Source organism: Amblyraja radiata, chromosome 6, assembly GCF_010909765.2.
Source record: "Amblyraja radiata isolate CabotCenter1 chromosome 6, sAmbRad1.1.pri, whole genome shotgun sequence".
NCBI classification, from domain to species: Eukaryota; Metazoa; Chordata; class Chondrichthyes; order Rajiformes; family Rajidae; genus Amblyraja; species Amblyraja radiata.
The window spans coordinates 90845270-90967165 of NC_045961.1; the positions used below are offsets into that span (position 1 = coordinate 90845270).

The 121896-nt window shown below is 43.0% G+C and overlaps 3 protein-coding genes across 6 annotated transcripts; 2 read left to right on the forward strand and 1 right to left on the reverse strand.

Annotated features, from left to right (window-relative positions):
* Positions 1-3679: 3679 nt before the first annotated feature.
* paaf1 (proteasomal ATPase associated factor 1) lies at positions 3680-48564 on the forward strand. Of its 2 annotated transcripts, XM_033023191.1 has the most exons (12): positions 3680-3766; positions 3860-3900; positions 11436-11539; positions 16267-16356; positions 17789-17887; positions 19711-19861; positions 20674-20868; positions 24896-24987; positions 30060-30175; positions 37611-37693; positions 47900-47982; positions 48292-48564. In XM_033023191.1, exons 1-12 carry the CDS (start codon positions 3711-3713, stop codon positions 48367-48369), a joined length of 1188 nt encoding a protein of 395 aa, XP_032879082.1. In that variant the 5' UTR covers positions 3680-3710; the 3' UTR covers positions 48370-48564. The 2 variants fall into 2 exon arrangements, with proteins under 2 accessions (XP_032879082.1, XP_032879083.1); XM_033023192.1 differs by lacking the exons at positions 37611-37693; positions 48292-48564.
* Positions 48565-56157: 7593 nt separating this feature from the next.
* Positions 56158-91601, forward strand: dnajb13 (DnaJ heat shock protein family (Hsp40) member B13). 2 transcript variants are annotated; one of them, XM_033023193.1, is made up of 8 exons: positions 56158-56316; positions 60131-60234; positions 63486-63647; positions 69929-70083; positions 75503-75616; positions 81308-81421; positions 87441-87517; positions 91335-91601. In XM_033023193.1, exons 1-8 carry the CDS (start codon positions 56249-56251, stop codon positions 91486-91488), a joined length of 948 nt encoding a protein of 315 aa, XP_032879084.1. In that variant the 5' UTR covers positions 56158-56248; the 3' UTR covers positions 91489-91601. The 2 variants fall into 2 exon arrangements, with proteins under 2 accessions (XP_032879084.1, XP_032879085.1); XM_033023194.1 differs by lacking the exon at positions 75503-75616 and having other exon boundaries at positions 56176-56316.
* Positions 91602-99398: 7797 nt separating this feature from the next.
* Positions 99399-120388, reverse strand: ucp2 (uncoupling protein 2). 2 transcript variants are annotated; one of them, XM_033023195.1, is made up of 8 exons: positions 120187-120388; positions 119626-119784; positions 109782-110007; positions 106239-106446; positions 103801-103998; positions 101912-102013; positions 100673-100853; positions 99399-99936 (listed from the first exon to the last, which is right to left on the reverse strand). In XM_033023195.1, the coding sequence occupies exons 3-8, from the start codon at positions 109905-109907 to the stop codon at positions 99822-99824; spliced, it is 930 nt and encodes a 309-aa protein (XP_032879086.1). In that variant the 5' UTR covers positions 109908-110007; positions 119626-119784; positions 120187-120388; the 3' UTR covers positions 99399-99821. The 2 variants fall into 2 exon arrangements, with proteins under 2 accessions (XP_032879086.1, XP_032879087.1); XM_033023196.1 differs by lacking the exons at positions 119626-119784; positions 120187-120388 and having other exon boundaries at positions 106239-106579; positions 109782-109928.
* Positions 120389-121896: the final 1508 nt, after the last annotated feature.

The window sequence follows — 121896 nt, forward strand, 5'->3', positions numbered from 1 at the left end:
CTAGTATATACTATTAAAAGTCTCATCTTGTATTATGTATACGTGTGTGTGCGTGTATGTATGCATGTGTGTGTTTGTGTTTTTCTACCTTCGCCAAAACGCTACGTGCTAAGAATTGAAATTTTTACAGATTATTACTCACATTGTTTAAGAAGGAACTGCAGATGCTGGAAAATCGAACGTAGACATAAATGCTGGAGAAACTCAGCGGGTGAGGCAGCATCTATGGAGCGAAGGAAATAGGCAACGTTTCGGGTCGAGACCCTTCTTCAGACAGATGTGAGGGTGGGGGGGGCGGGAAGAAGAAAGGACGAGGCGGAGATAGTGGGCTGAGGGAGAGCTGAGAAGGGGAGGAGAAAGCAGAGACTACCTGAAATTAGAGGTCAATGTTCATACTGCAGGGGTGCAGACTGACCAAGCAAAATATGAGGTGCTGCTCCTCCAATTTACGGTGGTCCTCCCTCTGGCCATGGAGGAGGCCCAGGACAGAAAGGTCGGATTCAGAATGGGAGGGGGAATTGAAGTGCTGAGCCACCGGGAGATCAGGTATGCGATCTGAGCGGAGGTGTTGGGCGAAGAGATCGCCAAGTCTACGCTTGGTCTCACCGATGTAGAGCAGCTGACATCTAGAGCAGCGGATGCAATAGATGAGGTTGGAGGAGGTGCAGGTGAACCTCTGCCGCACCTGGAAAGACTGCTTGGGTCCTTGGATGGGGTCAAGGGGGGAGGTAAAGTGACAAGTGTAGCATTTCCTGCGGATGCAAGGGAAAGTGCCCGGAGAGGGGGTGGCTTGGGTGTGAAGGGATGAATTGACCAGGGAGTTACGGAGGGAGCGGGCTCTGCGGAAAGCAGACAGGGGAGATGGGAAGATGTGGCCAGTGGTGGGCTCCCGTTGGAGGTGGTGAAAATGTCGGAGGATTATTTGTTGTATGTGATGGCTGGTAGGGTGGAAGGTGACGACAAGGGGGACTCTGCCCTTGTTACGAGTGGGGGGATGGGGAGTGAGAGCAGAGTTACGGGGTATTGAAGAGACCCTGGTGAGAGCCTCATCTATAGTAGAAGAGGGGAACCCCCATTCCCTGAAGAATGAGGACATCTCCGATACCCTGGTGTGGAACACCTCATCCTGGGTGGCGGTGCAGATGCGCCGTAGACGGAGGAATTGGGAGTAGGGGATGGAGTCCTTACAGGAAGCAGGGTGGGAAGAAGTATAGTCCAGATAGCCATGGGAGTCAGTGGGTTTATAGTGGATGTCGGTCAGTAATCTATCACCTGCGATAGAGATTGTGAGGTCAAGAAATGGTCGGGAAATGTCGGAAATGGTCCAGGTGTATTATCAAAGTCAAAGTATCCTTTATTGTCATTCAGACCTTTCAGTCTGAACGAAATTTCATTGCCTTGCAGTCGAAAGTATTATAGTGCCGTATTGCAGTATTATAGTGCCGGGTAGAAGTTAGTGGTGAAATGGATGAAGTCAGTCAGTTGTGTGTGGATGCAGGAGGTAGCACCAATGCAGTCGTCGAAGTAGCTGAGGTAGAGTTTGGGGATAGGGCCCTGGTACGCCTCGAACAAAAATTGTTCGACGTACCCTACAAAGAGGCAGGCATAGCTATGGCCCATGCGCATGCCCATAGCTATGCCTTGTATTTGGTGGAAATGGGAGGAGTCAAACGAAAAGTTATTAAGGGTAAGGACCAGCGGAGGAGAGTATCAGTAGACGGGGATTGGTTGGTTCTGCGGTCGAGGAAGAAACGGAGGGCTTTAAGACCCTCCTGGTGGGGGATGAAAGTGTAGAGTGACTGGATATTCATGGTGAAGATGAGGGAGTGGGGGCCTAGAAAATGGAAGTCCTGGAGTAGACGAAGAACGTGTGAGGTGTCTTGAACATAGGTAGGGGGGGATTTAACCAGGGGGGAATAGGATGGAGTCAAGGTATGTGGAAATAAGTTCAGTAGGACTCGAACAGGCAGAAACAATGGGTCTTCCAGGGCAGTCAGGTTTGTGGATTCTGGGAAGAAGGTAAAATCATGCATGCGGGGCTGGGGAACAATGAGGTTGGAAGTTTGGGAGGACAGGGAGCCGGGCGTGATGAAGTCAGTGATGGTGCTAGAGATAATGGCCTGGTGCTCGTCTGTGGGGTCATGGTCCAATGAAAAGTAGGAGGAGGTGTCTGAGAATTGGAGTGAGGCCTCAGCCTTGTAGAGGTCAGCGCGCCAGACTACCACGGCACCTCCCTTGTCGGCAGGTTTGATCACCCAGTCTGGGTTGTTGTAGAGTGAGTGGAGGGCTGTACGTTCAGGGGGGGAGAGATTAGAGTGAGACAGAGGAGTGGAGAAGTTGAGGCGGTTGATGTCCCGCCGGCAGTTTAAAATAAAATGGTCTAAAGCCGGTAGATGGCCATGAGGGGGAGTCCAAGAGGAGGGGGTCCGTTGGAGAAGGGAGAAGGAGTCATCACTAGGGGACGAGGACTCCTTCCCATGAAAGAACACTTTGAGGCAGAGGCGACAGAAGAAGATAATAGACAATAGACAATAGGTGCAGGAGTAGGCCATTCGGCCCTTCGAGCCAGCACCGCCATTCAATGTGATCATGGCTGATCATCCCCAATCAGTACCCCGTTCCTGCCTTCTCCCCATATCCCCTGACTCCGCTATTTTTAAGCCCTATCTAGCTCTCTCTTGAAAGCATCCAGATAACCTGCCTCCACCACCCTCTGAGGCAGGACGTGGAACTCATTGAGGTGGAGACGAAGGGAAAAAAGGTGAGGCCCCTGCTGAGGACAGACGGTTCGGTATCAGAGAGGAGGAGGAGGTCAGGGGGGATGGTGAACACATGGCAAGGATGGGGGTTGGGGCCGGAGATATTTAATACCACTTACAGACCAGCTTCTAAATTATTCAAGGTCATTCTCCAACTTCACATTCCTGACAACAGCTCAGAAACCATAGAGACTTCAATGCACATAGTTCTGAAATTTGCTCTGACGAAGGACCAACATTGCAAAGCCATAAAGTTATCCCCCTCCCCCCACACACACCCCTGCCCTCCACAACCCCCCCCCCCCGCATTGCGTTGGGGGGAACGGGTGAGTGCTGGAATATTACGTTGGGGGAGCAGACCCAACCTGCACTTGGCCTAGTATATATATACACAAAACATTTTTAAGAGCAATATATATTGAATATATGCATACACATTAGTACACACATTATATGCACACACAAACACACTATATAATATATATAGTGTATTGGAACAATATATATATTGTATAGGAACATTATAATATATAATGTGTGCATGTGTATATTATGTAATGTTTGTGTGTATATTTGAGTATGTTTGAGTATTTGTACGTATGTGTATATTATATATATATATATATATATTGAATGTAGCCTTAAATAATAAGTATATTAGGTTTGGAAAGTATATTTCATGTATAAAATCACATGGCTAAATGTAAAATACTGCTCAATCATTTTATATATTTAACTAGTTCAGTTGTTGAGCTTCATTGCAACTGGGAGGAGCACCAGAGTCCAGGTTACAGCAGCCTCTTTGCTCCAAAAACGCTCTCCCACTGACTGAGCCGTTCAGCAGCCGGGGGGGAGGGAGGGAGAGAGGTGGAGGGAATAGCAGGCAGCGTTTGCTCTATGTTTGCGACAGTCTGGTCTGGTCGCTGCGGTGTGCGGCAGTGTGGCACCGCCATGGCAGGGGCAGGAGGTCGCATCTTCATCCAGAGCGACTGGGCGAGGGCCTTGTGGTAAATGGAGCTGATGCCAGATTGTTCCTTTGTACAACCCTCTCTCTCTCTGCCGACGGGGCTCTAATTACTCTTCTCTTTTTGTCCCGACAGGGAGAATGAGAGGGAAGCCTGGGTTTCCTGTAAAATTCCGGGTAAGCGCTAAGACAGGACTTAATGTTTAAAATAAACACCAGAGAGTGTACCAGCCCAACAAGGCTTACAGTGCTGACCCCTGGCTTGTTCTCGCCCCAACCCCTCTTTAAACAATATGACCTGTGGGAATAGTGAATATACATCTGCATTCCATGCCACAGCAACAAACAACCTCTTATCATCTGCAATCCTTTTGACAACTGTGCCTTTTCCCTCTTGTCCCCTGAAGACGGTGTTGCTGAATGCACACAGATTCTGCCTCTTGGCTAGACAGAATCACAACACATCACTGAGGAAGGGTTTCGGCCCGAAACGTTACCTATTTCCTTCGCTCCATAGATGCTGCTGCACCCGCTGAGTTTCTCCAGCATTTTTGTGTACCTTCGATTTTCCAGCATCTGCAGTTCCTTCTTGAACACTGAGCCTTGTTCCCCTTAAGGTCCTGTCCCACTTTGCGATTTTATGAGCGGCGACGGGTGTCAGTGACTGACGCCCGATGTCGCCTAAAAACCGTCAAGTAGTACGACAGGATAAGACACAGCCGCGCTAAGGTATGACACTCCGCCTCACCAATTTCCACGCATCACCATAGGACAGGACACGTCACCATGCATCGCCATAGGACGGCATGCAACAGCATAGAACAGCGCCTGTGACGTCACAGCCATCAAGTGGTGTCAATGTAAGTCCACCCGCGACACGATACGGCAAGATACGACAGGTCGCGTCATCTGGGGCACGTGACGTCATTTGATTACCCAGCTTCCCTATATTGTTGAAGTGAGAGGTTGAAGATGTCAGTGCAGACTGTGGCCAGTTGATTGGCGCACAATTTCAGAACCCGTCCAGGGACTCCCATCCATGCTGGCCTCTTTCCAGGAGCCCACCCTGGGAAAGCAGATCTGACTTCTGCCACTAAGATATATAGGACTGAGCTAGTGGGAGATATCGGACTCGCTAACGTGGAGCTTAGTTTTCCTGTTCAAAACAGGCGTAATAGACTCTGAACTCATCTGCTAGAGATAGAAACATAGAAAATAGGTGCAGGAGTAGGCCATTCGGCCCTTCGAGCCTGCACCGCCGTTCAATATGATCATGGCTGATCATCCAACTCAGTATCTTGTACCTGCCTTCTCTCCATACTCCCTGATCCCTTTAGCCACAAGGGCCACATCTAACTCCCTCTTAAATATAGCCAATGAACTGGCCTCAACTACTTTCTGTGGCAAAGAATTCCACAGATTCACCACTCTGTGTGAAAAATGTTTTTCTCATCTCGGTCCTAAAAGACTTACCCCTTATCCTTAAACTGTGACCCCTTGTTCTGGACTTCCCCAACATCGGGAACAATCTTCCTGCCTCTAGCCTGTCCAACCTCTTAAGAATTTTGTACATTTCTATAAGATCCCCACTCAATCTTCTAAATTCTAGCGAATACAAGCCGAGTCTATCCAGTCTTTCTTCATGTGAAAGTCCTGACAGCCCAGGAATCAGATGTGTTGTTGCCAGAGGCGGCCTCCAATTTTGACAAGTGGTCCATTTTACTAATAACTAATTTAATTACTGGTGTAATCATTTTACTAATTAGGCAAAGTAGACCATTTTTCGAATCTCTGAATCAAATACATAAAACAGAACCATTGGTTCCAACATTGTATATCACTTATTATAATGTTTGAAAAGCAAAGTGATATGAAGTGTCTTCCTATCACGCTAGTAGCATTAAGCATGCAATAACATATTATTTAGGGACTTATTATGGCTCAGAAGGTCTGTTGACTGGTGAATCACTTAAGCTTGCAGGCTACCTGGTTTCTGGGCTTGTTCTTATTTGTAGTGAGACTGAAAATTTAACCTGCAGAAGCTGGTTGCCAGCTGTGTGACACAAGTAATTTCTGACTGTGTCAAACTCTCCCAGAATTGCTCTGAGAGTCCAATATACCACACCCGCAAACTTACTGAATGTCAAAACCATCAAGGAGTTTTAATTGTCTCAGACATTCACATTCAAAGTTACTCAAATGATTAAATGTTGGAATCATTTCTTCCAAAATGATCGGTAAAACTAAGAATAAATAAGTCATTTAAACACCAGGGAACAATTAACTATCATTAAATCAATTCCATTAAATAATAACGGATCTGTTTGCTTTGTACTGGTGCATCTGTTTCTTCCATTTAAGATCAATGGGTGCTCTCGACTAGGTGCTGGGAAATTTGAAAGAGCAGCAATCAGCTGTGGGGAAGTTCAGAACTTCTGTATCGTGTGCTTCAAACATCTGTCCATTTTAGAGAACTGCATTTAAGCAAAATAACTGGTCCAATATGTTTCAGTTTTAGTTTATTATCAGGTGTACTGAGGTACAATGAAAAACAGAATTACACACTGCCACCCAGCTTTGTGTCATCTGCAAATTTTCTAGTGTTACATTTAATTCCATCATCTAAATCATTCATATATATTGTAAATAGTTGCAGCCCCAGCACAGAGCCTTGCGGCACTCCACTCGCCACTGCCTGCCATTCTTGGTACAGTGCCCTCCATAATTTATTTATTTGCCTCCGTGCTCCACAATTTGAGATTTGTAATAGAAAAAAATCACATGTGATTAAAGTGCACATTGTCAGATCTTAATAAAGGCCATTTCAATGCATTTTGGTTTCATTGTGTAGAAATTACAGCAATGTTTATACATCGTTCCCCCATTTCAGGGCACAATGTTTGGGACACAGCAATGTCATGTAAATGAAAGTAGTCATGTTTAGTAATTTGTTGCATATCCTTTGCATGCAATGACTGCTTGAAGTCTGTGATTCATGGACATCACCAGTTGCTGGGTGTGTTCTCTGGTGATGCTCTGCCAGGCCTGTATTGTAGCCATCTTAAGCTTATGCTTGTTTTGGGGACTAGTCCCCTTCAGTTTTCTCTTCAGCATATAAAAGGCATGCTCAATTGGGTTCAAATCGGGTGATTGACTTGGCCATTCAAGAATTGACCATTATTTAGCTTTGAAAAACTCCTTTGTTGCTTTAGCAGTATGTTTGGGATCATTGTCTTGCTGTAGAATGAACCGCCGGCCAATGAGTTTTGAGGCATTTGTTTGAACCTGAGCAGATAGGATGTGTCGATACACTTCAGAATTCATTATGCTACTACCATCAGCAGTTGTATCATCAAGTGAGCCAGTACCTTCAGCAGCCATACATGCCCAGGCCATAACACCCCCACCACTGTGTTTCACAGATGAGGTGGCAGGCTTTGGATCTTGGGCAGTTCCTTCTCTCCTCCATACTTTACTCTTGCCATCACTCTGATATAAGTTAATCTTCGTTTCACCTGTTCACAAGACCTTTTTCCAGACCTGTGGTTGCTCTTTTGAGTACTTCTTGGCAAACTGTAACCTGGCCATCCTATTTTTGCGGCTAACCAGTGGTTTGCATCTTGTAGTGTAGCCTCTGTATTTCTGTTCATTAAATCTTCTGCGGACAGTGGTCATTGACAAATCCACACCTGAAGAGAGTTTCTGATCTGTCGGACAAGTGTTTGGGGATTTTTCTTTATTATAGAGAGAATTATTCTCAGATTCAGATTCAACTTTAATTGTCATTGTCAGTGTACAATACAGAGACAACGAAATGCAGTCAGAATCTGAATCTGAATCTGAAGTGTTTGGGGATTTTTCTTTATTATAGAGAGAATTATTCTGTCATCAGCTGTGGAGGTCTTCCTTGGTCTGCCAGTCCCTTTGCGATTAGTAAGCTCACCGGTGCTCTCTTTCTTCTTAATGATGTTCCAAACACTTGATTTTGGTAAGCCTAAGGTTTGGCAGAAGTCTCCAACAGTTTTATTCTTGTTTCTAAATCTCATAATGGCTTCTTTGACTTTCATTGGCACAACTTTGGTCCTCGTGTTGAAAAACAGCAATAAAAGTTTCCAAATGTACTGGAAAGACTGGAGGAAAGACTAGGTGCTGAGAGCTCTCTGATACCTGAATTAAGGAGGCAATTAAACACACTTGAGCAATTACAAACGCCTGTGAAGCCATGTGTCCCAAACATTATTGTGATGCCCTGAAATGGGGGGACTGTATAAACACAGCTGTAATTTCTACATGGTGAAACCAAAATGTATAAAAATGGCCTTTATTAAAATCTGACAATGTGCACTTTAACCACATGGTGGTTTTTTTCTATTACAAATCTTAAATTGTGGAGTACAGAGGCAAATAAATAAATGATAGGTCTTTGTCCCAAACATTATAGAGGGCACTGTATGTTGTTTTGTGAACTTGGAAATGCAATATGCAAATGGAATCCCTTTATTCCAAGGGATTGAAGTACAGACATTAGGAAGTTTTGCTGCAGTTATGCATGGCTTTAGTGAAATCAGTTTGATCTCAGAGCTAAGGGAGGATATACTGCACTGCAGATGTCCTAGATTGATTCCAAGGATATTGGGTATTTCTGAAGAGAGATTGAATAAGATTTATTCACTGGTGTTTAGAAGAATGAAAAGTGATCTTATCAATGCACATAAGATTGTCCAAGGACCTGCAACGGTCACTACCCAAGAGGTTGTGTGTTCAGTGTAGTTTATAATCACAGGATAAAGGGTTAGCCATTTAGTTTGGAAATAAGGGGACATTTGTGAGCTCGATGAGTTGTAAAGGTTTGGATGTCTATCCAGGAGGCAAATAGATGGTGAGTCACCACAAGGAAGAAAATCGATAGATGTTTGGAAACTCGGAATATGGGGATTAGTTGGGAAAGTGGAGGATCAATCATGATCAACCCAAAATACAAGGTTCAAGACTTGTATTACTTGCCCGTGCTTCTATTACCTATGTTTCAATGTAATATCATATTTTTAAATTCATTGATCCAGCCTATCATAGCCCATCCAGTTACCAGATGTCAGCATTGCGTATCAGCCACCTGAACTGCATGCTGGATTTAAGCACTCATTTGACCATAGTGTTCATGATTTTCAGACTTTATATTCCAATTTGTCGATATAAGAAGCAAAGGCACGAAACAAAATAATATTCTTAATAATTGATTTACGCTGTGATAAGCTGGTATTGGTTTATGTGTAGGAAGGAACTGCAGATGCTGGTTTAAACCGAAGATAGACACAAAAAGCTGGAGTAACTCAGCAGATCAAACAGTATCTCTGAAAGTAGACAAAATTGCTGGAGAAACTCTGCGGGTGCAGCAACATCTATGGAGCGAAGGAAATAGGCAACGTTTCGGCCCGAAACGTTGCCTATTTCCTTTGTTCCATAGATGCTGCCGCACCCGCTGAGTTTCTCCAGCAATTTTGTCTACCTTCGATTTTCCAGCATCTGCAGTTCCTTCTTGAACACAGTATCTCTGAAGAAAAGGAATAGGTGACATTTCAGGTCGTGACCCTTCTTCAGACTGAGAGTGAGGGGCTCCTCACTCTCAGTCTGAAGAAGGATCTTGACCTGAAACGTCACCTATTCCTTTTCTCTGGATATACTGTCTGACCCACTGAGTTAATCTAGCTTTTTGTGTCTATCTTTGTTATTGGTTTATTTTTTTATTAGATACAATGAATAACCATTCAATCTCCGTATTCCTAGTTTCGGCACCATTGAGTGCAATCATACCATTCACAAATACAAAAAAGGTAGAAAAGAGAGTGTAGAATATTGTGTTACAGCTGCAGAGAAAGTGCATGTTAAAAGAGAGTCAAAGGGCCGCAACAAAATAGATTGGGAAGACATCCTTAGCTTATGAGAGGTCGGTTCAAGGGTCTGATAACAATGCAGAAGCAACTTTTCAAATCTGGTAGTACATGCTTTCAAGCTTTTGTATCTTCTGCCCAGTGGAAAAGGGAGAAAAGAGAATGACAAATGTGTGAGTGGTCCTTGATTATGTTGGCTGCTTTCCCAAGGCAGTGTGAAGTGTGGATGGAGTAGACTTTGCAAGACAGACTGGACTGCGTCGACTACTCTCTGAAATCTCTTGCGGTCTTGGGAAGAGCAGTTGCTATACCATGTTGTGATGCGTACTGATAGAACGCTTACTATGGCATCTGTAGAAGTTGGCAAGATTAGTTGGTGACATGCCAAATTTCCTTTACCATTTGAGGAATTTGGGGCACTGCTGTGCTTTCTTGGCCTTATCTGATGTGGTTGGCCAGGACAAATGTTTGGTGATGATTATGCTTAGGAACTTGACGCTTTCGACGATCTACACTTCAACACCATTGTTGCAGGCTGGAATGTGTACGCCGCTTTGCTTCCTAAAGTCAATAACTAGCTCTTTTGCTTTGCTGACATTGAGGAAGAGGTTGTTGACTTGACACCATGCTACTAAGCTCTCTATCTCCTTCCTGTACTCCCATCTCGTCATTTTCCGAGCTCTGCTGTGAGCGCCCAGGGAGTATAGTCGGGGCTGAGGACACAGCCTTAAAGGCACCAGGGCTGAGAGTTATCGTGGGGGATGTTTTGTCGCCCATCTATACTGATTGCAATCTATGGGTCAGGAACTCAAGGATCCATTGCAGAAAGGGTTGCTAAGGCTAGGAGTTTGGAGATAGGTTTTGTGCCAATTATGGTGCTGAAGGCAGAGCTAGAATCAATACGGAGCCTGACATAGGTGTTGTTATCCTGATGTTCCAGGGATGAGTGTAAGCCCAGGGAGATGGCATCTGCTCTGGACCCGTTGCAGTGGTAGGCTAATCGATCTAGTCTGTCTGGGAGACCAGACAGTCGTCTCTCGAAGGCATGCTACCTTGTTTTTCATCCGCACCCGGATGATAGTGGTCTGCTTTAAGCAGGTACCTCAGCAGTATTCTGAGTACAGGTTGCATAATCTTATATTCTCCTGAGTTCAAGATCTTGAATTCTGATCTAATCAAGGTGTTTAAAATGATAAAATTGTTTATAGACGAGGCACAGATAAATTATTTTCTCTAATGTAGAAATCCAAGACAAATGAGAATAATCTTAAAATTAGAGCTGGGTCATTTAAAAAAGATCAATATTCTCGCTGAATTTTACGTAAAAACAATTCACAGTGTTGGCTTTGAATCCACAATAATTTCAAGAGATATCAGAAGTTATTTGGAAATTTGTGCCATAATTTTAGATCCTTGCCACTCAAAAACCCATGCAAAATAGAAGCTTGGTTTCATGGAATATCTTTTTATAATCCAGGGTTATCTCAAGGCACTACGAGCAAATTACATTTTTTTTTCATCTACTGTTAGGCAATATGGTTTAAAACCTGTTTACAGTGAGGAGATACTGTCCAGATAATTTGTTTAAGTTATATCATTTCAGGGATAAACATTATCAAGTACACTGGGGAGAACTTCCTTTTCAAAACCAAGTCATACTTTTCAGGTGTTACCTGGTAGCATTTAGGCTTAATGTCTCATCAAAAAGATTGAAAGGTTTAAAAGTAGTTTAAACATGGATTTGCAGTTGACATTCTGCAAAAATTCTAATTACAAGTAAGAGTTATTTAATTTTTAAACAATATTCATTTTTGCTCATTTTAGGAGCAACCACTTTATATGGCTCCATTAAGTGCCAAGGGCTTGGCAAGGATGGCATTCCTGTCGTCACCGCTTCAGAGGGATTTGACGTAACTGAAGTTACAAAGGTGAGATTCTACTATGTCCAAGACACCGCACACGCTCTTCGTCTCCGCCATGACTTCCGTTTTCCAGGCCCCCGCTCCTTCATCTTCATCTTCATCATGGATGTCCAGTCACTCTACCTCATCAGGATGGTCTTAAAGTTTCTTCCTCGACCACAGAACCAACCAATCCCCGTCTACAAATACTCTCCTCCGCCTAGCGGAGCTGGTCCTTAACCTCAACAACTTTTCCTTTGACCCCTCCCATTTCCTCCAAATCCAAGGCGTAGCAATGGGCCCCAGCTATGCTTGCCTCTTTGTAGGATACGTCGAACAGTCCTTGTTTGCGGCGTACCTTGGCCCTATCCCCGAACTGTACCACGGCTACATTGACGACTGCATTGGTGCTACCTCCTGCACCCATGCAGAACTCACTGACTTCATCCATTTCATCAACTTCCATCCGCCACTCAAATTCTCCTGGACCATTTCCGATATCTCCCTACCGTTTCTAGACCTCACTATCTCCATTGCAGGTAACAGACTACTGACCAACATCTACTATAAACCCATGGCTATCTGGACTACACTTCTTCCCACCCTGCTTCCTGTAAGGACTCTATCCCCTACTAACAATTCCTCCGTCTACACCGCATCTGCACCCAGGATGAGGTGTTCCGCACCAGGGCATCGGAGATGTCCTCATTCTTTAGGGAACGGGGGTTCCCCTCTTCTACTATAGATGAGGCTCTCATCAGGATCTCCTCTATATTCCGTAGCTCCGCTCTCACTTCCCATCCCCCTACTTGTAACAAGGACAGAGTCCCTCTTGTCCTCACCTTCCACCCCACCAGCCGTCACATACAACAGATAATCCTCCGACATTTTCGCCACTGGCCACATCTTCCCATCTCCTCCCCTTTCGGCTTTCCGCAGAGACTGCCCCCTCCGTAACTCCCTGGTCAATTCGTCTCTTCCCACCCAAACCACCCCATCCTCTGGTACTTTTCCTTGCAACCACAGGAAATGCTACACTTGTTGCGTTACCTCCCCCCTTGACTCCATCCAAGGACCCAAGCAGTCTTTCCAGGTGCGGCAGAGGTTCACCTGCTCCTCCTCCAACCTCATCTATTGCATCCGCTGCTCTAGGTGTCAGCAGATCTATATCGGTGAGACCAAGCGTGGGCTTGTTATCAGCTGCTCTACTCCGCTTGGTTCGCACTAACCAACCTGATCTCCCGGTGGCCCAGCACTTCAACTCCCCCTCCCATTCCAAATCTAACCTTTCTGTCCTGGGCCTCTTCCTGGGCCAGAGTGTGTCCCACCGCAAATTGGAGGAGCAGCATCTCATATTTCGCTTGGGTAGCAGGGCTCTCACTTAACTTTTTTTCTCTGTTTCCAGCCGGGCAACCTAGGCAGCTTTTTAGGTTGCCAAATGACAGTGATCAGTTAAGACGGCTTGCATGACGCGTGCGATAATGTGCTCGGACGAAGTGCGTAGTTACCAGTCGGAATTATGCTCAATGAAACTTACACATATTATTTCTGCTTCAAATATAGTCACAAACTAAACATATTCACCAATCAAGACATGATATATACCACAATGACATGCAGCAAAATTATAATACAATATCTCAACTCTTTTTACACGTTGCAATGAATGCAATTTCTATTATTTCTTTCCACTTCCAAACAAAAATGTGGTTGGATTATTCAGCGTATGATCAACCTCGGTGAGACCAAGCTCAGGCTTGGCGATCGCTTCGCGTAACACCTCCATTCAGTTCGCAATAACCAACCTGATCTCCCGGTGGCTCAGCACTTCAAATCCCCTTCCCATTCCGAATCCGACCTTTCTGTCCTAGGCCTCCTCCATGGCCAGAGTGAGGCCCACCGCAAATTGGAGGAGCAGCACCTCATATTTCGCTTGGGTAGTTTACATCCAGCGGTATGAACATTGGCTTCTCCAATTTCAAGTGGTCCTTGCTTTCTCCCTCCTTCCCTTCCCATTCCCAACTCTCCCACAGCCTACTGTCTCCGCCTCGGAAAGGAATTTTTCCCGCCCCCCCCGACATCAGTCTGTAGAAGGGTCTCGAGCCCAAACGTCGCCTATTCCTTCGCTCCATAAATGCTGCCTCACCCGCTTATTTTCTCCAGCTTTTTTGTCTTCCACCCATTCACACAAGTTCTGTTATCCCTCTTTCCTCACCCACTCCCTACACATTAGGGGCAATTTTACAGAGACGAGATTTTACAAAGCCAATGCGTCTTTGGGATGTGGGAGGAAACCCACATGCTTGCAGGGAGAATGCAAATTCAACACAGACAGTGCCCGAGGACAGGATCGAACACAGATCTCAGGTGTGTGAGGCAGCAAGTCCACCAGCTGTGTCACTATATTTTGTTTTCCAACACACAAAAAAATATACGTTGATAAAAAAAGGAACTATCCATTTTCAGTCTTAAATCTCTAAGTGATGCTATGTCCCCCTTTACAGCTACTGTATGTTTTAATTCAGTTCAAGACTATGGGGCAGTACATTGGCCATAAAGTTGCTGCCTAAAAGTGCCAGAGACCCAGAATTGATCCTGAATATGGGTGCTGTCTGTATGGAGTTTGCTCCTTTTCCCTTATGATCGCATGGGTTTTCTCCGGGTGCTCTTGTTTCCTTCCACATTCCAAAGATGTGCAGGAACTGACCTGTTGAGTTAGTCCAGCTTTTTGTGTCCATCTTCAGTTTAAACCAGCATCTGCAGTTCCTTCCTACACACACAATACTATACGATAGAACTTTATTAATCCCAGGAGGGAAATTGTGTGTGTGTGTGGGTATATATATTATACACACACACACACACATATATATATATATTTATACAGTTATATATTCATATATAAATATACTTTCTCGTTCATAACATTGTTTACAGAGTACTATGTTTACATATTCTGTTGTGCTGCTGCAAGTAAGGATTTCATTGTTCTAACTGGGACGTGAGAGAATAAAACACTCTTGACTTACGTCGTTAATGTGTGGGATAGAACTAGTGTACGGGTGATCGGTGGTCGGCGTGGACTTGGTGGGCTGAAGGGCCTGTTTCCATGCTGTATCTTTAAATTAAACTAAAAACACTAAAACCAGAGGGAGTCTAAAGAAGGGTCTCTACACGAAACGTCACCCAATTTCTTCTATCCAGAGATGCTGGCTGCTCCATGGAGTTCCCCCACACAATTAAAGCATGGAATAGCCATCACCCTACCATTGTTACCCAACCAGACGCAACTCAGTTTAAGGTAGCTCTTTTTTCCCAAAAACCCTTTTTTGCTGAAGTCCAAGTCAAGAGTCAAGAGAGTTTTATTGTCATGTGTCCCAGATAGGACAATGAAATTCTTGCTTGCTGCAGCACAACAGAATATGTAAACATAATATAGAACAGGAGATAAAAGTTCAGTGTGTCGGTATACCATAGACCATATATATACACAATAAATAAACAGCTAATGTGCAATAGGCTGTTATTGTTCAGAGTTTGGACCCTCCACCACCTCCAGTTTAAATTCCATTTGGAATATTTTTGTAGGCCCAGGAAACCAAGAAGCAAGAGTTACTCCAGCTCCACGGAGTGATTCTGCGTTGGTTTTCAGCGGTCGCGGCCGGGCGGCGACCGGACATCAATGGCAGCCAGATCTCCCACAATGCAAAGGGAGGGAGAAAGTACCCGGTGCCGACCAGTTGCCGTGGCAGTGTGCTTGTGCAGGGCTGGCCGATGATGTGCTGGCCGTGGTTGTGCGCATGTGCAAGGCGGCCGGCCGTTCCGGCGGATGAGGAGCGGCTGGAGACCCGGCGGCCCCGACACGGATGGCGGGCGGAGACGGAGAGTGACAAAGAGAGAGATAGAGAAGGGGACCCGGCATCTGAAGGGATCTGAGTTGAACGGCAGGTGTCCCGGCTGCTTGCCAAGCCGGGCAAAATGACACCGCTTTTAGGTTGCCCAGTGGGACTTTAGCTGGCCATTGGCAAGCGGGCAACCGTTAATTTCGAGCCCTGGGTAGTTTACACCCCAGCGGTATGAACATTGACTTCTCCAATTTCAGGTAGTCCTTGCTTTCTCCCTCCTCCCCCTCCCCTTCCCAGCTCTCCCACCGCCTACTGTCTCCGCCTCTTCCTTTCTTCTTCCCGCACCCCCACCTCCACATCAGTATGAAGAAGGGTCTCGACCCGAAACGTCACCTATTCCTTATTCCTGTCACCTAAGATTGTTAAGGGTTTGGACACGCTAGAGGCAGGAAACATGTTCCCGATGTTGGGGGAATCCAGAACCAGGGGCCACAGTTTAAGAATAAGGAGTAAGCCATTTAGAACGGAGACGAGGAAACACTTTTTCTCACAGAGAGTGGCGAGTCTGTGGAATTCTCAGCCTCAGAGGGCGGTGGAGGCAGGTTCTCTGGATGCTGTCCAGAGAGAGCTAGATAGGGCTCTTAAAAATAGTGGAGTCGGGATATGGGGAGAAGGCAGGAACAGGATACTGATTGGGGATGATGCTGGCTCGAAGGGCCGAATGACCTACTCCTGCACCTATTGTCCATTGTCTGTTGTCCCATAGATGTTGCCTCACCCGCTGAGTTTCTCCAGCATTGTCTACCTTCTACTCCTCAATATAATTTCCTTTCATATTATCATTAGTGAAGATGCAGTGTATGATCTGTGATGCATTCAATTTTTAAAAGTCTATTTTTTCTCTTGCAGAAAAGCATTTTAATTTCCTGCCCAGATGGAAATGCAGCCTCGAAATTTCTTGTGCCTTATGCAATATTCTCTAGAATACACACCAAAAGTGTAAGTTCATATTTTTCTGAGATGCTCCTTACCTATATAAACAGAGAGATGTTAGTACTTTTATTGGGACAACAGCAGGCTTTGCTTTGAGCCTAATTTGACTGCAATGTTCATTTGAAAATTGTGTATGTTAATAATCTCATTGTGACTTTATTAATATTTTGGTGAGCATCTCAGGTTCCTACAGTGTTAGTGCTGGCTGTAGATTTTGTTAAGTAGATGAGGAAAAGGATTCATTGGATTAATAAAATTTAATTGACTAGTTTAACATTTTTTATTTGGAGAATGAAGTACTGTAAAGGTTTGTTTTAGGCGATTTAGGCGGTGCCGAACCAGCAGATTATTCAGACTTTTGGATGTCATTCCAATTAATATCTCTACACACTTAATTATTATTTTTTTTGGATATAGTACAGTAGAATAATACATTTTCCAGTGAACCCCAATAAGCTTCAAGGGAGCATGGGGAACAGAACTAGGTGAATTTCAAACAACCTCTGGAAGTGACAGGGTGAGTTTGAAGGGTGTGCAGGAACTGGGGCCCCAGTTGGTGAAAGGGAGCATGGGAACCTCCTGGATCTGGTGAAGGAAAGGATGTGTGATAACAGAAGCTGCTGTACATTAGGGAGCACAGGAATCAGCAATCGGTGAACCAGATGGGAAATCCAAATAGTGCGGTGGTGGGTTATCGGAATTTTACTTATCCATCAAAAATAATTATTTTGTATATTTTGTCTCAACTATTACAACAACAGGTCTTTTGCATGAAGATGCCATATATGCTTATTTTTTTAAGTAATCTCACTCTTGTGTAGAAGAGAATAAGATGGTAACACATTGCTTGCAGCCTTTTGTCTGTCACAAGTCTTGGGCAAGGAAGACTTCCCACAAACAAAGCTGTGAAAGCTAATCTAGTGGGAGTACCCTGGACTAATGGCATTATTGAACAAGATTGTACGTTTTATTTATTAACCCCCTGAGTAGTCATACCCCCTGATTACTTGGTATTAAGGTAGTTAATCTTTCAGTGCCGAGATATTAATTGCACTTTTGAGAGATGGGCTCCAGAATGTAATCAGACTATTTCATTGCCTGAATGCAAATTCACCCTTTATTGAATGAAGTGAGTAGCATTAAAAAAAATTGCATGCAAGATTTTCTTTCATAAATTATTACAATCTTTATCACGCAGCAGCTACTAAAATTTGACAATAAAACATTTAGATCTTTCGTAATTATGATGTAATGTGTAATTGTATAAACATCTCCACATAAAACTACAGCCAAACAATTTTAACAGTAATGCAAGATCTTAATTCACTCAGTCTGCCATCCTTCCTGGAATTTAGCCATATGCCTCTGCATGTTTCAGAAATAAAGTGTATTATGTTAGATTTAAGTACAGCATTGCTTCCTTAAATCTTGCATCTAGATAACCAGCATGGATATATCTAGTGGTGGTGGACTGGGGGTATCTTGCAGCACAGATGGAACAATGAGAGTCTGGCAGGCCAACACTGGAGAATTGAGGGTGAGTGTCTATTTAATTACTTTTCAAATTTTAGTAACACAATACACAAAATAATTTTGTCATGACAATTTTATTTTTCTGGACTAAGGGGAAAACATTTCAGACTGTCTTGATCAGATTCCTTGGAGAGATTGAGTGACCTTTTTGTTCTGAGTTTATTTTTGAATCATATTAAATATCACACAAAATTGAACGTGCATTTTTAATAACTAAGAGGGCTTTGAGAGATTACGTAATTAAAATTTCACTTTGTTTGGGCAACCTGGGGAGATTATGAAGCTGTAATGACATCAGCATTTTCCAGTCACCTCATAAGTGAGGAAACTGATGCAGAATCAATTTATTACAGTTGTAATAAAACCTTGGTATGAGATTGAGACATAAGATACTGCAGATGCTGGAATCTTGAGCAAAAAAACAAAGTACTAGATGAACTCAGCAGGTCAGGAATGGACAGGCTGGGACCTTTGAAGGACAGATGATGTTTCAGGCTGGGACCTTTCCTTGGACTGATTGGGGTTGGGTATCCTAAAACAAACTGGAAGAACATATTCCACCTCATATTCCACTTGGGTAGCTTACAACCCATTATGAACATTGAATTCACCAATTTCAAGAAGTAACCCCCCCAACACCAGCGTACACATATTTCCCTGCCATCTTCCACCACCCCTGTCATGTTGCTCTTTTCCCCTCTTCCATACGCTCATCTTCCATACTCAAGTCTCACATTTTCCTTTTCTCCCTCCTCTTTCCTGTCTCCCCCCTGCCCCTTTAACCCATATCACTCCCTCCGGCTTTACATTTCTCTTCTCCTTCCTTATCCGGTACCCTCTTGTCTCCTTTTCACCTCTAGTGCTTGTCGCTTACTCCACCCTTCTGCCAATCACCCACCTCCCCTCACCTGTATCCACCTATCACTTAAGATAGACATAAAATACTGGAGTAACTCAGCGGGACAGGCAGCATCTCAGGAGAGAAGGAATGGGTGACATTTTGGATCGAGACCCTTCTTCAGACTGAGAGTCAGGGGAAAGGGAGACTAGAGATATGGAAGGGTAAGATGTGAAAAGGACAGATCAAAGCAGATGATGATCAAGGAAATGTAGAATGGTTCATCTGTCCTCCTCTCTCCATCTATCACTTGCTGGGCTTTGTCCCTTCTCCATCTCTCTTTGTTAGGTTTCTCTCCCCTACTCCAGTCAGTCTGAAGAAGGGTCCCGACCCGAAACATCATTTATCTATTTCACTACATATGCTGCCATACCCGCTAAGTTCCTCTTGCATTTTAGAAACATAGAAACATAGAAAATAGGTGCAGGAGTAGGCCATTCGGCCCTTCGAGCCTGCACCGCCATTCAATATGATAAAGGCTGATCATCCAACTCAGTATCCTGTACCTGCCTTCTTTCCATACCCCCTGATCCCTTTAGCCACAAGGGCCACATCTAACTCCCTCTTAAATATAGCTAATGAACTGGCCTCAACTACCTTCTGTGGCAGAGAATTCCAGAGATTCACCACTCTTGCTTCGTGCTTCTTCTAAGATTATTCTCCTATAATCATTCTGATACAGCGTGTTAGAACTGATCCATATTGTGCAGGTAATTTCATCACCTTTTGTTGTATTTGTGCTGGGCTCCAATGCAAATGCATAGGCAAGATGAGTGACATAACAAACATTAAAGACTTGGATTATTGTAATGAGTTGATCTCTTGGAAATAATACTTCCAGTGTTTCAAAGCATGTGCATTTTTTGTGTTTATAAATAAATTTAAATGATTATTCGTATCTCTAAACCTTGATAAATGTTCACTTTTAGAGAGAACTGGTTGGCCATGTGTACGACGTGAATACTTGTAGATTTTTTCCATCTGGCATTGTCGTTCTAAGTGGAGGAATGGATGCTCAGTTAAAGATCTGGTCCGTTGAAGATGGAAATTGTTCTGTAACTTTAAATGGACACAAAGGAGGTAAACAGCTGATAATGGATTTTTCTAAAGACGTGTCTCGACCCAAAACGTCACACATTCCTTCTATTCAGAGATGCTGCCTGTCCCGCTGAGTTACTCCAGCATTTTGTGTCTATCTTTGAGTTAATGGCTAGCTGTTTAAGAGTCTTCTTTTGAGTTCTCTGTATCTTCACTTCCGGGATATTAATGCTCTAAATTTAAAACAAAAATCAAAGCAAACAGCTTACCTATACAGAAGTAATTATTCAATTTTTAAAAATTTAACAATTCAAAATGTGTTTCATGAAAGAAAAACTAAAACTGCTGACCGTGAAGCTATGAAGGAGGACATTACCCAGGGGTGGGAAGATAATTGACAAAAGGAGGTTTAAACCCAAGAATACTGTAAGAGTCAGTCTCGAAGTCTGCAGTTCTGCTGGCTTTCTTACAGTCATCCTTTCATATTTGTCTGGTTAAGCAAGTCTCGCATTTCCTTTTACCAACATGTGTCTTTGTTGTACATCTCCTGTCATTTTTTTGCATTTGGCTAAATGATGCCCAATAATTCATTGCAGTTAAATGTTTTAAGAAGATATAAGCATCGCTTTAACAAAATATCTCAACTGTGCAGTCATCTTTCTATAAAGAGACTTGGCATCGGGGCTGTTACAAGTGCTTGAGGACATGGCAAAGCAGAGTAGCTAAGTACTAAATCTTATTTGTCTTGCTCTTGCAAAATTGAATCAGTTATTCAATTTTGAAAATACTTTTGTTTATAGATTGTATTAAAGTAGAGGAAAATACTTGTTCATGGTATGTTTCCTTTTACAAAGGTATTCTCGATACAGCAATTGTAGAGCGTGGAAGAAATATCATCTCAAGCTCAAGAGATGGAACAGCAAGATTGTGGGACTGCGGCATGTCCACTTGTCTTGCAGTTTTAGCAGATTGTGGGACTCCAATTAATGGAATTTCAATTGGTGAAGCTCAAAACACATTGAATTTGGGTTCTCCTCAGCATCAACCAAGTAAGTAAATTGTTACGAAGAAGGGTTTCGGCCCGAAACGTTACCTATTTCCTTCACTCCATAGATGCTGCTGCACCCGCTGAGTTTCTCCAGCATTTTTGTGTACCTTCGATTTTCCAGCATCTGCAGTTCCTTCTTGAACAAGTAAATTGTTACGGTAGGCTGTTGCAACCTCCTCTACAGCTTGAGTTTACTCTACATACTTGTAATATTTATAATGCAGAAAGATCCTTGATTTATTCTCTAGTTGTGCATGAAACCAGATAATGCGGCAATGGTGAATAAGTTATAATTAGTCCTGGAATATGGAAGGATTGGTCTAGGAGGAGGAGAATTAACTAGTCCTGCGCACTAACTAATGTCATACTCTCCTGAGGTGAGCCAGATTTAACAAAGACCACAGTGTAGAACGAAGTTTTAATATTATAACGGCTAGGATTACATTACATGCCTTCAACTGCCTTAACATTAACTCTGAAACTTTTTGCCTGTCAACCTAGCCCCACCCCTACTACATCCCGTCAACTTGCTTCCTGTACCCCACCCCTTCCCCCCATCTCTCTTCTCTTCACCTATCCTTCCAGACTCCATGTACCCATGTCTTTTTATCTCTGTTTGCTTTGATATCACCTTCACCTAGCTAACAATTATCTATTCTACATTGTCCTTGAATTTCATCTTTTTTGGTGTATCGTTTTTCACACCTTACCCTTCCTTATCTCCGTGTCTCCCTCTCCCCTGACTCTCAGTCTGCAGAAGGGTCTCGACCCAAAATATCACCCATTCCTTCTGTACCCTGAGTTACCCCAGCATTTTGTGTCCCTCTTCTTTCCTCTTTCCAACTTGCTTCTGAACCTCGACCTTCTTTGTCCAATAAATGCAGATATTTGACCAGACCTTTGGTACTTATTGTCTGTTGCCTTGGCTCACAATCATTTTTTAAATGACTGTTGCTTTGAAGAACCTTGTGATACTTATTCTACTCCAAAGCAAATGCAGGTTGTTCTACTTCTTCACCTAAATAATATTGCCACTCTTCTGGTGTTTTATTTTTTTTAATCGCTGATAAATGGGGATTTCCTGTAAAAATTCAGTCACAACTTGTATTACATCTGCTGGTGAAGATTTAAGTTACAATAAAGATTGAGTGAAATTATCAAATGACTTGCTTATACTTAAGCACTAGCTTGCTTTTGCATTATGATGGAAGCAGGTAAGTCTATGAAACACACTCCAGGATTTCGGGTTGCAAGTCAGTCGCACATTACCTGAAGCAAAAGTCATGCCTCAGGTGGCTGGAGCCTTGCAGAAATGAGCAGGGATCCAAGTTTAGAGACCAAAGAGACAGGGATGAAAAATTGTCACCTTGCTGTTAGTTCATGAGGTAGGAGATCATTTTCTCTCCATGTCTATGTTTTCTACAAAAAAAGTGAACCTACATTTAGGGTGAGATGGTGTTTAAGAAGGAACTGCAGATGCTGGAAAATCGAAGGTACACAAAAATGCTGGAGAAACTCAGCGAGTGCAGCAGCATCTATGGAGCGAAGGAAATAGGCGACGTTTCGTGAATAGGCAACGTCCGAAGAAGGGTTTCGGCCCAAAACGTTTCCTATTTCCTTCGCTCCATAGATGCTGCTGCACCCGCTGAGTTTCTCCAGCATTTTTGTCTACCTAGGGTGAGATGGTGATCTTTTATATATTTTTTTCTGCTTTTCTTTCAAAGTTAATCATCTCTCTAGGCAAATTCTCCAAGTTTGAACCTAATTGCAAAATAATTATTCAATATAACTGCATTATTTGAATATTAATGCCAGCTGTTTTATAACCTTGCAATTTCCTCAAACAGTCTAATACATATCTCTCTGTAAGATCCTTCTGAATTAGGTGGTTGATGCATTTGGCTGCCCTGCTTTGGCATGTCCTCTAGCACCTGTTGAGCTAATAGTCTTGATGCTATCTCTCTACATGGAGATATGAGCCGTTTTAGAAAGAGAGGTTTCTGCCTCTGTTATGAAGAAATCAGGACCGTTGTCCTTGGAAAACAAGACTTATTCAATGCAAAGATAAAACAGCGTTGCAAACTGCGATTCCAAGGTACTAATAAACATCCAGGAATCCAATGCAATAAAAATTAACTTAATTTATTCCATTACCATCAAGCAGCGGCCTTGATCTGAAGTATTTATTCTTGGCTATTTTTCAGCTTTAAATGTTTTGGATTCGTCAGCGTTTTCGAGGCTATGTCAGCATTCGAAAACAATGTTCATGTGCTTTTCCTAAGATTTGTAGCTTGCCCTCTGTGCAGTTCAACAGTGGCAGTATTAAAATTCCGGTGATACATCTTTCACGTGCATACATACAATCTGTCAACAGCAGTTATAAATTCTAAGTCTTGACCCAAGTATTTTTTTCAGGTGAAAATGCAAGACATCCTTCAGGAGAAAACTTTATCAGCTATTTCTTAAAAGAAACACATAATTCTGGAGCATGTGTGGGCTATTTAGCTCTTCGAGCTTACCGCCAGTTCATTCAATATGAATTATGGCTGATCATTCAAATTAGATACCCTGCTCCTGCTTTCTCCCCTTATTCCTTGGTCCCTTTAGCCGAAGAACTATAACTCCGTCTTGAATATATTGAATGATTTAGTTTCAACTACTTTCCGTGGTGGTAATCGACAATATCACCAGCCTCTGGGTGCAGAAATGTCTCCTCAATGCAGTCCTACCTGACTTACCATTATCCTTAGAAATTGGCCTTTGGTCCTGGACTCACTCGCATCAAGTCTGTCCAGTCCTGTTAGTGTTGTTTCATTTCCAGCAAATATAAGTGTAATCAACCCAATTTCTTCTAATATGTAATAAAAACACAATGTGCTGGATGGAGTAACTCAGTGAGTCAGGCAGCATCTCTGGAGGACATGTTTAGGCGATATCTGGGCCAGGACCTTTCTTCAGACCGTCTGAAGAAGGGTCCCAACCTGAAACGTTGCCTATGTTTTATTTGCATCTCCAGCAGCTCCAGTTCCATGTGTCTCTTCTCAATGTCACTCCTACCAATGTCACTCCTACCAAACTAGGAATCAGGCTGGTGAACATTTACTGCTTTCCCTCCACAATAAGAACATCCTTTCTCAAATGAAACCAAGACTGCACACAACATTCAAGGCTGGTCTCACTCACCATGATATTGAATGATTGCCTTACTGCAGTAATGCTCTTATACTCAACTCCGCTCAGTGAAGACTAACATCCCATTTTCCACCTCATCCATCTGCTGCGCTTGCATGATTACTTTCAGGGGCTGGTTCACAGGGATTCCAAAGTCCCTTTGCACCTTTCCCTTTCCCAATCAATTGTCATTCAGATAATCAGGTTTCCTGTTTTTTTTCTACGCAAATCAATAACTTGCATCTAATAAGTGGGATCAATGGTGAGGGGGCGATGGGCTGATGAAACCAGGATGGGGGAGTGCAGTAGACAAAGGTGCAGGTACACCTCTGCCTCACTTGAAACCCTCACGTGGAGAGAAGCTTGCAGACGACAATTCCAAACTCTGCCCCCTTTGCCCTTCCAGGTGGTAGAAGTCGTGGGTTCGCGAGATACTGCCAAGGGAGCCTGGGTTTAATGCATTTTGTGGTGCAAATGGTGCACACTGCAACCATGAAGTGCCATTGATGGCAGGAATTAATCTTTATAATGGTGGATGGTTGCCAATCACATGTGTAGCTCTATCCTAGAAGGTATTGTCATTTTTAAGTGGTCTTGAAGTTGCACTATTCCAGGTAAATTGAGGGTAATCTAGGATTTTTCTAAATGTTAATATACTGTATGGTTTCATGTAAAGTAGAGAAATAGTATGTAAAACAATGTGGAAAATGCATTATAGTTTATGGTTATTTTTACAGATTAGTTCATGATTTTCAAATAATATTGTGGACCTTTTAACATAAAATCTCTAGCATCTATAATATATAGATGTACTTGTATTCAGTACTGTATATTTTAAACATGAATTATGTACCTAGGTGAACGTGAAATAGCGACTGAGGGAAAATTATTATTGCTAGCTCGTGAAGATAAAAAACTGCAAGGAATCGGACTGCTTAGCAGGGAACCAGTAAGTGCAATTTATTGTTTGTTACCAATGAAGTTCTTTATTTAAAATGTAGTAATTGTAGGAATCTAACAGCTAATGCAGACAGTAAATAACAATGAAGACCTTTATTTACAAGTAAATATTTGATTATTGAGAATGTCATTAACTTTTCAGCTATGTTTGAGACATTTTCTCAAAATATTTCAGAAGAAAGTTCCAAATAATGCGCTCAGTTAGGTTAAACTTCATTAACTGACAAAGATTACTTATACAAACAAAATTACACTGGTAACTGCATATGTCTGAGCCTTACTAATCACCAGAACAATTGTAATAGTGAGATTCTAAAGTCAACATGAAGTGGGCTGATTAAGGGTTAAAAATAGTTGGTTAGAGACTATAAAAGCAAAATATTCGAGCAGTCATTTAGGAAATATTTAACCAATCTAGAGTATCGTGTGCTATATTGGGTTCCATGCCATCAAAAAGATCCCAGAACCTTATAATGGCTTTCGTAAATCCTACTAGAATGGTATCAGGAATGTCCTGTACAGTGGGATGAGATTAGAGAAACTTGGACTATTCATTTTACTGCAGAATAGGTGAATGGGGGTGTTCAAAATCATGAAACATTTTATCATAGCTATTAAGGTAAAGCCATTTTCAGCAGCAATATGCAGAGGATTTTGATTTAAACTGGTTGCCAAAAAAAACCAGATCTGAGATTAGAATTTCGTATTTGCACCGTTATGATCAGGATTACACTGGCATAGCATGATGGGAGATTAACATAACCAGTCATACATTGTGAATATATTAAAGATGAAGGTGAGAGGTTAGAATAGAGATCCAAATTAAAGCAAATATTTGAGTGATTGAAATGTTGATCCACTGGTTTATTCATTGTCACCTATACAGAGACACCGTGAAAAGGCTGTGGAGGCCAAGTTAATGGATATTTTTAAGGTGGAGATTGAGAGGTTCTTGATTTTCTTGAGGGTGTCAGGGGGTATGGGAAGAAGGCAGGAGAATGGGGTTGAGAGGGAGAGATAGATCAGCCATGATTGTCCAAGGTGCAGACTGGACATTCTGTGGCAGCAGGCGAGACTCGAGGATGGTCTGTTGCCTCCGTGGTGCCAGGGTTCAAGACATCACAAACCAAATTCAGAACATCCTCGAGAGGGAAGGTGAACAGCTGGAAGGAGTTGTGCACGTTGGCACAAACGACATCAGGAAGAAGAGGAAGGAGGTTCTGCAACGTGAGTTTACAGAGTTAGGAAGAAGACTGAAATGCCGGACTTCTAGGGTGGTTATCTCTGGATTGCTTCGAGTAGCTCGTGCTAGTGAGGACAGGAACAGGGAGATAGGGGATCTGAATGTGTGGTTGAAGAGCTGGTGCAGGGAGCAAGGATTTAGATTTATAGACCACTGGGATCTCTTCTGGGGCAGGGGTGACTGTATAAAAGGGACGGGTTACATCTTAACTGGAGGGGGACTGAGGTTCTGGCAGGCAGGTTTGCAAGGGCTACATGTGTGGGTTTAAACTAAATAGTGGGGGGGAGGGATTGACAAATTGGGAGTATAAAGATGGAGTTGAAGGGGAAATGAGTACAGGAAAAGTTACAAAAGACTCCCGAATTAATGGGAAGGAAAGATAAGAAAGTACGGTCAGGGCCAATTGTGAGCGGTGTGAGAGGGGAGGTGAATACCAAAGTCAAAAGTGTTGTACCTGAATGGGCGAAGTATAAGAAAGAAAGTAGACGAGCTTGAGGCTCAGTTAGAAACTGGCAAGTATGATGTTGTGGGAATTACAGAGACATGGCTGCAAGAAGGCCAGGGCTGGGAACTGAATATACAAGGGTATACCTCCTATCGAACAGACAGACAGGTGGGCAGAGGGGGTGGGGTAGCTCAGCGGTGAGGAATGAAATTATAGACCAGTTAGCCTGACATCGATGGTGGGGAAGATGCTGGAGTCAATCATAAAAGATGAAATAGCAGCACATTTGGATAGCAGTAACAGGATCGGTCTGAGTCAGCATGGATTTACGAAAGGGAAATCATGCTTGACTAATCTTCTGGAATTTTTTGAGGATGTAACTAGGAAAATGAACAAGGGAGAGCCAGTGGATGTTGTGTACATGGACTTTCAGAAAGCATTTGATAAGGTCCCACATAGGAGATTAGTGGGCAAAATTAGGGCACATGGTATTGGGGCGAGAGTGCTGACATGGATAGAAAATTGGTTGTCAGACAGGAAACAAAGAGTAGGGATTAACAGGTCCCGTTCAGAATGGCAGGCAGTGACTAGTGGGGTACCGCAAGGCTCGGTGCTGGGATCGCAGCTATTTACAATATACATCAATGATTTAGATGAAGGGATTCAAAGTAACATTAGCAAATTTGCAGATGACACAAAGCTGGATGGCAGTGTGAACTGTGAGGAGGATGCTATGAAAATGCAGGGTGACTTGGACAGGTTGGGTGAGTGGGCAGATGCAGTTTAATGTGGATAAATGTGAGGTTATCCATTTTGGTAGCAAAACAGGAAGGCAGATTATTATCTAAATGCTGTTAAGTTGGGAAAAGCAGAAGTACAAGGGATCTGGGAGTCCTTGTTCATCAGTCTATGAAAGTAAGCATGCAGGTACAGCAGGCAGTGAAGAAAGCGAATGGCCTTTATAACAAGAGAAGTTGAGTATAGGAGCAAAGAGGTCCTAGTGTACAGGGCCCTAGTGAGACCACACCTGAAGTATTGTGTGCAGTTTTGGTCCCTTAATTTGAGGAAGGACATTATTGCTATTTAGGGAGTGCAGCGTAGGTTCACAAGGTTAATTCCCAGGATGGCGGGACTGTCATATGCTAAGAAAATGGAGCGGCTGGGCTTGTATACTCTGGAATTTAGAAGGATGAGAGGGTATCTTATTGAAACATATAATATTATTAAGGGTTTGGACATGCTAGAGGCAGGAAACATGTTCCCGATGTTGGGGGAGTCCAGAACCAGGGGCCACAGTTTAAGAATAAGGGGTAAGGCATTTAGAACGGAGATGAGGAAACACTTTTTCACCCAGAAAGTTGTGAGTCTGTGGAATTCTCTGGATGCCGGTTCTCTGGATACTTTCAAGAGAGAGCTTGATAGGGCTCTTAAAGATAGAAGTCAGGGGATACTGATTGTGGATGATCAGTCATGATCACATTGAATGACGGTGCTGGCTCGAATGGCCTATGTCTGCACCTATTGCCTATTGATTGAATGGCAGAGTAGACTTGATGGACTAAATGGCCTAATGCTGCTCCTATGATTTATGAACTTATGGAAAGCTTATTTTGCATACTATCCAGTCAAATCATACTATACATGAGTTCAATAGATCCTCTTCTGGAATAGCGCGCAGTGCAGCCGCGTTCTGGCGTCATCTTGCAAGTTCCAAGTCTCTGAAAAGTGCGATCTTTGCATAAGGAGATGTGCAATTTCTTATTTTCTCACTTTAAGGCCTGGTGTCCTGGCGACACAGGATGGTTGGTAGTAGGGGAGGGCCTGGCCCAGCGACATGTCGTCGGCTCCTTGGTGGGATAATGGAAAGGTAGCACAAATAAAAACTAACCCTGCCTCTGAATGCAATGTTGCTAAAGAGAATGAATGAAATAAATCCTTCAGTGAAAATGTAATGGGGAGCAAAGAAGTCATTGCTGGAAAAGTACTCGGATGAATGTGTGTGGAAATGTGCTATGTCAATCCCGTGGAGCTGAACAATGAAGACTAGAAAGGAGGGTAGCATAATTAACAATATCAAATGTCGATTTGATGAGTGCCCAAGCTCCAAATCGTAAATATGATTGCCTGAGGTCATTAATGTCTTTTGATTCAATTTCTTCTCGGTGCTATGAGAAGGATGAATGGTATTCTTTGAATTTCACCAGGGAGCTGGGAAGAAAGGGTGGATGCAGGCAAGGCAAGTGTGGTGTGGCGGCGCCTTGTGGCAGCGGCTCGACTGCAGTCTGTCCATCTGTTTTTATTTTTATTATTTAGATGTGTATATGTGGGGGGGGGGGGGGGGGGGGGGGGGGGTGGGGGGAAACTTTTTAATCTCTTCCCTGTCTGGGGACCCGACCTTTTCCCTGTCGAGTCTCCGTTGTCGTTGGGCCTAACATTGTGGAGCGGGCGGCCTCCAACCAGAACCAACCCGAGGGCTCCAGTCGTGGAGCGTGCAGACTCACCATCGCGGAGCTGGCCGAATTCGGAGCGTGGAGAGCTGTGGTGGCGCGCGGCTGCGACCCAGCTTCGGAGGCACCGGCTCCAGGCCCGGTGGACGGTAACATCTGGAGCTCGCAGGTCCCTGGTGGGAGACCGCTTTTCGGAGCTCCCGCAACGGCAACTTCTCCCGCCCGAATCGCAGGGTTAAAACGACCCGGAGCAGGGCCTTACATCGCCTGGCGCGGTTTTAACGGCCGCGGGACTTACCATCGCCTGCCAGGGGCTTTAACATCGGGAGCCCCGGTTGCCTCGACGCAGCAGTTGGACTGTTTGACCGCGGGAGAAGAATAATGAACAGGGAAGAGACAAGACTTTTGCCTTCCCTCACAGTGAGGAGGTGTTTGCAGATTCATTGTGTTGGATGTTTATGTAAATTGTGTTAATTGTGTGTCTTGGCTTTTTTTGATGTTATGACTGCAGGAACGAAATTTCGTTCGAACCTATGTCTGTTGAATGACAATAAATGGCATTCTATTCTATTCTATTCTATTCTTTGAGGGCACAATTGTTTTCAGATGGGTGGCTATACCAATCCCTCAAGGAAATGCATACATGACTATGTTGGAAAATATATGGTGTGGGGGAATGGAATGATGTGGCCAACAATTACAATAAAAAGGAGAAGAGCCAAAAAACAAGTGATATTCGCCTTTTGCAAAGTTATTTCATTAGGTAGAAATTGGCTTTACTTTTGAACTGGTGGCAGGTGTCACTGAAATGTCTATTCTCCAGACTATTTAAAAAAAAACTGAGAATAGTGGCTCAGTATCTTAATAACTTCAGTGTACTTAAAAATTACAGATAAATTTAATATAATTCTCGGTTATATTTCCAGATTTTTATGTTTGAGGGATCCGATGCCTTCAACTGTTGTACTTTCTTTTCAAGTACGTATGTCCTTGCGGGAACACAAGATGGTAACATTTATCAGCTGGATGTTCGAAACACACAGTAAGTGCGCTGTACAACACTAAATAAAACTGATGATTGACCCGGTGCCCCCTTTCATTGGCTTCAGATACTCTTATTGATAAATAATTTGATCAGTAAACATAAACAGAGTGAAAGAAAAATGACAAGCCTTTTTATATGTCCCACTTGCCCATCTTATCTTAATATTACTAAAAGTTTGTTCTTGACCGGTTTTGGCCATCTGTGCTGCGATTTCCGAGAGAACGCCGCCACCTGTGGCCGCCATTTTTGGCCACCTTGCTCAGAGCCCCCCTCCGCCGCTTGTGTGCCGAGGATTTTTCCCGTCGATTAAAAATGACAGAGATATTAATGTTTTTACAAAATTCCCCATTCTCTCTGCTGCCCCTGCTGGCGGCAGGGGGGAGGGACTATAAAACCAGGAAGTGGTGTGCCTCAATCAGTGTCTGCAAGCTGGAGGAAGGCAGAGGGTCACGTTTCTCTGAGCTGTGAATAACACTGAACACATCGGTAGGGGGCGCTGCACTGGCAGCGCCTGTCGGCAGCGTGTCCGTCTTTTTCAACTTTTTAAAATTTTTTTAGTATGTTTAAAAGTCAGTTTTTAATGTTTCTTTGTGAGTTATGTGTGGGGGGTGGTGAGGGGGGGTAAGGGGGAAACCGTTTCGGCCGCCTCTTCCATGGCGAGGCGACTTTTTTAGGTCGCCTCCCCCGTGGCCTAACAGCATGGATCGGCGCCGACTTTCCCGGAGACGCGCCCGGAGCTTCAGCGGCGGGCACAGCGTGGACTCTCGGCGAGGAGCGGGTGAGACCTCGCTGGAGGGGAGCGCTCCGTTACGCTGGCCCGCGGCAGCCGGCAGCCGGCAGCCTGAAGCAGCGGTCTGCAGAACTCCAGCTGGTGCGGCGTCTACAGCCCGGGATCTCACGTTGGGGACCCGAGGGAAGAAGCTTCCACCGCCGGCCCGTGGCTGTCTTCTACCGCGGGCGCGGTATGGACTTAACATCTCCCCAGGAGGGGAGCTTCGACCGCCGGCCCTGCAGACTGTGGTGCTTCCGGCTGCGGCACGGCAGGTACTTTAAAACTTTGACCGCCGGCCTGCGGCCTACACCAGCCTGAAGCCGCGGTCTCTGGTTGGGAAGAGCTGATCCTGGACTCACCTGGACTTTGACTTTGTCCCTTACCATCTGGACGCCCGCAGCAACGGCTGTGGAGGGTGGAGGTCCCGACCACGGGGGAAAATGGAGGAGGACTGGCCAAGCTCTGTGCCTTCCACCACAGTGATGAATGCTGTGGTGGATGTTTGTGTAAAATTTTAATGTGGTTGTGTTCTTTATTATTGTACCGCTGCTGGCAACCCAAATACCACCGACCTTGGTTGTGTGGCAATAAAATTATTTCTATTCTATTCTATTCTATGTCTACTCAAATGTAAGTGCCCTTAGTGGTTCTAAAATGCTTGCAGAATGTGTCTATTGGTTCTAAAGCTTGCAAAAAAAGTGTCTATTGGTTCTAAAGCTTGCAAAAACATGTCTATTACTGCAAATGGTGGCTTGGTTGCTTTGGCATGAAGTTGAAAGGCACTACTTACTGCAAATGGTGGCATGAAGTTGAAAGGTATACTTCCTACAAATGATGGCTTGGGTGTGGCTTGAAGTTGAAAGGCACTACTTACTGTAAATGGGGGGCGTGGGTGCATTGGCTTGAAGTTCAAAGGCACTACTTACTGCAAATGGTGACTTGGTTGCTTTGGCTTGAAGTTGAAAGGCACTACTTACTGCAAATGGTGGCTTGGATGTGGCTTGAAGTTGAAAGACACCACTTACTGCAAATGGTGGCATGAAGTTGAAAGGTATACTTCCTGCAAATGATGGCTTGGGTGTGGCTTGAAGTTGAAAGGCACTACTTACTGCAAATGGTGGCTTGGATGTGGCTTGAAGTTGAAAGACACCACTTACTGCAAATGGTGGCATGAAGTTGAAAGGTATACTTCCTACAAATGATGGCTTGGGTGTGGCTTGAAGTTGAAAGGCACTACTTACTGTAAATGGGGGGCGTGGGTGCATTGGCTTGAAGTTCAAAGGCACTACTTACTGCAAATGGTGACTTGGTTGCTTTGGCTTGAAGTTGAAAGGCACTACTTACTGCAAATGGTGGCTTGGTTGCTTTGGCTTGAAGTTGAAAGGCACTACTTACTGCAAATGGTGGCTTGGGTGTGGCTTGAAGTTGAAATACACCACTTACTGCAAATGGTGGCTTGGGTGTGGCTTGAAGTTGAAATACACCACTTACTGCAAATGGTGGCATGAAGTTGAAAGGCACTATTTACTGCAAATGGTGGCTTGGGAGCTTTGACTTGAAGTTGAAAGGCACTACTTACTGCAAATGGAGGCTTGGGAGCTTTGGCTTGAAGTTGAAAGGCACTATTACTGCGAATGGTGGCTTGGTTGCTTTGGCTTGAAGTTGAAAGGCACTACTTACTGCAAATGGTGGCTTGGGTGTGGCTTGAAGTTGAAAGACACCACTTACTGCAAATGGTGGCATGAAGTTGAAAGGCACTACTTCCTGCAAATGATGGCTTGGGTGTGGCTTGAAGTTGAAAGGCACTACTTACTGCAAATTGAGGGTGTGGGTGCATTGGCTTGAAGTTGAAAGGCACTACTTACTGCAAATGGTGGCTTGGTTGCTTTGGCTTGAAGTTGAAAGGCACTACTTACTGCAAATGGTGGCTTGGTTGCTTTAGCTTGAAGTTGAAAGGCACTACTCACTGCAAATGGTGGCTTGGGTGTGGCGTGAAGTTGAAAGACACCACTTACTGCAAATGGTGGCTTGGGAGCTTTGAAGTTGAAAGGCACTAACTGCAAATGATGGCTTGGGTGTGGCTTGAAGTTGAAAGACACCACTTACTGCAAATGATGGCTTGGGTGTAGCTTGAAGTTGAAAGACACCACTTACTGCAAATGGTGGCATGAAGTTGAAAGGCACTACTTACTGCAAATGGTGGCTTGGGAGCTTTGACTTGAAGTTGAAAGGCACTACTTACTGCAAATGGAGGCTTGGGAGCTTTGGCTTGAAGTTAAAAGGCACTATTACTGCGAATGGTGGCTTGGGTGTGGCTTGAAGTTGAAAGACACCACTTACTGCAAATGGTGGCATGAAGTTGAAAGGCACTACTTACTGCAAATGGTGGCTTGGTTGCTTTGGCTTGAAGTTGAAAGGCACTACTTACTGCAAATGGTGGCTTGGGAGCTTTGACGAAGTTGAAAGGCACTACTGAGGAGGAGCCATCTTGGTGAACGGCTGCTAGCTAGCAGCCGTCCGTTTTAATTCGTTTTTTAATAGTTTTTAGTGAGTCCTGTTTTTCGTTTGTAGGGGATATGGACTTTTTAATGTGGGGGGTAGGTCTCAACTTTATTTCTAGGTCCCTACCTGGTCGGTGAGGCAGCTTTTTCTCCGGGCTGCCCGCTGACCCGTCCTCGTGGCCTACCAGCGGGCTTGGAGCGCCGTTTCCTGGCGGGCACCGCCCAGCAGCTTGGCCTCGGTGGCGGCACAGTGTTGGAGCGCTGGAGCGGAGCGGGCGATGCCTTGCCTGGGTCGCCGCGCTGGAGCGACGCGCTGGAGCTCTGGCGAGCTGGACCGCCGAGAGCAACATCTCCGGGCTGCGGGTCTGCGGAGCGGAGAGGCGGCGCCAACTTTACCAACGGGAGCCTGGGAGCGCCAAACCGGCGCGGCCTTGTCGGCTTCGGCAGCCGCGGGCTCCAACCAGAAAGCGGCCGTTCCAGGTGGCCCAGCCGCCGAAAGGACTCTCCCGACGCCGGGGCAAGACCACCCGGTGAGAACGGCCAGGGACATCGGGCCTCCGTAGAGGCAATTGCGGTGGCCTCAATAGGCCTGACTTTGGGGTGAACATGGGGTGGGGACTGGACATTGTGCCTTCCCCCACAGTGGTATCCATTGTGGGGGGATGATTTTTTTGTCTAATGTAATCCTGTAGGTCTGTGTCCAAGATGGCTGCCGTGAAGAGAGAGTGGACGCTGGCACGATTTGGTTGCCGCTGCTCTCTCTTCACACTGTGTTTTTGATTTTCTGTTTTTGGAATGAATTCTGTTTTTAATTTGTGTCTCTGTGATGTCTTTATTACTTATTTTATTCTGATTATATGTTTTACTATGTAAGGTGTCCTTGAGATTTTGTATGAAAGGCGCCCATTAAATATAAAATTTATTATTATTATTATTACTTACTGCAAATGATGGCTTGAAGTTGAAAGGCACTACTTACTGCAGATGGTGGCTTGGGTGCAATGGCTTGAAGTTAAAATGCATTACTTACTGCAAATGGGGGCGTGGGTGCATTGGCTTGAAGTTGAAAGGCACTACTTACTGCAAATGGTGGCTTGGGTGCTTTGGCTTTAAGTTGAAAGGCACTACTTACTGCAAATTGTGGCTTGGGAGCATTGGCTTGAAGTTGAAAGGCACTACTTACTGCAAATTGTGGCTTGGTTGCTTTGGCTTGAAGTTGAAGTTGTAGCTTGGGTGCTTTGGCATTAAGTTGAAAGGCACTGCAAATGGTGGCATGAAGTTGAAAGGCACTACTTACTGCAAGTGGTGGCTTGGGAGCTTTGGTTTGAAGTTGAAAGCCACTACTTACTGCAAATGGTGGCTTGGGAGCATTGGCTGGAAGTTGAAAGGCACTACTTACTGCAAATGGTGGCTTGGTTGCTTTGGCTTGAAGTTGAAAGGCACTAATTACTGCAAATGGTGGCATGAGGTTGAAAGGCACTACTTACTGCAAGTGGTGGCTTGGGAGCTTTGGTTTAAAGTTGAAAGCCACTACTTACTGCAAATGGTGGCTTGGGAGCATTGGCTGGAAGTTGAAAGGCACTACTTACTGCAAATGGTGGCTTGGTTGCTTTGGCTTGAAGTTGAAAGGCACTAATTACTGCAAATGGTGGCATGAGGTTGACAGGCACTACTTACTGCAAATGGTGGCTTGGGTGTGGTTTGAAGTTGAAAGCCACTACTTACTGCAAATGGTGGCGTGGATGCATTGGCTTGAAGTTAAAAGGCACTACTGTAAATGCACTTACTTCCTGTTTGCACTGTATATTGATTTTAGATAAAACGCTACCACTTACGGCTGTGATTTTTGGCCATCTTACTCAGTCCCCCTCCGCTGAGCAGATGCAGAGAATTCTTCCCATCAATGAAAAATAAAAGTGTTATTAGTTTTTTTTTAAATGTTGAGAATCTCTCTCCTGTCAATCACTCCATGAAAGCCACACCTTTTCCAGTGGGGTGGGGGAGGGGTTATAAAACCTGGAAATGTGGGTGTGGCTCAGTCTCTGCAAGATGGTGGAGGGAGAGGTCACGACTCGCTGTCTTTAGTGGCTTTGCACCCTACTTCAAATGGTATGAAACTGCACTTGAATTTGGTGGCCTTGCACCCTGCTAGAAGTGGTAAGAAACTGCACTTGAATTTGGTGGCCTTATACCCTGCTTGAAATAGAATTTAAAGGATTAGCCGTGAGTCAACTACCAGCCCACCAGCCGTGAGTGAGTGAGTTGCCAGCACAACAGGCTTGATTGACTGAGACGCCAGCCCAAGAATCCATTTGGCGCACAATTTGCATACTAGCCCTCTGGAAACCAGGAAGTGTCGTGCCTCACTCATTCTCTGCCAGACCAGAAAGCGAGAGGGTCGCGGCTCTCTGAGCTGCAAATAACACTGAACGCACGTCTACTCCACGGTGAGTCCCCTCGATGCGGCTGTAAAGTGGCTGCAGCCCTTTTTTTAAAGTTTGTGTTCACAAAATGAATTTTGGTTGTTGGGTGTCTGCAGCCTAATTGTTTGCCTCGCCTTTTTGACAGGTTTGTGTTCACAAAATGGATTTTGGTTGTCGGGTGTCTGCAGCCCAATTGTTTGCCTCGCCTTTTTTAACAAGTTTGTGTTCACAAAATGAATTTTGGTTGTCGGGTGTCTGCAGCCCAATTGTTTGCCTTGGCTTGGCTTTTAAAATCGTTGCAACAGTTGGATGCCTGCCCAAGCATCCATACGGCCCACAATATCTATACTAGCCCTCTGGAAACCAGTACCTTCAGCCCGCAACACCCATACTAGCGCAACAGACAGCACCCCCCTTCCCCCCTCCCCACTGGCGAGCAGTATTGGAATTGGTGGAGAGGTGGAATATTGCGTTTGTGACCACCCCTTCCGTGTGATGCTGGGACCCAACGGGTCCCACTTAGTCTAGTATAATCTATAAGTGTATATACATCTATAAGTATAAAAGTATCAGTCTGAAGAAGGGTCTCGACCCGAAACGTCACCCATTCCTTCTCTCCAGAGATGCCGCCTGCCCCGATGAGTTACTCCAGCATTTTGTGTCTCTCTTAGTATGAACAAAACTACTTGCAATTTAATAGTAGTTTGTAATTACAGAATGCCCTATTAATAGAAAATATTACTAACTAAAGGGAAAATAGTCACTCATCAGAAGGTTTAGTCATATAAATCCTGAGAAATTTTAAAGATAAAAATGAATCAAATGTACAGTTGCAACAGTAGCACAGAGTTCATTGAATGTTTTGATACAGATGATGGAATATGGGGAATATTGATCTGTTTTAAAAGGAAATGAATGAGTGAATAAAGAATGATAGGAACAGAGCCTTCGGTGTCATGGTGAAGCAGAGAAGAAGAGCTATTGCTGTAATTGCATTCCCATATGGTTTTCACAGTATCTCGATCCACATGACAACAATAAACCCAACCTAATCTAAAAGAATGTTTAAGAAAGAACTGCAGATGCTGGAAAAATCGAAGGTAGACAAAACTCAGAGGGTGAGGCAGCATCTATGGAGAGAAGGAATTGGTGACGTTAGAAGGGTCTCAACCCGAAACGTCGCCAATTCCTTCTCTCCATAGATGCTGCCTCACCCGCTGAGTTTCTCCAGCATTTTTTGTCTACCTAATCTAAAAGAATGCAGCCGTGCAAGGTGGACTGCAGTGAATTTAAAGGAGATTTCTGAGGTCAACCACATTACACGCTGCATAGAGAAGGAATAATGCTCCAGAATCCTGTATGATTAGAAATGTCTTTCACACTCTTTAATTGAATTGGAGGATGTGAGAAGAATGAAAAGTGAATTGTAAGTTTCACTGAAGATGGGCATGGAGTTGAAAAGTTTGCATGCGGGATAGTGAAAATGAGAGTAAGATTTTCTTTCGCCCAATATAACCAGACAAGGTGGAATAGAAGAGGAACAGTTCGCAATGAAAATAAACCATAATTTACATCGTAAAATATGAGGGCCTACAAGTAGAATTTAACAGTCAAGAATTGAAATTTATAACTTTACATAAAAGTGAGCAGTTTTTTGCTAGAATTTGCCACATTCTCCTGATGTTTGTGATTACAGTCAATGTTAAGAGCTTTCAATTTGTTTTGTCTTTTTGCAGAACTCCCATACAGATTATCCATCGATCGGGGGCTCCTGTGCTTTCGTTGTTGCCCTCTAGAGAGGGCTTTACGGCTAGTCACAGTAAGGCTTCCTATCTTTCTCTACATGCATACCTAAATCATATGGAAGCAGGGTGGTTGAATCTTTGGCCTGGTATTCAGTAGCATGAATTATTGATCTAGAGACAGCAGCTGGAGAATTTATACCGAAGTAAATAAATAAAGTCATAGAGTTTTACAGTCTGGAAACAGGCCCTTCGGCCCAACTTGGCCACACCGGCCAACATACCCCATCTACACTAGTCTCACCTGACTGTGTTTGGCCCATATCTGTCTAAACCTACCCTTTCCATGTCAACATTGTAAAGTACCTGCCTCAACTACCTCCTCCGGCAGGTCGTTCCATACACCCACCAGCCTTTGTGTGAAATTTGGAATAAAAAGCCACTATCGGTACTGGTGCCCATGAAACTGCTAGATTGTTGTTATAGAAACATAGAAACATAGAAATTAGGTGCAGGAGTAGGCCATTCGGCCCTTCGAGCCTGCACCGCCATTCAATATGATCATGGCTGATCATCCAACTCAGTATCCCGTACCTGCCTTCTCTCCATACCCTCTGATCCCCTTAGCCACAAGGGCCACATCTAACTCCCTCTTAAATATAGCCAATGAACTGGCCTCGACTACCCTCTGTGGCAGGGAGTTCCAGAGATTCACCACTCTCTGTGTGAAAAAAGTTCTTCTCATCTCGGTTTTAAAGGATTTCCCCCTTATCCTTAAGCTGTGACCCCTTGTCCTGGACTTCCCCAACATCGGGAGCAATCTTCCTGCATCTAGCCTGTCCAACCCCTTAAGAATTTTGTAAGTTTCTATAAGATCCCCTCTCAATCTCCTAAATTCTAGAGAGTATAAACCAAGTCTATCCAGTCTTTCTTCATCTCAGACTCAGAACTGCTGTAGCTTTGGGAGCAACAACAGCAGCAGCAGGAGGAGGTTAGCAAGAGCTACGACTGATTGGCTCTAGCCCAAGTGGGAGGAGAGAAGTGAGTCAGTGCTGGGAAAACAGCTGAAAACTGAGGAATTTGGATTGTAAATTGGTAAATCAGGCAATTTATCAGGCAATTTAAGCAAGACTGCTCTTAGCGAGCGGCAGTGAGTGAGCAGCCTTGCGAGGGAAGTGCCCTGTGAGTAAAGTGTGAGTCTTTGGCTCGAGAGTCTTCGGAGAGGAGGCTGAGGAGAGGAGACTACGCAAAACACTGCAGAGGGAGAGACGAAAGAAGGAGATGTCAGGCAAGCTGATTCAGTGTGATGCTTGCAGTATGTGGGAGGTCAAGGACACCGCTGGTGCCTCTGGCTGCTACAAATGCGAAAAGTGCATCCAGGTAGAGCTCCTGAAGGGCCGTGTTGGGGAACTGGAGAAGCAAGTGGATGACCTCCGGTTCGTCCGAGAAACGGAGTCGTTCCTCGACAAGTCTTACAGTACGATTGTTACACCTAAGGTACTGGAAGAGAGAAGGTGGGAGACAGTGAGAACGGGAGGGAAGCATGGAATGCCAACGTCCCCGGGTGTTGTACCTCTTGTGAACAGGTTCACCCACTTAGAAGCTGTCGGGACAGAAGAGGTGTTTACACTGGGCGGCGGACTGGCTTGTGATGCGAATAGGGCTGTTGAGCCAAAACCAAAAAGGCCTAAGGCAGGCAACGCCATTGTAGTAGGAGACTCCATTGTGAGAGGTACGGACAGGGGTTTCTGCGGCAACAGACGGGATGCGAGGATGGTGTGCTGCCTTCCTGGTGCCAGGATCCAGGATGTCACGGACAGAGTGCAGAAAATCCTCAAGGGCGAAGGTGAACATCCGGAAGTGGTAGTGCATGTCGGCACAAACGATGTCGGAAAGAAGGGGATGAATATTCTGCAGCGTGACTTTGGAGAGCTCGGAAAAATGCTGAAAAGCAGGACCTCCAGGGTTGTTATCTCCGGTTTGCTTCCAGTTCCTCGTGCTGGCGAGAGCAGGAACAGGGAGATACGGGACCTGAACGTGTGGCTGAGGAACTGGTGCACGGGGCAGGGATTTAGATTCTTAGATCACTGGGATCTGTTTTGGGGTAAGGGGGAACTGTACAAAAGAGACGGATTGCATCTTAACAGGTGTGGGACCAGCTTTCTGGCAGGCAGGTTTGCCACTGCTACACGGGTGGTTTTAAACTGAATAAGGGGGGTGGGGTGTCGAATGGGCTAGTGGAGGATGGAGTTAAAGGGAAAGAGTTTCTTAAATGTGTGAGCGTAGAGACAGAGGGGTGTAAAATGAGGGTAGAAGCAATAGGTAGCAAGGTGAAAAGTAAAAGTGGCAGGCCGGAAAATCCAGGGCAAAAATCAAAAAGGGCCACTTTTCAACAAAATTGTATAAGGGGTAAGAGTGTTGTAAAAACAAGCCTGAAGGCTTTGTGTCTCAATGCAAGGAGCATTCGTAATAAGGTGGATGAGTTGAATGTGCAGATAGCTATTAATGACTATGATATAGTTGGGATCACGGAGACATGGCTCCAGGGTGACCAAGGCTGGGAGCTGAACATCCAGGGATATTCAATATTCAGGAGGGATAGAGAGAAAGGAAAAGGAGGTGGGGTAGCGTTGCTGATTAGAGAGGAGATTAACGCAATGGAAAGGAAGGACATTAGTTTGCAGGATGTGGAATCGGTATGGGTAGAGCTGCGAAACACTAAGGGGCAGAAAACGCTGGTGGGTGTTGTGTACAGGCCACCTAACAGTAGTAGTGAAGTTGGAGATGGTATCAAACAGGAAATTAGAAATGCGTGTGACAAAGGCAAAACCGTTATAATGGGTGACTTCAATCTACATATAGATTGGGTGAATCAAATTGGCAGGGGTGCTGAGGAAGAGGATTTTTTGGAATGTATGCGGGATAGTTATCTAAATCAACATGTAGAGGAACCAACGAGAGAGCAGGCTATTTTAGACTGGGTATTGAGTAATGAGGAAGGGTTAGTTAGCAGTCTTGTTGTACGTGCCCCCTTGGGCAAGAGTGACCATAATATGGTTGAGTTCTTCATTAGGATGGAGAGTGACATTGTTAATTCAGAAACAATGGTTCTGAACTTAAAGAAAGGTAACTTTGAGGGTATGAGACGTGAATTGGCCAAGATTGACTGGCAATTAATTCTAAAAGGGTTGACGGTGGATATGCAATGGAAGACATTTAAAGACTGCATGGATGAACTACAAAAATTGTTCATCCCAGTTTGGCAAAAGAATAAATCAGGGAAGGTAGTGCATCCATGGATAACAAGGGAAATCAGGGATAGTATCAAAGCGAAGGATGATGCGTACAAATTAGCCAGAAAAAGCAGCATACCGGAGGACTGGGAGAAATTCAGAGACCAGCAGAGGAGGACAAAGGGCTTAATTAGGAAAGGAAAAATAGATTATGAAAGAAAACTGGCAGGGAACATAAAAACTGACTGCAAAAGTTTTTATAGATATGTGAAAAGAAAGAGATTAGTTAAAACAAATGTAGGTCCCTTGCAGTCAGAAACGGGTGAGTTGATCATGGGGAACAAGGATATGGCGGACCAATTGAATAACTACTTTGGTTCCGTCTTCACTAAGGAAGACATAAATAATCTGCTGGAAATAGCAGGGGACCGCGGGTCAAAGGAGTTGGAGGAATTGAGTGAAATCCAGGTTAGCCGGGAAGTGGTGTTGGGTAAATTAAATGGATTAAAGGCCGATAAATCCCCAGGGCCAGATAGGCTGCATCCCAGAGTACTTAAGGAAGTAGCTCCAGAAATAGTGGATGCATTAGTAATAATCTTTCAAAACTCTTTAGATTCTGGAGTAGTTCCTGAGGATTGGCGGGTAGCAAACGTAACCCCACTTTTTAAGAAGGGAGGGAGAGAGAAAACGGGGAATTACAGACCAGTTAGTCTAACATCGGTAGTGGGGAAACTGCTAGAGTCAGTTATTAAAGATGGGATAGCAGCACATTTGGAAAGTGGTGAAATCATTGGACAAAGTCAGCATGGATTTACAAAAGGTAAATCATGTCTGACGAATCTTATAGAATTTTTCGAGGATGTAACTAGTAGCGTGGATAGGGGAGAACCAGTGGATGTGGTGTATCTGGACTTCCAGAAGGCTTTCGACAAGGTCCCACATAAGAGATTAGTTTACAAACTTAAAGCACACGGCATTGGGGGTTCAGTATTGATGTGGATAGAGAACTGGCTGGCAAACAGGAAGCAAAGAGTAGGAGTAAACGGGTCCTTTTCACAATGGCACGCAGTGACTAGTGGGGTACCGCAAGGCTCAGTGCTGGGACCCCAGCTATTTACAATATATATTAATGATCTGGATGAGGGAATTGAAGGCAATATCTCCAAGTTTGCGGTTGACACGAAGCTGGGGGGCAGTGTTAGCTGTGAGGAGGATGCTAGGAGACTGCAAGGTGACTTGGATAGGCTGGGTGAGTGGGCAAATGTTTGGCAGATGCAGTATAATGTGGATAAATGTGAGGTTATCCATTTTGGTGGCAAAAACAGGAAAGCAGACTATTATCTAAATGGTGGCCAACTAGGAAAAGGGGAGATGCAGCGAGACCTGGGTGTCATGGTACACCAGTCATTGAAAGTGGGCATGCAGGTGCAGCAGGCAGTGAAGAAAGCGAATGGTATGTTAGCTTTCATAGCAAAAGGATTTGAGTATAGGAGCAGGGAGGTTCTACTGCAGTTGTACAGGGTCTTGGTGAGACCACACCTGGAGTATTGCGTACAGTTTTGGTCTCCAAATCTGAGGAAGGACATTATTGCCATAGAGGGAGTGCAGAGAAGGTTCACCAGACTGATTCCTGGGATGTCAGGACTGTCTTATGAAGAAAGACTGGATAGACTTGGTTTATACTCTCTAGAATTTAGGAGATTGAGAGGGGATCTTATAGAAACTTACAAAATTCTTAAGGGGTTGGACAGGCTAGATGCAGGAAGATTGCTCCCGATGTTGGGGAAGTCCAGGACAAGGGGTCACAGCTTAAGGATAAGGGGGAAATCCTTTAAAACCGAGATGAGAAGAACTTTTTTCACACAGAGAGTGGTGAATCTCTGGAACTCCCTGCCACAGAGGGTAGTCGAGGCCAGTTCATTGGCTATATTTAAGAGGGAGTTAGATGTGGCCCTTGTGGCTAAGGGGATCAGAGGGTATGGAGAGAAGGCAGGTACGGGATACTGAGTTGGATGATCAGCCATGATCATATTGAATGGCGGTGCAGGCTCGAAGGGCTGAATGGCCTACTCCTGCACCTAATTTCTATGTTTCATAAGACAGTCCTGACATCCCAGGAATTAGTCTGGTGAACCTTCTCTGCACTCCCTCTATGGCAATAATGTCCTTCCTCAGATTTGGAGACCAAAACTGTACGCAATACTCCAGGTGTGGTCTCACCAAGACCCTGTACAACTGCAGTAGAACCTCCCTGCTCCTATACTCAAATCCTTTTGCTATGAAGCTAACATACCATTCGCTTTCTTCACTGCCTGCTGCACCTGCATGCCCACTTTCAATGACTGGTGTACCATGACACCCAGGTCTCGCTGCATCTCCCCTTTTCCTAGTCGGCCACCATTTAGATAATAGTCTGCTTTCCTGTTTTTGCCACCAAAATGGATAACCTCACATTTATCCACATTATACTGCATCTGCCAAACATTTGCCCACTCACCCAGCCTATCCAAGTCACCTTGCAGTCTCCTAGCATCCTCCTCACAGCTAACACTGCCCCCCAGCTTAGTGTCATCCGCAAACTTGGAGATATTGCCTTCAATTCCCTCATCCAGATCATTAATATATATTGTAAATAGCTGGGGTCCCAGCACTGAGCCTTGCGGTACCCCACTAGTCACTGCCTGCCATTGTGAAAAGGACCCGTTTACTCCTATTCTTTGCTTTCTGTTTGCCAGCCAGTTCTCTATCCACATCAATACTGAACCCCCAATGCCGTGTGCTTTAAGTTTGTAAACTAATCTCTTATGTGGGACCTTGTCGAAAGCCTTCTGGAAGTCCAGATACACCACATCCACTGGTTCTCCCCTATCCACGCTACTAGTTACATCCTCGAAAAATTCTATAAGATTCGTCAGACATGATTTACCTTTTGTAAATCCATGCTGACTTTGTCCAATGATTTCACCACTTTCCAAATGTGCTGCTATCCCATCTTTAATAACTGACTCTAGCAGTTTCCCCACTACCGATGTTAGACTAACTGGTCTGTAATTCCCCGTTTTCTCTCTCCCTCCCTTCTTAAAAAGTGGGGTTACGTTTGCTACCCGCCAATCCTCAGGAACTACTCCAGAATCTAAAGAGTTTTGAAAGATTATTACTAATGCATCCACTATTTCTGGAGCTACTTCCTTAAGTACTCTGGGATGCAGCCTATCTGGCCCTGGGGATTTATCGGCCTTTAATCCATTTAATTTACCCAACACCACTTCCCGGCTAACCTGGATTTCACTCAATTCATCCAACTCCCCTGCTATTTCCGGCAGATTATTTATGTCTTCCTTAGTGAAGACGGAACCAAAGTAGTTATTCAATTGGTCCGCCATATCCTTGTTCCCCATGATCAACTCACCCGTTTCTGACTGCAAGGGACCTACATTTGTTTTAACTAATCTCTTTCTTTTCACATATCTATAAAAACTTTTGCAGTCAGTTTTTATGTTCCCTGCCAGTTTTCTTTCATAATCTATTTTTCCTTTCCTAATTAAGCCCTTTGTCCTCCTCTGCTGGTCTCTGAATTTCTCCCAGTCCTCCGGTATGCTGCTTTTTCTGGCTAATTTGTACGCATCATCCTTCGCTTTGATACTATCCCTGATTTCCCTTGTTATCCACGGATGCACTACCTTCCCTGATTTATTCTTTTGCCAAACTGGGATGAACAATTTTTGTAGTTCATCCATGCAGTCTTTAAATGTCTTCCATTGCATATCCACCGTCAACCCTTTTAGAATTAATTGCCAGTCAATCTTGGCCAATTCACGTCTCATACCCTCAAAGTTACCTTTCTTTAAGTTCAGAACCATTGTTTCTGAATTAACAATGTCACTCTCCATCCTAATGAAGAACTCAACCATATTATGGTCACTCTTGCCCAAGGGGGCACGTACAACAAGACTGCTAACTAACCCTTCCTCATTACTCAATACCCAGTCTAAAATAGCCTGCTCTCTCGTTGGTTCCTCTACATGTTGATTTAGATAACTATCCCGCATACATTCCAAAAAATCCTCTTCCTCAGCACCCCTGCCAATTTGATTCACCCAATCTATATGTAGATTGAAGTCACCCATTATAACGGTTTTGCCTTTGTCGCACGCATTTCTAATTTCCTGTTTGATACCATCTCCAACTTCACTACTACTGTTAGGTGGCCTGTACACAACACCCACCAGCGTTTTCTGCCCCTTAGTGTTTCGCAGCTCTACCCATACCGATTCCACATCCTGCAAACTAATGTCCTTCCTTTCCATTGCGTTAATTTCCTCTCTAATCAGCAACGCTACCCCACCTCCTTTTCCTTTCTCTCTATCCCTCCTGAATATTGAATATCCCTGGATGTTCAGCTCCCAGCCTTGGTCACCCTGGAGCCATGTCTCCGTGATCCCAACTATATCATAGTCATTAATAGCTATCTGCACATTCAACTCATCCACCTTATTACGAATGCTCTTTGCATTGAGACACAAAGCCTTCAGGCTTGTTTTTACAACACTCTTACCCCTTATACAATTTTGTTGAAAAGTGGCCCTTTTTGATTTTTGCCCTGGATTTTCCGGCCTGCCACTTTTACTTTTCACCTTGCTACCTATTGCTTCTACCCTCATTTTACATCCCTCTGTCTCTACGCTCACACATTTAAGAAACCCTTTCCCTTTAACTCCATCCTCCACTAGCCCATTCGACACCCCACCCCCCTTATTCAGTTTAAAACCACCCGTGTAGCAGTGGCAAACCTGCCTGCCAGAATGCTGGTCCCACACCTGTTAAGATGCAATCCGTCCCTTTTGTACAGTTCCCCCTTACCCCAAAACAGATCCCAGTGATCTAAGAATCTAAATCCCTGCCCCGTGCACCAGTTCCTCAGCCACACGTTCAGGTCCCGTATCTCCCTGTTCCTGCTCTCGCCAGCACGAGGAACTGGAAGCAAACCGGAGATAACAACCCTGGAGGTCCTGCTTTTCAGCATTTTTCCGAGCTCTCTAAAGTCACGCTGCAGAATATTCATCCCCTTCTTTCCGACATCGTTTGTGCCGACATGCACTACCACTTCCGGATGTTCACCTTCGCCCTTGAGGATTTTCTGCACTCTGTCCGTGACATCTTGGATCCTGGCACCAGGAAGGCAGCACACCATCCTCGCATCCCGTCTGTTGCCGCAGAAACTCCTGTCCGTACCTCTCACAATGGAGTCTCCTACTACAATGGCGTTGCCTGCCTTAGGCCTTTTTGGTTTTGGCTCAACAGCCCTATTCGCATCACAAGCCAGTCCGCCGCCCAGTGTAAACACCTCTTCTGTCCCGACAGCTTCTAAGTGGGTGAACCTGTTCACAAGAGGTACAACACCCGGGGAAGTTGGCATTCCATGCTTCCCTCCCGTTCTCACTGTCTCCCACCTTCTCTCTTCCAGTACCTTAGGTGTAACAATCGTACTGTAGGACTTGTCGAGGAACGACTCCGTTTCTCGGACGAACCGGAGGTCATCCACTTGCTTCTCCAGTTCCCCAACACGGCCCTTCAGGAGCTCTACCTGGATGCACTTTTCGCATTTGTAGCAGCCAGAGGCACCAGCGGTGTCCTTGACCTCCCACATACTGCAAGCATCACACTGAATCAGCTTGCCTGACATCTCCTTCTTTCGTCTCTCCCTCTGCAGTGTTTTGCGTAGTCTCCTCTCCTCAGCCTCCTCTCCGAAGACTCTCGAGCCAAAGACTCACACTTTACTCACAGGGCACTTCCCTCGCAAGGCTGCTCACTCACTGCCGCTCGCTAAGAGCAGTCTTACTTAAATTGACTGATAAATTGCCTGATTTACCAATTTACAAACCAAATTCCTCAGTTTTCAATTGTTTTCCCAGCACTGACTCACTTCTCTCCTCCCACTTGGGCTAGAGCCAATCAGTCGCATCTCTTGCTAACCTCCTCCTGCTGCTGCTGTTGTTGCTCCCAAAGCTACAGCAGTTCTGAGTCAAGTCTGCCTGTCCTTGACCTGTACTTAAACTGTTTTCACTTCTCTCCTCCCACTTGGGCTAGAGCCAATCAGTCGTATCTCTTGCTAATCTCCTTCTGCTGCTGCTGTTGTTGCTCCCAAAGCTACAGCGTGTTATCTGGTCATCTTGGTGTGAATCTGCCACCCTTACCCAGTGTGATCTATATGTGACTCTCGTATCATCAATGTGGTTATTAGCTGCCTGTGAAAATTGTTTATCAAGTAACATCAGGAAAGAACAATAAATGCTAGCCTTGCTAATGATGTCCACATTGCAAAAATATTGAAATAGGATTTTTTTTTTTGTAACGTGAGTCTGGTTTATCATTCGAAAGATCTCGACCAATTTCATGTTTATAAAATAAAATATCCTTTACCAGACATCTCGTCTGTTTCACTTGTATTTACGTGTTAATTCTCCAGGTTGCTTGTACTGTACATCCACTGCCATTGCTGCCCTGTGAGCATTTGACTGTTTGGTCACTCACTGGAAAACTGACTGAAATTTTCTCAACGGTTTTATGACACTTTGAACATAAATGACCAAGAGATTTTCCAGTTGAATTTCATGCATTCTGCTGCTTGGGAAAGCAAAATGAACTCGGAGAAATAGTAATAAAGATGAGTGTGATTGTCTAGCATTCATATTTTTATCATGTTCTCGGTATTTTTACTGACAATTGATATTTTGTGGAAAAACCCCCCATGTAGCTCCCCGTCCAACTTGTAAAGTTCACCGACAATTAATTATTAGACCCGTTCATTAAAAAAACAGCTGTTTAGGTGAATCGCCAGAATATTTCTAGCAACAGTGAATCTCTGCCCCATATAGAAATCAGCATCCTTAGTAGATAGAGAAAACACATTTTCACAAGAACCGGGAATTAAAATATATTTACTTTGTTCAATAGAAATTGGGTATGAAAGTAAATAGCTAGTTCTACTAAAACTGTTACAGACATAAACCAATATTTGAAAACTAATCTATAACTGCTTTAATCTTTCAGGTGATGGAAGTTGTTATATTATTCAACAGGATCAGGATTATGTCGTTGATTTTTCAGGGCCTGATTGTGACCCTATTTATAAGGTGACCACTACAATTATGTCTTATCTTGTATTGGCTATGTTTAACTGTTATAGGCATGAACATTATGAAAGATTAATTTCTCTCTCAGCTAAATTTTCCATTCATGACTATGAATGGCTGAAAAATAAGATCATCAAATGTTCCCGCACTGTAATCATTAATCCATTAATATATCATTTTATGTACAACATTAAGTATGGGAGAATGTCCTCATAAGTTCTTGTAAGAAAACTTGTGCCAAAATCTCTTCGTATTACTGACACATTTCTCAATACCATGACCTCTCTATGTGTATTCTTTGCATTTCAGGTCATTGCAAAGGAAAAGTTTGTCTACACATGCTCCAGGGATAGCGTTGTTCGGAAGTATCAACTATTGAATTTCTGAAAACTTTATGCATTGTTCATGGGATCTCACTAAACCTTGCATTTTCCCTATAAGTACAGAACATTAAAAAAAAATCTGAGTGTATTCAGAGACTAGAGCATAATGTAATATCTGTGAATTGTTGTGTATCATTTGCATCAGCAAACAGAAGATGAATTACACACAATAAAAGGAGCAACTGCTTTGTGATAATTACATTGTGTTATTTATTATGATTTTTTTTAAATGTGACGGTAAAATCCATATAGTCTCTAATCATTTACATTCTATGAATAGACAATGCTGATTAGTTCATTAAATTATGTTCAAATTATAACTGGCACTAAATAATTCTCATTCCACTTTAAAAAATAAATAAAATTCCTGGTCGTGTTGAAATGTTAAATTGTCTGGGAATTGCTTTTGCTCATTTCTTTGCCTTTTTACTTCTTATTATGACATGCATATCATCCATCATTTATTGATATCCAAACAATTTCCCAACCTCCTTATCTTAGACATTTCATATGAACTGTCCTTTTATTGATGTCCGACAGTGAAAATGTGCCATCTGCAAACAACAGAACAATGTGTTACATCAACAGGGCATTGATTTCACCAAAAGCTTTGTTCTTACTTCTGCTGCATTGAACAATTTACAAGATGCACTGCAGGGCATCCCACAAAGGTTCTTCAAGAGCACCTCTCAAAGCTGTGATTTCTGTCAACTGAAGGAACAAGGGTGGCGGGTATATTGAAACATTGTCAACAGAAGTTCCCCTTCATGTGTCACATTGGGGACTTGGAAATGTACCATGTTCTTTCATTGTCGTTGCGTCTAAAAATTGGATCTCCCAACCAAACAGTATAGTGAGAGCATGTTCACTCCAAACATGCACTGGCTCAAGATCATTCACTGCTAGTTAGGATTAGATTAGAATAAAGCTCACGTTAATAAATTTAATGAAACACACCACTAGACATTTGTCTATACTGATGTAAAATAAATAAAGAGCACTGGGGGTTAAGATCCATTCTTCCAATTCTCCCAAACAGCTGTAAATGAAAATTATAAAGTGCAGATACTGGAAATACAAAATCAAAATGTTAACTCTATTTCTCTTTCCACAGTTGCTGGCTGATCTGCAGATCATTTTCCAGCATGGAATGTGTAGGAATGAACTGCAGATGCTGGTTTAAACCGAAGAAAGACACAAAAAGCTGGAGTAACTCAGCAGGACAGGCAGCATCTCTGGAGAGAAAGAATGGGTGATGTTTTGGGTCGAGACCCTTCTTCAGACTCGTCAGGGAAAAGGGAAATGAGAGATATAGATAATGTAGAGAGATAAAGAACGAATTAATGAAAGATATGCAAAAAAGTAACGATGATAAAGGAAACAGGCTGTTTGGGTGAAAACGAGAAGTTGGTGCGACTTGGGTGGGGGAGTGATAGAGAGAGAGGGAATGTCGGGGTTACATGAAGTTAGAGAAATGAATATTCATACCCTGGGCTGTAAGCTGCCCAAGCGAAATATGAGATGCTGTTCCTCCAATTTGCGTTTAGCCTCACTCTGACAAAGGAGGAGACCTAGAAAAGAGATGTCAGTGTGGGAATGGGAAGGAGAATTAAAGTGTTTAGCAACCAGGAGATCAGGTAGGTTCAGGCGGGCTGAGCAAAGGTGTTCAGCGAAACAGTCGCCCTGTCTACGTTTGGACTTGCCGATGTATAAGAATCTTATACATCTTATACTCTTATACATCGGCATGCATACAAGGATTTAAATAGTGAATATAGAGACAAAGAACTGCAAATGCTGGTTTCTATCAAAGATAGACACAAAGTGCTGGAGTAACTCAGTGGGCCTTCAATAAGATCAGATACAATCACTACTTTTGGGAGACATTCAAACAGGCAGTTGAATAGGCAAGGCTTAGAAATATACAGACCTAATGTGGGCAAATAAGGTCAGTGTACATGGGCATATGGGTCAATATGGTCAGTTGTGGGCTGAAGCATCCGTCTTAGTGCTATACATCTCTATGAGGCCATGACTTTATATCTAACTTAATTGGTGTAATAATTTAACTATTTTCAGCGACAGGGGAGCAATCTTTTACCAACTTCTGCATAGTAATTACAACCCTATCTCCTGAAGGGATTAAAGAAATTAGGTTTTAATTAGAAAGATTTTGAGCAATGTTCCTTCAAACATGGTAACCATTTGCTGTACCAGTTCTATTAAAAATAGAATTTAAATTATTCAGGATTGCTGGACCAGCTCCATTTAGCACAGCTATGATTTTCTGTGTAAGAACTCCAAAATTCAAGGGTGAAAGCTCTTTATTTGCAAAACTAGTTTCCAAGTATGCAACATCTTCATTCAGCAAGTCATATGTATAAATAATTTGGAATTATGTTCATTTTATTTTACTGATATATATATAGTGTAGATGGGCATATATATAGATATGCGCAAACACGCATATAAATAAAACTTTAATGGAGATGTGTATGGCAAGTTTTTTTACACAGGGTGGTGGGGGCCTGGAATGCAATGCCTGGGATGGAATTGAAGAATGCAGGTGAACAGAGGGATCTGGGAATAACTGTGCACAGTTCCCTGAAAGTGGAATCTCATGTAGATAGGGTGGTAAAGAAAGCTTTTGGTGTGCTGGCCTTTATAAATCAGAGCATTGAGTATAGAAGTTGGGATGTAATGTTAAAATTGTACAGGGCATTGGTGAGGCCAATTCTGGAGTATGGGGTACAATTTTGGTCGCCTAATTATAGGAAGGATGTCAACAAAGTAGAGAGAGTACAGAGGAGATTTACTAGAATGTTGCCTGGGTTTAAGCAACTAAGTTACAGAGAAAGGTTGAACAAGTTAGGGCTTTATTCTTTGGAGCGCAGAAGGTTAACGGGGGACTTGATAGAGGTCTTTAAAATGATGAGAGGGATAGACAGAGTTGACGTGGATAAGCTTTTCCCACTGAGAGTAGGGAAGATTCAAACAAGCGGACATGACTTGAGAATTAAGGGACAGAAGTTTAGGGGTAACATGAGGGGGAACTTCTTTACTCAGAGAGTGGTGGCTGTGTTGAATGAGCTTCCAGGGAAGGTGGTGGAGGCAGGTTCGTTTTTATCATTTAAAAATAAATTGGATAGTTATATGGATGGGAAAGGAATGGAGGGTTATGGTCTGAGCGCAGGTATATGGGACTAGGGAAGAATACGTGTTCGGCACGGACTAGAAGGGTCGAGATGGCCTGTTTCCGTGCTGTAATTGTTATATAGTTATTATATGGTTATATGGTGGTGGAGCCAGATACAATAGTGGTCTTTAGCCGACTTTTAGATAGGCACATGGGATATGGATCATGTACAAATGTACAGGTAGCTGATATCAGTTCAGCCAAGCGTTAAGGTCAGCACAAACATTATGGACCGAAGGGCCTGTTCCTGTGCTTCCTATGTTGTAAGTTAACGATCAGCAACAAAGTTGATTTGCAAATTTGCTTTGCAGATTTTCTCAAGTAACTTGAAAAGCAGGTTTGATACAGCATGTAGAATGGTTCCCTTTGTGTATCTAGGATTTGCCCAGTGATATGATGAGACACACACTGAAAATATAATTGTACTTCTAATGTAGAAAATATGTAAAAACTGTCTGAAGAAGGGTTCTGACAGAATATGTTGTCTGCCCATTTCCTTCTACAGATGCTGCCTGGCCTGCTCAGTTCTTCCATTACTTTTTTTTTGTTCAAGATTCCAGCATCTGCAGTCTCTTATGTCTCTAGAAAGGAAAGGTCTGACCCAGTGCAGGCCTTAATTGTTTTGAAGAAGACTAGAATGTGATAAATTCACATTCCAGGGGAGTTTCTCTAACTTGGAAAAGTAGAGGATAAAGCAAACAGACTAGGAAGTTCACAGGGTTTGTTCCAGCTCTGCAAAACTGACATGAACGCAAGCTTTGCTGCTTTTAATTTCTAATAATCAAGCCAGAACAATAACACGTAACCAGCAAAAACAAAAGAGCTGCTAAGGAGACTCGTGTGTTAGAAGCGACTGCAGATGCTGGTTTAAACGGAAGATAGACACAAAAAGCTGGAGTAACTCAGCGGGACAGGCAGCATCTCTCGAGAGAAGGAATGGGTGACATTTCTGGTCAAGACCCTTCTTCCACGTTTCGGTTCGAGAACTCAGCAGGTCAGGCAGCATCTTTGGAGGATAATTAGTACTTGACCTTTTGAGTCGAGACCCTTCGCATGGACTGCAGCAATAAATGGAGAGCTGGTGGAATTCCAGGTGAAGCGTCTTGACCTGAAACATCGAATGAACATTTCCCTTCACAGACGCTGACTGACAGACTGAATTCCTCCAGCAGTTCCCCCTTTTTTGCTCCAGATTTTAGCATCTACAGTCTTTTGCGCCGCTGTTATCACATAACCAGTCGATCTCTGTTAGAATGCCATTCTCCTTCCCTGTCAGTCGAAGATACATCCACGTAATTGCTATGGAATGAGTTACCAGAGGATGTGAAAGCATTGGGACCTAACAGTTCAATTTGCTTGCAAGCATAAGTAAATGAGTAAATTAATTATGAAGAACTTTAAAACAAACTCAGAGGAAGCTATTAAAATGTTCACAATGACAATGTATCTGCCAGCTGCAATGTGTGATATGCTTTGAATAAAAGGAGCTGTTGTTTCTAGGGATGTTATGTTTCATTTTGGGTGGAATATTATTTGCTGCGGTTTCACTTGTGAGGATTCTGATGTGACTGCTCAATACCGGACCTGCAAATTCTGCCACAGGTGGGGCAAAAGGTGCTTGACAGAATAGGCAGATGATGGACATGAGGTAGTGGGCTCAGCTCAGTCTGAAGAAGGGTCTCTGCCCAAAAACGTCACCCAGTCCTTCTATCCAGAGATGCTGCCTGTCTCTGTGTTACTCCAACATTTTGTGTCTATCTTCGGTGTAAACCAGTTTAGTTTAGAGATACAGCGTGGAAGCAGGCCTTTCGGCCCACCGAGTCCCCACCGACCAGCCGTCCTCACATGGAGAGAGCGTACAAACTCCCTACAGACGCCACCCTTGTAAAGACAACATAGAAAATTAGGTGCAGGAGTAGGCCCTTCGGCCTTTCGAGCCAGCACCGCCATTCAATATGATCATGGCTGATCATCTAAAATCAGTACACCGTTCCTGCTTTGCCCCCCATATCCCTTGATTCCTTTAGCCTAAAGAGCTAAATTTAACTCCCTCTTGAATACATCCAGTGAATTGGCCTCCACTGCCTTCTGTGAACAATTATGGTATCTCTCCAGTACATATCTCTCCAGTACTTTAAGTGCCCGCTATTAGTAGTTTGTGTCTCAGAAACAAACAGGAGGATGGGAATCTGCTTGGTAGATAATGAACTTTGTGTTGGATGTGAAGATCTTATAACACTCTTTCCTCACATCGAGTCAGGGTCATAGATATATACAACATGGAAATTGTCCCTTTGGCCATACTTGTCCTTGGGTTAGACCCAATTGCCTGCATTTGGCCCATAATTCCTCTAACCCCTTCCTATTCACATATCTGTCCAAATGTCTTTTGAAAGTTCATTCCAAATGTGGATTACCCTCTCAATGAAAATTTTGCCCCTGAGTTCATCCTCAGCATCCTTGATATAGCTCCATACATTATTCTTGTTGTCACACAACAAAATCTCTTATGAAGTTATTGCAATCAAATTTGTTTCCTTATTCGAAGATGACTGATTATGGTTTCTCTGAGGTCCTTTGGCCACATCTGACCTTTTCAAATTTGCCTCTGTTTTTGGTACTGAGAGTTAAATCAAACTTCTTATTCAGTTTGAATATTAAAATATGCAATTCCTACAAAATAATCTATCTGTTACACTTTTGCTAAAACCCTACCTAAATTGAGGGAAGATTACAAATAAGTTGAAATAAAATATATAAGAAAATAGTTCAGACCTGATGAGTCCCAGACTCTTTTTCTATTTCCACAGCTGACTGACTTACTGAGCATTTCAACCATCTCATATGTCAGGCTGTTATTCATTGATTACAGCTCGGCATTTAACGCAATCATCACCTCCAAGCTGGTTACCAAGCTCTCAGAACCCTGCTGTACTCACTCTATACTCATGACTGCGTAGCCGGTCATTGTGCGAACTCCATCATCAAGTTCGCTGACGACACCACTGTTGTGGGACGTATCACTGATGGGGACGAGTCAGAGTATAGAAGAGAAATCGACCGACCAGAGTATAGAAGAGAGATCGACCAAATGGTGCTAGCACAATAACCTGGCCCTCAACACCAGCAAAACCAAGGAACTGATTGTGGACTTTGGAAGGAGTAGGATGGGGACCCACAGTCCCGTTTATATCAACGGGTCGATGGTGGAGAGGGTCAAGAGTTTCAAATTCCTGGGCGTGCATACTTCTGAAGGTCTCTCCTGGTCCGAGAACACTGATGCAATGATAAAGAAAGCACATCAGCGCCTCTACTTCCTGAGATGATTACGGAGAGTCGGTATGCAAGGAGGACTCTCTAACTTCTACAGGTGCACAGTAGAGAGCATGCTGACCGGTTGCATCGTTGCTTGGTTCGGCAACTTGAGCGACCAGGAGTGGAAAAGACTACAAAAAGTAGTAAACACTGCCCAGTCCATCATCGGCTCTGACCTCCCTACCATCGAGGAGATCTATCGCAGCAGCTGCCTCAAAAAGGCTGGCAGCATCATCAAGGACCCACACCATCCTGGCCACACACTCATCTCCCTGCCACCTTCATGTAGAAGGTACAGGAGCCTGAAGACTGCAATGTTCAGATTCAGGAATAGCTACTTCCCCACAGCCATCAGGCTATTAAACTCAAATGAAACAAAGCTCTGAACATTAATAGACCATTATCTGTTTATTTGCACTTTATCTGTTTATTTATTCATGTGTGTATATATTTATATAATGGTATATGGACACACTGATCTGTTCTATATTCATGCCTACTATATTCTGTTGTGCTAAAACAAAAGTAAGAATTTCATGGTCCTATCTGGGACACGTGACAATAAACTCTCTTGACTTGATTTAGGTAAGTCCTTATACTGGGTAGACAAAAATGCTGGAGAAACTCAGCGGGTGCGGGTTCAGACTCTGAAGAAGGGTTTCGGCCCGAAACGTTGCCTATTTCCTTCGCTCCATAGATGCTGCCACACCCGCTGAGTTTCTCCGGCATTTTTGTCTACCTTCGATTTTCCAGCATCTGCAGTTCCTTCTTGAACAAGTCCTTATACTGTATACTGTATAGCTATACTGTACCTTTTGGATTATTGTATAGGATCCACATGTTTTAATACTCAAACTGAATATGAAGCCTAATTTAACTTTAAGAATTAAAATCAGCGCTAAATCAAAAATTAAAATACTATTACAGCTGTTAGAATGGGAAATTGGCAGAATTCTTAGTGCTTGACAGTCTTTTTTACTATTTAGTAGATTAGATTAGATTAGATTATTTAGATTAGATATCTAGTCATTAAATGCCACCTTCAGTACTCACTGAAGGTGGCATTTTTTAAATGTAACCAAAACAATGAAGCATATTAATTTTATTGTTTGCTGACAAATTTAAAAAGGTTTCGTAATGCATTGCTTGATTAAAGAAAGAGATAATTCTTATAGGAAAACCACTGACTACAATGAACTTGAACAGCCTACAATTCCCAGAAGGGCTTGCATCGGTAACCATGGTTGCCGACCTCACGACGCCATCTTCCTGTCCAAAGCCGTTGCCTCAGCAACCAAAGGTCCGCGGGGGAAGGAAAACATAAGTGAGGAACCCAACAACATTCAAGTATAAAAACTCGTAAAGCACGAAGATGGGGCAGGATTACTACGACATCCTTGGCATTACTAGAAATGCAAAAGACGCGGATATTAAAAAAGTGTGAGTTTAAAAAAAAAAAATGTTTTTTATGAACAACTATGGAGGTTCCTGAGATGCTTTAACTAAGGTGGGATGCGAGTGCATTGACATCTTTTACCCCCTAAATGCTACTTGCTGCATTTTACTTGATCGTGATATTATCTGCCATAGATTTAATAACTTTAAACTTAGAAATCACCACTATTCAGAGATACTTATTTAGTTATAAAGCACCAGATAGACACAACAAGCTGGAGTAACTCAGCAGGACAGGCAGCATCTCTGGAAAAAAAGAATGGGTTACGTTTCAGGTCGAGACCCTTCTTCAGACTGGTTAGGGATGAGGAAAACGAGAGATATAGACGGTGATGTGGAGAGATAAAGAACAATGAATGAAAGATATGCAAAAAAAGTATCGATGATGAAGGAAACAGGCCATTATAAGCTGTCTGTCGGGTGAAAATGAGAAGCTGTTGCGACTTGGGTGGGGGGGGAGAAGGAATACCAGGGCTACCTGAAGTGAGAGAAATCAATATTCATACCACTGGACTGTGGGCTGCCCAAGCGAAATATGAGATACTGTTCCTCCAATTTGCGTTCAGCCTCACACTGACAATGGAGGAGACCGAGGACAGAAAGGTCTGTGTAGGAATGGGAAAGAGAATTAAAGTGTCCAGCACCCAGGAGATCAGGTTGGTTCACGCGGGCTGAGCGAAGGTGTGCTGTGAAACGATTGCCCAGTCTGCGTTAGGTCTCGCCGAGGTACAAGAGTCTACATCTTGAACAACGGATACAGTAGATGGACATGCAAGTGAACCTCGGATACAGTAGTTGGAGGACATGCAAGTGAACCTTTGCCTAACCTGAAAGGACTGCTGGGGTCCCTGGACAGAGTCGAGGGAGGAGGTATAGCTTTAGGTGTTTCATCTTCTGCGGTTGCAGGGGAAGGTACCTGGGGAGGGGGTGGTTTGGGTGGGAAGGGATGAGTTAACAAGGAATTTGCGGAGGGAACGGTATCTGCGGATGGAGGAAAGGGGTGGAGATGGGAAAATGTGGCTAATGGTGGGATCGCGTTGGAGGTGGCAGAAATTTCAGAGGATTATGTGTTGTTTGCGACAGCTAATGGGATGGAAGGTAAGGACTAGGGGGACTCTGTTTCTGTTGCAATTATGGGGAGGGGGAGCAAGGGCAGAGTTGTGGGGTACTGAGGAGACACGAGTGAGGGCCCCATTTATGATGGGAGAGGAGAACCCCCATTCCCTAAAGAATCCGTACATCTCGGATGTTCTAGTTGTGGAACACCTCATTTTGAGCACAGGTGCGTCGTAGACAATGGAATTGGGAGTAGGGGATAGAGTCTTTGCAGGAAGTGTAATCGAGATATTTGTGGGAGTCAGTGGGTTTGTCAATAGTGTATTTCTTGTGATGGAGACTGTGAGATCAAGAAAGGGGAGGGTGGTGTCGGAAATGGTCCAAGTAAATTTGAGTGCAGGATGAAAATTGGTGGTGAAGTTGATGAAGTTCATGAGTTCTGCATGGGTGCAGTAGGTAGCACCGATGCAGTCATCAATGTAACGGAGATAGAGTTCTGGGATCGGGCCAGTGTACGCCTGGAACAGGGATTGTTCAACGTACCCTACAAAGAGGCAAGCATAGCTGGGGCCCATGCGGGTCTCCATAGGTACGTCTGGGACTTGGAGGAAGTGGGAGGAGTCAAAGGAAAAGTTGGTGAGGGTGAGGACCAGATCTGCTAGGCGGAGTAGAGTGTTAGTAGAGGGAAATTGGATGGTCAAGGAAGAAACGGAGGGTTTCCAGGTGGGGGATGGAGGTGTAGAGTGACTGAACATCCACAGTAAAAATGTGGGTGGGGGCTTGGAAAGCGGAAGTCATTAAAGAGACGAAGGGCATGTGAGGTATCTTGGACATAGGTCGGGAGTGATTGGACCCAGGGGGGGATAGCATGGAGTCGAGGTACGCGAAAATCATTTCCGTGGGACAGGAGCAGGCAGAAACAATGGGTCTGCCAGGGCAGTTGCGTTTGTGGATTTTGGAGAGAAAGTAAAAACGGGTTGTGCAGGGTTGGGAAATGATAAGGTTGGAGACTGTGGAAGGCAGACAGCCAGAAGTGATGAAATCAGTAATGGTGTTTGAGATTAAGGCCTGGTGCTCAATTAATGTCACGCTGGCAGTTAGAAATAAAGAGGTCTAGAGAGGGTAGAAGGAGCATAATGAAGTGTTTGAAGGGATATGAAAGATGGCAAATGTTTTTTTGGGGGCTAAGAGTTTCAAAAATGAAACTTCATGAACTGCATTCATTAGGCATTTCTTTTGCCTTTCTCTGTGTTTTTTTGTACCACCACCTACTTTGCCTCAACATCCCATTTAACTGCAAATATTTTATAACATGCACACGTTTCTTTGGTAACTAATTAAATAAAAGCTAATACCAGCTTGCAGGTATTGCTCAAATAGTATGATTGACAAATGTGCATGGCTACCACCAACATTTCACAGTGTTTCTGGAGTGGCATCTATGTATAAATGATGGTGGTGAAAATCAATATTTTCTATGCTATCAGCATACTAGACTCAAATTTACCTCTCATCACTCCAAAAGTGATCACTGGTTTGTGATATGGTATTCTGGGTTGTTTTGAAATGTGTGTATGGTTGCTTTGGACACTCAGAAGAGTTGTCAGGCTTTTCAGGAGCCTTCATACGAGTTGTTAAAGGTGAATATTGTATTTTGCTCTCCTAAGGAATCCGCAGTGCAAGTACTGCTGCCAGGCAAGACTACTAAACATTGTAAGCTCAGGGAAACCTCACTCCATTGTTTTCATTGATTGAGCAAGGTTCCTTACAGTCCAAATGAGGAACCTGGAAGCTAGCTCGATATTAATCGATATTGAGGTGCTTTCTTTTTAGCTCCATTGTCTATATTGAATATGTTGGGAGATGGTGGACAACACTGACTTCTTCTGTCACTCATTCTGTTCATTTCTTTATTGTGATGGGTACTTGTGAATTGCCTTACCTTTTGTGATGTCCGTGGTCGACTGGCCAGAGAACGCATCATTCCCCACTCTTCACTATTTTTGGCTGATTTGCAAAATGCAGAATTAGAGTAAACTTAAAAATACTGAAAAATGCACCAGCAATGATCTGTTTAAAAAAAAGTATCGGTAACTTTGTAGCCAGATCCCTCTACAATTTTTTTTTCCATTTCATTGTTTGCTCCCATTCAAAATTCCATTACTTTGACTTCAGTATAATTTTCCCATAAGTAGGACATAATGAAATGTCTACATTTCCAGGTTGTCATACCAAGCATGTGACCCACTGTGCTTCCCTGTAATTCCTCCTAAGGAAGGTCTGCCTTCCATAAAAAGCATAATGATGACATGTGATCCTAACATATTTGAAAATTCTCAAATCTGTATTAAAAATGGAAGTTAATTTGTTTGGCCACTTTGATGCAGTGTTATGTGTTCTGTCTCTATGTTGGAAATAATTTTATGTTTGAGTTTGTTTGGCATGAACATAAGTGTATTTTTGCATTAAGCATAGAGGCAGTTTATTTAAACAGACACAATGTACTGGAGAAACTTAGCGGGTCAGAGAGTATCTCTGAAGAACAAGGATAGGTGATGTTTTGGGGAGACTTCTTCAGACTGATTGTAGTTGGGGAGGAGAAAGCAGGTCGAGAGGAGGGCAGAACAAAGTCTGGCTTGTGACTGGGTGATTTATTTAACATGTTTAGCTTTATACCACAAATGGATGAAAAGTGAGAAGATTCTTACTGTATTTTCCTGACAACATGTATCTGTCATTGTAGGTACCGAAAATTAGCCTTAAAGTATCATCCAGACAGAAGTGCAGATCCATGTGCAAATGAAAAGTTCTTGCAGATTGCAGAAGCCTATGATGTTCTGAGTGATTGTGAGTATTGTGATTCTTATGTATTTTCACAGCTTTGAATTGCAAAAACTCATGATCAGCCTGAACCATATTTCATACTTTGTTTATCTTGTATCTAATCACACAGTATGATTAATGTAGCATTTATTGGTTTTAAACTGAAATACTAAATTTTAAAATAATTACTTTTGTGGTTTTGCAGTACAATTTAATCCATTACTAAACTCTAGTAGTCTGTTAAATATAATGCACTCAGAAAAGTGGTGCATGTAATGTTTAGAAAAGAGTCTTAAATGATTAAAGCTTCTTACTAATTCAATATGGATTTTTTTTAAATACAATTATTCCATTACAAAGATAATATTTTGTATAATGAATGGGGATGGTTTTTCTTGGTCATACACTTTAACAAACAATGTTTATAGGAGTGATGTAATTATAGAAAGGTGCCCCATATGTTTCAGTTCATAAATATTCACTGCCAGACCTTACAGTTTATCGGTTTAGTTTTGAAATAAATGAAAGCTGAGTCTTCTGCAGCCTGAATTATCCCTACGGTCAACTGTAGGTATAAGAGGAACCTGAAGCTCAATGGAAGAACTCCACTCTTTTTTAACTGTAAATGCTTGTCAAAATGCTTTTTTCCACTCCCCCAGTTAGGTAGCAAACAGCATATGAGATGAAGGAAAGTGGACGGAACTATCAACAGGACAATGGAAACAATAATCATATTGAATATTCCTACTCAGAGAAATAACATTTGTCCCTTCATGATACTCAAGTGGTTTTCATTCTGTTAACAGCTATTTGTTTCTGTACAGTGCTTTTAATATGACAAAACACTTCGAAGGAGTATTATTAAACAAAATTAATCATGCAACAATATTAAGAGATATTGGGGTAAATAGCTAAAAACATGGGAGGTCTTAAGAAGCATCTTAAAGAGGGAAAAGGCTAATAATTTTAAGGAGGGATTTCCATGACAAAAGGAATGGTTGTCAGTGATTGAGTAATTACATTATAAATGATCATGAAGACAGAAATGGAAGAGCACATATATCTCCAAGGTTATGGGGCTAGAGGATATTACAGATATAGGGAGGGCAATTGAGGGATTTGTAAACGGCATGACAATGCTTTACAGTGATTTTGGTCAACAAACATAGTGGTTTAAGGGTATCAGATAACACATAGTAATGGTTTGGATGATCCCAAATGTATTCATAATAGACCACAAGAGGTTGGGCAGTAGGGCATTTGTTTGGCATAAAGGGATAATAAAGGTATGATTAAAGGTTTCAATAATAGAGGCAGAGTCCAATGATGTTGCGGCGATAGATACAGCCAATCTTGAGGATTCTTGGGAAGAATCTGATGGACATAAACATTTAATATTGTAGATATTATTAAATATGGATTTGCAATGAATTGGGTATTTTACTACATGAACAATGTAGATGCCTGAAATGTGTTCAAATCCTAATGTGCACTTTTGACAATTTGGAATCACACTTAAAATCAACTGAAGATAAAAGTCTTGTATTAATGAAAGTAAACATGAAGCTAATTTTGTAAAAAAAAAAGGCAACAGATTACTAATTTTAAAAGAAAGCAAACTTTTCCTTCTTACCATGTCTGGCCAGTTTGTGACTGGTACCACACCATATGTGACAGACTCTTTTTTTTTAAAATTTATTTTTATTAGAAGCAATTGTACAAGGATAAGACGATGGGCATAACAATTATACAATTATTGTACAGCTTCATTTTTAACCTTATAACCTAAATTTTTTTTAAAAGAGAAAAAAGAAAAAGAAAGGAAAACAAGGAAAGAAGAAAAAAAAAGAATGAAGATATGAAATAGAAAAGAGCAGGAAAAAGACCCTTAAGCTACCAAAGCAGTGCAGAAGAGAGAAAATGAAATAAGAAAAGAAAAGATGGAGATATACCTCCCTCCCTCCACCCCCCCCCCCCCTCCCCTCACCCATCATGGCATCGGATTTAAATTTAAATGTGTGGTTTAACCATTCTGTTGTTGTAAAAATTCAGTAAAGGGTATCCATGTCTTAAGAAAATGATCTGTTTTTCCCGCCAAGATAAGCCTAATGCTTTCCAAGTGTAGTGTCTCGGACATCTCTGTAATCCGCATCTTCACTGTGGGGGTGACAGACTCTTAACTTTGAAAATTACTGATTACAGAAATTAAAGGCACAAATGTAGATAAAACATTGGTACAAATGCCAGACATTTTTCTTAAAATGCAAAAAAGTGGATTAGCTTTAAGATGTTACTGCAATAATTTTTGGTAACCTAGGTTGCTTTATGTGCGTGACAATTGCAGCTACGAAAGACCCCACATCCTAAATTTAAATGAAAATCAAAAAAATGCAGATGCTAGATATCTGAAATAAAAACCAGAACATGTTTGAAAAATACAGCAGGTCAGGCAATATCTGTTGAAAGAGAAACAATTCATGTCAGGTCTGGGACCAATCAGTAGATCATCCTAAATTTAAATTATAATATTTGATGTATGGTGTCAGACTTGTAGATGCCACCGATTTCCTCATTACAAATTTGGAATTTAGAGGAAAAGACCCATGCTCTAGATGCCCAACTTTGTGATCAGTTTCTAACTCCATCGATCTTTGCAGTGTCACAAGAATGTTCCAAAATCAATGTTTTTTTATCTTTCAAAGCTCAATTGTAACAGGTTTTTTAGCCCGACTGCAGACTGTTTTAGATACCATCTCTTAAATCAGGGTTCCCAACCTTTTTCGTCCCGTTTTCCCCAGGCAACTTTTCAAAAGTAAATTTACCCCCACCCTGTTTTGTTCAGTAATTTGAGTTTACACTTCTACCATAATAAAGCAACCGACAAAGGGGAAATATTAAAATACTGTTTTTAACAAATCCAAAATCAACAAATGTACCCCCTGGGTAGGCTAAATTTACCCCCCTGGGGGTGAAATTTACCCCCTGGTTGGGAACCCATGTCTTAAATCATAAAACACAATTGATGCTCATGCTCTGTCTTTATGAACAATAAATTTGATAACTACGTATTTAATCAGTGAAAATACATTGATATGGTTGATTTGTGGAAACATCAGGATACAGATCAAGTTCTATGTAGATAACCCTTATGTAGGTGTGTTAGTGTAAAATGGAGTCTTATAAATGATTCAACTGGAATTTTAATAAGATTGAGATATTTGGATGCTCAGAAATTCAAAATAAATCAAGAAATACATAACCTTATTTTTTTTCAGTTAAAAAAAAAGCCACGTATGATAAATTTGGTGAAGAGGGCTTGAAGGGAGGCATTCCACTTGAATTTGGTGTCACTGGCGCTTGGACATCAGGATATACTTTTCATGGCAATGCCAACAAAATTTTCAGAGATTTCTTTGGCGGAGATAATCCATTCGCAGGTATTTACAAATAATAATGTGAAAAGTCGAATTCAGAGTGTAATGTTACTTCTATATGCCGGGTCATGAACAAGCTGTTTGTTCACACTTGCCAGCTGGAAAATAATGCCAGAGACTGCCAGACTGTGAAAACAAATGCTAACAATTGATGCTGGACTGTATCTGTTTCATGCAAAGAAAGAAAGAATATGTGCTTTTATTGTGATATTTGTGAGCTTTGACTGTTCCATCCAGTAGCATCTGGGTAACTTAGTACTTAGTATGTTTCTCCAATCATTTCTCATAACTCAGATGTTGACAATAGAGAGCAGCTTTGTGGATGTCTCCAATCTTGAATGTCACTGTTGTGTCTCAGCAACTGGAATTTATTATAGTATTAAACCATTGGATTAGAATATGTACAATTTGATCACTTCTTCCTTGATCTGTAATTTGTTGTAATATGCTGGACATCAAGTCACCATATACTATGTGTGTAAATGTCCCCATTCCATTTGAGCATCCTGCAACAATCTTTCGCATTATATATAAGGTTACAAAAAAAGATGAAGAAAATCAAGAATCAAAGGAGAAAATTCTCAAAATACATCCCAGGTTTCTTTGGAGAGACAAATAAGCTCGGGCTTTGAGTCAGTGATCTGTCATCTGTGATGCAGAGTAGGGGAGGATACATTAAATGATGAAAGAGATGATACCACTGGGCAAATAAATCAAAATGTTGCAGAGTGGGTGGGAGAGAGAGAGAGAGAGAGAGATGGACATGATAAAGGCAATATCTATGATGAGGCAAGACTAATGTTGTTATTGATCAGTTATTGATGACATTATCTGGTTAATGGGTTAATAAGGGAAGTTAGAAAGAACATGAATAAAGGGATGTAAATGCTGTGAAATGTGGAGCTGTCAGAAATACCCAGCAGGTCAAGCACTGCTAGTGGAGAGAAAAAGGCTGATTAAAATTCCAATTTGAAATAGGGAAAAGAGATACCTGAAATTGTAGAATTCAATATTGCAGAAGGCTGCCCATTTGGAAAATGATATGGTATTTCTCAAACTTACATGAGGCATTATAACAGTGGAAAGAGAACAGCCAGATAGACACTCTCTATTTTGCCAGATAGCAACTAAACTAATTGATTACTGAAGAAATATTACTCCCTGACACTACTTAGTACTGGCAAACTATCAAAGAGTTGACCAGCATGGAACCTGCCCAACTCCTCCATGTTGACCAAGATGTTTACTAGTCCCATTTGCTTGCATTTTGCCCGCATCTCTCTGTTTATTTTCCATCCATGTACCTGTCCAAATGTCTTCTAAACATTGTATTTGTGCCTGCTGCTACAACTTTCTCTGGCAGCTCATTTTCATATACCCACCACCTCCTGTGAAAAAGTTGTCTCTCAGATAATTTTCTTAATCTTTCCACTCTCATCTTAAATCTATGCCCTCTAGTTTTAGATTTCTCCACTCAGGAAAAACACAGTGACCATCCACCTTAAGGATTTTGTATATCTCAATAAGGTTTAAGAATTTCTGAGAAGGGTGCAATTCTCTCTCACCTTTGGTTGGAAATTGGATTTTTTGATGCACACCTCATAAGGCAGACAGGGCCTCAATCTCACTCATTCAAAAGAGGGCTTGCTGACACTACTGGCCTTTCTCAGTCCTGGATTGAAGTGACTAGATAGATTGAATGAATAGTTCAATTAATAACTTTTTGACTTAGCAAAATGGGTGCTAACACGGACCCAAAGCTGACATTCTTGCTGCATCTATTTCTAAATTAAAGGCAGTGTTTTAATGTGATGATAGCAATGTGTCAGTGATGTTATTCACAGTTAGTTGTAGAGTATTGGCAACGGTTCTAATTGGAATATTGATACTGGATCTTGAAGATGCACCGAATAATGTGACAGTTAATTTAGCAAACCTGAACACGAATGTTGACGTAGCAATTTACAATGGCAAATGTATTTGGATAATTCCTCACTAGTGATGGCACAGTGGCACTGCAGGGAGTGCTCCTGCCTCCCACCTTCAGTGACCCATGTTCTTTTAAGATCTTGAGTGCTATCTGTGTAGAATTTGTATATACTCCCTATGATTATGTGGCGTTTTCCAGTGTTCTGATTTCATCCACATCCCAAAGATTTGTTACTGTAAGCTGTTTGTGTAGATGGATGGCAGGAGGATTGGATAAAGTTGATGAGTATGTGAGAAGTTGTAAGGAAATATGTAGGGTGATGGGTCTGATAGCAAAACTCTAAAGGTGAACATATTCTCAATAGACTGAATGTTGTTCTATGTTAAAAGAACATTTGAGAAATATATTCTGTGGATCATTGTTTCAGGTCTGCCGAACCAGACACATTTGCATATTTAAAACATTGATTTAACCTGTTCAGTGCCACCCTGCGTATACTCAGGTCATGGACCTTAGTGAAAACAAACTTGTCAGTGAACAGGTTAATGAGCTGCCAGCTGCCAGAGAAAGTGGGTGATGCAAGTACAATAAGAACATTTAAAATATACTTGGACAGATACATGTTTAGGAGAGGTTTAGAGAGATAAGGATTAAATGAAACCAGCATGGAATTGATATCTTAGTAAACATGATGCATTGGGCTGAAGGCCATGTTCCTGTCTGGATATCACTCTATGGCTCTATTTAACTTTCCTTTATGACAGACCATGTGTACTTGCAAACATAAAATGGTCATCATCAGAGTTAGAGAAATCTGTATTATCTTGTAACATTAATAGTATTACCTTTTTCCTGTGATAAAACAAATCAATGTCCTTCATAGAGAAGGTAGACAAAAATGCTGGAGAAACTCAGCGGGTGAGGCAGCATCTATGGAGCGAAGGAATAGATGACGTTTCGGGTTGAGACCCGTCTTCAGACTTTCGGTTTTTCCAGCATCTGCAGTTCTTTCTTAAACAAATCCTTCATAGAGAAGTTAGTACCGCACCAGTCTAAGTACACAACTTCTCCTTTAAACTTTTTTAAAACACTGCTCATGATGATCCGCATCCCATACTAGCAGCAGCTTTGCTTTGTCTTTTAAGCTTTACCAGACTACATTACCTTCTAACTGCAAATCTCACTTTGTTACTCATTCATTAACTTTAAAATAAAATAATATATTTAAAGTAGTTATTGCCATGATTAGGAAGTGTAGGAAGTGGTGGGGTTAGTTGGGTGGCATATAATGAACAATAAAAAATCAATTGACTTGATAAATTGATTGTGTAACAGGCGGAGGAAATAACCTGCAGCAGGTTCTCCCAGTAACAGCAAGGACATTTCTCCTAAACAAATGTGTGGGAAGAATTGTAACATATAACACAGGAACAGAAAACTAATCTTGGCCAGTTATAATAATGTGTCCATCAAGCTTGATAAGGGACTTATGCATTCATCACCCCTCTAGCTGCCTAAAAGTATTGCTGCTGAGTGCATATTTAAAATATTTATTATTTAATTAAATTATTTATTATTTATATTAACTTTTTAACTCTGCTTTTACTGAAACAGAGCATTTTGCATTGTACACGTGACTTAAAAAAAGCCAATGTCGGGAAAAATAAGATGACACCATAAGATCAGCGCCCATGATGAACAATGAAACAAGTAGCAACCAATAAGATGTTAGTATGGGGAAATAAGTTTAGGAAGGACTGAGAGATTTGTAAAAGAATGTGACAAAGCCAATCTAGAGAACTACAGAGAGAAAAAGGAGAGAAGGGAATAAAATATGAGACAAAGGAAAATTAGATTTCTTAAAAAATGAAAACTATTTTTTAATTAAAAAAAAAATCACAATCTGATAGGAGCTGTGGGGTATTGTGGGAAGAAAGATGTATGTAAGAGGACTAGGGTAAATAAGAGGAGAGAGAAACAAGACGGATGTGGTAGGAGGTAATCTCTTTCTCCTCCCATCTATCCTGGTCCTCTCATACACCCTCCAATAATACCACTACCCCCCCTCCCCCCCCCCCCCCATGCCCTTCTATATGCCCTTCAGGAGGTCCCATAATGGAGAATACGCCCCAATCTCCATTTACGGGGAAAGTGTGGAGAGAGTGTCCAGCTTTAAGTTTCTGGGCACTCGCATTTCTGAGGACCTCACATGGTCCACCAACACCGCTGCGCTGGTCAAGAAGGCACAGCAACGACTTTTCTTCCTGAGGACATTAAAAAAGACTGGTCTGCCCCAACAGCTGCTGACAACGTTTTACCGCTGCACCACAGAGAGCATATTAACGTATGGCATCTCTGTGTGGTATCTCAGCTGCACGGAGGCGGAGAGGAGAGCTCTTCAGCGCGTCGTCCACAGAGTGCAGAGGATCATTGGGACACAGCTACCAGCCTTGGAGGGCATCTACCATACACGGTGCCTCAGGAAGGCCATCAGCATCCATAAAGACTCCTCACACCCTTGTAACGGACTGTTCGAACTACTTCCCTCCGGCAGACGTTACAAGGCCTTCTACGCCCGAACCTCCAGACTCAGAAACAGCTTCATTCCCAGAGCTATAGCGGCTCTGAACCGGCCCTGCTGAGTGCCCCCACCCCCCCGGACTGTCTCCCTCGGATGGCCACGTCACACAGCTTATTTATTTATTTTACTCTTCTTTTACATCAGTTGGAAGCTGCATACTAAATCTCGTTGCACTGCGTGCAGTGACAATAAAAGATATTATTATTATATTATATCCCCATTTATTTTTCCTTCCTCCATCTACCCCACAGACCTAGCACCCACACACTCCTCCTGCTGGATCATCCCACCCCTACCACACCACGGTTCAACCCCGCCCCCTCCTCAGTTGTTTCTATCTGTCACAATTCCGACTTATTTCATTCCACTTTTCACCTTCTATCAGTTTCCATTATCTGTAGCCTTTTGTTCTTTATTTATCACCCTCCTGCCTCTGTCACTGCCTCCATTTCTCCCACAACCCCCCCCCCCCCTCTCCCTTCCCACCTGACTGTTATCTGCCTCCTTATTTGTTTCCACCCAATGTTTGCTAAGTCTTGCCCCACCTTTCTTTTCCACCCCTTTACACTGGCTATTTCCCCTCTATCTTTCAGTCCAGGTGGAGGGTCTCAATCTGAAACATCATCTGTTCATTTCCCTCCATAGATGCTGCCTGAGCTGCTCAGTTTCTCCAGCAACTCTCCCATTTATGTCGTAGATTCTCATATCTGCTGTCTCGTGCACCAACAATTGGATCATCCCTCCCATATCCAATATCTAATCAAACCAATTTGAGATGTCCTTCACTTTGGCAACATATCATATGGACTCCCTGTCCTGCTTGCTTGTCTGCCCCCTAATTATGGACTGCCGCTTTGTTCCTCAGGCTTCCACTAACCACTATAAAAATTGGAGGCAAGTGACAGAAACTCCCTCCTCTTTTGCACCAAACTCTGAGAAATTTCAACTCCACAATGTTTAATATACATTATTTTAGGACTGTTCTCTGAGATCATTTGTCCTAATAATTCTAGTTATATAGAGGCCAAGGTAACACTGTCAGCCCAAAGGTATAAAACTTTTTAAACAATTTATTTTATGCCTTAAGATACTGACTCTGGAAATGCTAGTACTGAATTTAATAAGAATATTTCAAATTGAATTAAATGTTCTAATTTAAATGAGGAGGTGGTGGGAATATCGCTGTGCCCACCTACATTCTACATGACTGACTGTACAGCCTGGGGTTCAAGTAGGACAGACGTCACCTCAAGACGCAGCCTGCAATGGCACAGAATGGCAGAGTCGTGGTGGAGAATTTCAACACATCACCTGGCCAGGCTAACCCCTGCAACTCCAACCTAGTGCAGCCACCACAACAATGGGTCTTTATGGCCAAATTAAGACTAACAATTTGTAAAGAATTTCGGACTTGGAAGGTACAAGATGGTGCCTAAAACATGGTGACTTGTGTGGTCTACTATCTTACACTCTTATACTTAGTATGATTATACTTAATGTACATTAGGATTGTCACTGAATTGCATGCAAAACAAGAATTTTATTGTACTTAGATATGTGAGACAATAAAGCACCATTGAACCATTGATTCAGAAAATATCTGTGAAGTAAGATTTATCATGATTTTGAATCTAGATGAGCACTTTAATTGCCCTGTCATGTGAGGCTACAGACCAAGTACTGTAAATGCTAGTAAATGGGATTAGTGCAGATGAGTAATTGATGCGTGGCATATACATTTGTGAAGGTTACCACTCTTTACTCTCTTTACAGATTTTTTTGACACGAAAGGAGAGATAAATCTAGGATTTGGCGGTCTCCGAGGGCGTGGAGTTAAGACGCAAGATCCTCCGATTGAACGGGAGCTGCATTTATCTTTGGAAGATTTGTTTCATGGATGTTTGAAGAAGATCAAAATCTCACGCAGGGTACAATGCTTTTAGTTTACTGAACTAGCATGAATATCACACAGATGTATTTTGTTCAACAGATAATGCTGAAAATTTATGGGAACATCCACCTAATGACTCCAGATGCGGTGTTCAACTAACTCATTGATGAAATTTAATTTAAGATCATACAGCTAAGTATTTAAATGGGTTGTACTTTCAGTCGCCTAAGTGTTTAGAATAAATAGGAATTGTTTTGTTCTTTTATTTGATCCTGAAAGACAGAAGTGTTAAGTACACATTGTTGTTATTAGTCCCTTTCAAAATGAAGCTATTATTATCATGTGAAAAAGAAAATAGTTAAGGAGTAAATAAGTTCATAAATCTGAACGACAGGTTGCAGGTTCTCGGTATCCTAGAAGATTCAAAGCCTAGGCACTTTTTAACCTTCCATCTAGGAAGTCAATGGTAAGTACACTGTCACACTGGCCAAACGTCAGCTGAATCACTACAGATGCTTCAGTCGATTTTTCGGCCTGCAAGCATTCTGAGGTCGCAGCCTTGGTCCTGAGACTCGAAAAGCTTGTGAAAAAGTTTGTTCGATAAAAATTGTAATATAGCCTTTATGTTGCTGGACTAGTAAGTAATTCAAAAACTTAGACTAATCATCCGGAGGTATGAGTTTGAATCTTGACATGGCAGGCAGGCAATTTAAATAATCAGGAATTTAAAAACAATTAAATTTATACTGGTGACTTTGTAACCATGAAATTGAAGTAAAAACTGTTCTTGTTTATAAATGTCGTTTAGGGAAAGAAATCTCCACCCTTGCCTATCCTGTCAAGTGTGGAACGTCAGACACATAGCAAGATGGTTCACAAGTAACTGCCCTTTGAGAAATAGCCTATCAAGAGACGGTTTTACAAAAATGGCACAATAAAACCTAATAAGGTGATAGGTAGTATAGTGCACAAGGAGGAGGATCAATCATGATATTGAATTACAGAGCAGATTTGTGGCACTGTATGGCCTCAATTTCCTAAATTTGTTTATTCTTGTATGACCCTATAAGCCAATGTCATCCTGACTCCATCATTCGTATCAAACTAGAGATCACCCTTTAATCGTTGGAGATTGTGAGAGCATGCAGGAGCAGTGCCAAGATCGCTTCAAAAGCTCCAAAACAGAGAGGCAACAACATAAGATTACCTACATATTTAATTGTAGAGGCAACATTACAGAACGAATGAGGGGGAAGAAGATCCATGTACATCCTTTCTATGAACTGAAGGCTGAAGTGCAAGGGATGAGCCTGAAGTGTTTATAATGCTCTTCAGACAGAAGTGAATGATGCACCTTGGCCACTTCCCAATGTCCCAACCATCATGGATGCCAGTCTTCAGCCAGTCTATTCAAAATCATTAAACAGCTGAATGCGTTGAAAACAGTAAAAGCTAATTGTTTTTAATGATGAGACTAATCTGGAAAAATTGTCATATAGATGTGCCTGTTGTAGCTGTAATGAAAAAGTTTGGCTCCAGGTATAACTCCTCAGAACTACAGTCATACTTAATTAGACATTTAACTTTTACTGTTGTCAATGCATTCAGACTTTCCTTTCCTTTCCCTCCTTTCCAGCAGTTTTCTCCCATCATACACACCGGCTTGAGTTTAATCACAATCACCAGCAAACTTCTTCCATCCTAAGGTCAGAAATATGAATGTTTGCTGATGATTGCACAATGTTCAGTTCTATTCGCTACTCAGCAAATGAAGAGGTTCATAATTTCATGCAGCAAGACCTAGATAACATTTAGGCATGCGCTAAGATATGGCAATTAGCATTACTTCACAAATATGCCAAGCATTTCCAACAGAGTGTCCACCCATCTGCCTTGACATTTAATTGCCAATGATGCCAAGCCCACCTACTGTTCTGTTCAATGGTATGCTGGAGTCACCATTCACCAGAAATTCAACTGGACTATCTACATACATGCTGTAGCCGCAAGAGCAAGCCTGAGAGGTGGGTGGCATCCTGCTGTGCTTGAGTCATCTTTTGACATTTAAGACTTCCCATATCTACCTGGCACATCTTCAAACTGCACTGCAGTTAACAGCCCAGGCTAATCTTACAGAAACCCCAAACCCAAGATTTATTCTACTGAGATGGACAAGCGCACCATGCTGCTGGAAACATCACCACTCACTGGTTCCCCTCAAAGTCACACCTCATCCTGACTTGGAATTAATTGTTGGTTCTTCCATCAATGCCGGGTATGCATCATACAGTTTACCACCCAAAAACACCGTTGATGTACCTTCACCAGAAGGAGCTTATTGATTCAAGAAGATAGTCTATTGCCTCTATCTCAAGGTCAAGCAAGGATGAGGAAAGTTTTGGTCTTGCCAACGATGGCCGCATCCCAAAATTGAATGAATGAAAAACACACAGATGTTAGACAATGATTGTCTCCAACAAGAAAGAGTCTAATCTCCTCTTTGGCATTCATCAGCATTTCCAGTGCCAGGTTCCCCAGAATCAACATCTAGAGCTGTAGCTCACAATCTTTTTCATCCAAATATAAATCAAACATTAGGACTGACTGCTCATATTTTAAGATAGCCTGATAAATGAACAGATAATTATGACAAAATTATTTAAGTTTTCAAAATATTTTATGTTGGCTTTGCGGCTTATAATCACAAAATTAAAATCAAAAAAATAAATGAAAACAAATGTAATGAAATAAAAGACTCACAATGAATATTCTCATGGCATTGAATGCTCTTATCAGTCTACCTAACCATTCTTGGTTGCTGAACCTTGCCCAATAGCTGCACGGCTGCACATTCACCATTTCAACAACTTTTGCCTGAATTTTCCATAGTTTAAATAGAAAATGGACCCCCACATGGCTCAATTCCAATCATTTCCAGTCCAGTAGTGGGCTGCGACTGGAGATTGGGAACCAGTCACATAAAAACTCTGATGTAACATCAATAGATAATTTTCAATAGATGCAGGCCATTCGGCCCTTCGAGCTAGCACTGCATTCACTGTGATCATGGCTGATCATCCACAATCAGTACCCCGTTCCTGCCTTCTCTCCATATCCCTTGACTCCACTATCTTTAAGAGCTCTATCTAACTCTCTCCTGAAAGCATCCAGAGAATCGGCTTTCTGAGGCAGAGAATTCCACAGATTCACAACTCTCTGTGTGAAAAAAAATTTCCTCATCTCCGTTCTAAATGGCCTACCCCTTATTCCTAAACTGTAGCCCCTGATTCTGGACTCCCCCAACATCGGGAACATGTTTCCTGCTTCTGGCGTGTCCAATCCCTTAATAATCTTATGTGTTTCAATGAGATTCCCTCTCATCCTTCTAAATTCCAGTGTATACAAGCCCAGTCGCTCCATTCTTTCAACATATGACGGTCCTGCCATCCTGGGAATTAACCTCGTGAACCTACGCTGTACTCCCTCAATAGCAAGAATGTCCTACCTCAAATTAGGAGACCAAATCTGCACACAATACTCCAGGTGTGGTCTCATCAGGGTCCTGCACAACTGCAGAAGGACCTCTTTGCTCCTATACTCAACTCCTCTTGTTATGAAAGCCAACATGCCATTCGCTTTCTTGCTGCTGTACCTGCATGCCCACTCACACTCAACCTGTCCAAGTCATCCTGCATTCTCATAGCATCCTCCTCACAGTTCACACTGCCACCCAGCTTTGTGTCATCTGCAAATTTGCTAATGTTACTTTGAATCTCTTCATCCAAATCATTGATGTATATTGTAAATAGCTACGTTCCCAGCACCGACCGAGCCTTCCGGTACCCCATTAGTCACTGCCTGCCATTCTGAAAGGGACCTGTTAATCCCTACTTTTTGTTTCCTGTCTGCCAACCAATTTTCTATCCATGTCAGCACCCTACTCCCATTACCCATGTGCCCTAATTTTGCCCAATAATCTCCTATGTAGGACCTTATCAAAGGCTTTCTGAAAGTCCAGTTACACTACATCCACTGTCTCTCCCTTGTATATTTTCCCAGTTACATCCTCAAAAAATTCCAGAAGATTAGTCAAGCATGATTTCCCCTTCGTAAATCCATGCTGACTCAGACCGACCCTGTTACTGCTATCCAAATGTGTGGCTATTTCATCTTTTATAATTGACTCCAGCATCTTCCCCACCACCGATGTCAGGCTAACTGATCTATAATTCCCTGTTTTCTCTCTCCCTCCTTTCTTAAAAAAGTGGGATAACATTAGCTACCCTCCAATCCACAGGAACTGATCCTGAATCTATAGAACATTGGAAAATGATCACCAATTTGTCCACAATTTCTAGAGCCACCTCCTTAAGTACCCTGGGATGCAAACCGTCAGGCCCTGGGGATTTATCAGCCTTCAGTCCCATCAGTCTACCAACACCATCTCCTGACTAATGAGAATTTCCTTCAGTTCCTCCGTCAAGTCAGAGGCTGAGAAATTTCCAGTGAGTGATTCACAACCTGAAAGTTCTGTGCAACACCATCTGTGTGATAGCAACCTGTATGATTGACACTTCATCACTCATCCTAGACATTCAATCATTCCACCACTGCGGCAACATTGCTGCAATCCACACCATCTGCAAAATACACTGCGGTAACTTGTCAATTTTCTTCAATAACCCCTTCCAAATCTGGAACTTGCATCAGCCAGTAGGAGAAAGGCTACAGGAGAGTGCTATCGCCTGAAAAGTCATAAGATAAAAGTTTGGAGTAGAATTAGGCCATTCGGCCCATCAAGACTACTCCTCCGTCATTCAATCATGGTTGATCCATCTCTCCCTCCTAACCCCATTCACCTGCCTTCTCCTCATAACCTCTGACACCTATACTAATCAAGAATATATCTATCTCTGCCTTAAATATATGCACTGCTTTAATTCCTCCTCATCTCCTTCCTAAAAGACCATCCTTTAATTCTGAGGCTATGACCTCTAGTCCCAGACTCTTCCACTAGAGGAAACATCCTCTCCACATCCACTCTATCCAAGCCTTTCACTTTTCTGTATGTCTCAATGAGGTTCCCCCTCATTCTTCTAAAATGAAATCTTATGTAGTCACACCTAAACCTGACATGAAAATCAGTCAATGTTCCTTTATTGTTGCTATTTATTTGGCACACAGCAGCACATAAAGAATTTGAGTCACCACCATCATCTCAAGGCTGCAAGGGATTGGTGTTAAATGTTGGCTTTGCAAATGAAGCCCACTTGCAGAGATCGAATAGAGAAGTCACTTAGCATAAAATCTCATACATTTGCCTATTCTCTCTATGGATACATTGAATTTTTAGAGGTCTGGGTATGTGTTTATCTTCTGACTAAATACTGTTTATAATTTATTTTAATTAATTTTATGCTAAAAGACAATTCATGTGGTTTGTTATTATTGAACAGGTTATGAATGAAGATGGTCACACATCAAGTATTAAGGATAAAATCCTGACCATTCAAGTTAAACCAGGCTGGTTGTCAGGAACCAAAATCACATTCCCAAATGAAGGAGACCAGGTACTTAGAGCGTAATTGCAAATAAAGGTTATAGCACCAAGCTGCTGGGGATGTACAGTCACTAGCCATTGGATGGTTGGAAAGATGATTTGGAGTAGGATTCTATAACATTAAAGACTGATTCTTAACACTCAACACTCCCACTTCCAAATGTTATTAATTTCAAAAGGGGGCCTGTGTACATATGTTTGTTCCTACAAGTGGCAGAACTAGTTTCTTCTCTTTCTCCACTTTTAGTAGAGTCATACAGTGTGGAAACAGGCCCTTCGGCCAAACTTGCCCCACACTGGCCAACATGTCCCAGCTACACCAGTCCCACTTGCCTGCGTTTGGTCCATATCCTTCCAAACCTGTCCTTTCCATGTACCTGTCAAACTGTTTCTTAAACGTTGGGATAGTCCCAGCCTCAACTACCTCCTCTGGCAGCTTGTTCCATTTCACCACCCTTTGTGTGAAACAGTTACCCCTCAGATTCCTATCAAATCTTTTCCCCTTCACCTTAAACCTGCGTCCTCTGGTCCTCGATTCACCTGCTCTGGGAAAGAGACTCTCATCATCTACCCGATCTATTCCTCTCATGATTTTATAATGCATTGCTTTTACTTATCAGTCTTATATGGGTTTGATCCCATTCATTACGATGTGGTTACTATATCGAGTGATTTTTGTGTACTTTCCAACTTGTGGATAAATTTGATATATGGATGTCTGTGAAAAGGGAACTTGTTCATTACCCCTGGACATCCTGTATTGGTATGCTACAACATGACCTTAAAAATCTTGATTTCTTAATGATATCTTGCTTTTCGGAGAGCAGCAAATTGTAAATGTTGCCTTGCAATTATTTTTAAAGACCTTTAGACTGTAGCTGGCAGTTATTCCTTTATTGCTTTGAGATATGGCTATGAAGCATATTGAAGTTTCCACATATTCCGATAACTCTCCAGGGGGAGGGTGTTACCGGATTAGGTGGAAACTTTAATATGCCTCATAGACGAGCCCGACTATCTCAAAGCAATAAAGGAATTTTAATTTCACGGACAAGAATACTCAGCTACATTTACTAATGAAGTCTTTTTTTTCTCAATGCATTGATTTGCTTTTTGAAAACAGTATGTCAACAGGGTCAATTACAAATGCTTTGTTCACTTTCTGAAAGAAAGTGCAATGAACCCATGTACCAACCAGGCAGTGTGACTATAGTGGTTTCACAAGGTGCTAAAGGTGAAGGAAAACTAAAATGCCATTTTGTGTTCTGTGACTCTGGATAGGCCTGTTAGCTTAACGCCTCCTTTTGACAAGATACTGGAGTCTGGAGTCACGGAAGAAATAGATAGTCACTCAGAGGCGTGTAGAAACAAGGGACTGCAGATGCTGGTTTACAGAGAACAATGTTGGAGTAACTCAGCAGGTCAGGCAGCAGTTCTGGAAAACATGGATAGTTGATCTTTTGGGTTGACGAGAAGCCCAATTTAATAAACCAAGTCAATGTAGTATGAAACATAAATCATGCCAGATAAATTTGCTCAAGTTTATTGAGGATGTAATTCCTCCCATTAAGCAGAGCTGATCCATTATATGAAGGCATTTGATAAGGTCCCACACAAAAGGCTGGTGAACAAGATAAGAACACATGATATTGGGGAAGTGTATTACGTGGTAGAAACAGAGGGTGGTGGTGTAAGGTTATTTTTCAGACTAGTGGTGTGCTTCAGGAATTGGTGCTGGGCCCTATGGCTGTGTGTTATCTTTATCAACAATTTGAATGAGAATGGGCAAGACACAATTAGAAAGTTTACAGAATAGATGGTATCATAGACAATGAAAACAGTTATCAAGAATTACAGCGGGACCTTGATCAGCTGGGCAAGGGCTGAGGAATGGCTAATGGAGTTTAATTCAAATAAATGCGAGGTGTTGTATTTCGGAAAGTTAAACTGAGGTAGGACCTTCACAGTGAATGATAGGGCCCTAGGGAGTTTTGTGGAACAGAGGGATCTAGGAATACAAGTACATAGTTCCCTGAAAGTGACATCATAAATGTCACGGGTGTCAAAGGTTTTGGGGAGAAGGCAGGAGAATGGGGTTAGGAGGGAGTGATAGATCTGCCATGATGGAATGGTGGAGTCGACTTGATGGGCCGAATGGCCTAATTCTGTTCCTATCACTTATGATCTTATTATCACGGCTAGATAGGGTGGTGAAGAAGGCTTTTGGCACACTGGCCTTCATCAGTCAGGGAATTAAGTTTAGAAGTTGGGACGTTATCTTACAGTTGTACAAGAGTTTGGCGAGGCCGCACTTGGAGTATTGTGTTTAGTTTTGATCACCCTTCTATGGAAAGATGCCATTAAGTTGGAAAGAGTGCAGAGAAGATTTATGAAGATATTACTGTGACTCACGTGCCAGAGCTATCAGGAGAGATTGTGAAAGCTAAGACTTTATTGTTTGGGGCACAGGAGGCTGAGGAGTGATCCTATATAGGTGTATAAAAACATGAAAAGAAGATAGGGTGAGTATTTTTGCACAGTGCATGGATAGGAAAGATTTAGAGAGATATAGGCCATAGGCAGGCAAATTGGGTGTCTTGGTCAGCCAGGATAATTTAGGCCTAAGGGCCTGTTTCTGTGTTGTATGGGCTACATGGCTAACTGAAGATTGGTTAACACAGAGAAATTAGGGAGTCAAAATAAATAGATGTTTTTCAGGTTGGAAGAACTTAACTGGTGAAGTGCCCAAGTATAGTTTCTTGGCTCTCATTTATATACAACTTATATTAATGATCTGGAAGAGGGGGCAGAGTACAAGTTTATCAGTAACATAAATGTAGGTAGAAGGCGTGGTTGCAATGGGAATATTTAAACTCTGCAGCAGAATGTTGAGTAAGTGGGTAAAAATTTGTCAATAGAATCGAATATGGCAAAATGTCAATTCATGCACTTTGGTAAGAGATATCTAAAGGTAAAATGTTATCAAAATGGAGGAAGATTGCAGATGAGCAAAGTACAAGTGATCTAGATGTTCTTGTTTATGAATTGCAAATGTAAGCAGACAGGTGCAGCAATTCATTCAGAAGGCAAGGGAATATTAGTATTTATTGCAAGAGGGTTAGAGTTTTGAAATAGGGATAAATTGTTACAACTAGACAAGGTATGTTGTGGGGCCACAATTGAAGAATGCACACTTATTTGGTCCCCTTATTGAAAAAAGGTTACACTGGCATTGGAAGCAGTCCAAAAGAGATATATATGGTTAATTTCTGCGATGAGAGGGTTGTCCCCTCATGGGCAGCTGAAGAAATTGGATCTATAATCTTTGGAATTTATAAAAATAAAGGATGATTTTCATTGAAACATATACGATTCTGAGGACGCATAACAGGGTAGATGTTGAGATATTTCTACCAGTGAGAGAATCGCAAATGAGGGGACATATTTGCAAGATTAAGGGGAGATCATTTAAAACTGAGGTGCATGGGAACTTCACACAAAGTGGTGAATCTCTTGAATTCTCTTTCTCGGAGGGTTGTGGAGGATAAATCATTGGAGCTATTCAAAGAGGAAATGGATAAATTTTGAAGGATAAGGAAATGAGGGCTATGGGGAGGTGGCAGGGAAGAGGGTATAAGGGCTGGGGTATCAGCCTTAATCTTATTGAATAGCAGACAGATTTAAGGGGCCAAGTAGCCTGTTCCTATTTTCCTATATTCATGTGTTCTCACAAAGATAGCAATCAAATGTCCTATTTTATTTTTGATTTTTATCACTGATTACTCAGTAACAAAACTACAGAACTGTACAACTAAATTTATTTTTTATGACTCCTGAAAATATAAGCAGGCTTATATTTTAAATAGCCTTTTACAGGTTTTGTTTGTTTCTCCTGTGTCAAATAGTTCACAGATATTTTCCCCCCACAGATCACAACGCAGTGCGAATGAATGGTGTGTTTTTGCAGCCTTAAGGAGAAATAATCTATTTCTAAGATTTTTTTTCGAGTGTCAGCTAACTATGATGCCAGCTACATCTGCCTTGACTACCACTACACTTGAGAGTCTATTGATATTCATCCTTCGTAGGCACTCAGTTAGCCAGTCATGTGACTGAGTTGCATGGAACCTGACATTCACATTCAGCTGATGTGTGCTAGCTGAAATTCAAGAATACATATAACTTACAGTTTCTATTATTTTGTGCTACACAAATGCATAGTAATATTAAACACATGATTTTTATAGATGTTGCATCATTCTTAGTTTTCTCTCCTCTCTCATGATCCTCATTCCTTCTTTCCCCTCCCTTCATCACATGGGACTTAAAGCTTCCGCCACAATCTTCTTTCAAGCTGCAGCAGGTGACGTCATTAACAGCTCAGTTTTTTTCCCCACTACTGAATCAGGGAGGTGGCTGAAGCTCTGCTCTGGGAGGAAAGCTAAATAACTTTCCCTGTGAATCCAGTGAAGCAGATAAAGAGAGCCCCGCCGTTACGCACAGAGCACTTTTCCCAGGTGCGGAATGTCATAGTTCTATGTTCTGTTGCATGCTCCCACTTTTCCCTCAGACAAGCGTCTCTAGCAATTGAAAACGATTCCACTTCCTCAATATCCAGATAGTGTACGGACTTTGGAAGGCTGTGACCAATTTCCTGGCAGCAGCCATAACCCATTCATCATGTGCCAGTCCAGTTTGCTGACTTTGTTTCATTTAAGTAGTTTCACAAGAGACAAGGGTACTCACTTCCAGCTCTGCCAGACCCCTAGACAGAATTTTGGAGTGGATTTGTAATGGCTGCCTTGTCATCAGCAGAAACATTATAAAGTAAATATTTTTTATTCTCAAGCAATATTCTTACTGCCTGAACTATTAAGGCTACAAATTGATTTGAAATGCACTGTTCTGTTTTTTGCACTATTTTAATATTCGAGTAGTACAAAACAAAACAGAGCAGAGCATTTCAGATCAATTTACAGCTTTAACTCTGAGGTGGTTTAATGTTTTTGCTAGCCAAGGGTGTTAAGAGGAATGGACCTAATATAGGTGGATGGAATTAAAATAGAGATCAGTGACCAATGAATGTGAGAATAGGTGTAAGCAATTGAATTGCCTCTTTCTGTTCCCATTTTTCTGTGTTCGAGCACTTCTGCAATGTCCTACGTGCTAGACTTCTACCTGACCACTTCAAAGGTGAGTTCCTTCACCTAGAATCCTACCTGTCAGTTGAAGGACTGACTAAGCCACCATGATTGGCCTTCCAGATCCCAAGAACACAAGTTAAAGGAAACGGAAAACTCAAGTGACAGGCTGCGAACCTTATTAAGGAAAATCTAGGCTAATAGGCTTGGCGGCCTTAAAGTGGGGCCACTAAAGTAAGCATAACACCAATGATAACTGGCAATACATCTGATTTAATAAAATAAACTTATATCATAAGTATTACATGCTATGTGGGACAATACCATCAAAGATGCAGTGTAAGCCCAGATCAATGTACTCCTATATTCTGGCAGTCGGATGTCAAGGCAGCTTGGTAATCAGTTGTCTAAATGACCTGTATTTATAAGTTGGTTAAATGATAGAATAATTCATGCAATAAGATCCATTAAATAATGTTTAGAAGCATTATGAAACAATTATGACATTTAACCCCTTTTTCGTATTGGTTAATAAGAATTGTTACTTTTGTGTCATGCAGGGTCCAAATAATATTCCATCGGACATAATATTCATTGTGAAAGAGAAATCACATCCGTGGTTCTGTCGAGACAAAAATGATCTAATCTTCTCTGTTCCTGTAACATTGGCAAAGGTACGTGGAATTTCCAGTAGATTGGAAGTGTGAATGTGGAACCTACATTATGACCAGAGAATCGATGTATATTTCTCAGTCCAGAATAGGGTTTTACAAATGGCCTCAACCATTTATCTTTTATTTGGGTCAATATTATCAATGGTATTACCTGTAAGTCAACTTTTAAAAAGCTTACAGAGATATGGAAGGGTGAAAAAAATACATCAAAGGGGGCGAAGGTCAAGGAAAACGTAGAAGAGATCATTGTTAGATCGGGAAAGGTAACGACGAAGCATACAAAGATAACATTTAATCAGGAGGACAGTCAGACTAGTCGGAGAACTAGGATGGGGGAGGGATGGAAAAAGTGGGAAAGTAAGGGTTACTTGAAGTCAGAGAAGTTAATATACATATCGCTGGGTTGTAAGCTGCCCAAGCAAAATATGAGGTGCTGTTCCTCCGATTTGCATTCCCTAAAGGCCCTGTTCCACTTACGTGTCCTTGGCATGCAAATTACGCGACCTCGTCGTCGTGTTGAGGTGCACGGGCATCGTGTGGCCGCGCGAGGCCGGTCCCACTTAGAAACGCGGAGGGGTATGGAGTTGTGTTCGGTATCGCGCGACGCTACGAAATTTTGTAGCGAACGAAATCTTCGCGCGCCACCGGCCTGTCGCGTAACTGACGGCCAAAGTGGGACAGGCCCAAGACCCTGGCGCTGCGCAACGTCTCACCTCCAACAGCAGCAGAAGCAGGCAAACGATCATCGAGCTCGGCCTGTGGCTCACGGCAATTGCGGCCCAGATCCGCCCCCACTTCTACTCCCAGAGCGGGGCCAAGAAAATTGAAGATAGACACAAAATGCAGGAGTAACTCAGTGGGACCGGCAGCTTCTCTGGAGAGAAGGAATGGGTGACGTCTCAGGTCAAGACCCTTCTTTCAGATTGATGAAGGGTCTCGACCCGAAACATCACCCATTGCTTCTCTCCAGAGATGCTGCCTGTCCCGCTGAGTTACTCCAGCATTTTGTGTCCATCTTCAAATGACGTCACGCTCTCCAGACGGGTGTGCAGGTGCATCCTGGTGGCGGCGCGACTCGTTGCAGCGGCTCCTACAGCCTGTCTGTCTTTTTTTATTTTTTGTCTAGTTAAATGTAGTGTTTGGTGTTTTTTAAATACTGGTTTTTAAATGTGTATATGTGGGGGGTGGGGGGGAGGGGGAAACCGTTTAAAATCTCTTCCCTGTCCGGGAGACCCGACCTTTTCCCTGTCGGGTCTCCGTTGTCGTTGGGGCCTAGCACCGTGGAGCGGCCTCCAACCTGAACGACCCGGGGGCTCGGGAGACTGCGCTGCGGACTACTCACCATCGTGGGGCTGGCCGGCCTCGGAACGTGGGGAGCGGTGGTGACTCGCTGCTGCGACTCGACTCCTGGGGCTCGGAGGCTCCAGCAACGCAGCCGCAGGTCCGGTGGACTGGGACATCGGGAGCTCGCGGGTCCGGGGGGAGAGAGAGACCGCTTCCCGGAGCTCCCGCAACGCGACTTCTCCAGCCCGTGTCGCGGGGTTTGGAACGACCCGGAGCGGGGAAGTACATCACCCGGCACAGCTTCGTGGCCGTGGGACATTACAGCGCCCGCCGGGGGCTCCAACTTCGAGACTTCTAGACCGGGAGCGGGGCCGTAAATCGCCCAGCACGGCCTAAAATGGCCGTGGGACTTATCATCACCCGCCTGGGGCTTGGACATCGGGAGAGACATGGAGAGCAGGGGAGAGAAAAGACTTTTGCCTTCCATCACAGTGGGTTCACTGTGATGGATGTTTGTGTGAACTTAATTTTGTGTATGTCTGTAGGACATTGTTTTTGTTTGTATGGCTGTGGAAACAAAATTTCGTTTGAGTCTCACTGGGGCTCAAATGACAATAAATTGTATTGTATTGTATTGTATTGTATTGTATTGTATGAAGCCGCGCGTGACCTTCGCGGGACCGTCGCGCCTCAACGCGACCAAGAGGTTGCGTAATTAGCGTGCCAAGGGCACGTAAGTGGGACAGGGGCTTTACTCTGACAGTGGAGGAGGCCTAGGACAGAAATGTCAATATGGGAATGGGAAGGGGAGTTAAACCGGGAGATCATGTAGCTTTAGGCAGACTGAGCAGAGATGTTCAACAAAACTATCGTCGAGCCTGCGCTTGGTCTCGCCGATTCATAGGAGTCCACGCCTGGAACAGTGGATACAGTAGATGAGGTTGGAGGAGGTGCAAGTGAACCTTTGCCTCACCTGAAAAGACTGTTGGGGTCTTTGGACGGAGTCGAGGGACAGGTGATGCATCCTCTGCGATTGCAGGGAAAGTACCTGGGGAGGCGCTGGTTTGGGTGGGAAGGGATGAGTTAACCAGGGAGTTGCGGATGGAAAGATGTGGCTAATGCTGGGATCCCGTTGGAGGTGGCAAAAATGATCGGAGGATTATTTGCTGTATGAAGGCACAGAAATACATCACAGGAATAGTTGAGAAAATCAGATCTGAAGTGAATGTATTTGTGTTCCATTCGTGGCCATAGTGCTGAGTCTAGTGATAAAGCCAGCACATGATCCCCAGCTCAGGTCTGACGTCTCTGCTGTAAATTGCAGAAGTGGAAATAAAATACAGACTGTGCTGTGAAGAGGATTCAGAGAACTGTTGATATTTTGGCCTCATAACTTAAAATGTGCAGTCATCATGAAAAAGAATTAAAAATCAGTATAGAAATTTTAAAAATTAAAAGCTGGCAAAAGTTTTCATGAAATTGTCAGAACATTGCAAAAACCACAACTAGTTTAGGATCTCCTCAGCTGGTTTAGCCTAAATATGACTCCACTCCAAGCCAATGTTGTTGCCTCTTAACTTCCCCTTAAAGGGATTTGGAACCCCAGAAGCATCAAACCCAGAAAAAATGACTGCTATAAAAAAAGTGTTAAACTAAAGGAAAGTGATGTTTTGTGTCATGGGAATAGCAGGCACTGAAATATGTTTGGTTAATAGAGCTCAAACAATATAGTCTGCAGCTGAGTTATGCCACACAGAGAGCCAAGTTGTTATTCATTTGTTCAGAGCACGTGAATATTGCAGGCAAGGGTGCATTTCCAATTTTAAATTGCTATTTCAAAGGCCAGTTAAGAATCACTAGTGATTCTAGAGCCACATATAGGTCAGAACAAGTAGGACAGGCGATTTCCTTTCCTGACAGGTATTTGTGAACCCATTGGGCTTTTACAACAATGCAATGTTTTTAGGGTCACAGTTACAAAAATAGTATTTTAAGTTCAGATTTATTTAAGCGCTTGCATTTAAATTCCCTAGTACCCAATTGAAGTTATCTCCAGATCAATAGTCCAGATTTCAGAATATTAATCCAGTAATTGAATAAACTATGTTACACAGTGGGGCAAATATTATTCAGTTATAATGCATTTGTGCCAGAGTAATTCCTGATATCGATACAGTATCTCGAATTGCTGCTAAGTAAGAGAAACATTAGGGGTTCTGATTAATGATCTGTAATCGGTAGCAGGAAATTGCTGTGAAAACAAATAGACCGTCAAATCTTTAACTAGGACAGTTGAATAGCTAGAATTTTCTGTCCAGTTTTCCATAAGACCATAAGACATAGGAGCAGAATTAGGCCCTTCAGCCCATTGAGTCTACTCCACCATTCAATCATGGCTGTTCTATATTTCCCTCTCAACCCCATTTTCCTGCCTTCTCCCATAACCATTGACACCCTTCCCAATCAGTTCCCCGCTTTAGAAATACTCAATGTCTTGGCCTCCACAGCTCTCTGTGGCACTGAATTCCACAGATTCACGACCCCTTGGCTAAATCACCTTACACAGCTGGAAAATATGAAGTTCCAATGAAAACCTATGATAATGGATTTCTTGGGACTTTGAGATGATAAGATTATGTTTGCTGAATTTATAAACCAATTTGATCCTGACTAAATCTAGGGGATTACTGGATTCTTAGTTCAAAGACTGAAATATTGAGTTAGTGTGGATGACACTTTCACTAAGTATTCACCCACCCATCCCATTTGGCAACTCCTCCCCTATCTGTGGAAGAGCCTGCAGTTCCAACATTGGCTTCATTAGCTACCTCAGGAACTTGAATGAAAATATATTCCTTGTTTCCGAGGAACTGCTAAAGACAAAGAGAAGAAGGAAAAGTCTTTGATTTGCAGACGAGCAACATAAGATCTCTTCCTTTCCCACCATCCAGAGATCCAAACACTCCTGTAAAGTGAAGCAGTGATTAATTTCTGCTACTAACTTAGTGTGCTGCATTTGGTATTCTCCTTTGTATTGGAGAAACTAAACACTGATTAGGTGACTGATTTTCAGAGCTCCTCTTTAGTCTGCAGTGGTGACTCTGGACTTCAAATTGTCTATTGCTTTAATTCTCCATCCACTCCCTTCTCTAATCACTTTTTCCGCATCTTACTCTATTCCAACAACATCTAATATAAGCGTCAAGGATAAGCATCTCATCTCCTGACCAAATAAATCACAGTCCTTGAGATAGACACAAAAAGCTGGAGTAATTCAGCGGGTCAGACAGCATCTCTGGAGAAAAGGAACAGGTGACGTTTCGGGTAGAGACACTACTTCCGTCCTTGGGACTGGGAAATGAATTCAACACTTAACTAACCTTTCCATTTTATACCAGAACTGGCCAGTTCTGCTGAAAGGTCATTAAGATGTAGCAATAAATCTGTGTTTCTTTTTCCATGAATCCTGCCCGACCTAATAACTTTTCCCAGCATCTTTTCAGATTTCCAGCATCAGCAATGGTCGATACCTCACAGATCCAGCTTTGTTTCACTCGTTTGTCTGTCATCTTTCAACTCCCTATTTAAATCTCAGGCAGATAGATCAGCTTCACCATCTTCATCAGTCTCAGCCAGCATCACCTCTGTATCAAAGTCTCTCTTGGTCTCCATTATATCACCTTTGTTCATTCCACCCCACCCTCTCTGTAATTTAAAACATGCATGTATCTATCTTTGCCAAGTTCTGATGAAAAGATAGTGAGATTAAATATTAATTATTTCCCTCGCGTCACAACTCCTGTCAGGCCTATTGATAAGTTGCAACATTTTCTGTTCACATTGTCTGGTATGGGACTATAAAATACTGAGCAGGTCAGAAGCCTTGGCTGGTATTTCTTTTTCTCAACAAAATTCTCTTCGCTTGGAGACACTCGGGTCAACTGACATATCCCATTATCAATCATGTCTGAAGTTAGATAGCATAGTATGAGATCAGATTTTCCGGAATCTATATAGAATATAAATCATTAACGGCACTTCTTTATATCCTATTTTCAGAAGTGTAGGATCTTTGAAACTACTTAGAATTCTAATTAAAAAGCCCAATATGAAATACGAAATTAAATTTAGATGTGCATAAACCAGGGTAAAGTTAGACATTTTACCTGCTCCAAGTGCTTCTATTAATATTGTGACTGAGAGCAAGAAGACACCATGTGGTAAGGCTCAATGGATGAACACAAACTAGGTATTCTACCAATCCTGAAGCTCATTAGTGATCGATTATCACATGTCATGTCATTTACCGAAAAAAACCCTTTGGTGTTTATATAATTTTAATGCATGTGACCCTAGATGAGAGAAAAGAGCAAAAACAATTGGGGTTTGTCCAGAGTGTTATGCTGTAATCCTGCTAGAAATCATATACTGTATATACATACATAAATGTTGCATGAGAACAAGATCAAATTTAGCTGTGGTCACCACTCCCTATTAATCTATCTATCCATACTGATAAGGCATAAATGCAAAGATTAGATTGAGAAACTGGAAGCTGTTGGCGTCCATAGGATTGTGATCCAGCATGCACGAGTGTAATAACTGCAGTGTATAAAAACAGAGAATTATCAACTTTCCAATAAATATTACAGCAGTTGAATGACACTATTGTTTACACTTTCAGCTTTTGCACAATTCATGAGTTTTAATAATTCATGATGAATTTGGATTTCAGGCTTTAACAGGTCACACCGTGGAAATTGAGACTCTGGATGACAGGTACCTCAGCATTCCAATCAATGATATTGTCCAGTAAGTATTCACACTATTTTATTGTTGACCACTTGTCTGCCTTTTCTTGCCAGCCATCCTATCTAATTATTGTCACATTTGAATGGTTGCTCTCGACACCGTTTACCACACCTCCAAGGCTGGTCATCCTTAGCTAATTTTGAAATTTCATTCTGTATTTTACTTTGCAAATTAATCGTATATATATCGGCTACCCTGATGCTAAGGGAACACCATTGTATTATCTGATCACAAGCATCTCCAGTTGAAATGTTTCCAGTCTCTTTGCAGATTTGCTTTCTTCTCTTTCTTCCTCCCTGGGTTTGAAGGCCTATTACTGCTTGTGGTAGGATCATATTCTTTTTGCTTTTCAGCACCAACCAAATAAATTCTACCCTCTCAAATCTGCTTTACCTGTATATTTACTGAAAATTGTGAATTTTGAATTAGCTGGGGACCCCAGCTACTTACAATATATATTAATGATTTGGACGAGGGAATTGAATGCAACATCTCCAAGTTTGCGGATGACCAGAAGCTGGGGGGCAGCGTTAGCTGTGAGGAGGATGCTAGGAGGCTGCAGGATGACTTGGATAGGCTGGGTGAGTGGGAAAATGCATGGCAGATGCAGTATAATGTGGATAAATGTGAGGTTATCCACTTTGGTGGCAAAAACAGGAAAGTAGACTATTATAGAATAGAATATAGAATAGAATAGAATAGAATAGTTTCTTTATTGTCATTGTAACATGAACCATGTACAACAAAATTAAAAAATGTCAGCCAGTCAGTGTACCATTCAAACATTTCTAAAAGCTAACGATACATACAAGGTAAAATATTAAAAAAAGATAAACAACTAAAATAAATATCATGAAAATAGCACGCATAAACATCCAATCCTACATCCTTCTGTCGATTTCACAGTGTACCACAGTCCCTTAGTATGTATCGCCCCTGCGTTCCTTGGCGGCTACATTTAGTGTCTTTATAGCAGTGGGGTAAAAACTGTTTTTAAGTCTGTTTGTCCTTGTCCTTGTAGATCTGTACCGTCTGCCTGACGGCAACAGTTAAAACAGGGAGTGCCCGGGGTGGGAAATGTCCTTTATAATACTCTGGGATTTTTTGATGCAGCGGGAACTGTGTAAGTCCTCCAAGGTAAGGAGAGGGCAGCCGACAATCCTCTGGGCGTTGTCAATGGCCCTCTGGAGCGCTTTCCTCTGAGCTGCTGTGCAGCTGGTGTACCATACGCATACACAATATGTTAGGATGCTCTCAATGGAGCACCGATAAAAGGACAGCAGCAGTCTCTGAGTGATGTTATTCTTCCTGAGCACCCTCAGGAAGTGCAGTCTCTGCTGCACCTTTTTCAGCAGCGCAGTGGTGTTCACGCTCCACGTCAGGTCCTCCTCAATATGGATTCCCAGGAAGCGGAAATCCGCCACCCTCTCCACATCTGAATGGTGGCCAATTAGGAAAGGGGGAGGTGCAACGAGACCTGGGTGTCATGGTACACCAGTCATTGAAAGTAGGCATGCAGGTGCAGCAGGCAGTGAAGAAAGCGAATGGCATGTTAGCATTCATAGCAAAAGGATTTGAGTATAGGAGCAGGGAGGTTCTACTGCAGTTGTACAGGGTCTTGGTGAGACCACACCTGGAGTATTGCGTACAGTTTTGGTCTCCTAATGTGAGGAAGGACATTCTTGCCATTGAGAGAGTACAGAGAAGGTTCACCAGACTGATTCCTGGGATGTCAGGACTTTCATATGAAGAAAGACTGGATAGAGTCGGCTTGTACTCGCTATAATTTAGAAGATTGAGGGGGAATCTTATAGAAACTTACAAAATTCTTAAGGGGTTGGACAGGCTAGATGCAGGAAGATTGTTCTCAATGTTGGGGAAGTCCAGAACAAGGGGTCGCAGTTTAAGGATAAAGGGGAAATCTTTTAGGACTGAGATGAGAAAAACATTTTTTACACAGAGAGTGGTGAATCTCTGGAATTCTTTGCCACAGAAGGTAGTTGAGGCCAGTTCATTGGCTATATTTAAGAGGGAGTTAGATGTGGCCCTTGTGGCTAAAGGGATCATTGGGTATGGAGAGAAAGCAGGTACAGGATACTGAGTGGATGATCAGCCATGATCATATTGAATGGTGGTGCAGGCTCGAAGGGCCGAATGGACTACTCCTGCACCTATTTTCTATGTTTCTATGTTTAAACACCCAATTCCGACCTTTTTTACTTCATTCTCATTTCCATTTACACCATTGTTTGTTCGGCAAATGTATGTTTGATGAAGTATGGTTTGATGAAGGGGCTCGACCCGAAACATCACTTATTCTTTTTCTCCAGAGATGCTGCCTGACCCGCTGATTTAATCCAGCATTTTGTGTCAATCTTCATTGTTTGTTACGTACATGCATTTTGAACCAGTCTTTCTATTCTTTTTAATCCTTCCTACCCTGCTGCTCTCTAATATGGTACTACTTTCTTCTCTCTTGCTAACCAATGCTCTCACATTTTGTACACGCCATATTCCTCTATTCAACTGTTATAAACTGTCAATTCACCACCAGTTTAGTTCTAACCTTCCGAAGCACACTAATGAACCTTTCCACAAGATTGGTCCCAGTCATGAGGATATACAATCCACTCTTTTGTTTCTGATTCCAAAGTAACTTCAATGTCCCACAGGTCCTAAGCCCTTCCTCCTGCATCATGGCTCAAACAATACATTGCTTTTCTTCCTATTTCTACCCTTACTACTACGTGGCATTGGGAGTAATCCAGAGACATACTCCTTCAACGTTGTACTTTTAAACTTCCTTTCTATCTCCTGAAAATCTGGTGCTTAAACCTCAAAACCACAATGCCCAACCTCTATATTATTGATACCACATACAGTAAGGTCTGTTTGCCCACCATCTATCTATATCTATATATTAAAACTCTGTGGCTGCTGGCTGGCTGCCTGCTGGCCGGCTGTGTTTCTGCCTGACTTGTGGTTGCCAGCCTTTGATTTGTTGCTATGCCAACGCCAGACCCAGAAACGCCGACATTTTTTCCATTTCGGTAGAGATTTCACTTTTCATTCCAAGTATCCACGCCTCATTAAATTTCGTCGTGTTTATGTACACATTTTTAATAAAATCCTTCTCCCCCCCCCACTCACACATTTTGTCGCCTCCTGCTGGCCAACGACCATAACGGCTGCTGGCGCCCGCATCTCTGCACTTGGTCTAGTGAAATGATAAATCTGATATATATCTTTCAGAATCCAGTTAATCTCTTGATTAAACCACTAATTTTAATTAATAATTTTAGATTCCAGCTATCTGGTCTTGCTATTTCTACTGCACAACATCTCTCTTTCTCTCCGAGTGCTCCTTTCCTAAAATAGAATAGCAGAACACCTGCACCAAATTCCCCACCTAATCAAATTCCGTGTTAGTTCAAAGTAGAAACATGACTCCATTCTACTGCAGTCCTTGATATGAATTCCTTGTGTTGGCAAAAGTCTCCAGTATTTAAATATGCAAAACTTTCAAAGAACTGAATCAGCCCTTGCTGAAAATAATCACCCAGTAACGTGTTCTACCTAATCACCCAATTAATGTTGCCAAATATACTACAAGGTAGAGCTATTTCAACATCTAATGCAAAATTTAACCAACGTTTAGGAAAAGATTGTTCCTTAAATCCTTTATGATTTCCCCACCTACTAAATTCAATATATTGTACTCAGTGAAAATGGTATATAGAATTGTGGACTCTTGCTATTTACTTGAAATTCTCAAAAACTTAGTTTATAGTAATTATATTTTGTTTCTCCTTCATAGTCCTAAATACAGCAAGGTAGTTCCAGGAGAAGGAATGCCTATATCCAAGGATCCAACACAAAAAGGAAATCTTATCATTCAGTTTGATATCAAATTTCCAAATAAGCTTACACCAGCAAAGAGAAAACTGATTAATCGAGCATTACATGCTTAAAGACATGGCAATAAGAAGTTATTCCCACGTCGGGCCTGGGAGATATGTTTATCCATCATTATGTACCCATAATGATGATTATTCACCAAATTAAAGCATCTATATACAAAACATTCATCTTGTTTGTTTGTGAGTCTGTCTGTGTGTAATTCATGCCCTGAATTACGCCAAAACGGTACACGATAGCGCTAAAACTTTTGGACCACCTTACTTACAATTGTCTTGTGGTTTGTTTTTATCAAGTTTTGCTCCGATTGATGTTATATTTTCAAAGTTAATCACATTTTAACTTTACAAAATCCAGTTTGAACATTGCAGTGGCATTTACAGCTATGACATCACAATGGCATCTCATTTACATTTTTAAAAACTCGCTGTCCCCGATAAAAGCACGCTGCGCATAGACACGGATTGGGCCCGGCTCCTCCTTCCCCCTCCTCAAGACTTTCAATTATTTTTAAATGCCGCGTGTGCGGTGCTGCGGGAGGGGGAGGGGGAGGCCTCCCCGCGGGCCCGGAGCAGCAGCCCTCGGACCCCGCTCAGCCTTGAACCACAGCCCAGGCTGGACAAAGACACAGACACGGACTGGGCCCGGAGCCGCGCTCCTCCCTCCCCCTCCAACGGCTCCAGACCGGAATATTGCATTGGAGGAACAAGGCACAATGGGTCCCACTTGGGGTAGGGAGGGGAGAGGGGTTATGGACAATGTTAACAAAGACAGGACTCCCAGTCCAATGAGATTTTTGTAACATTGTTGTAAGGAGAGGGGAAGGGGACGAGGAGAGGATTGTTGTTTAATGTTATTTAAACAGATAGAGGGAGAGGAGGGTTGTAAGGAGGGGAGAGGGGTTATGGAGGGAGGGAGTGACTGAAGGTAGGGGGAAGGAGAGGTGAGAGAGTGGGAGAGGGGAAAGATGAGGGAGGGTGAAGAGACGGAGGGAGTGCTGGGGGATGAGGGGAAATGAGCCGCGCCTGCGCAGTTGGGGGCTATTGGTGAGTGGTGCAATATTGCGTTGGGGGAACGGGTTGTGTTGGGGTAACGGGTTGTTTTGGGGGAACGGGTGAGTGGTGCAATATTGCGTTGGGGGAACGGGTTGTGTTGGGGGAACGGGTGAGTGGTGGAATATTGCCTTGGGGGAATGGGGCCCAACGGGTCCCACTTGGTCTAGTGTGTTTATAAATTTTAATTAAATTTGTTATCAAAGTTTCCTATCTGTTTATAATCTGAAACATTTCCTCCAAGTAATGGGTGTCATTGTTATTTCATCAGATCCTAGTCCTACACTGTTGGGAAAAATAGTCATCCTTCTGATAAAAGATTGAAGATAATGCTATGCTCATACCTAATATTCCTTCTCAAGTCCCACTTTCACCATTTCTTTTGATTTACAAGGTACACATTATGCAACTCTTGTTTGCAACCCCCTTCCCACCAAACTAGCCACCATCACCATGCCTGATTTTCTTTTTTTCTGCCCTTCTACTGAAGAGAGTTCAAGAGACATTTATTATCACATGCACCCGTTGGTACAGTGTGATTTGAATTACCATGCAGCCATACGATTAAAAAGAACACAATACATGATAGAATTTGACATGAACATTTCCACACAGCAGAGTCAAAGTTTCCCCACCGTGAGGGAAGGCAATGAAGTTCGGTCATCTTCCCCTTTGTTCACTCGTTGTCGGGACCTTCAGGCCCTCTCGCCGGGATGATTGGAGCTCTGGTGTCGGAACGGAGAACACTCTCAGCAGCTTGAAGTTTCCGAATCGGCCACTTCCTACCGGAGACCACGGCTCCCACAGTCCACAGGCCGAGCTGGGCGAAGATTCAATGCTGGTGACCCCTGACATGAGATCCCAGGATTCCGCTTTGTTAAAGTCAGCGCCCCCCGCGGCTGGAAGCTCCGCAAACCACAGCTCCACGGTGTTAAACGGCCCAACACTCCGGAGCTCCACACGGCGATCCCCGGTAAGGCATCGACTGCTCCGCAATGTCAGTACGGGCGCCGTCGAGTATAGCTGCCCTGCGTGCAGCTGTTCGTCCTTTCACCCTTTTATTTTAGTGTCAAAAGTTTTTGTCCTGGAGGTCTTCTAGTTTTTTTATGTGGGGGGTGGGGAGCGGAAGGGGGAAACTGTTTTTCTCAGTCCCTATCTGGTCGGAGATGCGTCTTTCCTCCGAGCCGCATCTTCGTGGCCTACCAACTGGAATGGAGCGGCGTTTCCTGCCGGGACCAGCCAGAACTTCAGCTTCGGCGGCGGTGCAGTGCTGAAGCACCATCGCAGAGCGGACGATGCCTTACCGAGGGTCACCGTGTGATAAGCTCCAGCGTGCTGGGACTCCAACATCGCGGAGCTATGGTCGCAGAGCATCCAGCTGAGGGAGGCGCTGACTTTGAACACAGCGGAGCCTGAGATCTTTCGCCGAGATCGCTAGTGTTGGAGCTTCGACCAGCGCGGCCTGTGGACTTTGGAAGCCGCGGTCTCCGGTAGGAAGCGGCCGTTTCGGAACTCCAAGCCGCTGAGAGCGTTCTTCTGACGCCGGAGTTCCATCATCCCGGCGAGAGGGCCTGAAACATCGGGCCGCCGTTGCAGCGAATGCGGAGGCCTCAAATAGGCCCCGACCACGGGTGAACATGGAGGAAGTTGACTGAACTTTGCTACCTTCCCTCGCAGTCGGAAACGTTGTGGGAGGATGTTTTTATGTTTAATGCTTAATTCTAAAATGTTGTGATTTTATTGGTGTGCTGCAATGGCAACTCAAATTTCACGACACCAATTGGTGTATGTGACAAAAATGTCCTTTGTTATTGTCCTTTGAATCCAGTGCTGCACCGCTGCTGAAGCTCTGGCCGGTCTCTGGCAGGAAAGGCCGCGCCAATCCAGGTGGTAGGCTGCGAGGGGAGGGGGGGGGTGAAGATGCGGCTCGGGGAAAAGACGCAGCCTCGACCCGGTAGTGACTGAGAAAAAAGTTTCCCCTTCTCACCCCCCATGAAAAACGACATTTCGTTTGGACCTCAAGGGGTCCAAATGACAATAAATTGAATTGAATTGAATTGAACCATGACCAAGGTTTAGTGACTAAGAAAAAGAACAAGGAAGAAGGCATCCTGAATCTGACCTGACAGATGCATTTGGTCATCATAGCAGACCACTTTCACCCGGCACATTACCTCTTTAATCTCCTCCCATCAGGAAGGAGATATAGAAGCATTAAAAGTAAAACATCTCGCTTCAGAGACAGCACCTACCTCCAAGCCATCAGATATTTGAATTTGCACTAATCACTTTGCACTTTCTTTTGCACTTGCACTTACGCTTATTATTAGCACATTAAAGCACACGGCATTGGGGGTTCAGTATTGATGTGGATAGAGAACTGGCTGGCAAACAGGAAGCAAAGAGTAGGAGTAAACGGGTCCTTTTCACAATGGCAGGCAGTGACTAGTGGGGTACCGCAAGGCTCAGTGCTGGGACCCCAGCTATTTACAATATATATTAATGATCTGGATGAGGGAATTGAAGGCAATATCTCCAAGTTTGCAGATGACACTAAGCTGGGGGGCAGTGTTAGCTGTGAGGAGGATGCTAGGAGACTGCAAGGTGACTTGGATAGGCTGGGTGAGTGGACAAATGTTTGGCAGATGCAGTATAATGTGGATAAATGTGAGGTTATCCATTTTGGTGGCAAAAACAGGAAAGCAGACTATTATCTAAATGGTGGCCGACTAGGAAACGGGGAGATGCAGCGAGACCTGGGTGTCATGGTACACCAGTCATTGAAAGTGGGCATGCAGGTGCAGCAGGCAGTGAAGAAAGCGAATGGTATGTTAGCTTTCATAGCAAAAGGATTTGAGTGTAGGAGCAGGAAGGTTCTACTGCAGTTGTACAGGGTCTTGGTGAGACCACACCTGGAGTATTGCGTACAGTTTTGGTCTGCAAATCTGAGGAAGGACATTATTGCCATAGAGGGAGTGCAGAGAAGGTTCACCAGACTGATTCCTGGGATGTCAGGACTGTCTTATGAAGAAAGACTGGATAGACTTGGTTTATACTCTCTAGAATTTAGGAGATTGAGAGGGGATCTTATAGAAACTTACAAAATTCTTAAGGGGTTGGACAGGCTAGATGCAGGAAGATTGCTCCCGATGTTGGGGAAGTCCAGGATAAGGGGTCACAGCTTAAGGATAAGGGGGAAATCCTTTAAAACCGAGATGAGAAGAACTTTTTTCACACAGAGAGTGGTGAATCTCTGGAACTCTCTGCCACAGAGGGTAGTCGAGGCCAGTTCATTGGCTATATTTAAGAGGGAGTTAGATGTGGCCCTTGTGGCTAAGGGGATCAGAGGGTATGGAGAGAAGGCAGGTACGGGATACTGAGTTGGATGATCAGCCATGATCATATTGAATGGCGGTGCAGGCTCGAAGGGCCGAATGGCCTACTCCTGCACCTAATTTCTATGTTTCTATGATGCTGCTGGGTACTGTCCTTCCTGTATATATTGTCCTTCGTACGGTATTGTCTGTATTATTTATTGTGGTGTATGTGGTGGTTGTATTGTACTGTATTGTATCTGTCTGAGAGCGAACCAAGACACATTCCTATCAACTTGTTGACATGGCAATAAACTTCTTGAATCTTGAATCTTGGTCAGGAACTGATACTTTTGTGGTTAGTTAGAAGCAGGATGTAGTGAGTCACCAGTCACAAGTGGCCCAAGTGTCAATTCCCTAGGAGAATTTCAAATTCTGGTGCAGAAGCTTCAGAGGAAGTCTTTTTTTGGAACAACTGCAGGGGAAGACAGATAGGTATGTACACAGAAATGCAGGCATGAGCAGGATAGCTGCAAAGCATGTGTGGAAAAGCAATTGAAATGCTAAGGGCAGAAAAGGCTCAACTTTGTGCCAATGCTGATAGACAGGAGTCAATGGAAGTGCTGACCACCAACAGCAGCCTTCATGAAGGCTACATGTGCAAATGTTGAATGGTTTTTGTTCAGAATTTCTATTGACTCCTGACTCCTGTCACAAAAGGGGTGACATAGAATCAGGAGATGTAGAGTCAGTATGGATAGAACTAAGGAATTGTAAGGGTAAAAAGACCCTAATCGGAATTACAGTATCTACAGGCCCCCAAACAGTAGCCTGGATTTAGGGTGCAAGTTGAATCAAGATTTAAAATTGGCATGTAGCTAAGGTAATGCTACAGTAGTTATAGGAGATTTCAACATGCAGGTAGACTGGGAAAATCAGGTTAGTACTGGACCCCAAGAAAGGGAGTTTGTGGAATGCCTCCGAGATAGATTCTTAGAGCAGCTTGTACTGAAGCCTACCAGGGAGAAGGCAATTCTGGATTTAGTGTTGTGTAATGAACCGGATTTGATAAGGGAACTCATTGCAAAGGAGCCATTAGGAGGTAGTGACCATAATATGACTGATGGCACAATGGGCTAAGTGTTCGGCTGGCAACCGGAAGGTAGCCGGTTCGAATCCCGCTTGGAGTGCATACTGTCGTTGTGTCCTTGGGCAAGACACTTCACCCACCTTTGCCTGTGTGTGAATGTGTGTGAGTGATTGGTGGTGGTCGGAGGGGCCGTAGGCGCAGATTGGCAGCCACACTTCCGTCAGTCTGCCCCAGGGCAGCTGTGGCTACAGAAGTAGCTTACCACCACCGAGTGTGACTGAGGAGTGAATGAATAATGCGATGTAAAGCGCCTTGAGTATTAGAAAGGCGCTATATAAATCCCATCCATTATTATTATTATTATTATTATTATTATTATTATTATAATATGATAAGTTTTAAATTGCAATTTGGAGAAGGTAAAATCAGAAGTGTTAGTATTGCAGTTGGACAAAGGGGACTATGGAGGCATGAGGGAGGAGCTGGCCAAAGTTGGCAGCCAAGGAGGCGACGCGAGCCAGGGGCAGTGCGGTGGTGGTGGGAGAGGGAGTTAGATAGTGCAGAAGCGGTCAGGGAGGCAACGCGGTGGCAGCCGGCATTGCAAGCAGCCAGGGACGCGGCACAAACAAGGGATGGCGCAGGGCAGATGGCACTGCAAGTGGCCGGGGAGGTGGTGTAGCCGGGAGCAGTGCAGGACAGCTGGCACAACAAGCGGTAGGGAAGGCGACATGGTGGCAACCAGCACTGCAAGTTGCTGGGGGGGAGCAGTGCAAGCTGTAGTAAAAGGGCTGGGTGACTGCTATAACCAAAATCTGTTATAAAGGGGTCTGTTAAAGCAAGGATTTACAGTACAGCCCTAATTTCTTAATTTCTGTTGCCTCAAGCAGAAGCCATCCAACAGTCAAACAACTCCTTGAGAGATTGTCCTACTAGGGTTTAGTTCAGCGATACAGCACGAAAACAGGCCCTTTGGCCCACTGAGTCCGCACCAACCAGCGATCCTCGCACATTAACATTACCCTACACATATTAGGGACAATTTTACATTTACACCAAGCCAATTAACCAACAAACCTGTACGTCTTTGGAGTGTGGGAAGAAACAAAAGATCTCTGAGCATACCCATGCAGGTTACGGGGAGAACGTACAAACTCCAGGGTTTGGTGGGCAAGAGAGAAAATAAGACCATAACTAAGAGTGAAAGGAACCTGCTGTCTACTCCAAGGATGCTTTTAAGCTTCCACCCATACAACTCCACCTCTCCCGTTGTCTGTTAGCCAGCCAATTCAGACTACTGGCTTGAGAGTGTTGCCCAGGACTGAAGTTTCTAATTCAAGGCATCATACAAGTTCATTTCTTTCACCACATAACAGCAGTTTTCCAATAGGCATGTTGTACTCCAGTACATAGGAGCTTTAGAAAAGCAGATGTTATGTGGACCTTAAGCAGCAATGAAATATGTTATTCATGTAGGTTATATCATATTTGATGTATAAATATGGTTGATTTGTGGTCCTTAATCCTACAATTGTAATCAAACTCACTGTGTAATGGTTTGGTGTGGCAGCGCCTCGACTGCGGTCGGTCCGTTTTTTTAATTTTTGTCCCGTTAGATGTGTTTTTGGTTTTATTTTTTAGATGTGTATGTGTGGAGGGTGGGGGGGGAGGGGAGGGGTGGGGGAAACTTTTTAATCTCTTCCCTGTACGAGGACCTGACCTTTACCCTGTCGGGTCTCCGTTGTCGTTGGGCCTAACATCGTGGAGCCGGCGACCTCCAACCAGAACCAACCTGAGGGCTCCAGTCATGGAGCGTGCAGACTCACCATCGCGGAGCTGGCCGACTTCGGAGTGTGGTGAGCACTGGTGGTGCGCGGCTGTGACCCGACTTCAGAGGCTCCGGCTGCAGGCCCGGTGGACGGTAACACAGGTCCCTGGTGGGAGACTGCTTTTCGGAGCTCCCGCAACGGCAACTTCTCACGCCCGAATCGCGGGGTTAAAACGACCCTAAACTGGGCCTTACTTCGCCCAACGCAGCCTCGGGACTTACCATCGCCCACCGGGGGCTTTAACATTGGGAGCCCCAGTCACCTCGACGTATCAGTTGGACTGTTTGACCGTGAGAGAAGATCAGGGAAGAGACAAGACTTTTGCCTTCAATCACAGTGAGGTGTTTGGAGATTCACTGTGATGGATGTTTATGTAAATTGTGTGTCTTGGCTTTTTTTTTAATGTTAAGACTGCAGGAACAAAATTTTGTTCAAACCATGTCTGTTTGAATGACAATAAATGGCATTCTATTCTACATTGGAAAGTAGATACAATGCAAATTGTCATACAAATTTGGAGTTAGGATTACGTTTATTGAAACCAAAACCTGTTCAGCAAGAAAAAGGGCTCCTGTGTTTTATTCTTCTCTCCTAGAAAGAAGTTAATTTAAGATTCTTGGAAAACAAAGATCTTGAATCATTCTTAAATGTGTGCCTTGTGGTGGAAAAAACACTTTGCACTTTAACAGGAGAATCAGTTTTATTGATTTGAAGTAAACTCAGACATTTTTAAAAAGAACAGCTTTGTTGTAATGTAATCCCAGACTACCGCTCCAGACCGGAATCCAAACCTTGTGTTTGGTACTTTTCAAAGTCTTCCATATTGCTACTGGATTTTTAACTAGCTTACTAATAAATGGATCCTTTCTTCTGGTCTATTCAGGTTATGCAATAAGTTTCTAATCTTCTGCAGTGGGAGAGAAAATGGTTGAGACAGTTCCATAGTGTCTGCATGGTCCCCAGTAAAACAATCTTTAGTCGCTGCTCAAGGCCATGAGATAGATTGTGCCCAAAGATAAGGAAATCAAGGAGAAATAAATATCATTCAATAATAGAACATTAGTTTTGAAACTATTTCAAGCAAAAAACAGTGCATCACATAGTTTACAGAGAAGATTCTCGGGAGAGTTTAACAACCATTAAAGCTCGTTTCAGCTGTTCATAGGTAATGAACATCACAATGTTCCATGATCCCAAGCGTAGAAATGATGGCATAAACCTGGAATTAAATAAATACACAAGATTATCAGGGTGTATGTGCAAAGCGCTTGCACTTTGTGTAATATCATGCTTTATCTCTAAACAAAACTGTTTTGTCTAGAAATACAGCATGGAAATAGGCCCTTCGGCCCACCAATATATTATCAGTTCATCATATTAAATACTGTGAATTAAAATGTTTCAAAATGACGCATGATTTTTGGAACGTTTAGTTACCACCATCCAGAATTAATTTTAAACCAAGATGAAGTCATGCAATTTTCTAGCCTTAAAATGGGAAGTAGCTGAAGAACAAACCAAGTTTCATTGTGGAATTAATGTTTGGTTGAAAAAAATGTTCTGCTTTTCAAAAATATTCACTGGCTCAGTGATTATTGGTGTGCTATCAGCTGCCTTCCATGCCTTTATACTCTCCCAGTGTCTACAACTGTTCATCTCAATGACATGCACCTCCCCAAACACTGAGCCACCATTTTATGACCAAAGCAAATAATACAGATGATCATAAGATGTATCATAAGATATAGGAGCAGAATGAGGCCATTCAACCCATCGAGTCTGCTCCACTATTCACTCATGGCTGATCTACCTTTCCCTCTCAACCCCATTCTCCCCGTAACCTCTGACACCCTGGTATCTATTCAGTGTTCTATGACAGCCTCTCTTCAGAGCAGCTGCATTAGATATTTGCAAGATTTTCTGCTGCGTTAGGAATGCCAAAGACAAGAACTCACCCTTTATAGAAAGCTGTACCTCCTTCTTTTGTAAACATGGTGACTGCACAGTTCAAGGCACTGTTGTATCGGCCAGGGGCAGAGTTCATGTATCTTGTCTTCACTACATCAACAGGCGAAGCTATAACAGTTGTGCAGAATCCAGCACCAATAGCAGAAGAGAAATGACATGGAAGGTTATCTGCAAGGAAAACAATAAGACATTGGTTTCTGCATTCATTTGAGCAACCTGGGTTGTTAGAACTCAAGACTTGTGTCAACATACTCCCAAAATTAGTTGTAGAACCTACTAAAAACAAACACTGATATTTGTTCCAAGTAGCTGTCATTTTACAGGAGTTTATTGTTATGCCGGAAATTAATCACCAGCAATTTTTCACTTGGAGGTTAGTTTAAAAAAAGATATGCACATGTTGAGAAGGATGCGATGAGAGAGGTTTTCATGAGTAGGGTGTGAAGTGGTGAAGATACGTATAGAGTAGTAGTACAAGTCTCCTTGGAGTAGAATACAGAATCATGTTGCGGTCAAAAAAAAGGACCAAAATGTATCTATAGGACATGCCCAGGATATACCAGCCAAGGCCACATACTTGTCTTTTTAGGGAGACTGTCATGCAGCTGACTGAGCTGCTGCCTCACAGCACCAGATACCTAGATTCGATCCTGACCTTGGGTCTGTGTGGAGTTTACACATTCTCTCATGGGTTTCACCCGGGTGCTCTGGTTTCCTGCCCAGCTCTCAAAGAAGCACAGTTTTGTAGCTTAATTGCACCTAATATGTAGGGAGTGGATGAGAAAGGATTACCAAACTAATGAACAGGTGAATGATGGTGAGCATAGTGGGTCAAACGGCCTGTTTCCATACTGTATCTCTAAACTAATCAAATCAATACAGACCTTCTCTCTCCCCCCCCCCCCCCCCCATATTCATTCCTCTGGCTTTACTATTGACACCTCTTTCATCCTCATCTCACACATTGTCTCTTCATCCCTGGCCTTTGTCCAACTATCTACCTCTCAAAAAACCACCCTCACCTGTATCCACCAATGCCTCCCATATAGGGAAACCACTCAAGCATTCATACTGTACACATTTGCTCAACTGGAGCAATTTGAGAATGCTTTCATTCCCAACTAATTCCAACATTAGAAATAACTTTAACAATACAGGGTCCGTTAAATATGTAATCACAATTTAACTTTTCAATCATTCCAGATGATCGATCGTCCAACACTTACCAGTCAAGAGACCATTCTTGAGCAACAGATCTTTGATCAGATCGTAAGTCACAAGCTCTGTGCAGTTCACGATGGCATTACGAGCAATATTTGGTAGAGTGCCTACAAGTTAAGCATACAAGATGTAAGAATGCTAATTCATAACGATATCTATGAGAGAGATTACTAATCAATACTTGAATTTGAACCACCAACTGGCTGACAAAGCTTAAATGGAGGTCTGCGGTGTAATGGTACAGAATAAGACATTATTACTGATGGGCATTGTTCTTTGAAGAATACAAACTTTTAATGTGAGCCCTGAAGTTATCCTGAGAATTGTGAAGTGACAGGTTACAAACTACTGGGAACTGTGGTCCAATACAAGAGCTGGAGTTTGTCCCAATTTTGATTCTGACTGGGAGTTAGAGGTTTACAATTAAACGCAAATAAAATAATTTTGGAATCGTCATCTCAACTACTAGATGTGCAGGTTGTTCTATATTTGGACAAATTCTGCCAGTTATTAAAAGCAGGAGGCCCGTGAATGTCTAGCTGAACGAGCTTCAGTAATTAGATTCCAATTGCTACAAAGAACTTCAAAAAGATTCAAGACCACTAAGATTAGGTATGTTGCAAAGCCTACCTGAAGCGTCGCTGAAAATCTGTCGCTGCGGGTGTGCGCGATTTTGGCGCCGTTTAGAGGGGGGGCGGGTTTAAAACGCGATTTTCTCTAGGCTGTTCAAATCGAAGATGTTCAGCCTAGTTAATTATTAACGAAAAATCGCTGGAAGACCCCGTCGCAAAAGCTATTATTAGTTTTAAAGGCCTCGTATAATAGTTATAGTGGTTTAATAATCAATCTCTAAACCCGCGACCACCAGCAACCGCAGGGTCTCATAAAGCAGACAACTGAAGGTAGGCTGTATATTTTTACATTAAAAAGGGCTTCTTAAGATCCCTTTATACAAAGTTTAATATTGCGAGTAGCTCATTTTGGGCCCCATTATATCCTGCAGTATTTTTCTGGGCATTTGGGGGCACAAATCTAGCGCAATGTGAACGTTCTAAACCAGCGCGTTCCACAGGGACCCACTGGAAAGCTGATTTTAAATGGGCATTTATTTACAGCAATTGAACACTAAATTCCTTCCATTTGGCCTATAAATTAATGTGATTTAAAAATCATGTTTTATTGTGAATTCTTTGTGAATATTATTTGGACATTTAGGCTATTTAAAAATGTTAATCATTTATTAAGAAATGGATAGATGTTTAGATCTAGTAATTGAAGTCTGAAATTAGCTACAATTAGGTAACTAACTAATTATATGCTTTAATTTCAGGTCATCCAAGTAAGATTATTTTATATTTGTTTCAGAATGCTTCAATGTATGATAACTGAAAATTTCATTCAGTTCTCTTAATTTTTAAGAAAGTTATGGGCTTTTGACTGTTCACGATCACAGCTCTTTTGTTATATCCATAGAAAATCAATAGGGAACAAGATGCTCATTTCCGAGTATGAAAATGGCCATAACTTTTTAAATACTTGAGATATGAAAGTGAATTAGGTGTCAAATTAAACTTATTTTTATGCTTTATCTGATGGGATAAATTGCAGACTTGATTTTTAAAATCTCAAAATTTTGTAACATTGCTACTAAGATATGTTGTCTAATGAAAAGAATGGACAACCAGTTGAATTTATTGTTGCCAAGGGTCTCTACTTCCAACACCATTCCTGTCAATTAAGCAAAGCACTTTATCACATAACAACATGCCACCCACTGTCGACTCTCGCAAAATATTTCCATTTCCCCCCTCATCAACTGTTGCAAGCAACCGACCAATTTATGCAAAGACATGAGCAGACCACAATTAAATGAAATCCCAAGTAAAAATCACACCTTTCCATAGGCCCCGTAAACCTTCCTCCTTGGCGATGGTTTTGTAGGCTTCAATGGTGCCATTGTATCTTCTGTTTGGACCGGATAAATTTGCTTGTGCTTGAAACCTTACTTTCACCACATCGGTTGGTTGAGCAAACGCCACAGCCATGGCTCCTGTGGTGGAGCCAGCAAGTAGTCGGCTGCCAATGCTAACATCTGAAGAAATGAACCACTTATTAAACACTTGAAATCAGAGGAGCAAGATGAATCTGTACTGAGTTTATGTATGTAAATTTTCAAATCTAAATTTAAAAACACGAGGAACAAGTTATTTGACCAGTGTTGCTCATTACTGGCAAATGCCATTGTAGAAACATAGAAAATAGGTGCAGGAGTAGGCCATTCGGCCCTTCTAGCCTGCACCGCCATTCAATATGATCATGGCTGATCATCCAACTCAGTATCCTGTATCTGCCTTCTCTCCATACCCCCTGATCCCTTTAGCCACAAGGGCCACATCTAACTCCCTCTTAAATATAGCCAATGAACTGGCCTCAGCTACCTTCTGTGGCAGAGAATTCCAGAGATTCACCACTCTCTGTGTGAAAAATGCTTTTCTCATCTCGGTACTAAAAGATTTCCCCCTTATCCTTTAACTGTGACCCCTTGTTCTGGACTTCCCCAACATCGGGAACAATCTTCCTGCATCTAGCCTGTCCAACCCCTTAAGAATTTTGTAAGTTTCTATAAGATCCCCCCTCAATCTTCTAAATTCTAGCGAGTACAAGCCGAGTCTATCCAGTCTTTCTTCATATGAAAGTCCTGACATCCCAGGAATCTAGTCTGGTGAACCTTCTCTGCACTCCCTCTACGGCAAGAATGTCTTTCCTCAGATTAGGAGACCAAAACTGTACGCAATACTCCAGGTGTGGTCTCACCAAGACCCTGTACAACTGCAGTAGAACCTCCCTGCTCCTATACTCAAATCCTTTTGCTATTGTATAGGAAGGAAGGAACTGCAGATGCTGGTTTACTCGGAAGATAGACACAAAAATGCTGGAGTAACTCAGCGGGTCAGGCAGCATATCTGGATAAAAGGAAAATGTGACGTTTCTGGTCTTCGAACAGTCGGGGGAGAGGGGAAACTAGAGATATGAAGAGGTACAAAGAACAAATGAATGAAGGGAATGCAAAAGGGCAAATTAAAGATGACAAATGAAAAGTAGAGTCCCACAAGTCAAGTCAAGTCTATTAGTCACATACACATACGAGATGTGCAGTGAAATGAAAAGTGGCAATGCTCGCGGACTTTGTGCAAAAAGACGAACAAACAAACAACCAAACAAACTACAACCAGAATCACATATTCTTTTACATATTAAATATAGTGGGCGGAAGGAAAAAGGGAAAAAAAAACAGCGATTAAAAAAAAATAAAAAATAAAAATTGTTGCTGCGAAGGTTATAATGAGTGAAACTAAAGCAGGACAACAATGAAATGAGTAGGTCGACTAGGGTGGGGGAGGGATGGAGAGAGAAGGAATGCACGGGTTAGAGAAATCAAATTCATTCTGCTGGGTTAATACGAGGTGCTGTACCCCCGCTCTGCCTTTGGCCTGACTGACTGTGGAGGGGGCCCAGGACAACAAGGTCAGAATGGGAAGGGGAGTTAAAGTGTTTGGCAACCGGGATATCACGTAGGCAATGTGGATTGAGCAATAACAAGTGTTTGTCCATTGTCCTAGATACTATGCCACTGACACTATTGGCCACCGCTGAATAATATGTAACCCTGTTGCAAGAAGCAGCCAGAAACACTGCCCAAGCTCTCAGTTCTAGAATTTTCTTTGGGGTTGTCTTGGTGATCAGATAAAGACATTCTGGTCAGGTTTCCACTGGGCGTTGCCAGGCAGACACTACCTTGGGGAAAAAAATCATAACACGAGTACCTGATGTCAATACAAAGCAGGAATAAAAGCAGGTCACTTTCTACAATCTGACACTAGCAAGCAGAGAGAAAATTATTCAGATTACTGAGCAGTCTACATCTTCCAGTTCAGTGGAACCTTGTTTAATAACATTTAAATGCATTCATTTGGTTTACCCGTCACCAAATTATTAAAGGTCCCTCCTACATTGGCTGCTGTATGAAATTATATTCAAGATGTATTAGAAAAAAAACACCCACAAGATTCTTATTTGGAGTTGTGCATTCTTCTACAATGCCCCTGTCCCACTTAGGAAACCTGAACGGATACCTCTGGAGACTTTGCACCCCACCCAACGTTTCCGTGCAGTTCCCGGAGGTTGCAGGTAGTGGAAGCAGGTAGGGAGACTGACAAAAACCTCTGGGAACCGCACGGAAACCTTGGGCGGGGCGCAAAGTCTCCAGAGGTTTCTTAAGTGGGACAGGGGCATAAGATGTCACTAAGATATGTAGTTATATGTTACACTTACGTTCAGATCCTTTGGTGTAGAACTGTTTCACAGAATCGTAGAGTCCAATGCGTACGGAAGCAAAGCTCATCTGACGTTGGAGACCAGCCACCAGACCACTATAGAGGCTTCTTGGTCCCTCGTTCCTGACCATTGTGGCCATGGTGCCAAAGACACCTCTATACTTTAAGTTAGTCATCTCTGCAGCAGACTTCGATTCCCCTTGAATCTGTGCAGGACAAAAATTGGATGAACATCCGCATTGTGATTTGGGCTCAGCCCAACTCACACGTAGACTAGTCTAATACTTAGTCATCCCAGATTCGGCACTTGGTCATCACAGGGCAATTCCAGCTTGTAAACTGTCATTCGTAGGGGAAAAAATTGCATATATAGAAATATAGTAAGTAGAGGTTTTGATGAGAAGCACGTTTCATCATTTGTTATTACTTATTGTTCATAGAAGCTAAAGTGGGCAATGGAGCACAAGAACTAAACACCAAATCAGAAAAAGGTAAAAATGATAAGTTTAAGCTATTAGTTGTAACATAGATGCACAGATACAAGAAGCTCAGCATGCATTTGAGCAATTCTCCATGCAGTGGAAATGTGTTTTGTGAGATTATGTAAAGAAAGCATGTTGAACTCCGTGCCTGTTCTGTTGACATCACCCAAGAATCAGACATAAAATCATGTATTGTCTTTCCGCTGACTAGTTAGCACGCGACAAAGGCTTTTCACTGTACCTCGGTACACGTGACAATAAAGTAAACTAAACTAAAGGAAACTACACCTCATTGAAACACCACCAAACTGAGTTCCTTCATGCTGGTGGTATGGGCTCCTCTCCTTGTGGGCTTATGCAATCCCCCAGGATGGAGGAGAACTTACTCCTACTACAGTTCTTCAAGCCGAGGAGGTAGATGCAGCCAGTGTGGGTCCATAGACGTCGCCACTGCTGTGACCTTTGGATCGTTTGGGAGGATTATTATCCTCCTGGCATCGACATAGAAAAATAGGTGCAGGTGGCCATTCGAGCCATTCAATGTGATCATGGTTGATCATCCAAAATCAGTACCCTGTTCCTGCTTTCTCCCCATATACCTTGATTCCGTTAGCCCTAAGAGCTACATCTAACTCTCGACCCTTCTGTGGCAGAGAATTCCAGAGTCACAACTCTCTGGCTGAAAAAGTTTCTCCTCATCCCAGTCCTAAATTACCCCTTATTCTTAAACTGTGACCCCCTGGTTCTGGACTCCCTCAATTTACACTGAGCTTCTGTGCTCCATCCAGATGACGGATAACATCAATAACGGACTCTCAATAACATCCCAAATTTTCCTTTTTCTCTCCTTTTCCATTCAACTGATCAAATCTATGGCAGCTCAGCATTATCATCAGCCTGATCCTCCCTCTTATTTCACTGTAACCTATTGGTCACACACGAACCATATGAGTAACTTACAGTAGCCAAGCTACCAACCAGCAAGTCTTTCATGCGCTTGGAATCCAGAGCCCCTGGGGAAACATAGTCCCCTGGAGAATCTGCAAGACAACACTAGAGGTGGCAAGGATGAAACCCAGGCTGATAGAACCATGTGGCTGCAGCATTACCCAAACCATTCTACTGCCTTTGTACCAGGAGTTCTCAAGAGTTCAAAGGTATTTAATTGTCACGTGTACCAGGTAAGGTGCAGTGATAATCAAATTAGTATGGATGTGACAATTTTTCCAACAACCTTGAATCTTTTATTCCTTCCCCCAGTCCACCTGGTAATCTTGTGATGGAGCTCAACTTGTCAGCTCAGTGTGGTCTACCCATCAGACCCCACTCAGTGTAATTCGAGCACCAGAGCGGAGTTGGTTAGTGAAACCAGCTAATTGATCAAGGATTCTTTTTTACTATCTGAATGGTGGCCGATTAGGAAAAGGGGAGATGCAACGAGACCTGGGTGTCATGGTACACCAGTCATTGAAAGTAGGCATGCAGGTGTTAGCATTCATAGCAAAAGGATTTGAGTAAAGGAGCAGGGAGGTTCTACTGCAGTTGTACAGGGTCTTGGTGAGACCACACCTGGAGTATTGCGTACAGTTTTGGTCTCCAAATCTGAGGAAGGACATTATTGCCATAGAGGGAGTGCAGAGAAGGTTCACCAGACTGATTCCAGGGATGGCAGGACTTTCATATGAAGAAAGACTGGATAGACTCGGCTTGTACTCGCTAGAATTTAGAAGATTGAGGGGGGATCTTATAGAAACTTACAACATTTTTAGGGGGTTGGACTGGCTAGATGCAGGAAGATTGTTCCCGATGTTGGGGAAGTCCAGAACAAGGGGTCACAGTTTAAGGATAAGGGGTAAGTCTTTTAGGACCAAGATGAGAAAATGAAAATTCACACAGAGAGTGGTGAATCTGTGGAATTCTCCGCCACAGAAAGTAGTTGAGGCCAGTTCATTGGCTATATTTAGGAGGGAGTTAGATGTGGCCCTTGTGGCTAAAGGGATCAGGGGGTATGGAGAGAAGGCAGGTACAGGATACCGAGTTGGATGATCAGCCATGATCATATTGAATGGCAGTGCAGGCTCGAAGGGCCGAATGGCCTACTCCTGCACCTATTTGCTATGTTTCTAAAACAGACTGGATTGGTTGCATCTTTCCAGTGAATCGTAGTTACTGTTATAACAAGTGCACATCTCCGAAGCCCACAGGAGGGCAGGAGTCACGGTTGATCCCTGGAAGACCATGAACTCTCTTCTGGGGTCGAGGTCTTTTTCTTCAAATATTCCATTCACCCCAGACAGCAAAAGACTGATGTGTAATGAAAACGACAAATTCTAACATCATTGTCCATCTTCAATGAGAAATGGGTCCCAAGACATGAAAGCGATCCACTTTTTCAAGGGTCTCAAAGTGGGGACCTTAATTGCCCAAAGGAACTGTTGTTCTCCACCAATATGTTCCTGCTGCAGCTTTGCTTAGCCAGGCCCATTCTCCAGGTATGCGTCTGTAAGCAAATTCTTGATGACTTGGAGCTCAGTCTCCAAATGTGTGCACACTCAAGCACAGTCTACATCTCAATGGTTTAAATTGGAGTGACGGTGGGTCCAAGGAACAGTTTCACATTGGTCCTGCAGACTGACTTCACTCCAACAGGCATCTTACAGGCAGAGTATGGCATTAGTGTGTATAGGCAGTTTTTTTGATGCTGCTTTGGCATTGGGCTTGGTTTTCTTAGTTGAGCCCTTATCCTAGTGTTATAGCACAAGTACTTTGTGTTTTAATAGTAATTAGTGAGGAAAATTGAGAAATGTGTTAAATGCAAAGACCAGATGACTGCTGTCCCTTAATCCGAGCTAAATCACAACAATGCTGAATAACAAATGAGATAGAACAAATGTTATGAAATGTGTTTTTGGCATATTTCAAAAATAGTTAATAAATTAACTGTTGGTTAAAATCAGGGGGGGGGGGGGGGGGGGAGGATACATCAGGCCAAGTCAGATGGTATGCCAATGAGTTTTCTGCTCCAAAGCCATGTACATCAGACTAGTACCAAGATTTACCTGTAATCTGACTTTAGCAGTGTCCAAAGGGAAGGTGAACAAGTCAGCTATGCAGGCAGCTGTTCCAGCACCGATGAATTTCACCATGGCGGTGGGAGGAACGTCTGAGGGCTTGAATCCAACCATTTTCAGCAAAGTTATATTCAGCAACAAGGTGATAAAATCCTGCTGTGTCTTGCAGGAGTGGCAAAGAGTGACGGACAAGACAAATGGACTCTGCCCGAGCCTGTAAAACAGAGAACAAATGGTTATCAGTGGTATCATCATGTATTTAACATCCTCACTGCAGTTTCTGGGATGCTGCATACATTGTAAGGTTGGAACAGTCCCAGCATGTACAGCTTCTGCTTGGAATTCAGATGACGACAGCTGGGGGATAATAATGGTACATTATGTACAATTTGTTTAGGGGCTAGACTCGTGTAGGATTTAGTTTTGGTTAAAGAATCTTTGACCTGAAACAATTCCAGCATCTCTGCATTTTAAATATTCATCTAGTGCAACATCCCTTTCAAATTTAAAACAAAATCAATTGCCACTTCATTTTGATTATTTCACTGGAAAAGGACATTTAGGAATACACATCATTTTTTTAATTTAAAAGAGACTGTCATATTGAAATTCTTGGAGTAGGCAGGAACTGCAGTTGCTGGTTAACACCAAAGGTAGACAAAATGCTGGAGGGTTAGGGATCTCAGTAAAGCAGCATCTCTGGAGAGAAGGAATGACGACATTTCAGGTCGAGACCTTTATTCAGACAGAGTCAGTGGAGAGGGAAACGAGAGATATAGGCAGCTATATAGAGAGATATGGAACAAAGAAATGAAAGATGCAAAATAGTTACAATGATCAAGGTCCATTGTTAGCTGTGACGATCTACAAGCCACATTTCTCACTCAAGGAGGGAGTGCCCTGCTGGGACCGAGGTTTTGGTAGCAGGTGCAATGGAGATCTGGTTTAAACAAACCTTAAATCCAGCAGCTTTGTCATTTGCACTGCTCACCAGCTGTGGAAGGCTGGAATGAGTACACCTTATTAATTCAAGTTTCCCTTTCTCACAGGATGTTAATTTGTATTTTGCACAGTGTTTCCCCTAGAGCATGCGTTTTGCATGGGACATGTGTACAGGAATATCTTGCACAGAAATATCAGCAAGTCCCTGTTAAATATTAAAGCCGGCCCGTAAAAACTAGCTGTCTATTCTGCAGTCGACACAAAAGTCAGATAATTGGTCATCACTTTGCTGTCTGTGCAGAATTGGCATGTACAAATTAGATGGCGTATCCTTCAAGTGCCTGCATTTTTCTTTTTAGGAGCAAGTTGTTAGACCAACTTAAAAATTCTAAATCAAGCAAGGAAACTGCTCATTAGAAGTTGCTGCACCAGCACCAGTTTCTGTCTTTGATCAAGATCAAAGTAACATAGCACAAAAGACCCTCCAAATCCACATTAAGGGAAGGAGCTTTTCATGTTCTTTACAATCTTTAGAAGTTTGAGGGGGGATCTTGTAGAAACTTACAAAATTCTTAAGGGGGTGGACAGACTAGATGCAGGAAGATTGTTCCCGATGTTGGGGAAGTCCAGAACAAGGGGTCACAGTTTAAGGATAAGGGGGAAATCTTTTAGGACCAAGATGAGAAAAACATTTTTCACACAGAGAGTGGTGAATCTGTGGAATTCTCTGCCACAGAATGTAGTTGAGGCCAGTTCATTGGCTATATTTAAGAGGGAGTTAGATGTGGCCCTTGTGGCTAAAGGGATCAGGGGTATGGAGAGAAGGCAGGTACAGGATACTGACTTGGATGATCAGCCATGATCATATTGAATGGCGGTGCAGGCTCGAAGGGCTGAATGGCCTACTCCTGCACCTATTTTCTATGTTTCTATGTTCCCCCCTTTTACAAACAAAATCTCAGGTCCAAGTACTGCAGAAGTAGCCACTGAGATGTAGCTAGTACAGGAGAATGTTAGTTTTGAAGTACATTCTTTCCATAACTCTGGGGGTGGAGATTAATTGAATGGAAATTATGACATGGTAAACAAAGTGACCCATTTTCCATTGCAAAACAGCTGGGGAGACTGGAACTCGTTGCGCAAGAGGGAACACCGTCCTTGCCCGGATTAAAAATGACACCTGGATAACCAGTTCTACAAACTGCAAGGCTATGGAATTTTTCCTGATTTTGGTCCATTTTTGGCCAACACGGGCAAAAGGCAAAAGGCTTCCCGTGTCACAAGTGTACATGTTACACATAAAACACAAAGGATGTATGTATAAACCCATTTATAAATACATGCTTTGTTTGTGTGTGTACCTATTCTAGCCACTTCAGGTCTGAGCAAGGTTTAAACTGAGACTTCAGCTGTTTGTCAGTCTCCACCAAACAGCGATTGGCCTGCAACAATTTCCCTACAGTGTCTGAGTTTCACATTGTAGCTTTAGACAATCGCCACTGTTCAAAGCCGATAAAAATGAAAAGGAGGAAACGAAACAGGAGATAACTTGGCACCATCCTATGATTCTGTGTGCTTTTAAACATTTGTATATAATCAGCCTGTTGTTGAGGTAGGAAACAGCAGCTACGTAATGAAAGGGCTGGAACACAATTGGTCAACTCTGTTGCTAGCTTAGACTGAAACTCAAGGAACATCTGCTCTGCCCAATGAAACCGATGCAACAAGACAAACAACTGCCTCCACTTTTGTCAAGGAACATTTAAAGCCAGAGGGGAAAAAATGAAAAACAACTCTATGCAAAAGATAAAAGTCTTCTTTTAAAAACAAAAGGACACTCAATATGCAATAAATTACCCAGACAGGAACAAAACAACTGTAGATGATGATTCAAGGCAAATTCAGAACTCTGCTTTCAATCATGCATGCCCAGGGGGTGCTTATGCAACGATATTATATGAAAATCACACTGCTATTATTTATTATTCTCTCAGCATACAAGGTGCCTAAACGCCCAAGTGGCTGTTTTTCACCCTCTGATGCAGTGATACAGATACTAATTTGCTCCACTGACTGGAACAAAAAACACCAGCTCTGCAGGAGAAACAGCTCGCCGATGTAAACAGCGCAAGAATGTCTTCAAAATCCCACTGTAGCCCACCGCCAAAACCACTCTTGCAGCATCAACAAAAATGCCTTTTCCATCCTTTATAAAAATGCGTGTGACAAAAAAGCAACAATGGCTTGTTGACAGCAAATGAGAAAATGTTCAAAAAAAACTTGTAATAAAGCCGAGAGCCAATTATGTTGTTTATCAATCATCTACAAAGCATCGGCTGTTTTTTTTGAGGAAGTCACGCAGGACATAAACAGGTCTCGTGCAAGCATGCCCAGCCTGAAATGCTGACTCATACTGTTTTCCTCCACAGATGCTGCCTGGCCTCCCAAGTTTTTCCTAGTGTTCTGGGGTCTAGAATATGCAACATCTTTTGTTTTATTGTCCATAGAAATGAACCCTTTCACACACAATGTTCACACTGATGTTATTTTGCCCTACCACAATGGCCCCATCAATCCATACAAAGACCATACCCTTCTACATTTTATAGACTGCCTAAAACTCTTAAATACAATTTAGTAGGCCCCCTTCGGTCATGACTGACCATGGGTGATGCATCCAAGTTTGTAGGTGATGTGTGGTCGGATGCAAGCCAGGGCGATGTCATATGGAGGACAGGCTGTGGCCCATGCAGCACGTCCCCCCTCTCCACGTCACTGATCGATGCAAAGGAAAAGCAGGGATGTTACAGTTTGGCACCAGCACCATCGCAAGAGCTGCCAGAGCGAGGTTGTAGACAACGACGAACTGCCTTAGGGGCTCCGACTCCGGATTTTGAGGTTTACTCCTGGAGCCTTTTCGATGACTGGATATGGCCACAAGGCAGTGGAGGTTTTAAATCAGAGTTTTCCCTCTGATTTGGACTGGATGGACTGCCTTCCCGGTCTGACGAGCCCCATCTGCCCGAGACTCATGGGGGCGGGAGCGTCTACCTTCCCGTGCGAGTCTATAGCACCTGCCCACTGCCCACGCTCGGAGGTCGTGTAACTATTTAGTTACGGGACCCCCGTAAATACAATAACTGTATCCAATTCAACTACATACTCTGGCAGTGAGTTCCTCATACTACTTAAAATCTTACTCCTAATAACCTCTAAAACTCCCTACTCTCGTCTTAAATTATATCCCTACCATGGGGGGGGGGGGCAGGGGTCAAAATAATTCTGACCATCTACTCTCTCTGTGCCTCTCATAGACTTTAACCAGCTCCTTAGCACCAGGAAAAACAAGCATGACCCACTTAATTTTGCCATACAATTAACAACTTCCAATCGAGGAATCATCCTGGTGAATTTAAATTGCACTCTCTCTAACACAATCACATCCTTCCCATAGTGTAATGACCAGAACAACACACAAATAAGTGCAACCCAACAAGTGTTTTGTAAAGTTACAATACAAAGTCCCAACTTTTAGATTTGGCAATGAATGCCCCAACCTTGGAAGCATGCATACCATATGCCTCCTTCGCCACTATCGACCCATGTTACCTCTTGCACAAACCTACTGACTCATCTCTAGCTGTTAATATTCTTTGATGAAAGTGGAGTCAGTTATTTGTCTTGCTGTGTTGGTGTCATTGGGCTAAACAGATGTCACCCAGTAACAAGACTGGTGCAAAATTCATAACTGTAGTTTTAACTGAGTATCATTACTGTGCCGTCATTTTTATACAAAAGTGGCGCAGCAGTAAACTTGGCAGCATCTATGGAGCGAAGGAAATAGGCCATGTTTCAGGTCGAAACCCTTCTTCAGACCCTTCTTCATCATCGTAGCCCCAGGCACCCCGCTTCAATCCTGATTATGGGTGCTTGTGACCACGTGGGTTTTCTCCAGGTGCTCCGGTTTCCTCCCACATTCCCAAGACCTGCAGGTTTGTAGATTAATTGGCCTCGGTAAATGGACTCTAGTCTGCAGGATGGAACTAGAGTTCAGGGATCCACACGGACTCATTGGGCCAAAGGGTCTGGGAATCCAAATACACTTGTGCACCTTTATTTACCCTATTTGTTATATTCTCAAAGGAACCTTGACAAAGTTGCTAAATATTATTCAATTTTCCTAAAACTGCATTGACTCTTTTTTTGCCTTGATAATCCATTGCCTGTCATAATGCCCATCTCCAGCCTAAACTTTCATAATGCTGCCCAGGCCTCCAGTTTAACAAGGTGACAAAAATAAATTCCCAGATGTAATTCAGTTCCCGAGTGTGGACAAAATGGAAGCTAGGAAGATTGAACTGCACGTCATAAACAACAAACTAGAATAGTAAACACCAAAATATTTATTCTTGCATAATGGAGAGTAAACAGACTTGTTGCTTTTTACTGATTATGCCACTGAAGAGTTGACCTTTAAGGGTCAACTGCAGACCAAAGGGCACCAGATCCTTTTCCACTGCCCTGTGCCAAGTGCAAGAAGCAGATCTCAACAAAGGTAAATGCCACTGTGGTTATGGGACATTTCAATACACAGGTAGACTGGAAAAACCAGGTTGGTTCAGGACCCCAAGAAAGGGAGTTTGTAGAGTGCCTCCGAGATGGATTCTTAGAGCAGCATGTACTGGAGCCGACCAGAGAGAAGGCAATTCTGGATTTAGTGTTGTCTAATGAACCAGATTTAATAAGGGAACTCAAGGTAAAGGAACCTCTAGGAGTTAGTGACCATAATATGATAGGTTTTAATCTGCAATTTGAGAGGGAGAAGGTTAAATCAGAAGTGTCAGTGTTGCAGTTGAACAAAGGGGGCTATGAAGGCATGAGAGAGAAGCTGGCCAAGGTCGACTGGAAAAGGATCCTAGCAGGAATGACGGTGGAACAGCAATGGCAGGAATTTCTGGGCAAAAACCCCCCAAAGATGCAGGATCATTTCATTCCAAAGAGGAATAAATATTCTAAGGGGAGTAAGAGGCAATCGTGGCTGACAAGTGAAGTTAGGAATGGGATAAAACTAAAAGAAAAGGTGTATAACATAGGAAAGAGTAGCAGGAAGCCAGAGGATTGGGAAACTTTCAAAGGACAACAGAAGGTAACAAAAAGGGCAATATGGGGTGAAAAGATGAAGTACGACGGGAAGCTGGCCAAGAATATAAAGAAGGATAGTAAAAGCTTCTTTAGGTATGTTAAGAGAAAAAGATTAGTAAAGACAAAATGTGGGTCCCTTGAAGGCAGAAACTGGTGAAATTATTATGGGGAACAAGGAAATGGCAGAAGAGTTGAACAGGTACTTTGTTTGTGTCTTCCTTAGTGAATGGGCAATATGATCAGCCATGATCATATTGATTGGCGGTGCAGGCTCGAAGGGCCGAATGGCCTACTCCTGCACTTATTTTCTATGTTTCTATGAAGACAGGACCAATCTCCCAGATGTACTAGAGGACAGAGGATCTAGGGGCGACAGAGGAACTGAAAGAAATTAGTATTAGGCGAGAAATAGTATTTGGTAGATTGATGGCTGATAAATCCACAGGGCCTGATGATCTGCATCCCAGGGTCCTCAAGGTGGCTCTAGAAATCGTGGACACATTAGTGATAATTTTCCAATGTTCTATAGATTCAGGATCAGTGGATTGGAGGGTAGCTAATGTTATCCCACTTTAAGAAAGGAGCGAGAGGGAAAACAGGGAATTATCGACCAGTTAGCCCGACATCGGTGGTGAGGAAGATGCTGGAGTCAATTATTAAAGAAGTAATAATGGTGCATTTGGATTTGACAAGTACAATGGATGAAAGAGAGCCAGTGGATGTAGTGTATCTGGACTTTGAAAGCCTTTGATAAGGTCCCGCACAGGAGATTTGTGGGCAAAATTAGAGCACATGGTATTGGGGGTAGACTATTGACATGGATAGTGAATTAGTTGGCAGACAGGAAACAGAGTAGGAATAAACGGGTCCGTCAGAATGGCAGGCTGTGGCGAGTGGAGTGCCGCAAGGCTCGGTGCTGGGGCCGCAACTATTTACAATATATATCAACGATTTAGATGAAAGGATTAAAAATAACACTAGCAAATTTGCAGGTGACACAAAGCTGGGTGGCAGCGTGAACTGCGAAGAGGATGCCAGGTTGCAGGGTGGCATGGACAAGTTGAGTGAGTGGGCAGATGCATGGCAGATGCAGTATAATGTAGATAAATGTGAGGTTATCACTTTGGCGGCAAGAACGAGGCAGATTATTATCTCAATGGTGTCAGATTAGGAAAAAAGGAAGTGCAACAAGACCTTATACACCAGTCACTGAAAGTAAACATGCAGGTACAGCAGGCAGTGAAGAAAGCTAATGGCATGTTGGCCTTCATAACAAGAGGATTTGAGTATAAGAGTAAAGGGGTCCTTCTGCAGTTGTACAGGGTCCTGGTGAGACCACATCTGGAGTATTATGTGCAGTTTTCGTCTCCTAATTTGAGGAAGGACATCCTTGCTATTGAGGCAGTGCAGCGTAGGTTCACAAGGTTAATCCCCAGGATGGCGGGACTGTCATATGAGGAAAGATTGGAAAGACTGGGCTTGTATTCACTGAAATTTAGAAGGATGAGTGGATTTCTTATAGAAACGTTTAAAATTATAAAAGGACTGGCCAAGCTAGATGCAGGAAAAATGTTCCTATTGTTGGGAGAGTCCAGAACCAGGGGCCACATAAAGGGGAGAAAGGGGAGGCCATTTAAAACTGAGACGAGAAAAAAAACTTCTCACCCAGAGAGTTGTGGATTAGTGGAATTCTCTGCCACTGGATGAATTGAAAAGAGTTAGATGGAGCTCTAGGGGCTAGCAGAATCAAGGGGTATAGGGAGAAGGCAGGCACGGGTTATTGATTGTGGATGATCAGCCATGATCACAATGAAAGGTGGTGCTGGCTCAAAGGGGCCAAATGGCCTCCTCCTGCACATATTTTTAATGTTTCTATCTCCCATCTGCATTTTAAAAATTAATTGATGCCTTTTGACTTGCACCAATCATCCCTCTGGTCATTTAATCTTCAGTATCCATCATCTTTCATCTCTTGTTCCTGTGCCCTCTGTGTCCATAAGTGCCAAACTCCCATCACCAACCTTTTCAGTTCCACCATTTAAAAAAAAAAGCTACTAGTCTAAAATATCAGTTGTTTCTCCTAATACAAGCACTTACTGCCTTGCTACAAGTAACATCATTCCTTTTATAATGAGACTTATTGAATTACTTGTTACATTTTAATGACGGGCAGAAATACATTATTCACCTCATGATTAATCCGGGGCAATTTCAAGCTAAGCAACTGCCAACAAATGGGGAATACAAAGACCCAATGTGAACATTTCTCAAGACCAATACCAGAATGCAAAGTGCTGGAGCAACTCAGTAGGTCAGGCAGCATCTGGAGAAAAAGAATGGGTGACGTTTCAGGTCAGAACTCTTCTTCAGACTAAAAGTAGAGTGGGGTGGGGTAGGGTGGTGGAGAACTGGGTACAGAAAAAGGCCACAACAAATCAGGGTCACCAACAGATGACCAAATCACTTGTATAAACCAACGTCTGCAGTTCCTTCCCGCACAGAGATGCTGTCGGTCCCGCAGAGTTACTCCAGCTTCTTACATCTTATCTTCAAGAGGTGCTGTCTGACCCACTGAATCATTCCAGCACTTTGTGTGTTATTACATCAGCAAGTCTTTGTTTCCACTGAATTAGATCGTACGATACTACTATAGGACACTAGAGAAATGTATTTATCCCAGGATTGAAATTGATCTGCGAAGTCATAAAAACACAGAACACATGAAACATGTACAATTTTGGTCGCTAAATTATAGGAAAGATGTCAACAAAATAGAGAGTACAGAGGAGATTTACTAGAATGTTGCCTGGGTTTCAGCAACTAAGTTACAGAGAAAAGTTGAACAAGTTAGGTCTTTATTCTTTGGAGCGCAGAAGGTTCAGGGGAGACTTGATAGAGGTCTTTAAAATTATGAGAGGGATAGACAGAGTTGACATGGATACGCTTTTTCCATTGAGAGTAGGGAAAATTCAAACAAGAGGACATGATTTGAGAATTAAGGGACAGAGGTTTAGGAGTAACATGAGGGGGAACTTCTTTACTCAGAGACTGGTAGCTGTGTGGAATGAGCTTCCAGTGGAAGTGGTGGAGGCAGGTTCGATTTTATCATTTAAAAATAAATTGGATAGGTATATGGACGGGAAAGGAATGGAGGGTTATGGTCTGAGTGCAGGTAGATGGGACTAGGAGAGAATAAGTGTTCGGCAGTGACTAGAAGGGCCGAGATGGCCTGTTTCTGTGGCGGAATTGTTATATGGAAAGTAAAGGGAGGAGTGGAAAGGCTTGGGGGATGTGCAAAGATTGGGGGGTGGGGGTTGGGGAGTCGGCAGAAGTGGAGGAGTTGTAACGTTTGATAGCCACAGGGAAGAAGGACCTCCTGTGGCGTTCAGTCCTGCATCTTGGTGGAACCAGTCTTGCTGAATGCACATAAATCGTGGCCCGAGTGCTAGAACCACTGCATTTGATCCAATTCAGTGAGAGGGGGGAACACGCATTGACTAACCCTCTCTACTCCAATTACTCTATTGTCAATTCCAAGGGAATACTAAGAAAGTCTTTAATCAGGCTCACTGATTACTTTTGCTCATCACCACCACAGGAAATACCCACGTCCCTATAATACCAACATGATGCATCGGGGAGGGAGTTGGCAGGAATGAGTCAGACCAGAGGCCATGGAGGAATCTGTAAAAAAAAAGTGTCGTACAATAAAGCTCTCTGTGGGAGACAGTGAAGGATTTGAAGCTACCTTTTGTCATATGCAGCGAGCCAGCGCAGTTACAGACGAGCCGGACAGGATTCTCTAAAAGTATCCCTCTCGTTGTAGCCCCTTTTAACTACGGTTTGGCTCTGCCGTTGTTCCATAGAAAGTTCAGAAATTAAACGCCAAATGATCATAATACAGGTTCTGAAACGAGAAAGAACATCACAAACCAGTTAGTTCAATGCCGTTAACCGATACAACCCGTTGTAACATTTAATGTTGCAATTCATGCCCCCGGGCACAGTGCACGGGAGAGAAAAAAACCCAGCGATCGTTCAGTTGTTTTAAAATTAATTATACTACTTCTACGTAAAACCGGAAAAGTAACATAATCTGGTTATTTGAAATAGATTTTTTAAAGTTTCAAGCAAACCTGAAAAAGTCATGAAATTTTCCCATATATGTCGCTTTAGATTAGAATTTAACACAATAACAAAACCCCACTCGCTCTAAACACAAATGGCAATAAATATTCTTGCAAACTTCACAAACGGTCTTTAAAAAGTGAACCATTTTCCGCATCGGATTGAATGGGTTTTTTTTAACCTGTTATTGAAGTCAGTCCCTTTTCTTCCAGGCGATGGATGGACGGATGGTGTGTGTATGCGCTGCCGCTGTGGCGCTCAGGGCGGGCGGGCGGGCCGGGTTGTAACCTGGACTCGATCTATACACGGGACGGCCGGCAGCAGCGAGCGATTCTGCAGCTCCTTAAATACACTGCAACCTCCCCTTCCCTTCCGCCGGCCGGCGTCAGCACAACCTCACCGCCCCCTCAACAATGGGGGTGGGACTTTCTCTCTCTGTCTGCATCGTTATATCCACAAGGCTGACTATCTTTGAGGCTGACTGTGGCCAAGGGTTGCGTGCTAGGCACCAACTAAAAAAACAAAATCCCCTGTTATCTCTGTATTTTTCTTTTCAAATTGCACATTTTATTTATTTGCTTGTGCCTCATTACATTTACATGCATTACAAAATAAACGCCTCTGAGTCACGTTGGAGACTTTGCTCAGCAGAGATGATTGGGTCAGAGCTGATTGCAACATGTACAGTTGGGGGATTTAGGGTGCTTGTGAAAAGAGGAACTGCGCGCATATGTTGGAGGCAGTCAGCCGCTGTAGGAAGAAATACAACAGATCGGGGGGTAAATCTAAAGACACAAAGTGCTTGATGAACTCAGCGGGTCAGGCATTTTGAGCCTGCACCTTGTGTCTTATTTCTGTAAGCCAGAATCTGCAGTTCTTTGTGTCTACTGGTAGGTGGGTGGGAAAGGGAGGAGGGTGAATGTACACAGGAAATTCACACTGACTCAGAGTTCAATGGACAGTGCGAACAACGGGAGGGGAAGGGGAAGGAACAGCAGGTCGAAATGTGTGGGGAGATGTCCTTGAGAAACAAAGAGCTTGAGGAACTCAGTCGGTCAGGCAGCATCTGTGGAGGAAATGGATGGACAGGCGGGGGTCGGGAACCTTCTCCAGATGGGGTGGGGAGGGGGGGGGGGGGGTGAGGTTGGTTGGCAAAAAGGGTGGAGTAGGTAACAAAGGCTAGAATTGAAATGGGAACAAAGGGGTTTCAGATAAGGAGTGAAATGTAAACCCAAAGGGACAGAGAGAGGAATAGTTGTGTAAGGAAGGAACTGCAGATGCTGGTTTACAATGAAAGACACAACATGCTGGAGTAACTCAGCGGGACAGGCAGCATCTCTGGATAGAAGGAATGGGTACCATTCCTTCCATCCAGAGATGCTGCCCATTCCCTCTATCCAGAGATGCTGCCTGACCCGCTGAGTCACTCCAACATCCTGTGTCTATCTTTGGGCCTGAGGGTTGAAGGTGGTTTTGAAGATTGGGGGAGGGGAGATCTCTGGGGAACATGGGTACGTGACATTTCATATCGAGACGCCTCTTCACTTACAGCACATTACGTTGGGTTGGTGGAAAGGAGAAGGAACTGGTGGTGAGGAGGCGGGGAGGAGGGAGGGAGGGAGGGCAGGGAGACACAGCTTGGGGAGGGGCAGGGAACAATGGCAAAGTGAGGGTGCAGGGTGGGGGGTGGGGAGAGAGTGGAGTGAGCTGGGATCTGGATGCAGGGTGGGTGGGGAATGTAGAAATGAAAAACTGGAGGTGCTGGTTAATACCCAAAAGGGCTGCACAGTGGCGCAGCAGTAGATTTGCTGCCTTACAGCGCCAGAGAGCCGGGTTCAACCCTGACTGTGGGTGCTTTCTGTATGGAGTTTGTACCAAAGATTATAGAGGA

Coding starts and splice junctions, on each gene's coding strand:
- dnajb13 (XM_033023193.1), top strand. CDS start 56,249: ATGGGGCAGGATTACTACGACATCCTTGGCATTACTAGAAATGCAAAA. Junction 70,084..75,502: donor AGATCAAAATCTCACGCAGG/GTACAATGCTTT, acceptor ATTATTGAACAG/GTTATGAATGAAGATGGTCA. Junction 81,422..87,440: donor TTCCTGTAACATTGGCAAAG/GTACGTGGAATT, acceptor TTTGGATTTCAG/GCTTTAACAGGTCACACCGT.
- ucp2 (XM_033023195.1), bottom strand. CDS start 109,907: ATGGTTGGATTCAAGCCCTCAGACGTTCCTCCCACCGCCATGGTGAAA. Junction 106,447..109,781: donor CTGCTAAAGTCAGATTACAG/GTAAATCTTGGT, acceptor TGTCCTGCACAG/ATTCAAGGGGAATCGAAGTC. Junction 102,014..103,800: donor TTTACGGGGCCTATGGAAAG/GTGTGATTTTTA, acceptor CTTAACTTGTAG/GCACTCTACCAAATATTGCT.
- paaf1 (XM_033023191.1), top strand. CDS start 3,711: ATGGCAGGGGCAGGAGGTCGCATCTTCATCCAGAGCGACTGGGCGAGG. Junction 30,176..37,610: donor CTGGATGTTCGAAACACACA/GTAAGTGCGCTG, acceptor GTCTTTTTGCAG/AACTCCCATACAGATTATCC. Junction 37,694..47,899: donor GGGCTTTACGGCTAGTCACA/GTAAGGCTTCCT, acceptor TTAATCTTTCAG/GTGATGGAAGTTGTTATATT.